The sequence below is a fragment of the Oncorhynchus mykiss genome, chromosome 30 (assembly GCF_057628025.1).
Source record: "Oncorhynchus mykiss isolate SJ-2025 chromosome 30, ASM5762802v1, whole genome shotgun sequence".
Classification (NCBI taxonomy): Eukaryota; Metazoa; Chordata; class Actinopteri; order Salmoniformes; family Salmonidae; genus Oncorhynchus; species Oncorhynchus mykiss.
Genome location: NC_143051.1, coordinates 40,228,186 through 40,364,285, shown reverse-complemented (window position 1 = coordinate 40,364,285; position 136,100 = coordinate 40,228,186). Strand labels below are relative to the sequence as shown.

General features: G+C 43.0%; 2 protein-coding genes across 2 annotated transcripts; both read right to left on the bottom strand.

Annotated features, from left to right (window-relative positions):
- Positions 1 to 21,147: 21,147 nt before the first annotated feature.
- Positions 21,148 to 116,485, bottom strand: LOC110487656 (histone-lysine N-methyltransferase 2B). Its single transcript, XM_036971712.2, has 37 exons — positions 116,075 to 116,485; positions 96,674 to 96,740; positions 94,948 to 96,492; positions 93,770 to 93,999; positions 88,782 to 88,853; positions 85,837 to 85,993; positions 85,459 to 85,693; positions 85,219 to 85,280; positions 84,296 to 84,550; positions 83,827 to 83,942; positions 82,969 to 83,076; positions 82,655 to 82,768; positions 82,253 to 82,399; positions 82,078 to 82,170; positions 81,668 to 81,785; positions 72,697 to 72,810; positions 72,034 to 72,218; positions 71,714 to 71,818; positions 71,301 to 71,411; positions 69,409 to 69,485; positions 66,837 to 67,021; positions 66,479 to 66,576; positions 62,738 to 62,872; positions 62,208 to 62,366; positions 61,950 to 62,067; positions 50,912 to 50,990; positions 50,498 to 50,655; positions 50,090 to 50,248; positions 47,396 to 49,838; positions 47,137 to 47,244; positions 26,603 to 26,736; positions 26,301 to 26,432; positions 24,719 to 24,971; positions 24,381 to 24,494; positions 24,188 to 24,271; positions 23,931 to 24,060; positions 21,148 to 23,593 (listed from the first exon to the last, which is right to left on the bottom strand). The coding sequence occupies exons 1-37, from the start codon at positions 116,372 to 116,374 to the stop codon at positions 23,318 to 23,320; spliced, it is 8,976 nt and encodes a 2,991-aa protein (XP_036827607.2). The 5' UTR covers positions 116,375 to 116,485; the 3' UTR covers positions 21,148 to 23,317.
- Positions 116,486 to 119,718: 3,233 nt separating this feature from the next.
- LOC110487657 (uncharacterized) lies at positions 119,719 to 126,768 on the bottom strand. The gene is made up of 5 exons (XM_036971367.2): positions 126,458 to 126,768; positions 125,729 to 125,892; positions 124,393 to 124,508; positions 123,689 to 123,832; positions 119,719 to 121,036 (listed from the first exon to the last, which is right to left on the bottom strand). The coding sequence occupies exons 2-5, from the start codon at positions 125,841 to 125,843 to the stop codon at positions 120,347 to 120,349; spliced, it is 1,065 nt and encodes a 354-aa protein (XP_036827262.1). The 5' UTR covers positions 125,844 to 125,892; positions 126,458 to 126,768; the 3' UTR covers positions 119,719 to 120,346.
- Positions 126,769 to 136,100: the final 9,332 nt, after the last annotated feature.

The following is a 136,100-nucleotide window of genomic DNA, read 5'->3' as shown; positions in this document are numbered from 1 at the left end:
GAGACCATTTAAAAGGAAAGGGGGGAGAAGTATTAGGTACAGAGTGTAGGCTACCAAGTGGCATAGCCTCTGACTTAGTTAGGTTAATCTTGTAGCCTGAGAATTTGCTGATTAATTCAATAATATTAATAAGAGATGTAATTGAAGTCTCGGGACTAGAGATGAAAATCAGGACATCATCAGCATACAAGCTTATTTTATGGTGATCATCACCAGTGAGCAGCCCCGGTATAGCAGGCGTTACCCTGATGGCCTCGGCCAGTGGTTCCATAACGAGTGCAAAGAGGTGAGGGGATAAAGGACAGCCCTGTCTGGTACCTCTGTGTATAGAGAAGCTATTTGACCTTAACCCATTAGTAAGGACAGCAGCCTGAGGATCATCATATAAAACTTTCACCCATTTTATAAAGTTGTCCCCTAGACCAAATTTATTTAGAGCAAATAATAGGTAAGACCACTCCACACGATCAAATGCTTTCTCAGCATCTAGGGAGAGCACAAGACCATCCATAGCACTTTGTTGGTAGGCTTGAATTACATTAAGAAACCGCCTGACATTGTTGCATGACTTACGGCCCTTAATGAAGCCAGTTTGGTCTCCTTTCACAATTAGTGGCAGTGAGTCCTCTAATCTTGTGGCTAGAATTTTAGAAAGCAATTTTCTATCCACATTCAGAAGGGAAATTGGTCTGTACGAGGAACAAGACTCTGGACATTTTCCCTTTTTGAGAATAAGTGAAATGTTGGCTTCTCTCAGCGTTTGAGGGAGCTGGTCATTTGAAAATGAGTGGTTAAACATATCACGCAGTGGCTCAAGGATCAGGCCATGGAACTCTTTATAGAACTCACTACAAAACCCGTCTGGTCCTGAGGCCTTAACATTTTGCAGATTCTTAATTGCGAACATTATCTCTTCCTTGGTAATACAGGCATTAAGGAGAGACCTCTGTTCTTCGGAGATAGTAGGGAGCTCAATCTTACAAAATAAGTTCTCCATTAATTTGGGTGCATCCTTTGGCAGTTCTGAGGCATAAAGGTTTGTATAAAATTTCTTAAATAAGTCACTTATCAGTTTATTTTCATATAAATGATTACCATCAGAATCAGTAATAGTAGCAATTGACTGAGAGTCAGCTCTCTTTTTAGCTAGGTATGCCAAGTACTTTCCTGGCTTATCGCCATGTAGCTTTTGCCTGACAAATCTCATTTTCTTTTCAGCGTCCTGTGTTAGGAGAGAGTCTAACGTTGATCTATTGACTGATATTTCCTTTAATAGGGCAGGAGTGGGAGTTTTAATGTAGTCCTCTTTAGTTCCTAATTCACCCTCTAACATTTTTTGCTTTTCATGCTTTTTCCATCTCTTAGTAGCTGTGTATGACATAATCAGACCCCTGGCATATGCTTTACAGGTCTCCCAAAGGAGCGAGGGGGTATCTGTTGATTGAGAGTTAATTGAGAAAAATGCTTTAAACTCTGTAATAAAATATGATGTGAATGTATGGTCTTTAAGAATGGTTGTAATTCAACCTCCAATGTCTTGACCGTTGAGTTTTATGTCCAGGATCACCTCAGCATGATCAGATATGACTATGCTTCCTATCCTAGCGGATAAAACAGACTGCAAAGACGTCCTTTGTAATCTATTCTAGTCTGACATCCATGAGGTGCAGAGAAAAAAGTGAACTCTCTGTTGGAGGGATGAGAAGCTCTCCAGACATCCGCATACCCCAGATCATCACAAATAGCTTTAAGTGACTTAGCTTGAGGAGAGAGTGAAGCTATACCGCTGGGAAACTTATCAATAAGGGGGTTCAACAAGCAGTTAAAATCTCTTCCAACCACTGCAGTGTCCGAGTTTAATTCTGAAAAGTCTAGAAATACCTTAGTGAGGAAATCAGGGGGGTGAGCAGGGGGGATGTAAATATTCATTATGGAAATGTTCTGCCCTTGTAAAGTACCATTAATTATAACAAAGCAACCAAATTTATCTTTCACACAATTCAAGACCTTAAGTGGTAAGTTCTTTTTCACCAAAATTGCTACACCTCTACTTCTGGATGTAAATGATGAGAAAAACACTTGACCAAACCCCCCCAGAGCGATGGGCTCTGTCCAGCTTCACACGACCAGCCTTAGTGTCCATTTGTAGGTAGCCAGGGATCCTTTCCTCAAAGAATTTTACTGAATGTGTCCCTTCAGAATTTTCCAGGAGTCCCACAACATTATCCAAGTCGTCAATGTGCTCCGCCATTTCGCGCACCTGTTTCTCAAGTGCTTTTATCTTAGCGTCCATAGATGTAGTTGAAGTTTCCACTGCAGCAATTCTTCCTTCCGCCTCAACAACACGTTTCACAACCCTCTGTAGTTCAGCTGAATGGCCTGCTATTGCTTCCAAGACCGTTCTTATCTTTAACATCGATCACTTTAGTAATGTTATCAGTCATCTTTTGAATCACCAGGTCCATTGTGCCTGGATCCGCAATGGTGTTAGCTTCGCTAACGTTAGCTAGCTCCTCCTCCTCCTACGGGGGTGGTGGTTTTGGTCGAGTTCTTAGTAGTTCTGTTGGGCATGTTGTCTGAGATTTTTGCAAAATAGCCGTCAAGACTCATTATAGGATAACTTATTTAGCCAATTCTACCACTTTTTCAAGCTAGGAGATTAATGTAAAAATATAAATTTACGAATGCCACGGGAGCTCGATGAAACACAGTGTTCTCTCTACGGCGCCATTTTGTCCCCCCCGTCTGGCTTTTTTAATGGCAGTTTTGGAGCAGTGGCTTCTTCCTTGCTGAGTGGCCTTTCAGGTTATGTCGATATAGGACTTGTTTTACTGTGGATATAGATACTTTTGTATCTGTTTCCTCCAGCATCTTCACAAGGTCCTTTGCTGTTGTTCTGGGATTGATTTGCACTTTTTGCACCAAAGTACGTTCATCTCTAGGAGACGGAACGCGTCTCCTTCCTGAGCGGTATGACAGCTGCGTGGTCCCGTGGTGTTTATACTTGCATATTATTGTTTGGTGTCAAGCAAAGAGGCACTGAGTTTGAAGGTAGGCCTTGAAATAATTCCACAGGCACACCTCCAATTGACTCAAATGATGTCAATTAGCCTATCAGAAGCGTCTAAAGCCATGACATCATTTTCTGGAATTTTCCAAGCTGTTTAAAGGCACAGTCAACTTAGTGTATGTGAACTTCTGACCCACTGGAATTGTGATGCAGTGAATTAAGTGAAATAATCTGTCTGTAAACAATTGTTGGAAAAATTACATGCACAAAGTAGATGTTCTAACCGACTTGCCAAAACTATAATTTGTTAACAAGAAATGTGTGGAGTGGTTGAAAAACAAGTTTTAATGACTCCAACCTAAATGTATGTAAACTTCCGACTTCAATTGTAGTAGCATAACTAGGCTACAGAGAACCATGTTGGACCCACTGTAAATGTGGCTTTTTTTGGAGCCAAATAGCTGCCAAAAGGTTGAACATACTGTATCATTAAGATCGTAAGAAACATGAGATGTCATCTGTGAACATACAAACACATGTTACGATTACGGACTAATATTTTAGGCTTGAACAAGTCTTGTGTTGCAATTCTGACGTACTATAATACCTCTCAGATTTTTGGCAGTTTCATCTCACCAACAATCAAAAAAGTACAACATACAGCCTGTGAGGAGTCCTACACAAACAAGCATAACACAGTATAAAAGACACGGAAGTCAGGGAAACTAGAAATGTAATGGATTTGTTTGCCAGCGCAAGTCTAGATAGAACTAACTTATGCCTACAACAGGGAAGTTTCAGTCCGCTTCGTGTATCTCTACAGCATGGGCATATCTCTGGGTGACGTGGACATCCCCATGCATATCAAAATACGACTAATTCAATATTGCACCATCCCGTTCTCTGGACTCTGTCTGCAATCATAACCAGTAGTTACCAGGAATAATGAAACAGAATAATAATAATAGATGTCATGTGAATCTATGAATTATGTATGACCACTGGAGTCTTTGGCACTCAAAAAAATTAATTATAGAATATTTTGACATTTAATTAATCACTCAAAATCTTGCTGAAGCATATTCTGTAGGAGGGGTTAATTGAAAATAATTTGACATGGTTTATATGAATAGGGTCATGAACATATGGACTTTGAAATGAACAAGGGAGAGGTCTGGCATAAGCTTATTCGCACTTTTTTTAATAACTCTGTTGCAGTGGTCTTAGGTAGTCTCCATATAGGCTACTCCCTCCATCGCGACACTGCTGCCCAGTTGAAGAGCATGTGATCTCCATGCAGCACCACAGCACCATGAATCTTCGGAAAATAACCCCTCAGCCTCAGAAGATGCTCTTCTGGAGGCATGCAACCATAGAGTCATTATACCCTAATGAAAGCCTAATGTATGGATGCTCTACTAAAGTGTAGAGCATGCATGATGCGTACAACTCATCATTCAAACATATTTGAATATTTAATTCATCCTTCATTCAGTTCAGTCAGTCAGTGTATCATCCATTCTGTCATTTGTCTGAGTTGAAATAGGAACTACATCAAAGATAATAGAACAGTCTTATCCATTTGTTTATTGAAATTATCTAGATTCTCCAAAGTTTTTTAGCCTATCCAAGTTTAAAAAAAATAGGCCTTCAACTTGTCGGAATTGCAATTTAGGCTATCATTTTGGGCACTGGTGTCTTGTGGAATCATTTTAGAACTCTATTTGTTTTTTTTTTAATGTTTTTATTATATTTATTATATCCTCTTAAAAAGAGACCCTAGCTCACAGGCATCTAAATACATTTAAAACAAAATAGCTGAAGAAGCACATGCAGTGGCGGATAGGGAGAACAAATCTGGCAATAAGAATAGGCTATAGATAGTCTTGATCAATTTGGCACCCGTTGGCTATTTAGCTCAGGACAGGTTATAGTCACGATATAATCAATATTTTGTTTTGTCTCATTTATTGATATGGATATAGCCTCTGCGTGATAGGGTTGTGCAACGCAAATGGCTATAACAAGCCTACATACAGAGTGGAATTCACAAATACAACAGTCAAAATGCCTAATATAAGGCCTACAGTCGGCGCTCTCAAATACCTGAAAAAATTTAATTCATTAGGTTACACGATCACCACAGTAGCCCCACGCGGCTATAAAAAATAATTATGCAATTAAATAACCCAACCGCATGGCACATTTAGATAGTGGAAAAGGCCTAGCCTAAATCATATTTACTTTCTATTTTACAGCTCAGGCGGTTATTCTAGACAAGGTTTTCTGTGTCTTTATAGTATCATTGTCACACAAGTCATTTGCTGAAGGCCCAAGCCTATACTACGCCATCTACTGGTGTAATGTACAGTGCCTTGCGAAAGTATTCGGCCCCCTTGAACTTTGCGACCTTTTGCCACATTTCAGGCTTCAAACATAAAGATATAAAACTGTATTTTTTTGTGAAGAATCAACAACAAGTGGGACACAATCATGAAGTGGAACGACATTTATTGGATATTTCAAACTTTTTTAACAAATCAAAAACTGAAAAATTGGGCGTGCAAAATTATTCAGCCCCCTTAAGTTAATACTTTGTAGCGCCACCTTTTGCTGCGATTACAGCTGTAAGTCGCTTGGGGTATGTCTCTATCAGTTTTGCACATCGAGAGACTGAAATTTTTTCCCATTCCTCCTTGCAAAACAGCTCGAGCTCAGTGAGGTTGGATGGAGAGCATTTGTGAACAGCAGTTTTCAGTTCTTTCCACAGATTCTCGATTGGATTCAGGTCTGGACTTTGACTTGGCCTTCTAACACCTGGATATGTTTATTTTTGAACCATTCCATTGTAGATTTTGCTTTATGTTTTGGATCATTGTCTTGTTGGAAGACAAATCTCCGTCCCAGTCTCAGGTCTTTTGCAGACTCCATCAGGTTTTCTTCCAGAATGGTCCTGTATTTGGCTCCATCCATCTTCCCATCAATTTTAACCATCTTCCCTGTCCCTGCTGAAGAAAAGCAGGCCCAAACCATGATGCTGCCACCACCATGTTTGACAGTGGGGATGGTGTGTTCAGCTGTGTTGCTTTTACGCCAAACATAACGTTTTGCATTGTTGCCAAAAAGTTCAATTTTGGTTTCATCTGACCAGAGCACCTTCTTCCACATGTTTGGTGTGTCTCCCAGGTGGCTTGTGGCAAACTTTAAACAACACTTTTTATGGATATCTTTAAGAAATGGCTTTCTTCTTGCCACTCTTCCATAAAGGCCAGATTTGTGCAATATACGACTGATTGTTGTCCTATGCACAGAGTCTCCCACCTCAGCTGTAGATCTCTGCAGTTCATCCAGAGTGATCATGGGCCTCTTGGCTGCATCTCTGATCAGTCTTCTCCTTGTATGAGCTGAAAGTTTAGAGGGACGGCCAGGTCTTGGTAGATTTGCAGTGGTCTGATACTCCTTCCATTTCAATATTATCGCTTGCACAGTGCTCCTTGGGATGTTTAAAGCTTGGGAAATCTTTTTGTATCCAAATCCGGCTTTAAACTTCTTCACAACAGTATCTCGGACCTGCCTGGTGTGTTCCTTGTTCTTCATGATGCTCTCTGCGCTTTTAACGGACCTCTGAGAATATCACAGTGCAGGTGCATTTATACGGAGACTTGATTACACACAGGTGGATTGTATTTATCATTAGTCATTTAGGTCAACATTGGATCATTCAGAGATCCTCACTGAACTTCTGGAGAGAGTTTGCTGCACTGAAAGTAAAGGGGCTGAATAATTTTGCACGCCCAATTTTTCAGTTTTTGATTTGTTAAAAAAGTTTGAAATATCCAATAAATGTCGTTCCACTTCATGATTGTGTCCCACTTGTTGTTGATTCTTCACAAAAAAATACAGTTTTATATCTTTATGTTTGAAGCCTGAAATGTGGCAAAAGGTCGCAAAGTTCAAGGGGGCCGAATACTTTCGCAAGGCACTGTAGTTATTGTTATTCTAAAACGAGCTCTAGACTTTTATCTTGGAAATGAAACCAGAAGCTGCAAAGCAACTCTGGGCTAGAGTTACTTGATTGACTCGAGAACTTCAAATAGCTATGTTCGGTTCATGTCCTTTGCAGATGCCGCGAACTGTGACCGGGTAAAGGGAGATGTAAAGTAAGAATTTAATGTGTAAATGTTCATTCATAGTTGTGATATAGGGTTTATAAGTTCACAGATCTAATTTAACAGTTATGTTACATGTATCACGCATTGCTTTTCTTTTGATCCTATTTTCTTACAATCTTAACGATACGTTCGTTCAACCTTTTGGCAGCTATCTAGCTCCATACTTTTTAATCGTTTTATAAGGCGTCCCAGTCCAACATGCCTATCTCTGCCCACTGGGGCGTGGCTTATGGAGTGCTCTCTGAAATAAGTGCTCGTATGGTCGTATTCCACCGGATCAAGTTCTCTCATCACACCAGTCTGTGTTTGTTCAAAAACGAAATAAATTATGTTATGCCATGCTATTATAGTAAGATAACTCCAACTGGACTGAAATAATGAACATGCTGAATATACATTTCTGTGACTCACTAGATAACATTAGCTTGCTAGCTCAGTGTCTGCTGCCAGGTCAGGAAATATGCACCTCTACCTGTTACAGTGTTCCCTATGGGAAATCAGACTAGCGCCACAAAACCAACCAGTGGACAGAATTATATTACACCGCATTGACATTGGATGGGAAATGGTTCAGGGCTGTTTAGAGAGAGATTTTTTTTTAAGCCTATCCAGAAACCATTACCTTAACCTGGGGCGGCAGGTAGCCAAGTGGTTAGAGCTTTGGGCCAGTAACCGAAAATGTTGCTAGATTGAATCCCCGAGCTGACAAGGTAAAAATCTGTCGTTCTGCCCCTGAACAAGGCAGTTAACCCATTGTTCCTAGGCCGTCATTGTAAATAAGAATTTGTTCTTTAACTGACTTGCCTAGTTAAATAAAGGTTAAATAAAAAATATTACAATTTAAAAAACATTTGGAGTTTTAATACCTAACCTTAAGATATCAGAGTTAATGTCTAAAATGAACCCTAACCTAAAAAATTGTAGTGTGACCTTGAATGAGTGTGTGAGCATTACAGTACATTTGTGTGTGTGTGTGTTCAACACGGTGTATGTCACCAGGCTTAATAATAATGCCTGGAATGGAGTGAATGGAACAGGATCAAACACATCAAACAGCCAATATGTTGAGCTGTCCTCCCCTAAGCAGGCCTCCACTGGTTTATGTGTGTGTGTGTTTAGTTGTTGCTCAACATATCGCTGATCCAGATGTTGTATTGGCAAACGCAGGCGTAGAGACTAGGGTGTCCCTCCTGGGCACACTCGTAACCCCAGGACACCACACCCTACAGCTGACCATTACACACCAGGGGGCCACCAGAATCACCTTACGCACACTCACACATAGACACGCACACAGAAAGATAAAAATATCAGAATTAAAGTGAATATTCCCAGAAGACAGAATACTGTAACTCTAGTAAGATCTAAAGGAGAGTGTTGAGAAGACGCGTAGATGGTTAGAGAATATTATCAATACAAGTGGGAAAGAGGGGATGAAGAATGAAAGCAGGAAAGCAGTCCAACAGTCTTATTTCGGTATCACTCTCAACCCACATTTTCTCAGTGGTTTAGGTCGACTAACGTGACAGCTGCTGACTCCTCCATACATGAATGCGGGCCATGTTCTCTATGAACAGATTCTCATTCTCGCAGATTCTGTGATCGATGATGGGATGATGGGCTGTCTCAGGCACTGCAGTTTAGTAGGGAAGCTGTCTGGCGAAAGCAGAAATAAATCAATGAATGTGCTATGCCACACTCACACAGACTCTCATTCAACATACAGTATTCTGTGTTGTGTGCTTTCAAGTCAGCCCTAGACCGTTTGCATTTGAAATGTTATGTATCATGTAAACAAATAAAGCATACTCTTCAAGTTACTTTGCTTTAATAAAAAAAGCACTTATTAACTCAATACAACATCAAATCCCACTCCCCTCTCATTTCCTCTGCAGTTTGTGCCCTCTTTTTTATTTCACCGTTATTTAACCAGGTAGGCAAGTTGAGAACAAGTTCTCATTTACAATTGCGACCTGGTCAAGATAAAGCAAAGCAGTTCGACACATACAACAACACAGAGTTACACATGGAGTAAAACAAACATACAGTCAATAATACAGTAGAAAAATAAGTCTATATACAACGGGAGCAAATGAGGTGAGATAAGGGAGGTAAAGGAAAGAAAAAGGCCATCGTGGCGAAGTAAATACAATATAGTAACTAAAACACTGGAATGGTAAAGTGGAAGATTGCAAAGTAGAAATAATGGGGTGCAAAGGAGCAAAATAAATAAATAAATACAGTAGGGGAAGAGGTAGTTGTTTGGGCTAAATTATAGATGGGCTACGTACAGGTGCAGAAATCTGTGAGCTGCTCTGACAGCTGGTGCTTAAAGCTAGTGAGGGAGATAAGTGTTTCCAGTTTCAGAGATTGTTGTAGTTCGTTCCAGTCAAAGGCAGCAGAGAACTGGAAGGAGAGGCGGCCAAAGGAGGAATTGGTTTTGGGGGTGACCAGAGAGATATACCTGCTGGAGCGCGTGCTACAGGTGGTTGCTGCTATGGTGACCAACGAGTTGAGATAAGGGGGGACTTTACCTAGCATGGTCTTGTAGATGAGCCAGTGGTTTTGGCGGCGAGTATGAAGCGAGGGCCAGCCAACGAGAGCATACAGGTCGCAGTGGTGGGTAGTATATGGGGCTTTGGTGACAAAATGGATGGTACTGTGATAGACTGCATCCAATTTATTGAGTAGGGTATTGGAGGCTATTTTGTAGTTGACATCGCCAAAGTCAAGGATCGGTAGGATGGTCAGTTTTACGAGGGTATGTTTGGCAGCATGAGTGAAGGATGCTTTGTTGCGAAATAGGAAGATGTGAGTCTGGAAGGAGAGTTTACAGTTTAACCAGACACCTAGGTATTTGTAGTTGTCCACATATTCTAAGTCAGAACCGTCCAGAGTAGTGATGCTGGACGGGCGGGCAGGTGCAGGCAGTGATCGGTTGAAAAGTATGCATTTAGTTTTACTTGTATTTAAGAGCAGTTGGAGGCCACGGAAGGAGAACTGGGTGGCATTGAAGCTCGTCTGGAGGGTTAACACAGTGTCCAAAGAAGGGCCAGAAGTATACAGAATGGTGTCGTCTGCGTAGAGGTGGAACAGAGACTCACCAGCAGCAAGAGCGACATCATTGATGTATACAGAGAAGAGAGTCGGCCCAAGAATTGAACCCTGTGGCACCCCCATAGCGACTGCCAGAGGCCTGGACAACAGGCGCTCCGATTTGACACACTGAACTCTATCAGAGAAGTAGTTGGTGAACCAGGCGAGGCAATCATTTGAGAAACCAAGGCTATCGAGTCTGCCGATGAGGATGTGGTGATTGACAGAGTCGAAAGCCTTGGCCAGGTCGATAAATACGGCTGCACAGTAATGTCTCTTAACGATGGCGGTTATGATGTCGTTTAGGACCTTGAGCATGGCTGAGGTGTATCCATGATCAGCTCTGAAACCAGATTGCATAGCGGAGAAGGTATGGTGGGATTCAAAATGGTCGGTAATCTGTTGGCGTTCGAAGACCTTAGAAAGACAGGGTAGTATAGATAGTCTGTAGCAGTTTGGGTCTAGAGTGTTACCCCCTTTGAAGAGGGGGATGACCGCGGCAGCTTTCCAATCTTTCGGAATCTCAGACGACACGAAAGAGGTTGAACAGGCTAGTAATAGGGGTTGCAACAATTTCGGCAGATAGTTTTAGAAAGAAAGGGTCAAGATTGTCTAGCCCGGCTGATTTGTAGGGGTCCAGATTTTGCACCTCTTTCAGAACATCAGCTGACTGGATTTGGGAGAAGGAGAAATGGGGAAGGCTTGGGCGAGTTGCTGTGGGGGGTGCAATGCTGTTGACCGGGGTAGGGGTAGCCAGGTGGAAAGCATGGCCAGCCGTAGAAAATTGCTTATTAAAATTCTTAATTACAGTGGATTTATCGGTGGTGACAGAGTTCCTATCTTCAGTGCAGTGGACAGCTGGGAGGAGGTGTTCTTATTCTCCATGGACTTTACAATGTCCCAGAACTTTTTTGAGTTTGTGTTGCAGGAATACATTTCTGCTTGAAAAAAACATGGAATAGAGGTATGGGTACTGTAAAAAGTGCCCCTAACCACTAATAGAGAATCAGATTATTTAGTATTTGCCTAATCAGGTTTTTTTACCCCCTTTTTCTCCCCAATTTCGTGGTATCCAATTGTTAGTAGTTACTGTCTTGTCTCATCGCTACAACTCCCGATGGGCTCGGGAGAGACGAAGGTCGACAGCCATGCGTCCTCCAAAACACAACCCAACCAAGCCGCACTGCTTCTTAACACAGCGCGCATCCAACCCGAAAGCCAGCCGCACCAATGTGTTGGAGGAGGCACTGTGCACCCGCCCCGCCACAGGAGTCGCTAGTGCGTGATTAGACAAGGATATCCCTACCGGCCAAACCCTCCCTAACCCGGACGACGCTAGGCCAATTGTGCGTCGCCCCATGGACCTCCCGGTCGTGGCCGGCTGCGACAGAGCCTGGGCTCAAACCCAGAGTCTCTGGTGGCACAGCTAGCACTGCGATGCAGTGCCTTAGACACCTGCGCCACCTGGGTGGCCCCTGCCTAATAGTTTTAAGTTTAAGGGTTGGCTAGTTGCAGCCTAGGTTTATGCTTAGGTCCAAATTCTACCTTTAGCTCCCAGACTCTCACTTACTTCCGTTGGGGATGGTGTTGCCCCAGCCAGACACCAGGCAGTTCTACAGTCTGGATATGGCTATTGAGTTCAAGTAAACATTTTATTACACCTACCTAGCAGCAGTCAATAGTTCAACTACCACCGAGGTACTGCGTAATGTAATTATACTGAACAAAAATATAAACGCAAAACAAGCAACAATTTCAAAGATTTATATGAGGAAATTGAAATAAATTCAGTAGGCCCTAATCTATGGATTTCACATAACTAAGAATATACATATATTCCTCTGTTGGTCACAGATACCCCCCAAAAAGTATGGTGTGACCACCATTTTCCTCATGCAACGCGACACATCTCCTTCGCATAGAGTCGATCAAGCTGTTGATTGTGGCCTGTAAAATGATGTCCCATTCCTCTTCCATGGCTATGAGAAGTTGCTGGAATTGGCGGGAACTGGAACACGCTGTCATACACATCGATCCCCCATACGACGCCATACACGTTGTCTGCAGTTGTGAGGCCGGTTGGAAGCACTGCCAAATTCTAAGCCTACATCAGTTTAATAAAGCCCTGTCAGCACTTACGACTTGTGGCAGTGGGCAGCAGACACCACCCACTGGCTGGAGATCAGGGAGACACCGCAGAAGTGGTAGCCAGTGTTCAGAGACACTTAGAAGGGCATGGAGTGGGCCGGGCACTCATACCCTACGATAACCAACTCATCGCTCTCCTCCACCGGGGTAGCAACTGAAACAAACAGTTGTGGAGTTAAGCTGTACTGATCATATAACTTGTCCTTTTTCGTTTGGGTTTTGTGGGTAGTTGTTTTCTGTTTGGTGTCTGCACCTGACAGGACTGTTTCGGTTTTCCCCTCTTTGTTATTTTGTTTGAGTATTAAATTTATCATGAACACTTACCACGCTGCGTTTTGGTCCACTCCTTCATACGAAGTTGTTTGTTTATAAATCTGTCTGGTGGATCTTGCCTTCGTTCCGGGTAGCGCCTTGGATTGTCTGGAGGCTGCTGCACATCCTCATTGTGTGCTTGCTTCATTATATCTTCTGCTATAACAGCACCATCATCAACACGTTCTTTCTTTCAGCCTGGGGTCTCTGTACTGCTCCACTGTTCTCTACAGTTCCCTGTGTGTCACTCTCAGGTGCTCTGAGAGTGACAGAGCTCTGTTCTCTCTCGATTGTTGTGCTGTTTTCCGTGGAATGCATTTGGCTAATGTGACGCCGTCACGTTATGTCTGGGCTCACTTGAACCTGGTAAGTTCTGGATCCCGTTTGTGCTTGTCCGGTCCCTCTTCTCCATTTCCCTCCCCTTCTGTAGTCACGCACTATCACTTCCTCTCCTGTTCGGAGATGGCGCTCCCGGCTGCCGGAGAGCATCTTGGCTTGTTTTTTCAGCACTTCATTACGCCTGTTTAGCTTCTTGTTGTCCAGCTGAGTGTGGAGAGGCTGCCCGAACATCGGTGCTGCTGGGCTTTCATTTGTCGTGGGGTGTTTCGGTAGGAGGCCAGGGACTTGGCTAGTTTTGTTCGCAAGTTCCCTTCATTTCATTTGCTGCATGGAGTCCTTGCTTTAGGGTGTGCACCAAGAGTTCTGCCAGGCCATTTGTGGCAGGGTCGTGCAGAGCTGAGGTTGAGTGTTTTATTCCGTTTCCTGACATGAATCTTGTAAACTCTTCACTTCCGAAAGCTTGCGCATTGTCGCTTACCAGCTGCAGAGACAATCCAAAGCGTGCAAACGTTGTTCTGTGACACTCTATAGTCTGAGTTGAGGTGAGGAGTCGATGCAAAACACCTCTGGCCATTTGGTATATGCATCAACTATAACCAGAAATATGTGCTTTTCAAAGGGGCCGGTGTAGTCCATATTAATTCTCTGCCATGGGTCTGTGGGCCATTCCCATGGGTGGACTGGGACAGGAGCAGGCATGTGAAGGGTTTCCAAATATGCGCTACAGTTCTTCGCCACGTTTTCTATCTGTTGATCTGGCCCGGGCCACCAGAAGTGGCTTCTCATGAGCAGCTTCATTTAGACAATTCCAACATGCTCTTCATGTAGTTGCTGCAAAACCTGATGTTGGCATTTCTGGAGTATCATGACTCTCATTACCCACATCAAACATCCTTGGTACGTTCTAATTTTGTTTCTCTGCTGGAGATACGGTGTCAGCTCCTTTTTCAATCAATCAATCAAATGTATTTATAAAGCCCTTCTTACATCAGCTGATGTCACAAAGTGCTTTACAGCAACCCAGCCTAAAAACCCAAACAGAAAGCGATGCAGGTGTAGGAGCACAGTGGCTAGGAAAAACTCCCTAGAAAGACCAGAACCTAGGAAGAAACCTGGAGGGGAACAAGGCTATGAGGGGTGGCCAGTCCTCTTCTGGCTGTGCCGGGTGGAGATTATAACAGAACATGGCCAAGATGTTCAAATGTTCATAGATGACCAGCAGGGTCAAATAATAATAATCACAGTGGTTGTTGAGGGTGCAACAGGTCAACACCTCAGGAGTAAATGTCCATTGGCTTTTCATAGCCGATCATTCAGTGTATCTCTACCGCTCCTGCTGTCTCTAGAGAGTTGAAAACAGCAGGTCTGGAACAAGGTAGCACGTCCGGTGAACAGGTCAGGGTTCCATAGCCGCATGCAGAACAGTTGAAACTGGAGCAGCAGCACGACCAGGTGGACTGGGGACAGCAAGGAGTCATCAGGCCAGGTAGTCCTGAGGCATGGTCCTAGGGCTCAGGTCCTCAGAGAGAAAAAAAAGAGAGAGCATACTTAAATTCACACAGGACACTGGATAAAACTGAAGAAATACTCCAGATATAACAGACTGACCCTAGCCACCCGACACTAACTATTGCAGTATAAATACTGGAGGTGTCGGGTGTCGGGAGGTGTCGGGAGAAACTGCGGCCCCGTCCGACGATACCCCTGGACAGAGCCAAACAGGCAGGATATAACCCCACCCACTTTGCCAAAGCACAGCCCCCACACGACTAGAGGGATATCTTCAACCACCAGCTTACTATCCTGAGACAAGGCCGAGTATAGCCCACGAAGATCTTCCCCACAGCACGAACCCAAGGGGTGGCGCAAACCCGGACAGAAAGATCACGTCAGTGACTCAACCCACTCAAGTGGGTTAATAACTGTGCTTGTGACAAGTAGAGCCTCGAGCTGAGAGGTATGGAAAATGTCTACTGCATCCACACTCCTTTGTCTTTCTTTTGTACAGGGCAGTCTGGATAATTAGTCTGCGTTTGTGTGGAGGGACGACAGCTTAAACTCAATGTCATACATATGACCGGCAAGGAACAAGGTGTATTGCTGTAACCTGGCCGCTGTCATTGCCAGAATGCCTTTCCTTGGACTGAAAATGGAAAGCAACGGCTGGTGATCCGTAACCAGTGTGAAATGCTTACCATATACAGTGGGGCAAAAAAGTATTTAGTCAGCCACCAATTGTGCAAGTTCTCCCACTTAAAAAGATGAGAGAGGCCTGTAATGTTCATCATAGGTACACTTCAACTATGACAGACATAATGAGAAGAAAAAATCCAGAAAATCACACTGTAAGATTTTTTATGAATTTATTTGCAAATGATGGTGGAAAATAAGTATTTGGTCACCTACAAACAAGCAAGATTTCTGGCTCTCACAGACCTGTAATTTTTTCTTTAAGATGCTCCTCTGTCCTCCACTCGTTACCTGTATTAATGACACCTGTTTGAACTTGTTATCAGTATAAAAGACACCTGTCCACAACGTCAAACAGTTACACTCCAAACTCCACTATGGCCAAGACCAAAGAGCTGTCAAAGGACACCAGAAACAAAATTGTAGACCTGCACCAGGCTGGGAAGACTGAATCTGCAATAGGTAAGCAGCTTGGTTTGAAGAAATCAACTGTGGGAACAATTATTAGGAAATGGAAGACATACAAGACCACTGATAATCTCCCTTGATCTGGGGCCCCACGCAAGTTCTCACCACGTGGGGTCAAAATGATCATAAGAACAGTGAGCAAAAATCCCAGAACCACATGGGGGGACCTAGTGAATGACCAGCAGAGAGCTGGGACCAAAGTAACAAAGCCTACCATCAGCAAGGGCATTGGGCAGTGGCTGGGTCTTTCAGCATGACAATGATCCCAAACACACCGGCCGGGCAACGAAGGAGTGGCTTCGTAAGAAGCATTTCAAGGTCCTGGAGTGGCCTAGCCAGTCTTCAGATCTCAACCTCATAGAAAATCTTTGGAGGGAGTTGAAAGTCCGTGTTGCCCACCAACAGCGCCAAAACATCACTGCTCTAGAGGAGATCTGCATGGAGGAATGTGCCAAAATACCTGCAACAGTGTGTGAAAACCTTGTGAAGACTTACATAAAACATTTGACCTCTGTCATTGCCAACAAATGGTATATAACAAAGTATTGAGATAAACTTTTGTTATTGACCAAATACTTATTTTCCACCATAATTTGCAAATAAATTCATAAAAAACCCTACAATGTGATTTTCTGGATTTCTTTTCTCCTTTTGTCTGTCATAGTTGAAGTGTACCTATGATGAAAATTACAGGCCTCTCACATCTTTTTAAGTGGGAGAACTTGCAAAATTGGTGGCTGACTAAATACTTTTTTGCCCCACTGTATATGTGGGTGGAATTTCTTGACTCCCCACACTAGCACCAGTGCTTCTTTGTCGATTTATGAGTAGTTCTTCTCTGCATCATTCAATGTTTGTGACGCAAGCCCACTGGCCTCTCTGATCCATCATTCAGTGTGTGTGAAAGGACGGCCCCTAAGTCATAAGGGGATGCATTACAAGCCAACTTCAAGCCAACTTCACTGGCAGTGATGAGTCGTTTTGCCTCAAGAAAGGCATTTTCACACTCCACTGCCATGTCCTATTCTTTTCCAGGAGCTGATTGAGAGGCTGGAGTACTGCTGAAAGGTTTGGGATGAATCTTCTGTAGTAATTGATCAGCCCTGTGAAAGATCTAACTTCTGTCACATTTTGCGTTCGTGGTGCCTGTACCACTGCATCGATTTTGTCCTGTGTTTTGTGCAATCCATTTTGGTCTAATTCATGTCCACAGAAGACAATCTTGTCTTTGAAGAACTCACAATTCTGTAAGTTTGCCTGTTGATCATACTCTTTGAGTCTTCTCAGGACCTCTTCCAGGTTAGCCAGGTGCTCTTTGTCTGTGCGTCCTGTTATGATCATGTCATCCAGGATACACTGGGTTCTTGTGATTCCTTGCAAAATCTGGTCAATAGTTTGTTGCCAAATGGCTGGAGCCGATTCAATGCCAAAAACCTGGCGGTTATACCGGAATAGACCTTTGTGTGTGTTTATTGTCAGTGTCAGAGTCTATCTACAAGATAGTGAAGGAGTCAGGCGCAGGACACAGATAAGAGTAACAATAACTGATTTACTCAATCCAAAACGTAACAGGACAAAACAGGACTCAAAATACAACACACCGGAATACACGAAAGACGATCACGCACAAAACAGAAAGGGAAACCAGAGGGTTAAGAAAGGAACATAATTATGAGATGGGAACCAGGTGTGTAAACAGACAAAACAAAAATAAAAATTAAACATGGATCGGTGGCAGCTAGAAAGCCGGTGACGTCGACCGCTGAACACCGCCCGAACAAGGAGAGGGAACAACTTCGGTGGAAGTTGTGACAGTCAGGTACTGTTTGGAGCTCTCTTCAACCGGTAGTTGCAGATAAGCCTGTTTCAGGTCGATTTTACTGAAGTATTTCCTAACAGCTAGTGCAGCAAAGATGTCATCCAGACGTGGCAGGGGGTATTGGTCCACATGCAACATTGAATTCACAGTTACCTTGAAGTCCCTCCACTTTCTAACAGACCCATCTTTCTTTACAATAGGAACAATGGGTGTGGCCCATTTACTTCTATCCACTTTCATCAGGATCCCTGTATCCTGCAAGCGATCGATTTCCACTTCCACCTTTGCTCTCAACGAGTATGGAACAGATCTGGCTTTGCAGAATTTTGGGGTTGTGTCATCTCTCAGTACGAGTTTGGTTGTGAAGAATTTTACTGTTCCCAACTGATCACTGAAAACAGTTTTGTATTTCTTCAGCAAGAGTTTGTGTTTGGTCTGTGCCTTTCTCTTTAGGCTGGGACCTATGAAGCATTTTGAAGTCACACCAGTTCAGCTTTATTTTGGACAGACATTTCCTGCCAAATAATGGGGGGCCATTTCCGGGCACCACATACAGCTGTAACTGCTGCGTTTGCTCCCCATAACTCACTCTGACCTGCCAAGCCCCAATTGGACTCAATCTCTCTCCCGAGTATGTCATCAGCAACACACTTGTTTCCTTCAGATTGATAGCCTTGAAGTGCTCATTGTAGACAGTCGTGGAAATGACAGACACTGCAGATCCTGTGTCCAGCTCCATTTGTAAGGGTGTACCTTCAATTTCTGGTGTCACCCATAGTATGCTACTGCTAGGAGAAGTCACTGCGTTTAACTCCATTGTACCAATTAATTGTTCATTTGAATCACTGCCACTGTTCTCTGCCAGTGCATTCACAGACCCTTTCAATTTCTCAGTTTTCCTGTTGACTGAATTTTGCTCTGCATGCTCTTTGAATTTTGTCTTTGAAACAGCAGTTCTCTGCTCTGTGACCATCTCTGTCACACCTGTTTTTTTACGGCCACACGCTGTCGGCTGCGTGAATACTTGGTCAGGTAAGTCTGTGATAGGTCAGCATTTATTTTCCTTTGCAACACAATTGCATCTTTGGTGGCGATTTCCATAGCAACAGCAATTTCAACAGCCTTTGAAAAAGTGAGATCTGATTCTGTGAGCAAACGTTTGAATGTCCACAAATATATCCCTTAATATGTCTTTCTCCAAAATGGCAGTGCTCTGTCAGTTTCTTCAACTCTGCTACATACAGTGCCTTCGGAAAGTATTCAGACCCCTTGACTTTTCCAAATTTTGTTACATTACAGCCTTATTCTAAAATGTATTAAATAAATAAAAATCCTCAGCAATCAACACCCAATACTCCAAAGCAAAAACAGCTTATTTTTTTTCTCAACATGTATTAACAATAAAAAGACAACCTTATTTACATAAGCATTCAGGCCCTTTGCTATGAGACCCGAAATTGAGCTCAGGTGCATCCTGTTTCCATTGATCATCCTTGAGATGTTTCAATAAGAGTCCACCTGTGGTAAATTCAATTTATTGGACATGATTTGGAAAGGCACACCTGTCTATATAAGGTCCCACAGTTGACAGTGCATGTCAGAGCAAAAACCAAGCCATGAGGTTGACGGAGTGGTCCGTCGAGCGCAGAGACAGGATTGCGTCGAAGCACAGATCTGGGGAAGGGTACAAAATAATTTCTGCAGCATTGAAGGTCTCCAAGAACACAGTGACCTCCATCATTCTTAAATGGAAGACGTTTGGAACCACCAAGACTCTTCCTAGAGCTGGCCAATTGTGCAAGTTCTCCCACTTAAAAAGATGACAGGCCTGTAATTTATCATAGGTACACTTCAACTATGACAGACAAAATGAGAAAAAAAAATCCTGAAAATCACATTGTAGGATTTTTAATGAATTTATTTGCAAATTATGGTGGAAAATAAGTATTTGGTCACCTACAAACAAGGAAGATTTCTTTACATAGTTGAATGTGCTCACAACAAAATCACACAAATTATCAATGGAAATCAAATTTATCAACCCATGGAGGTCTGGATTTGGAGTCACACTCAAAATTAAAGTGGAAAACCATACTACAGGCTGATCCAACTTTGATGTAATGTCCTTAAAACAAGTCAAAATGAGGCTCAGTAGTGTGTGTGGCCTCCACGTGCCTGTATGACCTCCCTACAACGCTTGGGCATGCTCCTGATGAGGTGGCAGATGGTCTCCTGAGGGATCTCCTCCTGGACCTGGACTAAAGCATCTGCTAACTCCTGGACAGTCTGTGGTGCAACGTGGCGTTGGTGGATGGAGCTCGACATGATGTCCCAGATGTGCTCAATTGGATTCAGGTCTGGGGAACGGGCGGGCCAGTCAATAGCATCAATGCCTTCCTCTTGCAGGAACTGCTGACACACTCCAGCCACATGCGATCTAGCATTGTCTTGCATTAGGAGGAACCCAGGGCCAACCGCACCAGCATATGGTCTCACAAGGGGTCTGAGGATCTCATCTCGGTATCTAATGGCAGTCAGGCTACCTCTGGCGAGCACATGGAGGGCTGTGCGGCCCCCCAAAGAAATGCCACCCCACACCATGACTGACCCACCGCCAAACCGGTCATGCTGGAGGATGTTGCAGGCAGCAGAACGTTCTCCACAGCGTCTCCACTGTCACATGTGCTCAGTGTGAACCTGCTTTCATCTGTGAAGAGCACAGGGCGCTAGTGGCGAATTTGCCAATCTTGGTGCTGTAAGCACAACCCCACCTGTGAACGTCGGGCCATCATACCACCCTCATGGAGTCTGTTTCTGACCGTTTGAGCAGACATGCACATTTGTGGCCTGCTGGAGGTCATTTTGCAGGGCTCTGGCAGTGCTCCTCGCACAAAGGCGGAGGTAGCGGTCCTGCTGCTGGGTTGTTGCCCTCCTACGGCCTCCTCCACGTCTCCTGATGTACTGGCCTGTCTCCTGGTAGCGCCTCCATGCTCTGGACACTACGCTGACAGACACAGCAAACCTTCTTGCCACAGCTCGCATTGATGTGCCATCCTGGATGAGCTGCACTACCTGAGTCACTTGTGTGGGCTGTAGACTCAGTCTCATGCTACCACTAGAGTGAAAGCACCGCCAGCATTCAAAAGTGGCCAAAACATCAGCCAGAAAGCATAGGAACTGAGAAGTGGTCACCACCTGCAGAACCACTCCTTTATTGGGAGTGTCTTGCTAATTGCCTATAATTTCCACCTGTTGTCTATTCCATTTGCACAACAGCATGTGAAATTTATTGTCAATCAGTGTTGCTTCCTAAGTGGACAGTTTGATTTCACAGAAGTATGATTGACTTGGAGTTACATTGTGTTGTTTAAGTGTTCCCTTTATTTTTTTGAGCAGTATATACACACACACGTGTGTGTATATGTATATACAGACGTGTGTTTGTTTATATATAATATATATACGCACACACGTGTGTGTGTGTATATACAGACGTGTGTGTGTGTATATATAATATATATACAGACGTGCGTGTGTGTGTATATGGATACATATATACACATATATAATAGATATTGAATCAATCAAAAACCAACATTTCAACATCTTTATTAAGCCAAGTATATCATAAATAAAAAAAAGTGCTTAGAAAAAAATAAACAGGTTTAGAATTTTTTTTATACAACTATGTACAGACAAAGTTCGCTTTGTGTCAAGGTAACAGAACAATGTTCATTCAATACGCAGTGAAATAAACAGTCCTACGGCAACACACTGCATTTATTCAGTACTCTGGGGCAGAGACCCTTCCAAACCCAAAACATGTAGATTGTGTCCTTTGTTGCATGCACTGCCAGCTCAGTGCCCTAAAAAGGGGTTGCACAGCATGAGTTGGAAACCAAGAGCAAGTTACAATATCCATACTAGCATACCACTTAGAATGAAACACTCTATTGGCCATGCATTCTACGTGGTTTACTACAGTCAGTGCTTGACTTGGGCCAGAACAAACAGAAAAAGAGTCCCAATACCTCAAGCACTGGCTGAAGTAGTTATTGTAAGAGAGCCCAAACATTTTATTCTCTTGTTTATGTCATGGTGAGCCACTGAGGTAATATACCTGTGAGAGACAGGGGAGAGGATTGGTCACTGTTAGGTAAGTAGAAGAGGAACACACAGAAAGGTAAAGGACGACAATTTGAGCATAGGCTACGACCAGGTATTGTACTGTAAGCTTCATGCCCGTTTAAAATTAGTGGGTGTTCACTACCGAATATAAACCAGGTTAATATTTGACATCACCACATTTTTTCTCATTAGCATTTTGATTATACATGTATATGAATATACATGAATACATATACAAATTGGGTTGTAAAATTATAGTTGACTTATCAAAGCAGTTTTTATCACCTCAAACCAGATTACATTCCCCAGTATTAAAGTCTGGATAATCAAGAACAAAACGGCACAAAAACAATAGTGGAAAAAAAGTATACCTGGCAGACTAAAAACATCTTTCATTATTTCTTTCTAGAGGGGTGCAACAAGGTATGTTTTCACAGAAATTAAATTCTAATTTCAAGTACAGGGGAGAAATTAGTGGAGAACCAGTTTAAAAGGTAGACTCAGCGATATGACGGAGTTGCAGAAAGTAAACAGCATAGTGGGTCAATTTCCAACTAAGAGCGTTGAAGCGCGAGGCTCAGCGTCTCCGCTGTTTTTGTGCCCTGGCTACCACGCTGTAATAGCGTGAATCTATCCCGTACGCACATACTGTGTGTGTTGACTTTGTGAAATCGAAGTCTTGCATCTCAATATCTGCAGTGGTGATCGTAGCAACGTCACTTCGCTGAGTCTACCTTTATTAAAACCATAAGTGAAAGTATCCTTTAGGGTAGTTGAACAGCACCTTCATATAAGTACAACAAAAGGAACAACAACCTGAACCTGCTCATAAGAGTCTCTGGCCATGTCCTAAATGTCACCCCATTCCCTATTGGCCCTGTTCTAAAGTAGTGCACTATGTATGGAACAGGGTGTCATTTGGGACACATTCTGTTATAATGGTCTCCATAATATCAACATGGGCAATTAAAATATAGCTGCTCTAAAATGTATACTGGAGGTGGCTAGGGTCAAAGTAAAAAAAAAAAAACACAACAGGCTTTTTAAATTTTAAGTACAGCAATGCTCACGCTTATGGCCATTGAAAATAAGGTGCAAAAATAGTTTTCTCCTCAACTCGAGTGTAGCCTTGTACTGTCATAGCTACAGTACAATAACATGGAATTCCTCTTAAAACAGAGTAATCTGAATGATGACAAACTGAAATGAAGTACATAATCAACCCCATCTCTGGTCTAAGTGATAAGCACCACAACTGTGGAATATTTACCTTCATTTTCAGCAGAGGCCATTGGCAACTGATTCAAGAACGTAGACAAACCAAGCGAGTGGCCCATGAGATGGTGTAATGTCACCAGTGGCTTAAAGTACTGAGGTCTGAATCAACTGGGTTTCTTTGCAGGCCTAGAATAGATGTCTGTAGCGGTACACCATCGAATTTAGGAAAACCTACTCTGGGATATGTCCACCAGTCCGTCTTTAAATTAAACTATCTACGGAGGGTTCCGAATCGGAGGGTGCGATTCGTCAGTACTTATCGGTAACGCCACCCTTATGACCACGTCATTGCGTCTCCCAGTCTCCCTTGAAGAATTCAAGTACTCCAACATGGTGTCTGTTTGCTAGGTTGATCTTCTAGTTGAGGAAGCGGCGGCAGCGCCTGGCGGTACAGTTGCAGTGCAGCTTGCTGCTGTCGTCCTCGATGGGGAACTTGTAGTCGTAGGTGAGCTCCTCGCCGCGGTAGATCTTACGCAGGGCGAAGATGACGATGTGCTTGTGGCTGTCGACGAGGATGACACGCGAGTAGCAGTTGGGCTCGCACGAGTGGTTGATGAAACGGGCGGCGTTGCCGTGCATGGTGGCGTCAACCACATCAAAGTCATCAATGCGGAACATGTAACAGCCGATGCCCTGACAAGGAGATGAGAGGGTTTTAGAAGACAAAGATGAGAGAGTACTTTATTAATCCGCCAAAGGGGACATTTTTTGTGCTAGCTATAAAAACAACAAATACACAACCGAGACACTAAAATCCACACATCATGAATGCAAGTGCTCAGATTAAAATGTATCATCGCAAATGTTAAAATATATTTAGTTAGTGAATGAAATGAGATAGCTGTATTTTCTGAAATTAAATGTATTGCTGTATTTTCCTTTGTATTCAACCTAAACATCCGCAGCACAACCAGTTTCTGTAAACTGCTTTAAGGCATTTTTATTAACTCCGGTGATTTTGTTGACCAACCTTGCTGTCATAGTATTTCTCTCTCTTGTCTGTGAGAACCGCACGGATGACATTGCCTGCGTACTCGATCACCATCTCCCCTGCCTCAATGTTCCTCTTGCAGAACAGACCACGTCCGTGAATTTCAGACCTAGGATAAGGAAAATATATAATTTTTTAAACAGTGAAAGAGAAAAAAAAGTGAAGTATTTTTCCCCCAACAAAACAAAGTAATCATAATAATATTAGAACTTTTAAAAATGTAGTTTCTTAGTGACCTGTAAACCCCCACTGCTTCCTTGGAGGTCTTCTCCAGGTGTCTGAAGCGCATGGCCATGGGAAGCTCTGTGCTGGTGGCTCGTCTATGAGATGGGAACATGGAGAATACTGTAGGTTAGAACTTACAAATAGAACATACAAATACAATTAAATTACAGCGTGAACTCAATGGTAATTGTGGAGTTGTCTAACCTGGTGGATTTCAGTAGGACGTCATCGTCCTCCTCCTCACATGGCGTCGACATGAGGTCAGGCAGCTGTCTGTGTTGAGACGCCAAGAAGTTGAACATGTCGAAGGTTGACTTCCTGTGAGGGGACAGAGGCAGAGAGGGAGTTAGTCATAACTACAGTAATGCAATGTTCTAAATGTAGGGGATGTAGAATTCAGGTTACAAAATAGAAATTCAGATTGAATTACATAAGCTTAAAAATGAGAATCACCTCTACATTCCAATAAGAGATAAAGTTATGGAATGGCCCAGACATCAAAATGCCTATTTTAACCACAGACATCAGTGCTTGGTTCTTACCGCGTGTAGACCTCAGCGCGGGCGCAACCGCTGGGGTTGATGGGCAGCTCGTCGTCAGGGGTGTCGGAGTGGTGGAAGCGGAAGCGGTGTTGTTTACAGCTGGCGGCACCCTGCAGCTGCTCCAGTAGGAAGATGACAGCGTCGTGGAGCAGGCCCAGAACCCGCGCCCCGATCACCCCGCCCAGGGGTAACGCCTTCAGATGGAACCCTGCTCGGGCCTCCAGGACGCCATCGATCACCGCTCGCCACGCCACTGAGGGAGCGAGAGTAGAGAAAAAAAGGTGGATATGAATAACAAAATAAAATGCTATACTACATAGGGTCGGTTTACTGGACACACATTAAGCCTAGTCCTGGACTTAAAAGCCAGTTCAACAGATTCTGCATAGAAAATGCTTTTGCATACAAATAGGAATAGCTACAGTGGCTTGCGAAAGTATATAACCCCCTTGGCATTTTTCCTATTTTGTTGCCTTACAACCTGGAATTAAAATATATTTTTGCGGGGTTTGCATCATTTGATTTACACAACATGCCTACCACTTTGAAGATGCAACATTTTTGGGGGGGTGAAATAAGACAAACTGAACTTATGTGCATAACTATTCACCCCCCCCAATATTATGTAGAGCCACCTTTTGCAGCAATTACAGCTGCAAGTCTCAAATCTCTGGAAGACAAACAGGTTTCCCTCAAGAATTTCCTTGTATTTTGCACCATCCATCATTTCTTCAAATCTGACCAGTTTCCCAGTCCCTGCCAATGAAAAACATCCCCACAGCATGATGCTGCCACCACCATGCTTCATCAGGGTTATGAGAGGTGTTGTGTTTGCGCCAGACATTTTCCTTGATGGTCAAAAATCTCAATTTGAGTCTCATCTGACCACAGTACCTTCTTCCATATGTTTGAGGAGTCTTCCACATGCCTTCTGCGGAACACCAAACGTGTTTGCTTATTTTTTTACTTTGGTCTCCTGTTGCCCCTCTGATTAATGCCTCTGATTTAATGCCCTTCCTGCCCGGCCCATGAGTTTTGGTGGGCGGCCCTCTCTTGGCAGGTTTGTTGTGGTGCCATATTCTTCAAATTTTTTATAACGATTTAATGGTGTTCTGTGGGATGTTCAAAGTTTTGGATATTTTTTTGAACCCAACCCTGATCTGTACTTCTCCACAACTTTGTCCCTGACCTGTTTGGAGAGCTCCTTGGTCTTCATGGTGCCCCTTGCTTAGTGGTGTTGCAGACTCTGGGGCCTTTCAGAGCAGGTGTATATATACACTGAGATCATGTGACACTTAAAGTCCACCTGTGTGCAATTAACTAATTAGGTGATTTCTGAAGGTAATTGGATGCACCAGATCTTATTTAAGGGCGTCATAGCAAAGGGATATGCACGCACCACTTTTCCGTAATTTTTTTTTAATTTCACCAATTTGGACTATTTTGTGTATATCCATTACATTTAATCCAAATAAAAATCTATTTAAATTACAGGTTGTAATGCAAAATAGTTACTTTTGCAAGGCACTGTATAGCTTAAACTAAACAGCTACTGTTTCTGTAGTTGGGCTGAGATTCTTACCCTCTATGCTGTCTGCCTGTACATGGAAGCCGTCGTCACTGGTGATCTCAAAACGCAGGTGGGGCTGGTTCCTGTGGACAAACCTGGTCTTGTCCTGTTTAGGTGGCGACGTGTCCTCGTCAGAGCTGAAACCTGAGAGGTTTGAAGTGTGTTAAGACAGGAAGGTTACATAAAAATAAAAAATAAAATCATAAATGAGAAATATTTATTAACAGAATAAATTTAAAATATTGGCTTTGGGTGTTTTTTGTTTGTTTTAAGAGTAAAACCACTCAATGCTGAATGTATACAATGTTGCCCACCTGAGTAGGGGCCCCAGTCAGAGAGATCTCCATGGCGGGCACTGACCCAGACGTGGGTTTTCCCATGGATGTTACTGTTACTCTGAGTGGTGCTGCGGTTGGGCTGACATGCCATCTGAGGTATGGGAGGTGGTCTATAAGACAGGACACACAGACATGGTGTTATATTAAGAGTTTAGATATCCCTATTCTACTGAAGGCTTCAAAGGGAAGACCCCCATGAAAAGGACAAAAATGATTGGGATCTTATTGGCATTGGGCCAACCATATACACAATTGCAAATACCACTCAATTGGGCAGCTGTTGATCAAAAATATATTGCAAGTGGAACATGTCAAATGCCAAGTGTTATAAACCAAAAATCCAAAAGGTGGTTTAGTGCCACCTGAAAGTCAGGTCTCAAGAGTGAAATCTTCAAAATGTAAGGGAATACCCCCCTGATTTGGACAAAAACAAATGGCGGAATATTGGCATTGGACAAACCATATACACGATGGCCAATACCACCCAATTTGGCGTTGATTCATGCAAAGTATATTGCAAATGCCATATGGCAATTGCCAATTGTAACACTTCAAAATTCCAATAGGGGGCGTGTGCGTTCCACCGGGGCATTTCATATTGCAAATGGCACCCAAATCAACATCCAAAAGCCAAATTTTGAAAAAAGAAATAATAAAAAAAAAAAACTTAAAACCCCTTAAAAAAGTGCTTTCTGGACCTTTTTTCGAAATTCTTTCGAGTTTTTTGTCAATTACACATGTGTAAGAACTGTATGAGTATACTTTTGTCATCATATATATATTTTTTTTAAGTACATGCGCATAAGGCATATGTTTTGTCCATTTGCAATATGATTTCATAGGAAGTCAAAAGTCAAAAGTCAAAAATGTCAAAATTTGGTAAAAAACTTCATACATCCTTAAAAAAGTGCTTTCTGGACCTTTTTTCAAAATTCTTTCGATTTTTGTGTCAATAACACATGTATAAGAACTTTATCAACATACTTTAGTCATACTTTATTATCATATTTTTTTTACTTGTGCATAAGGCATATGTTTTCTCCATTTGCAATATGATGTCATAGGAAGTCAAAAGTCAAAGTCAAAAGTAACGATTTTCCTCCGTGCAACTGATGATCTAAAATGTGCAACAAAAATGTTTTGATTTTTTTTGTTTATGTTTCCTTACTTTTTCAAAGTCACTGTGCATTTGCAATATGTTTTAATGGGCAGGTACCATCACGAATTTGTCATGCTCAAATTTCAAACTTTACTTTGCTCAAACTATACCTTTGTCAACTTGTATTACATATTTATTTTTGTTTTACTTGTGCATAAGGCATATGTTTTCTCCATTTGCAATATGATGTCATAGGAAGTCAAAAGTCAAAGTCAAAAGTAACGATTTTCCTCCGTGCAACTGATGATCTAAAATGTGCAACAAAAATGTTTTGATTTTTTTTGTTTATGTTTCCTTACTTTTTCAAAGTCACTGTGCATTTGCAATATGTTTTAATGGGCAGGTACCATCACGAATTTGTCATGCTCAAATTTCAAACTTTACTTTGCTCAAACTATACCTTTGTCAACTTGTATTACATATTTCTTTTTGTTTTACTTGTGCATAAGGCATATGTTTTCTCCATTTGCAATATGATGTCATAGGAAGTCAAAAGTCAAAGTCAAAAGTAAATATTTTCCTCCGTGCACCTGGTAATCTGAAATGTGCACCTGGTGACCTGAAATGTGCACCTGGTGATCTAAAATATGCAACTGGTAACCCAAAAAAAAAAATTTGGGATGTTTTTTTGTTTATGTTTCCTTACTTTTTCAAAGTCACTGTGCATTTGCAATATGTTTTAATGGGCAGGTACCATCACGAATTTGTCATGCTCAAAATTCAAGCTTGTGATCTAAAATATGCAGCTGGTTACCCAACATTTTTTGGGATGTTTTTTTGTTTATGTTTCCTTACTTTTTCAAAGTCACTGTGCATTTGCAATATGTTTCAATGGGCAGGTACCATCACGAATTTGTCATGCTCAAAATTTTTTAGATGTATTTTTTTTTGTTTCCTTACTTTTTAAAAGTCACTGTGCATTTGCAATATGTTTTAATGGGCAGGTACCATCACGAATTTGTTTATGTTTCCTAACTTTTTCAAAGTCACTGTGCATTTGCAATATGTTTTAATGGGCAGGTACCATCACGAATTTGTCATGCTCAAAATTCAAGCTTGTGATCTAAAATATGCAGCTGGTTACCCAAAAATTTTTTGGATGTTTTTTTGTTTATGTTTCCTTACTTTTTCAAAGTCACTGTGCATTTGCAATATGTTTCAATGGGCAGGTACCATCACGAATTTGTCATGCTCAAAATTTTTTAGATGTATTTTTTTTTGTTTCTTACTTTTTCAAAGTCACTGTGCATTTGCAATATGTTTTAATGGGCAGGTACCATCACGAATTTGTCATGCTCAAAATTCAAGCTTTACTTTGCTCAAACTATACCTTTGTCATCTTGTGATCTAAAATATGCAACTGGTTACCCAAAAAATTTGTTGATGTTTTTTTGTTTATGTTTCCTTACTTTTTCAAAGTCACTGTGCATTTGCAATATGTTTTAATGGGCAGGTACCATCACGAATTTGTCATGCTCAAAATTCAAGCTTGTGATCTAAAATATGCAGCTGGTTACCCAAATTTTTTTTGGATGTTTTTTTGTTTATGTTTCCTTACTTTTTCAAAGTCACTGTGCATTTGCAATATGTTTCAATGGGCAGGTACCATCACGAATTTGTCATGCTCAAAATTCAAGCTTTACTTTGCTCAAACTATACCTTTGTCATCTTGTGATCTCAAATATGCAACTGGTTACCTAAAACATTTGTTGATGTTTTTTTGTTTATGTTTCCTTACTTTTTCAAAGTCACTGTGCATTTGCAATATGTTTCAATGGGCAGGTACCATCACGAATTTGTCATGCTCAAACATTTTTAGATGTATTTTTTTTTGTTTCTTACTTTTTCAAAGTCACTGTGCATTTGCAATATGTTTCAATGGGCAGGTACCATCACGAATTTGTCATAATCAAAATTTTTTAGATGTATTTTTTTTTGTTTCTTACTTTTTCAAAGTCATTGTGCATTTGCAATATGTTTTAAAGGGCAGGTACCATCACGAATTTGTCATGCTCAAAATTCAAGCTTTACTTTGCTCAAACTATACCTTTGTCATCTTGTGATCTAAAATATGCAACTGGTTACCTAAAACATTTGTTGATGTTTTTTTGTTTATGTTTCCTTACTTTTTCAAAGTCACTGTGCATTTGCAATATGTTTCAATGGGCAGGTACCATCACGAATTTGTCATGCTCAAAATTTTTTAGATGTATTTTTTTTTGTTTCTTACTTTTTCAAAGTCACTGTGCATTTGCAATATGTTTTAATGGGCAGGTACCATCACGAATTTGTCATGCTATAAAAATCCTGCAGGAATGTGAAATTGACTGGCCCGATGAACTCGGGATGGCTTTGCAGTGATTCTGGGTCATCTCAATCGCTCGTTTGGGTTGATTTCAGAATGTCGCTTTTGGTGATGGTACCTCACTGTTTAAACATATTGCAAATGTACAAGAGTCAAGTGGACAAGAGTCCATCAGTCAATTAGATATCATTCTGACCACCAAACTGATACAAACTGACACCAAACCCACTTTTTCCAACTCGTTTAGTAGCCAACTATTACATACTTCAGAGCTGGCCCAAAATTCACAACGCCTTCGGTTCAAACCATAAAAAAACCATAAAACACGTAGTTACGTTCTAGTTGCGGGTCCATTTCTTATGTTATGTGTTGGCCTAGCTGAGGCGACCCCGAATCCCAAGTTTCGGCTCGATAGGTCATTTGGTGTCCGAGAAAAACCCTAATTGGTGCTGAAAATCCACTATTTTCCATGACTTGCTACGGGGTCCTTGAATGAGCTATCGGACAGAAACGTGGGGTCTGTCTATATGGGCCGAGACGTTCGCAATGCACCTAGTCTTGCGACTCTGGGACATTTCTAAATGTCGTCATTTTCGTGATGCAAAAATGAATTGAAGTTATTTCAAATGTACGAGGCTGTTTCTCGGTCCGAGAACCTTCTAGAGCCACGTAACTCACCACACACCATCTACGGGAGGTCTAGAACAGGTTTCTAAAGTTTCGGAACTCTAGGTCCGACGGTTCTTTTTTAGCTCCAACAAAGCTAACTACTGGAGCCACTGTCTGTCTCTACGCACCCCAATACGTCCCTCCTTCCAAGTTGTGTTTTAGTGTGATTTTTTTTTCCTTTGAATTTTTTTGGGAAAAATGACTGATTTACAGTTCATGGGGGTTGCCTAATCACACATATGAAGTTTTGGAAAGATCAGACTTTTTTAACCCTTCGAAACAGCCCCTGAGACACCAATTATGGCATTTCCGGTTGGCACAGGAAGTTATAAATCAACACATATCCTCATTGGGGTATGCTGTTACAGAATCCTGAGTTTTAACTCCTTACGTTAAGAATTGACTGATCTACACAGGGTTGAATGCACTATGTCTATCAAACTGCATGCAGTGTATGGGTAAACACTTTTAGGGGCATTTTAACCACTTCCGGTTGGTCCAGGAAGCTTAGAATCGACACAGGTAGACCTCATAGTGGCCTGATGGACTGGTACCGAAGACAGGTTCATACGGCATTCATAACCCACATAGGCCTCAGGTTGAAATTAGGGGTGCAGGCAATGTATTCCTATGGGGAGAGATGACACTGTAATCTGTGAGATCAAAAAACACTGTTTTACTGTTAAGGGTTAATGCCACACGGTCAAGGTTAGGCTTGTTCAGATCGGGAGGACCTTAGGAACATTCATGTGGTGGAATTTTTCTTCTCACTCTAACGGTTCTCTCACTGTCACCCAAAAGCAAATGACATTGTGGTGCAGGCTTCATTTTGGGCCTACTATTCTAATGCTCGCTGCGCCTAGACCGAGCGAGCTACGGTCAAGCGGGATATCTCGCTGAACTCGGTACGGCCTAGGGATTATGGTAATGCCATTTCCTGCTCTCTGTGTCTTTAAGCACCGCACTTTATCACTCCATCCTTCCTGTGTGTGTGTGAGGGAGCTTTTCTTTGACATCTGTTGGGATTAATGACTGATTTACAGTTCAGAAGGGTTACCTAGTCTCACACATAAAGTTTTGGAGAGATGTGACTTTTTTAACCCTTCGAAACAGAGAGTGTGACCCAATTAAAGGCACTTCCGGTTGGCACAGGAAGCTATAAGTAAACACATGTCTTGATTTACATAGCCACTTACAGAATCCCGAGTTTTAAGTCTTTACGTTAAGAATTGACTGATCTACACAGGGTTGAATGCACTATGTCTATCAAACTGCAGGCAGTGTATGGGTAAACACTTTTAGGGGCATTTTAACCACTTCCGGTTGCTCCAGGAAGCTTAGATTCGACACAGGTAGACCTCATAGTGGCCTGATGGACTGGTACCGAAGACAGGTTCATACGGCATTCATAACCCATATAGGCTTCAGGTTGAATTTTGTGGTGCAGGCAATGTATTCCTATGGGGAGAGATGACACTGTAATCTGTGAGATCAAAAAACCCTGTTTTACTGTGAAGGGTTAATGCCACACGGTCAAGGTTAGGCTTGTTCAGATCGGGAGGACCTTAGGAACATTCATGTGGTGGAATTGTGCTTCTCACCCTAACGGTTCTCTCACTGCCCCCCAAAATCAAATGACATTGTGGTGCAGGCTTCATTTTGGGCCTTCTTTTTTTCAAGTTTGCTGCACTCAGAACGAGCTACGGTCAAGCGGGGCGTCTCCTTGAACTCAGCACAGTCTGGAGACTATGGTGATGCCATTTTTTGTGTTGATTTCAGAATGCCATTTTGGTGATGGTCCCTCTCCGTTTAAACATATTGCAAATGTACAAAAGTCAACTAGCAAGTCAGTGTCCATCAGTCAATTAGATGTCATTATGACACCAAATGGATATCAATTGACACCAAACCCACTTTTTCCTACTCATTTAGTAGCCAACTATCACATATGTCAGAGCAGTCCCATAATTCACAGCGCCTTCAGTTGAAAACATAATAAAAAGGTAAAACACATAGTTACGTTCTAGCTGCGGGTCCAGTTCGGACATTATGTGAAGTCCTATGTGAGGCGACCCCGAATCCCGAGTTTCGACTCGATAGGTCATTTGGTGTCCGAGAAAAACCCTAATTGGTGCTGAAAATCCACTATTTTCCATGACTTGCTACGGGGTCCTTGAATGAGCTATCGGACAGAAACGTTGGGGTCTGTCTATATGGGCCGAGAAGTTCGCAATGCACCTAGTCTTGCGACTCTGGGACATTTCTAAATGTCGTCATTTTCGTGATGCAAAAATGAATTGAAGTTATTTCAAATGTACGAGGCTGTTTCTCGGTCCGAGAACCGTCTAGAGCCACGTAACTCGCCACGCACCATGGCCCGGAGGTCTAGAACAGGTTTCTAAAGTTTCGGCCTTCTATTCTAATGGTTGCTGCGCCTAGACCGAGCGAGCTACGGTCAAGCGGGATAGCTCGTTGAACTCAGCACAGTCTGGAGACTATGGTGATGCCATTTTTTGTGTTGATTTCAGAATGCCATTTTGGTGATGGTCCCTCTCTGTTTAAACATATTGCAAATGTACAAAAGTCAACTAGCAAGTCAGTGTCCATCAGTCAATTAGATGTCATTATGACACCAAACCCACTTTTTCCTACTCATTTAGATGCCAACTATCATATATGTCAGAGCAGTCCCATAATTCACAGCGCCTCTAGTTGAAAACATAATAAAAAGGTAAAACACATAGTTACGTTCTAGCTGCGGGTCCAGTTCGGACATTATGTGAAGTCCTATGTGAGGCGACCCCGAATCCCGAGTTTCGGCTCGATAGGTCATTTGGTGTCCGAGAAAAACACTAATTGGTGCTGAAAATCCACTTATTTCCATGCCTTGCTACGGGGTCCTTGAACGAGCTATCGGACAGAAACGTTGGGGTCCGTCTCTATGGGCCGAGCCGGTTTCAACGCACCTAGCCTTGCGTCTCTGAGACTTTTCTAAACGTCGTCATTTTCGTGATGCAAAAATGAATTGAAGTTATTGCAAATGTACGAGGCTGTTTCTCGGTCCGAGAACCGTCTAGAGCCACGTAACTCGCCACGCACCATGGCCCGGAGGTCTAGAACAGGTTTCTAAAGTTTCGGAACTCTAGGTCCGACCGTTCTTTTTTAGCTCCAACAAAGCTAACTATTGCAGCCACTGTCTGTCTCTACGCACCCCAATACGTCCCTCCATCCAAGTTGTGTTTTAGGGCAATTTTTTTTTCCTTAGATTTTTTTGGGGAAAAATGACTGATTTACAGTTCATGGGGGTTGCCTAATCACATATATGAAGTTTTGGACAGATCTGAATTTTTTAACCCTTCGAAACAGCCCCTGAGACACCAATTATGGCACTTCCGGTTGGCACAGAAAGTTATAAATCAACACATATTATCATTGGGGTATGCTGTTACAGAATCCTGAGTTTTAAGTCCTTACGTTAAGAATTGACTGATCTACACAGGGTTGAATGCACTATGTCTATCAAACTGCATGCAGTGTATGGGTAAACACTTTTAGGGGCATTTTAACCACTTCCGGTTGGTCCAGGAAGCTTAGAATCGACACAGGTAGACCTCATAGTGGCCTGATGGACTGGTACCGAAGACAGGTTCATACGGCATTCATAACCCACATAGGCCTCAGGTTGAAATTAGGGGTGCAGGCAATGTATTCCTATGGGGAGAGATGACACTGTAATCTGTGAGATCAAAAAACACTGTTTTACTGTTAAGGGTTAATGCCACACGGTCAAGGTTAGGCTTGTTCAGATCGGGAGGACCTTAGGAACATTCATGTGGTGGAATTTTTCTTCTCACTCTAACGGTTCTCTCACTGTCACCCAAAAGCAAATGACATTGTGGTGCAGGCTTCATTTTGGGCCTACTATTCTAATGCTCGCTGCGCCTAGACCGAGCGAGCTACGGTCAAGCGGGATATCTCGCTGAACTCGGTACGGCCTAGGGATTATGGTAATGCCATTTCCTGCTCTCTGTGTCTTTAAGCACCGCACTTTATCACTCCATCCTTCCTGTGTGTGTGTGAGGGAGCTTTTCTTTGACATCTGTTGGGATTAATGACTGATTTACAGTTCAGAAGGGTTACCTAGTCTCACACATAAAGTTTTGGAGAGATGTGACTTTTTTAACCCTTCGAAACAGAGAGTGTGACCCAATTAAAGGCACTTCCGGTTGGCACAGGAAGCTATAAGTAAACACATGTCTTGATTTACATAGCCACTTACAGAATCCCGAGTTTTAAGTCTTTACGTTAAGAATTGACTGATCTACACAGGGTTGAATGCACTATGTCTATCAAACTGCAGGCAGTGTATGGGTAAACACTTTTAGGGGCATTTTAACCACTTCCGGTTGCTCCAGGAAGCTTAGATTCGACACAGGTAGACCTCATAGTGGCCTGATGGACTGGTACCGAAGACAGGTTCATACGGCATTCATAACCCATATAGGCTTCAGGTTGAATTTTGTGGTGCAGGCAATGTATTCCTATGGGGAGAGATGACACTGTAATCTGTGAGATCAAAAAACCCTGTTTTACTGTGAAGGGTTAATGCCACACGGTCAAGGTTAGGCTTGTTCAGATCGGGAGGACCTTAGGAACATTCATGTGGTGGAATTGTGCTTCTCACCCTAACGGTTCTCTCACTGCCCCCCAAAATCAAATGACATTGTGGTGCAGGCTTCATTTTGGGCCTTCTTTTTTTCAAGTTTGCTGCACTCAGAACGAGCTACGGTCAAGCGGGGCGTCTCCTTGAACTCAGCACAGTCTGGAGACTATGGTGATGCCATTTTTTGTGTTGATTTCAGAATGCCATTTTGGTGATGGTCCCTCTCCGTTTAAACATATTGCAAATGTACAAAAGTCAACTAGCAAGTCAGTGTCCATCAGTCAATTAGATGTCATTATGACACCAAATGGATATCAATTGACACCAAACCCACTTTTTCCTACTCATTTAGTAGCCAACTATCACATATGTCAGAGCAGTCCCATAATTCACAGCGCCTTCAGTTGAAAACATAATAAAAAGGTAAAACACATAGTTACGTTCTAGCTGCGGGTCCAGTTCGGACATTATGTGAAGTCCTATGTGAGGCGACCCCGAATCCCGAGTTTCGACTCGATAGGTCATTTGGTGTCCGAGAAAAACCCTAATTGGTGCTGAAAATCCACTATTTTCCATGACTTGCTACGGGGTCCTTGAATGAGCTATCGGACAGAAACGTTGGGGTCTGTCTATATGGGCCGAGAAGTTCGCAATGCACCTAGTCTTGCGACTCTGGGACATTTCTAAATGTCGTCATTTTCGTGATGCAAAAATGAATTGAAGTTATTTCAAATGTACGAGGCTGTTTCTCGGTCCGAGAACCGTCTAGAGCCACGTAACTCGCCACGCACCATGGCCCGGAGGTCTAGAACAGGTTTCTAAAGTTTCGGCCTTCTATTCTAATGGTTGCTGCGCCTAGACCGAGCGAGCTACGGTCAAGCGGGATAGCTCGTTGAACTCAGCACAGTCTGGAGACTATGGTGATGCCATTTTTTGTGTTGATTTCAGAATGCCATTTTGGTGATGGTCCCTCTCTGTTTAAACATATTGCAAATGTACAAAAGTCAACTAGCAAGTCAGTGTCCATCAGTCAATTAGATGTCATTATGACACCAAACCCACTTTTTCCTACTCATTTAGATGCCAACTATCATATATGTCAGAGCAGTCCCATAATTCACAGCGCCTCTAGTTGAAAACATAATAAAAAGGTAAAACACATAGTTACGTTCTAGCTGCGGGTCCAGTTCGGACATTATGTGAAGTCCTATGTGAGGCGACCCCGAATCCCGAGTTTCGGCTCGATAGGTCATTTGGTGTCCGAGAAAAACACTAATTGGTGCTGAAAATCCACTTATTTCCATGCCTTGCTACGGGGTCCTTGAACGAGCTATCGGACAGAAACGTTGGGGTCCGTCTCTATGGGCCGAGCCGGTTTCAACGCACCTAGCCTTGCGTCTCTGAGACTTTTCTAAACGTCGTCATTTTCGTGATGCAAAAATGAATTGAAGTTATTGCAAATGTACGAGGCTGTTTCTCGGTCCGAGAACCGTCTAGAGCCACGTAACTCGCCACGCACCATGGCCCGGAGGTCTAGAACAGGTTTCTAAAGTTTCGGAACTCTAGGTCCGACCGTTCTTTTTTAGCTCCAACAAAGCTAACTATTGCAGCCACTGTCTGTCTCTACGCACCCCAATACGTCCCTCCATCCAAGTTGTGTTTTAGGGCAATTTTTTTTTCCTTAGATTTTTTGGGGGAAAAATGACTGATTTACAGTTCATGGGGGTTGCCTAATCACATATATGAAGTTTTGGACAGATCTGAATTTTTTAACCCTTCGAAACAGCCCCTGAGACACCAATTATGGCACTTCCGGTTGGCACAGAAAGTTATAAATCAACACATATTATCATTGGGGTATGCTGTTACAGAATCCTGAGTTTTAAGTCCTTACGTTAAGAATTGACTGATCTACACAGGGTTGAATGCACTATGTCTATCAAACTGCATGCAGTGTATGGGTAAACACTTTTAGGGGCATTTTAACCACTTCCGGTTGGTCCAGGAAGCTTAGAATCGACACAGGTAGACCTCATAGTGGCCTGATGGACTGGTACCGAAGACAGGTTCATACGGCATTCATAACCCACATAGGCCTCAGGTTGAAATTAGGGGTGCAGGCAATGTATTCCTATGGGGAGAGATGACACTGTAATCTGTGAGATCAAAAAACACTGTTTTACTGTTAAGGGTTAATGCCACACGGTCAAGGTTAGGCTTGTTCAGATCGGGAGGACCTTAGGAACATTCATGTGGTGGAATTTTTCTTCTCACCCTAACGGTTCTCTCACTGTCACTCAAAAGCAAATGACATTGTGGGGCAGGCTTCATTTTGGGCCTACTATTCTAAATGGTCGGTTATTGTGTTATTTCAGAAAATCATAGAAAATCACAGAAATGTCGCAGAGCTCCGCAGCACACTTTAAAAAGATTCGTATGAACACCCTGCAACTGGATCTGTAACCGTTGAAAAAAAAAAACGCCTATTTGTGACCAACACCAATTTGTCATTGTTCCGTTTCTCTTAAATGACGATAGATAAATGGCTGGTTCTTTTTTTATTGACACCGGAGGCTCCTTGGCTTTGACCTGAAGTGGAAAAATAATTTCTCTACTTCCATTTTAAGCCTTTAATCCCAGAAAAATGGCCGTAACTCAAAAACCGTCGAGGCCTAGACGCCATCCCGTTCAGGGCCAACTGCCCCTTGAGCCAAACCTACGCTCGCCAAGTTTCGGCTTCGAAATATTTTCAGTTTTTGAGATAAGGCCCCGTCGCGATTCGTGATGTTTTGCCAAATTGCCATATGATTCCGTATGCCATCTGGTGGGAGTGTCCGGGACGGCGGAAAAACGGTCCGAAACTTGTTTTTTTTTTTTTACGGAAACCGAACGTCCGACAAAGTTCATTCGATGACTTCCCGGTAGGTCCGGCCCTACCGCACGTCCCGACGCCGACCGCGAATTTTACAAACGATTTTGGACGTCCGGTAAGGGACCGTACATTTGCAATATGGACTTTCTCACTGATCATACACGAAATGCCGAAATGTTCCCTTAAGGTATGTTAAAACCTTGTAAAAAGTGTTTCAATTTTGGTCAATTATACATATATAGGAACCATATGGACATTTTTCCTATTTTATGCAAGTTGTCATAAGGCCTATGTTTTGTCCATTTGCCATATATGATCATAGGAAGTCGGGTTCTGAACCCAAAAGTCACAGAACCATGTCCAAATGGCATATATAGGTATTGAAAGTAATACATCAGGATGTTATGTCCATTTGCCATATATGATCATAGGAAGTTGGCTTCCGAACCCAAAAGTCAGTGAACCGTGTACAAATGGCATATATAATGTCGAGATGGCCTATATACTGACCAAATGATATATCACTATGTTAAGCCTTGAATCAACCTAGAAGGTATATTTGTCATGTTTGATCATAGGAAGTCAGAATTTCTCGTTGGTGTTGATTCAACATCCTTATGGATATACATTGACAATGGACACTGTCAACTTGCAGAAGAGCATGTTCACACTGGCAATGTATTATATGCATTGGATGCTGTCCATTAGCAATACATTAAAATGGGAATTTACCATCATGAATTGAACATGCTCTAATATATTGCTGAAATGCCCAATTGTCTGGTTCGCTGAACTCGGGATGGCCTAGCAGTGATAGTGGTTCCTCTCCATCGCTCGTTGGTGTTGATGTCATCCTGTCCATTTGGTGATGGTAAATCCCTAATTAAATGTATTGGAAATGTACACTGTCCATTAGCAATACATTACAATGGGCATTTACCATCACAAATTAGATATGCTCTAATATATTGCTGAAATGACCAAATGACTGGCTCGTTGAACTCGGGTGGCCTAGCAATGATAGTGGTTCCTCTCCATCGCTCGTTGGTGTTGATTTCAGCCTGTCCATTTGATGATGGTAAATCACTGTTTAAACTTATTGGAAATAGACACTGCCCCTATGACCCAAATGTAAGGCACTTCCGGTTGTCACAGGAAGCTGAGAGTAAACATATCCTCATTGTGACACCCGTATACAGAATCCTGAGTGTCAAGTCTTTACCTTTTGCGTGTAGGGGGAAGTATTTTCGTTTTTGGCTAAAAAACGTAACCATTTGAAACTGCCTATTTCTCAGCCCCAGAAACTAGAATATGCATATAATTGTCAGATTAGGATAGAAAACATTCTAAAGTTTCCAAAACTGTAAAAATATTGTCTGAGTATAACAGAACTGATATTGCAGGCAAAAACCAGAGGAAAATCCAATCAGGAAGTGCCTCTTATTTTGAAACCTCTCTATTCCTATGCATGCCTATCCTCCATTTAAAGGGATATCAACCAGATTCCCTTTTCTATGGCTTCCCTAAGGTGTCAGTCTTTAGACATAGTTTCAGGCTTTTATTTTGAAAAATGAGCGAGAAAGATTACATTGCGTAAGTGGATAGGTGGGGGCTCTCAGAGTGAGTTTTGCGCAACAGAGTAAAGCGGCCATTGTTTCTCCCGGTCCTATTGAAAAACCTACACTCCCGGTTGATATATTATCGAATATATATTTTAAAAACAACCTGAGGATTGATTATAAAAAAACGTTTGACATGTTTCTGTGGACATCATGGATATTATTTGGAATTTTTGTCTGCGTTGTCGTGACCGCTCTTTCCTGTGTATTTCTGAATGCGACAAACAAACGGAGGTATTTTGGATATAAAATAATCTTTATGGAACAAAAGTAACATTTGTTGTGTAACTGGGAGTCTCGTGAGTGAAAACATCCGAGGATCATCAAAGGTAAACAACTAATTTGACTGCTTTTCTGATTTTCGTGACCAAGCTACCTGATGCTAAGTGTACTTACTGTTTTGTCATGCGATCGATAAACTTACACAAACGCTTGGATTGCTTTCGCTGTAAAGCATAATTTCAAAATCTGAGACGACAGGTGGATTAACAAAAGGCTAAACTGTGTTTTGCAATATTGCACTTGTGATTTCATGAATATTAATATTTTTTGTAATATTATTTGACTGGGGCGCTATGCTATTCAGCGGTTGCTGATGACAATTGTCCCGCTTAAGGGATGGGTAGCGTCAAGAAGTTAAGAACCGACTGATTTACAGAGGGTCGAATGCAGTGTTTTTCACTAACTGCAGGGAGTGAAATCAAAATCAATACAGGTAATCCTTAGAGTGGCCTGATGGGTTGTCATTGAAGACAGTTTGCTATGGCAACCATAATCCACATGGGCATCAGGTTGAAGTTAGGGCAGCAGGCAATGTATTGCTATGGGAAGAGATATCAGATCAACTGTTGGAAGAAATACTCAGTGTTTTCACTGTTAAGGGTTAATTCCACATGGTCAAGGTTTGCACAGATTGGGAGGACCATAGGAACATTCCTGTGGTTGAATTGCACTTCCAGCATCAACGGTTCTGCCGCTGTAACTCAAAAGCACCTCAAATTTAGGTCAGACTTCATTTTAGGCATACTTTTTTTGCACGGTCACTGAGGTCAGACCGAGTGAGCTACGGTCAAGTGGAGCACCTTGTTGAACTCGACATGGTTCAACGATGGTGGTGCCATATGTTTCCCTTTCTGTGATGGTTTAAGCCTGCTCATTTGTTAATAAAATGCATACTTCCCCTTTAGGATGTGAAGGGGACTATTCAATCTTTTCATGTTGATATCTGTAGAGGTACAGGTGACCCTGCACACGTGGCATAGAAATTTAGAAAATTGCCTGCAAGATGCAGAGTTAGAGAATAACCTGTAAACCCATGTTATCCTTAGGGAGAAACTTGGATGTGTCAAACTACATGAACCGGCGAGCGCAGCTATAATAACTCTGGCTTATCCACCTGATGACCCCAGTCGAAAACAGCATCTGTGTGATCCAGAGGCCGTAATGTCAAAAGCATGTCAATATAACTACTAGTCAGGCTTCATTTCGGGCCTACTATTTGCACGGTCGCTGCGGTCAGACCGAGCGACCTATGGTCAAGTGGGGCACCTCGAACTCGGCACGGCCTAGAGACTAAGGTGATGCCATTTACCAACACTTTAGTGTTGATTTCAGCCTGTCCATTTGGTGATGGTTCATAACTGTTTAAACTTATTGGAAATGGACAAAAGTCAGCCATCCATCAGTCAATAAGATATCATACTGACACCAAACTGATACATACCGACACCAAACCCACGTTGTCCAACTCGTTTAGAATCCAACTATCGCATATTTCAGATCCGTACCAAAATTCACAGCGCCTTCTGTTAAAACCATTAAAAAAAAAAACCACGTAGTTACGTTCTAGCTGCGGGTCCAGTTCTTACATGATGTGTAGGCCTAGCTCAGGCGACCCTGAATCCCGAGTTTCGTCTTGATAGGTCATTCGGAGTCTGAACAGTGACCTTAATTAGTGCTGAAAATGCATTGCTACGGTGTCCCTGAAAGAGCTATCAGACAGAAACCTGTAGGGTCTGTCTCTATGGGCCGAGGCGGTTTCGATGTACCTAATCTTGTGATTCTGGGACTTTTGAAATGTTGTCATTTTCGCAATGTTAAATTAATTGAAGATATTGCAAATGGACAAGGCTGTTTCTCGGCCTGAGAACCTTCTAGAGCCACAACTCACCATGCACTACCGACTTAAGCTCTAGAACAGGTTTATAAAGTTGCAGAGCTTTAGGTCTGATGGTTCTAAGATGGTTGGAACGCCAGTAACTATTACAGGCTCTGTGTGTCTAAGCGCCACACTGTGCCACTCCATCTTGGCTGTGTGTGTGTGAGTACAGAAAGTCACATAAATCACATAGAGCTCCGATACTTACCTTAACACGCCTCAAATGGATCTAGAACTACATTTAAAAAATAATTTAAACACGTTTTAGCATCCTGAAATGGACGTTGTATGATAAACAATGATAGATAAATGTCTGGTTGTATTTTTCCTTACGCCGTTTATGTACTTTGACGTGAAGCGGACAAATTAGCACTGTATTACCATTTTCGACCTTTAGTCCCACAAAATGTGCATTAAGGGCCTGTCCATTTTCCCTATGAAAATCCTCATCAATCAAAAGGAAGCTGCCACATGCGTCCCTTAAGTAGGAAAGGGGTGTTCATCTGGGTTAAGTCATTCCAAAAAAGAAAATGTGAAGGAGGACTGACTGAAGTCAAAAGGAATTCATTTAAAAAATGTAAAAAAAACACACAGTGCATTCGGAAAGTATTCAGACCCCTTAACATTTTACACATTTTGTTACTTTACAGCCTTATTCTAAAATTTATTAAATAAATACAAATCTCAGCAATCGACACACAATACCCTCTAACAACAAAGCAAAAACAGGCTTATAGATATCTTCGCAAATTTCTTACAAATAAATATCACATTTACATAAGAATTCAGACCATTTATTCAGTACTTTGTTGAAGCACCTTTGGCAGCGATTACAGCCTTGAGTCTTCTTGGGTATGAAGCTACAATCCTTAACTCCTGTAGAAGTTAAGGATGATCAATGGAAAAAGGATGCACCTGAGCTCAATTTCCAATGTCATAGCAAAGTGTCTGAATACTTATGTAAATAAGGTATCCGTTTTTTAAAATGTTTAATACATTTGTTACAACAACAAAAACTTTTCGCTTTGTCATTATGGGGTAGTGTGTGTAGATTGATGAAACATATTTTTATTTAATCCATTTTAGTATAAGGCTGTAACGTAACAAAATGTGGGAAAAAAGTGGTCTGAATACTTTCCGGAATGCACTGTATGTATGGAGCCCCTTATGGGTTATGGTGGAGAGAAAAAAACAGCCAGGCTAATCAGTTCCTTCAGTTTTTTCATTAGTTTCCTCAATATAAAAAGTAGATCACTCAATTGTATTAATCCATTGCTTGAATTTGTTCCCTCAATCATGTTGGGGCAGCGTAGCCTAGTGGTTAGAGCGTTGGACTAGTAACCAAAAGGTTGCAAGATCAAATCCCCGAGCTGACTAGTTACATATCTGTCGTTCTGCCCCTGAACAAGGCAGTTAACCCACAGTTCCTAGGCCATCATTCAAAATAAGAATTTGTTCTTAACGGACTTGCCTAGTCAAATAAAATAAAGACTAAAATAGTCCTCAGAATCGGCATTCTCTGCAACCATTTCCCAGAATTTCAGAAGCATGCTGCTGTGTATGTGCGACTGCGCTGCAAGGCATCTTGCTCGCTATAGCTGTATAGTGACTTAGCCAACCATGCACAGATTGATGGTTTAAAGAGGCTCTGGCTCTATGTTCATAACAAAAACTGACCGCTATTCGCTTTGTTGCGATGACAGTACGGTCACCTGCATATTAGCTAATTACCATGCTAGGATGGTAACGAACTCCCCTGGAGTATAGAAAGGCTATAGATCAAGGAGCTGAGCCAGAAATAATTCCTGCCTAGCTCTGGGATGAGAGTGCTTCATTGCACCTGTTAACACTGAAGCCTCTTGGAAACTATGCACACTACATTTGCATTGCCTTTCTGCCTCCGATGAGTCACATGCACAATTGTTAAGTCAAAAACACATCCAGGCGCTTGGCTGGTGCCATGTTTTAGTGGATGTATAGACCAAACTGCAGGAAGCCGGTAAAACACAGGGTCGAAGGGATGAGAGGCACTCAAAATGGACAACTGTTCATGTTGTCCAAGTGTATGAATAGGAGTTTGCACAAAGTGTATTTGGTTTGCATTATAAACATGCATCATTCAATTAGGACTCCTGGCTTTTTAGGCTGTTGAAATTACTTAGCCCAATTAAGGGATTTTAATTGCTATATTTGCCCTTATAGGCATATGAAAACACAAACTAAGCTATTGAATGGTCACTGATCATCACCATTTGTAGCATGCAGAGGACAATACAGTGCCACTGACACGGCCCGCTACCAAAACCTGCGGACTTTCCTTAACTGCAGCTAACGTGAGTAAAACATTTAAACGTGTAAACCCTCGCAAGGCTGCAGGCCCAGACGGCACCCCCAGCCACGTCCTCAGAGCATGCGCAGACCAGCTGGCTGGTGTGTTTACGGACATATTCAATCAATCCTTATCCCAATCTGCTGTTCCCACATGCTTCAAGAGGGCCACCATTGTTCCTGTTCCCAAAAAAGCTAAGGTAACTGAGCTAAACGACTACCGCCCCGTAGCACTCACTTCCGTCATAATGAAGTGCTTTGAGAGACTAGTCAAGGACCATAACACCTCCACCCTACCTGACACCCAAGACCCACTCCAATTTGCTTACCACCCCAATCGCAACCACACTGCATTCTGCCCTAACCCTTCTGGACAAGAGGAATACCTACCTATGTAAGAAAGCTGTTCATCGACTACAGCTCAGCATTTAACACCATAGCACCCTCCAAACTCGAGACCTTTGGTCTCGACCCCGCCCTGTGCAACTGGGTCCTGGACTTCCTGACGGGCCGCCCCCCAGGTGGTGAGGGTAGGTAACAACATCTCCACCCCGCTGATCCTCAACACTGGGGCCCCACAAGGGTGCGTGCTCAGCCCTCTCCTGTACTTCCTGTTCACCCACGACTGCGTGGCCATGCACGCCTCTGTTAAGGGAATTTTTATCAATAATGACTAATTATGTATACATTTCAATCAGGACTGACTAATCAGAATACTATTATATTACTGTATATGTATGAATATAACGTGTGTAAATATAATCAAGAATTAGAACAATGACTGTCTGTTCCTTGGTAGAAATAAATGAACTTATAGCCAGACTGGCTAGAATGCTTATCTACACAGGCAGACCTGGGCTCTGTTCATAAATTATCTTAATAGGGAGAGACGCTGGTGAGAAAGCTTGAGAACCATACAGCCATTGTACTGGAGCGGAGATGACACGGGCTAGTACTAAAACTAATGACGTCATATTCAGTTTATAACCTGGGGTAAAATGTATAATGGGCAGTACTCTCGAGAATAAACGCTGCTGGTTGACTTTTAAGACTGGTCTCTGTCCATTTTATACAAATAAGAGTCATACAAATTATTTTGAATTGACAGAGTGTTTAATTTTAATTGGGTATTAAAACAGAGGAATATAATTCCTGTAACAGCCTCCAACTCAAATCATCAAGTTTGCGGACGACACTAGTGGTAGGCTTGCTTACCAACAACAACGAGACGGCCTACAGGGAGTGTGGTGTCAGGAAAATAACCTCACACCCAACGTCAACAAAACAAAGGAGATGATTGTGGACTTCAGGAAAGAGCAGAGGGAGCACCCTCCTATCCGCATCGACGGGACAGTAGTGGAGAGGGTAGTAAGTGTTAAGTTCCTCGGTGTACACATCACAGACAAACTGAATTGGTCCACCCACACAGACAGCGTTGTGAAGAAGGCGCTGAAGGAGGCTGAAGAAATGTGGCTTGTCACCAAAAGTACTCACAAACTTCTACAGATGCACAATCGAGAGCATCCTGTCGGGCTGTATCACCGCCTGGTACGGCAACTGCTCCGCCCACAATCGTAAGCCTCTCCAGAGGGTAGTGAGGTCTGCACAACGCATCACCGGGGGCAAAATACCTGCCCTCCAGGACACCTACACCACCCGATGTCACAGGAAGGCCATAAAGATCATCAAGGACAACAACCACCCGAGCCACTGCCTGTTCACCCCGCTATCATCCAGAAGACGAGGTCAGTACAGGTGCATCAAAGCAGGGACCGAGAGACTGAAAACCAGCTTCTATCTCAAGGCCATCAGACTGTTAAACAGCCATCACTAACATTGAGTGTCTGCTGCCAACATACTGACTCAACTCCAGCCACTTTAATAATGGAAATTGATGTAAAAAATGTATCACTAGCCACTTTAAACAATGCCTCTTAATATAATGTTAACATACCCTACATTACTCATCTCATATGTATATGTATATACTGTACTCTATATCATCTACTGCATCTTTATGTAATACATGTATCACTAGCCACTTTAAACTATGCCACTTTGTTTACAGACCCTACATTATTCATCTCATATGTATATACTGTACTCGGTACCATCTACTGCATCTTGCCTATGGCGTTCTGTACCATCACTCATTCATATATCTTTATGTACATATTCTTTATCCCTTTACACTTGTGTGTATAAGGTAGTAGTTTTGGAATTGTTAGGTTAGACTACTCGTTGGTTATTACTGCATTGTAGGAACGAGAAGCACAAGCATTTCACTACACTCGCATTAACGTCTGCTAACCATATGTATGTGACAAATAAAATTTGATTTGATTTAATTAACTAAATAGACTTACAATAAGGCTGCAATATGTTATCGGCCAAGTGGGAATGGGACCGGGTAGGCCTACATAAGGAGAATGACATTCTTGTAAGCCAAGAGATCTGCAGGGGAGATCCGAGGGAACTAATACGATTGAGGGAACTACTTTTTCTAGTCAGGGAACAATTTTTTATACGAGGGAATTACTTTAAATATTTGAGGGAATGTTTGAAAAAAAAGAAAAAAGGGAATGGATTAGCCTTTGTTCCAATTTTTCACCACCATGACCCCTAAAGGGCTCCGTACTTATGCATTCTAAAATATCAACAACAACAAAAAAATGTACCTTGCAGTGCGCATTTCTGGCATCCATCTTGCTATGGTCATGTTTGAGAAGAAACTAACCTGATCTTCTCAGGTTCTGTTGGTAGGATGACCTTGGGCTCAACTTTCTCCTGGTCCAGATCCAGCACATCTTTCATTGTTGGGGCTTTAGTTCTAACGCCACAATTTCTGTATGAGAAAAATAGTGACTTAGTCTTTCAAATCAATCAATCTCTTTATTATCCCAATTGGAAAATGTGCAGTGCAGTCAAAGTTACAACATTAAAAGTAAAATAAAAAATGTAATAATTCCATCATCTCATGTTGTACTCTGTCGTACCTGCTGCCATCTAGGTCATCAAGTTCACTAGAGGGTGTCTGCGGGAGGAAATCAGTTTTACATTTCTTCTTGCCGGGACGCTCTGCGACGAAGGACACTCTTTTGACACGGACCTGAGACTCTGGTACGGTGGGCAGCTCATGGCAGAGCATTTGTCCAGGCGTGTCTGAGATGGCTAGAGGGGACTGAAGCTTGTTGAGGAACGGGTGGACTTGGAAGTGGGATGGGCTCAGCTGGGAAGGGATCACCCTGAGGATATTAGGCCGTATCCGAGAGGGCTCACGATGGGAAGCCATGGCTCTGTCTAAGATAGCTTGGGCCTGGTTGCCTGTCATCATTGGAGAGCTGGGCACAGAGACGCACTTGACCTTCACTTGTTTCGCTCCACGCGTCATGGGCATGGCTCGGACCAGCACTCGCCCATCATGCAAACTCTGTGGGGTCCTGATCAGGAGATTGGTGGTGGTTGCTGGTGTGGTGTTGTTTCTGTTAGAAATGGTGGTTGGTGTGGTGGCGTTGTCGTTTCTGCTACTGGTGATGAGATTTGAACTATGGAAGACGGCTGTCCGTGGCGAGGGTGTAGATGTAGCGGGTACGACCACCATCTGGGGAATCGCGCGGGGCAGTGCACCACTGCTGTGGATAATCTTGGCTATCTGGCTGATGCGGCTGTAGGAAGGGGAGCTGGTGCTGACCGTCTGGAAGGTGTTAGTGTTTGGATCTTTCATCAGAATCTGACCTTGACGGTTGACTAGCAGAACCTGTGGAGACAGGGCTGAGTTGGAGGCAGACTGAATAGTGGCAGTCAGCTGCTGCTGCTGAGCTGCTTGTCTTGGTGTGGCCAGGCGGATAGCGATAGCTCTCCCCGTAGTGGCCCCTGTCTGTAAGGGTATAGAGTTCATGCCATTCATTACAAATGGGGTCAGGGAGGCAGTGGAGGTGACTGTCCTTGGAATGGTTCGAACAGCGATGGGTGGCGAAGAGAAGGCTACATTCAGAGGCAGAGCAGGTCCAGAGGGTATGGACACCCTGATGATTTTTCTCTGCGCTGGTGTGGGTTTTCGTGGAATAGTTTTCATGCTCACAGGACGAGGGCGTTCCATGATGGTTTTCACAGGAGTTGATTTGGGGTTGGGTTTGGGTTCTGGCTCAAAGTCTGGGTCTCCCATCTCGTCGTCCACTCCAACGAGAGAATCTGTAGAGGAGCCAGAGCTGTCACTATCCTCGAGCACTACGTTTTTATTATTAGCCAGGTACTCTCTGATGCTGTCGTCATTCGAAACAAAATGGCCACTGTTGGGGTCCAGAAGAACCTCTTTCTGGGATTCCATTTGCTCAGACTCCATCAGAACCTCCTCTTCAATAGACAAGTCATTATTTGGGTCACAGGTTTCAAACAAGGCTTGACTGTCAGCCCCCTGATCTTCCGTACTCTTCCCCTCTTCCTGAGTTTCTTCCTCATCGCAGGTAGAATCGCTTGAATCACTCTCAGAGCAGTTATCCGCTCCGTCAAGCTGGGAGATGGACTGAGACGTAGGAGCTGGTGGGGGGAGAGGGAGACTTGCCTGCCCTGAGTCCTTTGAGACTTTGCACACCACCAACATACGAGATAACTTTAAGTAGTGATCCATGTCTTCGTCTGAGGAACCGTTCTCCAGGACCTCTTTAGTGGCCATTGCTTTGGTGAATACTGGAGCCATGTTGGCATCCATGTTGTCCCCACCACGTGTCTGGCTCTGGGTCTCCTCTAACGGCTCCGCCTCTAATGCCTCCTCCACATCGCCTCCAGCTGTCTGGGAAACTCCACAGTGAAGCGCCACAGTCTCATTCAGCAAGGCCTCGTCAAACTCCAGCTTGGCGTTTAGCACAGAGGCCACCGCCACGTCTGCGTCCGCCACGTCGAAGGGCAAGTCCTGATCCGACATCAGGGGTCCGATGTCTGTGTCTTCCTCCATATTATTTACTGTCAATGTGATTCCGTTTGAGGGCACCACCACTACTGGCTCGGATGATGCTAAGAAGTCTTGTGGCACCTCAGTGGACACTGGAGTTGTGATTTTGAATGACTGCCTGATCCTGGAGGAGTGGCCGAGGGCCAGAGGGAGGTTGGAGGGTGGGCTGCCGATGGCGACAGGCCGCAGAGAGAGAGGGGAGGTAACACTGGAAGGGGACAAGAGAGGGGAGCGCCAGCTGGAGGAGCCAGCGTGAGGTTGTACTCCCCGAGGGGAATTCAGGAGGTTTTCGCTGGTTCTGGGAGGGGAGCTGAAGGGTAGGGACCTGGGGTGGAGGGTGCCCCCTGAACGGAGCATCATTGGTCCAGCAGGGCCATCGGTTGGGGAAGAGGAGTCCCCGGAGTGGCGGCCCCGAGACAGGCGACGCAGCTGGCAGGTATCACCCAGATCCCTGAGAGTCAGGATGTGGTGGGATTTGGTCATCGCACTCCCTAGAGATTAGAGGATGACCAGTTATGTCATGATGGAACAGAGTGATATTAACATTTGATGTCGTTTAGCAGACGCTCTTATCTTAAGCGACTTAGTCAGTACTTTAAATTTAAGGGAACTAGGCAAGACCACATATCACTCACTCATTGTAAGTAAAAATGTTCCTCAAATAATCAGAGATATCTATCTCCCTGTTAACTGACACTAGATATTAAACTGGTATCGATATCTAACTCAATGTCAATGTTACCTGGAGAGGGAAGAGGTCGAGATGTTCCTCCTGCTGGTCTTCTGGTTTGTGAGTAACTAGGGGTTTTGGCCCCAGGCTCCTGTTTCAGGGGGGATGAGGTGGTGCTGAGAGATACCTGAATGGGCAGAGGACTCATCACAGCCTCTGGAATTTCCATTTCTGGTCAAGGAATAAAAAAGGAACATTATTTATTTTGAAGACTGAGAATTAGTAGATTCTAGAAAATTGTCCCTTTTGAATAGCAAATATTGTACAATTCCAATGTACTTAATTATGTTGTTATACATATCCCCCTTAATTATTTCAAATGAAAAGAAACAAACAAATATAACGTATGGGACATCAAGGTTATCCATTGAAGTGCCCACCCTACTACCAGATAGGGGCAGGTTTGGTGGGTTTGCTGACCTTTGTAAAAGCTGTGGGCTATGGTTCGGTTCTCCTCCTGCTCCCACCAATGTGGTTCCCCTGGCTTCTCTGGGAGTGGAGAGTACACCTCTGTCACATTACAGGTGTACTTACAGCGCCGCCGAGGGTCCACTGTGCTCCAGTACAGCCGAGAGCACCTGGACGTAGGAAAACAGAGAGGAAGGAGAATGACAAAAGGTGAGTAACGTAAAAGATAAACAACCCAATATAATTTCAAAACGAACTCCAGGGAAGTTCTCAAACAAAATACCTGCAGTTTTATACTGCTAATCTTATAATAACAATACAATGACAACCCTGACTACATTAATCACAAATCGATTATTCAAAACAAGAAGAATCTAAATGGATGCTGTCGATGTCTGGGTTACAAGAGGATTATTGGTCACTTACTGGTAGCCCACAGGATACAACCTTGCGCCATTTGCTGATTGCTCCGTCAGCACACCCAGCCTGTTGATCTGAAGTGAACCTGGATATAGAAGGAAACAGATGGATGGTTTCACGAGTAAAAGGGGAAATGATTGATGGTGGTAAAATACTGTACATCCCTTACTGGCCAAACTTTTAGAGTATATGGGTCACACCTTCCAAATCAAAAGCCCCTCGACACAGGGAATAGGGTGCCATTTGGGACAAAGCCTGTGTAATGCACTTTTAAACTTTAACTTTAAACTCGTACCCGTATATGGGTTGAAAATTGCAGATTTGGACACTGATAAGTGCCTAATTTGGAATGCAGTGACTGTATAGTAAGTAACATGATATACATAACATGAGAGCTCAGGGTCTCCTCTTCACAGCTCTGTATTTGTTTTGACTGATAGCTGTTCTGAACTTGAGCACCGAATGTGACAAGACAGTTTGCGCATTTTTTTGTTGTTTGAGTGAGGGAGATGCTGTAAATTAAGAGGGTTCGATGTTATTTATTTACCTTTATTTAACTAGACAAGTCAGTTAAGAACAAATTCTTATTTACAAATGACGGCCCAGACGACGCTGGTCCAATTGTGCGCCGCCCTATGGGACTCCCAATCACAGCCGGATGTGATACAGCCTGGTTCGAACCAGGGACTGTAGTGACATCTCTTGCACTGAGATGCAGTGCCTTAGACCGCTGCGTCCATGTGTGTGTATACTATTTAACTGTACTAGAATGCTTAAAAAGGCCACTAAAATTTTAAATATCGTATCAGCCACAAATGTCATGGTGAGTCACTAAAATGAACCTATAGACCGTTTTTATTTTATTTTTTATGCATGCCCAATCAAATATATTTCCATCAACTGGTATTTCATCAATATATAGGCTAAACAGCATTATTTCACAATGTGATTTTTCTTCTTCTCTCAGACAATTGGCCGAGCCAATTTCTATCAGCCAAAAAACGTTTATTAATGGCTAACGGAAACACTGCTGCCATCCCACAATGGCTGTTTATGCAAATGTAATGGTCCATTATAATTCACAATCTGTTCTATTGCAGATATAACTAGCTAAATTATAAAATACGACCTTAGTGTTAGGCTTTCACTAGGAAATTCAGGGAAGTACAGTGCCTTGCGAAAGTATTCGGCCCCCTTGAACTTTGCGACCTTTTGCCACATTTCAGGCTTCAAACATAAAGATATAAAACTATTTTTTTGTGAAGAATCAACAACAAGTGGGACACAATCATGAAGTGGAACAACATTTATTGGATATTTCAAACTTTAACAAATCAAAAACGGAAAAATTGGGCGTGCAAAATTATTCAGCCCCCTTAAATTAATACTTTGTAGCGCCACCTTTTGCTGCGATTACAGCTGTAAGTCGCTTGGGGTATGTCTCTATCAGTTTTGCACATCGAGAGACTGACATTTTTTCCCATTCCTCCTTGCAAAACAGCTCGAGCTCAGTGAGGTTGGATGGAGAGCATTTGTGAACAGCAGTTTTCAGTTCTTTCCACAGATTCTCGATTGGATTCAGGTCTGGACTTTGACTTGGCCATTCTAACACCTGGATATGTTTATTTTTGAACCATTCCATTGTATATTTTGCTTTATGTTTTGGATCATTGTCTTGTTGGAAGACAAATCTCCGTCCCAGTCTCAGGTCTTTTGCAGACTCCATCAGGTTTTCTTCCAGAATGGTCCTGTATTTGGCTCCATCCATCTTCCCATCAATTTTAACCATCTTCCCTGTCCTTGCTGAAGAAAAGCAGGCCCAAACCATGATGCTGCCACCACCATGTTTGACAGTGGGCATGGTGTGTTCAGGGTGATGAGCTGTGTTGCCAAACATAACGTTTTGCATTGTTGCCAAAAAGTTCAATTTTGGTTTCATCTGGCCAGAGCACCTTCTTCCACATGTTTGGTGTGTCTCCCAGGTGGCTTGTGGCAAACTTTAAACGACACTTTTTATGGATATCTTTAAGAAATGTCTTTCTTCTTGCCACTCTTCCATAAAGGCCAGATTTGTGCAATATACAACTGATTGTTGTCCTATGGACAGAGTCTCCCACCTCAGCTGTCAATCTCTGCAGTTCATCCAGAGTGATCATGGGCCTCTTGGCTGCAGCTCTGATCAGTCTTCTCCTTGTATGAGCTGAAAGTTTAGAGGGACGGCCAGGTCTTGGTAGATTTGCAGTGGTCTGATACTCCTTCTATTTCAATATTATCGCTTGCACAGTGCTCCTTGGGATGTTTAAAGCTTGGGAAATATTTTTGTATCCAAATCCGGCTTTAAACTTCTTCACAACAGTATCTCGGACCTGCCTGGTGTGTTCCTTGTTCTTCATGATGCTCTCTGCGCTTTTAACGGACCTCTGAGACTATCACAGTGCAGGTGCATTTATACGGAGACTTGATTACACACAGGTGGATTGTATTTATCATTAGTCATTTAGGTCAACATTGGATCATTCAGAGATCCTCACTGAACTTCTGGAGAGAGTTTGCGCCACTGAAAGTAAAGGGGCTGAATAATTTTGCACGGCCAATTTTTCAGTTTTTGATTTGTTAAAAAAGTTTGAAATATCCAATAAATGTCGTTCCACTTCATGATTGTGTCCCACTTGTTGTTGATTCTTCACAAAAAAATACAGTTTTATATCTTTATGTTTGAAGCCTGAAATGTGGCAAAAGGTCAAAGTTCAAGGGGCCGAATACTTTCACAAGGCACTGTATATTGTAATTATGGTGCACATTTAAACAATTCAACAAACGTGCTCATTCTTTTCAGGACAACCCATCACTTCTTTTTTTGAATTTTACCCCTTTTTCTCCCCAATTTCGTGGTATCCAATTGTTGGATGTTTAAATCATTGCTAAGAATAATGAAAATGACTGCAGGTTCTACTGGTCAACTATCTTGTCTCATCGCTACAACTCCAGTACGGGCTCGGGAGAGACGAAGGTTGAAAGTCATGCGTCCTCCGATACACAACCCAACCAAGCCGCACTGCTTCTTAACACAGCGCGCATCCAACCCGGAAGCCAGCCGCACCTATGTGTCGGAGGAAACACCGTTTACCACCTTGGTTAGCGCGCACTGCGCCCGGCCCGCCACAGGAGTCGCTGATGCGCGATGAGACAAGCCCTCCCTAACCCGGACGACGCTAGGCCAATTGTGCGTCGCCCCACGGACCTCCCGGTCGCGGCCGGTTACGACAGAGCCTGGGCGCGAACCCAGGGACTCTGATGGCACAGCTGGCACTGCAGTACAGCGCCCTTAACCACTGCGCCACCCGGGAGGCGCTGACGCTATATATTACTGCACGTCACAATAATTTAATGAGTTCATACATTTTTTACATAGTTAATAGACATTGATTACACTATCATGTCACAACGATTCATCGATACGTATGCTATGATGCTGGTAAAGTTGTCTCGCGCACCTACAGTGCTGGTCATAAAAAAAAGATAGCTAGCTCATGGATGCAAATAATGTTCTTCCCCAAAAACAGCAAAACGACAATCTAGGTGTCATCTAAAATAACCCTTATATAACAGAATAACAAATAACAGTTCTTATTTGATTAATGCTGGCCCGACCCAACTATGTGAAGCTAGCCACAATAAGGATTAGTCACAACAGTGGACTTTGCTGTTAGCCTTCAAAATAACAGTATGGCACAATTCTACTATTTTGTATTCATTTGCGTCCCTGTCAATGACATACTTGTATTTTGAGGGCAAACCGCAAATTCCACTATTGTGCCTAATCCTTATTGTGGCTAGCTTCAAAACACTGAACCCGGTCCGGTCGAGGCACACTAGCCAGAGCCAGATGAAGCTAGCTGGCTGCTAAAAACGTTAGCTTTGGGCACCAGGGTTAAATAACTGGCAAGCTATTTATTTTATTGAAATTGAACTTCAGTTCATTAGGCCAACAACAAGTTGCTGCCTAGCTAGTACTTACAAGGATGTTTAAATCATTGCTAAGAATAATGAAAATGACTGCAGGTTCTACTGGTTATTGTTTTCAGGCTGGTTATATAGGTGCTAGCTAGGTACCAAGCTAAAGCTAGCTACCCCAGAAGTTGTGGTCGAACAAATTATGCTTTATTACCAACGCGGTATTGCAAACACATCGTTCGTGGCCAGTGTTTGCAGACTTTTTTGTACAGCTTTGACAGTGCTACTGTAACATGCAAAGACCCAAACGGCGTTCCATAGTATGTATGTCGTGAAGCTATTAGCAGTGACGCTATTACTGTGTAACTCCTGTAGGGTAACATCTGAAAAATAGCGCACTTGGTAGTGTGTACCAGTGCTCGACCATGACGTAATGTGGCGTCATATAGGTATGACATCGTTTTTTACCATCAGCGTTAAACTAGACATCGGTCCGATACCGATGATGGCATTTTTAGCTAATATTGGCCGATTCAGATATGTTCACAGATCGTGCATCCCTAGTTAATTTGCACGATTTAGTGGAATTAAATTGGCATGAGTACAGTATGTATCTTATTTATATATTTATCTTATTTATCACATGCGTCGAGCATACAGATGTGATAAATTTCTCAAACAGCAAATGCATAGGAAGGTAGGCTTCATCAATGCGTCACGCACCTTTATTTAACTAGGCAAGTTAAAGAACAAATTCTTATTTACAATGACGGCCTAGGAAGTAGAAAATAGTAAAAAATAAAATAAAATAAAAAATATGGAATGCGTAGGTGTGTCCAAACTTTTGTCTGGTACTTTGTCTCCACTTGCTACATTGAAAGTCAATATATATATAAAAACAGATTTTAAAAAATAAAGAGTTCTTAACAGGGCGTGTTTTTTTTTTTACCCTCGCTGGTTCCTATCAGCACCAGAACTCTGAAGTAAAGCCCTTTTTTTATTTTTTTTATTTATTTTATTTTCCCTCTTGTGATCATCTTTGCTGTTATTTTTGCATTTTGTTATAATTACTACAGCAGCACTACAGCATAATTTGTCTGAAAGAACTGCCTTGTTCAGGGGCCGAACAATAGATTTTTACCTTGTCAGCTCGGGGATTTGTTCTAGCAACCTTTTGGTTACTGGCCCAACGCACTAACCGCTAGGCTACCTGCCACTCATTTGCAATGAGCTGGAGGCAGTACGCATTTTGAAAACATATTAGGCCTGTCCAACATTTTTTTATATATTGGTCGACCAAAAGTAGTCGACCAATCAATTGGTAGAAGTTTTTAAAACGTCTATTTAAAAAAAAAAAAAGGACACCTATGTGTTTAAATAAAATCTCTTATTATCTCTTATTAAATAATTAAGACACAAAAATGACTCGGAGCCAGAGATCAAGATAGCCTAATCAGAAGGGGGGAAAAAAAAAAAAAAAAAAACTTTACGACCTTGCTCCTCCTGCTGCTGGCCTTCGCAGATTGCCATTTCGTTCTTGTTTCTCACATTCTTCTCTGTAGATCCTCTCAAGCTCTGTCAGGTTGGAATGGGAGTGTCACTGCACAGCTATTTTCTTGTCTCTCCAGAGATGTTAGACCGGGTTCAAGTCCAGGCTCTGGCTGGGCCGCTCAACAATATTCAGAGACTTCTCATGTAGCCACTCCTGCGTCGTCTTGGCTGTGTGCTTAGGGTCGTTAAAGGTGAAGGTGAACCTTCACCCCAGGCGGAGATCCTGAGCACTCCGCAGCAGGTTTTCATCAAGGCGCACTCTTTACTTTGCTCCGTTCATCTTTCCCCTCGATTCTGACTAGTCTCCCAGTCCCTGCCACTGAAAAAAACATCCCCACAGCATGATGCTGCCACCATGCTTGACCATAGGGATGATGCCAGGTTTCCTGCAGACGTGGTGCTTGGCATTCAGGCCAAAGGGTTCAATCTTGGTTTCATCAGACCAAAGAAGCTTGTTTCTCATGGTCTAAGAGTCCTTTAGGTACCTTTTGGCAAACTCCAAGTGGGCTGTCATGTGCCTTTTACTGACAAGTGGCTTCCATCTGGCCACGCTACCATAAATAAGCTCCTTTCATTGTCCAGTAGCAAAAGGCACAATCCAAGTCATTATCAACCCATGCTCGTTGTTGCCCATTAGATCTCCTCTCTTTCTTAATTTCTAACACAATTTCATTTCTGTCACATGAAAAGTGCAGTGCCTTTTTTGACAACAGTGTTGCATTATGGAACAAACATTTGCGCATAGCCTCCTACTGCCTTGTACGCACTGCTGCACTTATGTGAAGAAATGCTGCCCAGTGACACAAACCTACCAGAGCTAAATGACTGAGGCAAGTAACACTGAAACATGCATAACATTCGCAAGGTCGCAGGGCCAGACGGATTACCAGGACGTGTACTCCTTGCATGCGCTGACCAACTGGCAAGTGTCTTCACTGACATTTTCAACCCTGCCCGAGTCTGTAATACCAACATGTTTCAAGCAGACCACCATAGTGCCTGTGCCAAAGAACACTAAGGTAACCTGCCTAAACGACCAGTAGCACTCACGTTTGTAGCCATGAAGTGCTTTGAAAGGCTGGTCATGGCTCACATAAAGATCATTATCCCAGAAACACTAGACACACTCCAATTTATTGCACTCCACACTGCCCTTTCCCACCTGGACAAAAGGAACACCTATGTGAGAATACTATTCATTGACTACAGCTCAGAATTCAACACCATAGTGCCATCAAAGCTCATCACTAAGCTAAGGACCCTGGGACTAAACACTTCCATCTGCAACTGGATCCTGACGGGCCGCCCCTAGGTGGTAAGGGTAGGGAACAACACATCCGCCAAGCTGATCCTCAACACAGGGGCACCTTAAGGGGTGCGTGCTCAGTCCCATCCCGTACTCCCTGTTCACTCATGACTGCATGGTCGATGGTGTCAGGACAACAACCTCTCCCTCAACGTGATCAAGACAAAAGAGAAGATTGTAGACTACAGGAAAAGGAGGACCGAGCAAGCCCCCACTTTTTTGTACCCCCTTTTTTCTACCCAATTCCATGGTATCCAATTGGTAGTAGTTAGTCTTGTCTCATCGCTGCAACTCCCGCACGGAGGCGAAGGTCGGAGGACGCATGGCTCTCGAAACACAACCGAACCTGGCCGCACTGCTTCTTGACACAATGCACATTCAACCCGGAAGCCAGCCGCACCAATGTGTCGGAGGAAACACTGTACACCTGGCGACTTGGTCAGCTTGCACGGCACCCGGCCCGCCACAGGAGTCACTAGTGCGCGATGAGACAAGGATATCCCTGCCGGCCAAATCCTCCCTAACCCGGACGACGCTGGGCCAATTGTGCGTCACCCCATGGACCTCCCGGTCGCGGCCGGCTGCGACAGAGCCTGAGCTCGAGCCCAGAGTCTCTGGTGGCAAAGTGTCGTCCGGGTTAGGGAGGGTTTGGCCTTCGACCACTGCGCCACTCGGGAGGCCCACATCCCCATTCTCATCGACGGGATGTAGTGGAACAGGTTGAGAGCTTCAAGTTCCTTGGTGTCCACATCAAACTATCATGGTCCAAACACACTAAGACAGTCGTGAAGAGGGCACGACAAAGACTATTCCTCCTCAGGAGACTGAAAAGATTTGGCATGGGTCCTCAGATCCGCAAAACATTCTACAGGTGCACCATCAAGAGCATCCTGACTGGTTGCATCACTGCCTGGTATGGCAACTGCTCGGCCTCCGACCGTAAGGCATTACAGAGGAAAGGGCGTACGGCCAAGTACATTACTGGGGTCAAGCCATCCAGGACCTCTATACCAGGCTGTGTCAGAAGAAGGCCCTAAAAATGGTCAAAGACTCCAGCCACCCTAGTCATTGACTTCTCTCTGCTACCGCACGGCAAGTAGTACCGGAGCGCCAAGTCTAGGTCCAAAAGGTTTCTTAACAGCTTCTACCCCCAAGCCATAGGACTCCTGAACAGCTAATCAAAGGGCTACTCAAGACCTCTCTTTTACGCTGCTGCTACTCTGTTTATAATCACTTTAACTCTACCTACATGTACATATTACCTCGACTAACCGGTGCCCCCGCACATTGAGTCTGTACCGCTACCCCCTGCATATAGCCTCTTGTTATTTTACTGCTGCTGTTTATTATTAAACATTACATTTTCTTTCTTTTTTTTTTAAACTTAGGGCTGCAATCCCGTTAACGGGATAGATATGACAACAGTCAGTGAAAGTGCCGGGCGCCAAATTCAAAACAACAGAAATCTCAATAAAAATTTCTCAAACATACATGTATACATTTAATGTAGAATTATAACATAATTCTACCCTGTATTTCTAGAATGATAAATGTTTGTTCATTAGGAATGGGTTATGTAGCATAAACCTAGGAAGAAAGGAATGTATGTGTGTGTCGAAAGAGAACAAAGAGGTGCATTAACCTATGTTTGAACCGACCTGGCTGAAACTCTGGGGAGATTAGATAAGACAGGGAGAGCCCCTCCAGAGCTCTCGTATCTGGGGGAGACTGGAACTGTCAGCTGAGTGGTAATAAACTGTGGTGAGACTCATGAGAAAATTCCTGTTGATGTGTATGTATGAGTGTAGGGTAAGAGAAAGTTATAAAAGGAATGTCTTTGTATATGTACTGCAGCGCTCTCGTAAATAAACCTTGCCGACTACGGTAGACTGGCCTCTGACTTTCATTTTAATAAGAACCTTACAAATTCTTAGTAACAGACAGAGGATTTTAATTGAAGTTCAGTTTATGAACATTGAGAACAAAATTCTCATAGCAGTATCTTATACCGTTTTAAAGGTAATCTTGTTGTTAATCCCACCAGTGTCCGATTTCAAATAGGCTTTACAGCGAAAGCACCAAACGATTATGTTAGGTCACCACCAACTCACAGAAAAACACAGCCATTTTTCCAGCTAAAGAGAGGAGTCACAAAAAGCACAAGAGATAAAATTAATCACTAACCTTTGATGCTCTTCATCAGATGACACTTATAGGACTTCATGTTACACAATACATGTATGTTTTGTTTGATAAAGTTCATATTTATATAAAAAAAAATTGTATACATTGGTTCACTAGTTCCAAAAACATCCAGTGATATTGCAGAAACACATAATTTTACAGAAATACTCATTATAAATGTCAATGAAAAAACAATTGTTAGACATGGGGAAATATAGATATACCTCTCCTTAATGCAACCGCTGTGTCAGATTTCGGAAAAAGCAAACCATGCAATAATCTGAGAACAGCGCTCAGAAAAAAAAAAATATCCGCCATGTTGGAGTCAACAGAAATCAGAAATAACATTATAAATATTCCCTTACCTTTGATGATCTTCATCAGAATGCACTCCCAGGAATCCCAGTTCCACATTAAATGTTTGATTTGTTTGATATTGTCCGTTTAGTACACAAATCGAAACGCTCGTGCAGGTCCAGCCGAACGTCGGACGAAAAGTTCAAAAAGTAATATTACAGGTCGTAGAAACATTTCAAACCAAGTATAGAATCAATCTCTAGGATGTTTTTATCATAAATCTTCAATTACGTTCCAACCGGAGAATTCCATTGTCTGTAGAAAAGCCATGGAACGCAGGTTGCTATCATGTGAAATGCGCGTGACCAGGACCTGGCTCTCTGCCAGACCACTGACTCAAAGAGCTCTCATCCGGCCCCACATCACAGTAGAAGACACGTTCAAGTTTCTAAAGACAGTTGACATCTCGTGGAAGCCGTAGGAAGTGCAACTTGAACCATATCCCACTGTATATTCGATAGGGCTGAGTTCAAAATCTACAAACCTCAGATTTCCCACTTCCTGTTTGGATTTCTTCTCAGGTTTTTGCCTGCCATATGAGTTCTGTTATACTCACAGACATCATTCAAACAGTTTTAGAAACTTCAGAGTGTTTTCTCTCCAATACTACTACTAATAATATGCATATATTAGCAACTGGGACTGAGGAGCAGGCCGTTTACTCTGGGCACCTTTCATTCAAGCTACTCAATACTGCCCCTGCAGCCATAAGAAGTTAACACGTTTATGTATTTATTTTACTTCTTAAAGCGTTATTGGTTGAGGGATTGTAAGTAAGCATTTCTCTAAGGTTGTTGTATTCAGGGCACATGTGACATAGAATTAGATTTTAAATAGTTGATCCACATTTTAGGCTAAACTGTCCGATCTGATTTTGAATATTTATTTTTTATGTAACCTAAGTCTACTGGTTGTATGAATTTAAAATCAAATCAATTTGGGATCTATTGTCTCACAACTGTCCCAGAGTTTGCTTGGAATAGGCTATTTCTTTGTCGACAAGTTGCTCAATAAAATATGTGAAGTTTCCTACTATTTTGGATTGTACAGTGACATGCACTGAGTGTACAAAATATTAAGAACATTTACCTAATATTGAGTTGCAGGGCTTTGTTCCAAACAAAAACAACTATAAGTGTGCTTGCTCTAGTTCATCAATGGCACAGCTAGGAGAGCTCAAAAAAGCACCTTACAGTTGGGAGACTCTTCTTTGAGTCATACAAGTGCATTGAATTGACTTACTGTGCATACTTTGGAGAGCTGTGTGGCCACTTGTATACACCAGTTGGACCTCTCTCAAACCTTTGGCATTTAAAAAAATAGATGCACCTACCCTAAATTTTCCAATATTATTCTTATGTTACTGAATGTATCCAGAGTATTTTCAGATTTCATTTCAACAAATGCATTGGAAAGTACAGTAAATGTAAAATGTTCATAAAATCACAGTGTAATGTTTAGACTCAGTCTTGTGTCAGGTGAACTGCCGTGTCCTCATAATTTCACTACAATCTCCTAACTGTTCCCTTGTAATTGCTTCCAAGGGTATGCATATGCTTTCCATATTTCTTCTGTAAAAAAAACATTTCAATGTAGCCGTATGCATATAGGCTCATTCCCACGAGTGTAAAGGGTTAAAAGCAGTGCACTACATAGGGAATAGGGTGCCATTGGGGATGTGCACATACTCACCAATGGTCATATTTATAGACTCTGGCTCCAGGCCAGTCAGAAACTTCCTACGGAGGCTGATCCCTTCGAAGTCCACGTAGACCCGCCGGAGAACTTCAAACCCATTCCCAGACACCATCTGGAGAGTGGAAACGAGAGTGCAAATCCTGAGACATAAGTTTGGATGCCGCTGACAAGTCACAGTGAAAGTGGTGGTGCGCACTGTTGGAAAGATGACTGTTTCTTTGTGTGCGCCTCAGCCCATTTCTAAAAGTTCACCTTCTCACTGACGAGGTTGCGGTGCCTGGAGCAGAAGACCTTCCTGTCCTCCTGGAAGACACAGTTGCGGGCACGGGCGCACATGAAGTGGTAGTTACTTTGACAGGATGAGAGACAGCAGCCAACAGTCGCCCCCGCCTGGCCACAACGCTCACAGCGCTGTAGGGAAGAACGGTACAATGAGTAGAAGAGAAAAGAAAACAGAATGAGAACGACTAGCAGAAAACTCCCTGAAGAGTAAACATTCTCATTATAACTAAAATGGGCATAGCAGACTTGACAAAACAATTCTCTCTTTGCCATAAAATAATAGGAGCTTTATTGTTCCAATGTTAAAAACAGGAAACTGCACACCTATGTCTGAATACAAAGTCTATTGGGTAAGGATGTACTCCAGCTTTGATATGTGTCCCAAATGTCACCCTATTCCCTACATAGCCCACTATGGGCCCTGGTCAAAAGTAGTGCACTTCATAGGAAACAGGGTGACATTTGAGGCGCAGCTATGGTTATGTTCAATGCATTCTTACCATGTGGCGCCCCCTGGAGACAGCACTGTGTACTTGGAGTAGAGCTCCGTTGTCTTCGTACACCTCAGCGGACCACAAGCAGCAGTTGACGTGGGCCCACTCGTTCTGCCCCAGGTACAGCAGCCTGCCTGCGTCCTTCAATAAAAACGAGGAAATTCAGATTTAGAGTGGACCTGAGACAACATTCTGGGATGTCTGAATAGCTGCTAATACCATTACTGTGGGTATAATGTACTACAGAAGTGTTTCACAACTCCGATTCCTGAGTACCCCAAACAGAATAAATGATTTGTTTTAGCCGCATAGAAGAACAAACTCAACTAGTTATGTGCTTGAATAGTTCACTAATTGAATCGGGTGTATGGCCACAACAAAAATGCATTCTCTTTCAGTCAGTCATCTTCGGTACAACACACTATGGAGGAGTCGCACACTCACGACTTCGGTTGAAGGATCTACAATCACGCCCGACAAGGCCAATGAAATACAGGGCTCGCTGGAAGCCCCTCCTTCCACATGTGATAAGCGTGAGACTCGGATTCATTCTTTCAATTATTCCACTCTTCACCTTGGTGTGAACAGGTACATTTCACAGAACTTAAACAAATAATCGGAACACGAGACTGTCTTATGTCGCGCCAACTTAACTGTCCCTTAGGTTGTAGAGCGTGCTCACGCCCTGGACGTCGTGTACTGTAGTTTATGATTAGGAAACTTGTGAGAACAGTACAAACAATGAGTTATTATTCTAATTGCTTGGCCTGGCTTCAGCAATAGATAAGACAGGTAACGAGACCGATACGACAAGGTGGGTTCGGGTTTGCCACCACGCCCCCAATAAATTAATAGCTATCCATGTTTGTTGTCTTATGTCTCGGCGCATGCTCAGGCTGCCCTCGCTCTAATCAGTTTGTGTACGAGACTAGGGGACGGCTGGGGCTTGGTGTTTCAGATGACTTCCTCTCCCGGCTCCTGTGCGCTCTGTTGCCAGTTATAGGAGGCTACTTGAAGAGAGAGGATGACCAGGTTCTGTCTGTGTGCCTTGGTTAAGCACCACTTGCCTCTTCTCAAAAGAGTCCGGGTTCCACATCAGCGATCCTTTCCTACATAAATAGCAATCACTAACTCAGAGGCTGCTCCCTACATTGAGACCCAATCACTGACCACTTTAATAAATGGATCACTAGTCACTTTATACAATGCACTATAAATAATGACACTTCAATAATGTTCACATATCTTACATTACCCATATCACGTGTATACTGTATTTTATACCATCTATTGCACCTTGCCTATGCCGTTCAGCCATCGCTCATCCATATACTTACATGTACATATTCTCATTCACCCCTTTAGATTTGTGTGTATTAGGTAGTTTTTGGGGTATTGTTAGATTACTTGTTAGATACTACTGCACTGTCGGAACTAGAAGCACAAGCATTTCGCTACCTCACATTAACATCTGCTAACCATGTCTGAGACAAATAAGTTTAGATTTGATTTTAGCCATTCCAGCTTCCTAATGGTGGAATTGCTTGGGTAACCCTCTTGTTTAGTGTACGTAGCCAGCATTAAGTTGCTTGGTTATTCTAAACTGACTGTGTTGCAGTCAGAGGCTAGCTAGCCTAGCTTAAACTAGAAGCCTTAGCATGGCTAAATTCAGTTAGCATGCATAACTTCTGGCAAATAAAGCTTATTAGCTTTCTGCCAGTGATACGGCAATCCTATTCCTAGCACGGGTCTGATCGACCGGTGAGCCCCACAACAAAAATATCACTGTGACGTCAGTGCCACCACGTTTGGTTAATAACAAAACAGGGTGCTACGTCAGAATTTACTGGAGCCCCGTGTCCATAAGGGGCAGGGCTTCATCCAGGCTATAGAAGCACAACTTAGCTTGGAAGCTTGTCCATGTTTAAAGCCTCCTGTTACCCCAAGTGCCTTTGTGTTCACAGGGTTCAAGTGGTATCTCAAATCTCCCCAAGGTGAGAGTAATACGTTGGGCGACTCGCTCTCTGTCCACAAGAAGGCTCATCACTGGGATTCATTGCTGATTCCTGCCTGTAGCTCACTAGTCCCCATGAGGTGCTTAGTGATACAGGTTATGGGTTTCATTCTAGGAAATGACATTCAATTACCAATTGCCCCGTCTGTTACCACAGAAGGTGTCCATTTTTCGGTGCTGTCTGTCCCTTCTCCAGCTTGGTTGAAAGATTCTGTGGCACCGGTAACTATGAAAAAGAACAATGAACCAATCTCTCCCAGTCCATATGGTGGCGTCCCGCCCCTTGGCACTTGACGGGAGGCTCGCTGTCGGCTCCAAACAACGGTGTGCATGCGCAGTGCTATCATGCGAACAGTCACGTCGGGGGTACAGGCTACAACTTTTGCGCATCCCCCACACTTCAGCGATGTCATAAGGTTTCCTGTTTCCGAGGCCTCAGAGCCCGTTTTGAGGGAGGGAATAACCTCCCGTCTCCAGACACAGGTAACCGGAGAAGTCTATGTCAGATCCTGGTTGTGCGGTTGTCTCAGACTGGTCTCCAAACCAATTGCTCCCACATGGGACTTGGCCCTGATCCTCAACTTCAAAATCTCCCTGCACATGACTTTGGTCATGGCTAAACATGTTGGGGACCTCCAAGTGTTATCAGTACAAACTTTCTGTACTCAGTTCACCCGGGCAACTAAAGTGAACGTTGAGTCCAAATGCGACCTTCTCCCTGAAAGTCATGGCTATGTCCTACAGGTGCTTAGCTTTGAGCCATTTCCATTTTCACCTCCTATTCCTTCTGAAGAGGAACAGGAGTTTAAATGTCCTGTGTGAGCTTTATGCCCGTTCTGCTAATCGAGCTCGTGGCAGGGCAGTCCATAAACAGCATGTCTCCTACTGGATTGTGGAATCTCTCCGGGCATATTACAGCAGGGGGCAAGGGTTAAATAGCGGTGTACGCGCCCACTCCACCAGCGGTCCGGCAGCATCTTGGGCATGGTTTAAATGGTTGAGTGTAGGATACATTTGTGCTGCAGTGAGTTGGGCATCACCATATACTTTTGTGATGTTTCATTGCTTGGATGTCACTGCTCCCAGTTCAGTCCAGTGTGTTTACGGCTGGGATGGGGAAAGTCACTAGGCAGCGCTGTGTGCACGATACCCAGACTGCCGCATCTGGCGGGGTCAGGTCTGGATGGTCTGCCACGGGCAGTTTAATTTAGTATCGGTTGGGCTAAGCTTGGGGCGTGATTATATATCCCCATAGTATGTTGTACTGAAGTTGACTGAATGAAAGGGAACGTAACGTTATGACTATAACTACTGTTCCCTGAAGGGAGGGAAACGAGATACAACTCCTGTTTCGCCCCACACTGCCCGTTCCTCAGTGAAGGAATTAATCAGAGCCTCACGCTTATCACCTGGGGAAGGCGGGGCTTCCAGCAAGGGGTGGATTTCAGGCGATTGAAGATCCTTCAACCCGAAGTAACGAGAGTGCGACTCCCCCATAGTGTGTTGTACCTCGTTTCCCTTCTTCATGGAACAGTAGTTATAGTCATCAAGTTATATTCTGTTTGAGATACTCAAGGACCAAAGTTGAGAATCACTGTACTACAGTAGCCATAATGCTCTATTTATGGTTTTATTTTAGTAAAGATGTTTCTGAAGCTAACACAATGGTGTCTCGTCTCCTTATCAATACAATTACTGTGTGGGATCAGTACAGAGGGGGGAGGGAAACTCACGTTGGGTGTGGCGTCTCCACATTGTTGGCAGAGTACACACTGCCTCTCATCTTTGGTCCAGTCGAGTTCCAGGGCCCCGGTTAGAGCACAATGTGTACCTACTCAAGATAGACCAAACACATTCATTAATCATTGAATTGATTCACATTGTTAGGATGAAGTAAAAAGCTAGATCACCATCAATCTTGTGCCGGTGAATGGGGTTACATGCTTGCTTTGAGAAAGGACATAGGCTTACAGAGGGAGTGATAAATATATAATATAACGCACTACTGAACTTTATAATGCACTACTATTGACCAGAGCCCTATGCCTATGACCAGACCCCCTAGTTGAGACACAGCCAAAGACTCCATACCTTGGGATTTGAGTGTGAGGCTCTCCAGAGCCCGGGACTGATGGGTGGTGACTGAGTACAGGGAAGGGATGCTGTTCCCCTGCTGGAGGCACCCTGAGCCCCTGGTAACTTGGTATGTCCTCTCCAGCCACTGTGCATAGCTGTGCTCCTTAGAGGGTGGAAGAACTGCCTCAGGGAGCATACCACTGAGACAGAAGAAACGGGGGGGGGGGGGGGGGGGGGGAGACTTGTTCAGCAACAGAGCCTTTCTAAAATGTATTTGTATATTTTATTTATTTATTTCACCTTTATTTAACCAGGTAAGCCAGTTGAGAACAAGTTCTCATTTACAAATGCGACCTGGCCAAGATAAAGCAAAGCAGTGTGACAAACAGTTACACATGGAATAAACAAACATACAGTCAATAACACAATAGAAAGGTCTATATACAGTGTGTGCAAATGAAGTAAGATTAGAGAGGTAGGGCAATAAATAGGCTGTAGTGGAAAAATAATTACAATTTCGCAAATAAACACAGGAGTGATAGATGTGCAAGTAGAGATACGGGGGTGCAAAGGAGCAAAAAAAAGAAAATAAAAGAAAATAAATAACAATATGGGGATGAGGAGGTTGGATGGGCTATTTACAGATGGGCTATGTACAGGTGCAATGATCTGTAAGCTGCTCTGATAGCTGATGCTTAAAGTTAGTGAGGGAGATATGAGTCTCCAGCTTCAGTGATTTTTGCAGTTCGTTCAAGTCATTGGCAGCAGAGAACTGAAGGAAAGGCGGTCAAAGGAGGAACTGGCTTTGGGGGTGACCAGTGAAATATACCTGCTGGAGCGCGTGCTACGGGTGGGTGCTACTGTGGTGACCAGTGAGCTGAGATAAGGCGGGGCTTTACCTAGCAAGGACTTATAGATGACCTGGAGCCAGTTGGTTTGGCGACGAATATGAAGCGAGAGCCAGCCAACGAGAGCATACAGGTCGCAGTGGTGGGTCGTATATGGGGCTTGGTGACGAAACGGATGGCACTGTGATAGACTGCATCCCATTTGCTGAGTAGAGTGTTGGAGGCTGTTTTGTAAATTACGTTGAAGTCAAGGATCGGTAGGATAGACAGTTTTACAAAGGTATGTTGGGCAGCATGAGTGAAGGATGCTTTGTTGCGAAATAGGAAGCTAGATTTAATTATGTATTGGAGATGCTTAGTATGAGTCTGGAAGGAGAGTTTACAGTCTAACCAGACACCTAGGTATTTGTAGTTGTCCACATATTCTAAGTCAGAACCGTTCAGTGATTTTTGCAAGGCGGGCGGGCAGCGATCGGTTGAAGAGCATGCATTTAGTTTTACTTGCATTTACGAGCAGTTGGAGGCCACGGAAGGAGAGTTGTATGGCATTGACGCTTGTCTGCAGGTTAGTTAACAGTGTCCAAAGAAGGGCCAGAAGTATACAGAATTATGTCGTCTGCAGAGGTGGATCAGAGAATCACCAGCTGCAAGCGCGACATCATTGATGTATACAGAGAAAAGAGTTGGCCCGAGAATTGAACCCTGTGGCACTATAACCCTATAAGCTGCTAGAGGTCCGGACAACAGGCACTCCGATTTGACACACTGAACTCTATCATAGAAGTAGTTGGTGAACCAGGCGAGGCAGTCATTTGAGAAACCAAGGCTGTTGAGTCTGCCGATAAGAATGCCGTGATTGATAGAGTCGAAAGCCTTGGCCAGGTCGATGGATATGGCTGCACAGTATTGTCTTTTGTCGATGGCAATTATTATATCGTTTAGGACCTTGAGCGTGGCTGACGTGCACCCATGATCAGCTCGGAAACCAGATTGCATAGTGGAGAAGGTAAGGTGGGATTCGAAATGGTCGGTGATCTGTTTGTTAACTTGGCTTTTGAAGACCTTAGAAAAGGCAGGGTAGGGTAGATATAGGTCTGTAACAGTTTGGGTCTAGAGTGTCTCCCCCTTTGAAGATGGGGATTACCGCGGCAGCTTTCCAATATTTGGGGATCTCAGACGATAGGAAAGAGGTTGAACAGGCTAGTAATAGGGGTTGCAAAAATTGTGGCGGATCATTTTAGAAGGAGAGGGTCCAGATTGTCGAGCCCAGCTGATTTGTAGGGGTGCAGATTTTGCTCTTTCAGAACATCAGCTATCTGCATTTGGGTGAAGGACAAATGGGGGAGGCTTGGGCAAGTTGCTGTGGGGAGTGCAGAGCTGTTGACAGGGGTAGGGGTAGCCAGGTGGAAAGCAAGGCCAGCCGTAGAAAAATGCTTCTTGAAATTCTCGATAATCGTAGATTTATCTGTGGTGACAGTGTTTCCTAGCCTAGTTTTGCTTTCCATTCAGGCCAAGGAGATACTTTTTTTGAAGTATTATTTGCTAGCTTTTCGAAAATAAGTATTCTATGCCTGCTTTATCTTTCTGAAGGCAAAACTAATTATTGTCATAGTTGGTTTGTTCAGGGATTTCCCCTTTTGTCTTCTTGGCGGAAATGGGAGTAAGAACAACAATATCACAATCGGTCAAAATCGATAACATAAACCGTCATATGGTCTACACATAGTGTATCAATTTACCTTGGGAAATCTTTGGAGATTGGGTCCCACATTCTCTGATCCTGGCTATGAAACCAACTGAAAGTCTCCTCCAGCAACTGAAAGGACATAGATACAGTATATTCGGAGAGTATTCAGACACCTTGACTGTTTCCATATTTTGTTACGTTAAAGCATTATTCTAAAATTAATACAAATGTTTTGTCCCCCAATCTATACAAAATACCCCATAATGACAAAGCAAAAACAGTTTTTTTTTTTTTTTGTAATAATAAATATAGAATTTAAAAAACTTAAATGTCACATTTACATAAGTATTCAGACCCTTTACTCAGTACTTTGTTGAAGCACCTTTGGCGGAGATTACAGCCTTGAGTCTTTTTTGATTGAGAGGGGTTGAGTTAAATGCGGAAGACATTTCAGTTGAATGCACTCAGTTGCACAACTGACTAGGTATCCCCCTTTCTTGGTTATGACACTATAAGCTTGGCACACCTGTATTTGAGGAATTTATCCAAAATCCTCTCAAGCCATGTCAGGTTGGCTGGGGAACATCGCTGCACAGCCATTTTCAGGTCTCTCCAGAGATGTTCAATCGGGTTCAAGTCCGGGCTCTGGCTACGCCACGCAAGGACATTCAGAGACTTGTCCCGAAGCCACTCCTGCATTGTATTGGCTGTGTACTTAGGGTTGTTATCCTGTTGGAAGGTGAACCTTCGCCCCAGTCTGAGGTCCTGAGCGCTCTGGAGCAGGTTTTCATCAAGGATTGCTCTGTACTTAACTGGTCTCCTACCGCTGATAAACATCCCCACAGCATGCTGCTGCCACCACCATGCTTCACCGAAGGGATGGCGCCAGGTTTCCTCCAGACGTGACCCTTTGCATTCAAGGCAAAGAGTTGAATCTTGGTTTCATCAGACCAGAGAATCTTGCCTTTTGGCAAACTCCATGCGGGCTGTCATGTGCCTTTTACTGAGCGGCGGCTTCCGTCTGCCCACACCACAATAAAGGCCTGATTGGTGGAGAGCTGCAGAGATGGTTGTCCATCTGGAAGGTTCTCCCATCTCCACAGAGGAACTCTGGAGCTCTGTCAGTGTGACCTTCGGGATCTTGATCTTGTAGGCCCATCTCCCCCAATTGCTCAGTTTGGCCAGGTAGCCAGCTCTAGGAAGAGCGTTGGTGGTGCCAAACTTCTTTCATTTAAGAATGATAGAGGCCACTTTATTCTTGGGGACCTTCAATGCTGCAGACATTTTTGGTACCCTCCCCAGATCTGTGCCGCGACACGATCCTGTCCCTGAGTTTTACGGACAATTCGTCCGACCTCATGGCTTGGTTTTTTGCTCTGACATGCACTGTCAACTGTGGGACCTTACATAGACAGGTGTGCCTTTCCAAATCATGTCCAATCAATTTAATTTATCACAGGTGGACACCAATCAAGTTGTAGAAACATCAAGGATGATCAATGGAAACAGGATGCACCTGAGCTCAATTTTGAGTCTCATAGCAAACGGTCTGTTACCTTAGGTAAAAAAAAAAAAAATCTAAAAACCTGTTTTCGCTTTGTCATTATGGGGTATTGTAAATGTATTTAATACATTTTAGAATAAGGCTGTAAAGTAACATTTTGAAAAGGGGAAGGGGTCTGAATACTTTCCGAATGCACTCAGTGTGTGATCTTTATACATCGTTAAAGAGAGGCAATAAGCGGTTCATACACAAAAATATTATTTTAGAGTTATTTTATTATGTTTTATTAATCGAGGCAATTAATAAACTAGCATATATTTTTTTTATGCAGACTATACTAAAATAGAGTAAATATGCAAATAAACAATATAATGATATGGCACAGTATGGCCCATAACAAATGTCTATAGCATTAATGGAGGAAAGGTCTTTCTACTAACCTTCAGGTAGTGAGACCTGGCCAAACAGGTGGGCCTCAGGTCCTCAGGGAGAGACTCTTCCTCCTTTAGCCCCTTCCTCATCACCATGACAACATCCTCATGGAATGATTTCTGATTGGTAGACAAGAACAGGAAAAACAGGTGTCAAGTTCAGGAGACGGATGTATTGTTGTTACAATATATGTGAGATTAAATTTACTGTGTGGAGTCTTCTCTCCCATTAGAACATCTATAAGAGCATCTGCTAAATGACCAAAATGTATATAAAGTGATCAGATTGTGGTCTGAAAAGAGCTACATGATTCACAGTGGAACATTGATGCCATGACAGCTAAATCAACAACCGCTAGCTAGGTCTTAATAGTTTTCATGTGACATAATTCAAATGTTTATAAAGGACTGGGGTCTCTCACCAGTGAAGTGTACTGGCCGCCTGTACATTTTTGACCCACGGCATGTAGGTCGCAGATGGGCTGCTGTTGGTCCCTGAAAGCATTTAGTTCCGTGGATTCCTCACACTGCAGAAAACAAAAGAACAGCATGGTATAGTCAAATGGAGACCGCCGTCAGGGAAATACAATCCATAAGACAGTCTAAACGTGTAAAAGTTAAATAGTTTTTATACTTGATTTTGGATATAGAGAAGAGCCATGTTATGAAAGTGAGAGAGCATGGTACGAGTATCTGACTCGTGACTACTTGACGTCTTTACTGTGATGGCGGCAGACATTACCTCTCTGCAGGTTATCAGGTGCTGGGCGGAGGAGTCAGAGAGGAGGTTGGTCAGCACATTCTCTAGCCCCGCCCTCAGCCTTTCCTTCAGCGCCTCCTTCCAGCATATGGGCTGTGATTGGCTGCAGCGTTTACAGGAATATACTACGCTCTCTGGCAGGCTAGACATGATCTCATACAGGTCATCTGGGAGCCAGAAGAGAGGCATAATTTCAATATAATGGAGTGGGTTTATAGTGGGATAGGCCCTTAAGTTAGGACCTGCCTGAAAAATCGGCCCAGCGTCGACCAGGTTAGGCCAGTATATGCCGTCATTGTAAATAATAATTTGTTTTTAACTGACTTGCCTAATTGAATAAAGGTTAAATAAAATTAAATAGTTGAGGTGGCATCTTCCCCTACACATACTGTTATTAATAGGGGTGGTCACCCCTTCGCCTGGAGAACTACCCTCTTGCAGGATTTGGTTCCAGCTCTTATATCCAACACACCTGATTCTACCAATGAGATGCTCCTTGGAACCTTGATTAGCTGGATTAGGTGTGTTTGTATAGGGCTAGAGCAAACGCCTGCATACCCAGTAACACTAATGAGTGTTGGCCACCCCTGTTGTACATCCCCTTGATAAAGATAGTTTTAAAGCTGAAACATTAGTGTCACTCACCAGAGAGTCCTTCACATTTAGAATGCACCCAGTGGCTACACATGGAGCACTCCATCATCTGGCTGTTGTGGTCGTTCTCCTCGTAACACTTGGAGCATATGGTGCAGAAGTTCCCTTGTAAAACAAATAAGAAACAAAATCAGATGTACTAAAGTAATCAATGATTAATGGTTCTTTCGACCAATCGAAATAAAAAAAACAGACACCCTGTTTAAATAAAATCAACCTATACAGTGCATTCGGAAAGTATTAAGACCACTTGACTTTTTCCACATTGTTACATTACAGCCTTATTCTAAAATTACATTTTTTTAAAGACAAAGCAAAAAAAAAAGTTTAGAAATATTTGCAAACGTATAAAAAGAAACAAAAAAACGGAAAAATAACATTTACATAAGTATTGATATGTCCGAGTCTTAATTATCAGGTCATTTATTGAAATTGTAACCTTTATTTAACTATGCAAGAACAAATTCTTATTTACAATGACGGCCTACTCTGGCCAAATCCGGACGACGCTGGGCCAATTGTGTGCCGCCCTATGGAACAGCCAATCAAGGCCGGATGTGTGACAGCCTGGAATCGAACCAGGGTCTGTAATGACACCTCTTACACTGAGATGCAGTGCCTTAGACCGCTGTGCCATTCGGGAGCCCAATTGAGTGCCATGGTATGGTTTCTACACCAGAAGTTAATGATTATCTGTAGGAGGAATATACAGTTGAAGTCGGAAGTTTACAAGCACTGAGGTTGGAGTCATTAAAAGTCATTTTTCAACCACTCCTATTTTCTTGTTAAGAAACTATAGTTTTGGCAAGTCGGTTAGGACGTCTACTTTGTGCATGACACAAGTAATCTTTCCAACAATTGTTTACAGGCAGATTATTTCACTTCTAATTCACTTTATCACAATTCTAGTGGCTCAGAAGTTTACATATACTTAGTTGACAGTGCCCTTTAACAGCTTGGAAAATTCCAGAACATGTCATGGCTTTAGAAGCTTCTGACTAATTGACGTCATTTGAGTCAATTGTAGGTGTACCTGTGGATGTATTTCAAGGCCTAACTTTTGTTATTGACCAAATACTTATTTTCCATCATTTGCAAATAAATTCATAAAAAAAATCCTACAATGTGATTTCCTGGATTTTTCCCCCTCATTTTGACTGTCATAGTTGAAGTGTACCTATGATGAAAATTACAGGCCTCTCATCTTTTTAAGTGGGAGAACTTGCACAATTGGTGGCTGACTAAATACTTTTTTGCCCCACTGTATACTAACACTGGTGGAAACATGTCTTTGTCTTATGCAGCTGTATAACACAAATGGGTGAATCAACTTGGTTTAAGCTTTACTAAGCGTCCGTGAGTTTATTACTCACGTTACTCAATTTGGAACCTAACAATATTCAGACCCTTCACTCGGTACTTTGTTTAAGAACATTTGGCAGCGATTACAGCCGCAAGTCTTCTTGGGTATGACGCTACAAGCTTGGCACAACTGTATTTGGAGAGTTTTTCCCATTCTTCTCTTCAGATCCTTTCAAGTTCGATGGAGAGCGTCTCTGCACAGCTATTTTCAGGTCTCTCCAGGGATGTCATATCGGGTTCAAGTCCGGGCTCTGGCCAGACCACTCAAGGACATTGAAACTTGTCCCGAAGTCAATCCTGCGTTGTCTTGGCTGTGTGTTTAGGGACATTGTCCTGTTGGAACAAGGTTCACCCCAGTCTGAGGTCCCAAGTGCTCTGGAGCAGGTTTTCATCAAGGATCTCTGTACATTGCTCCGCTCATCTTTCCCTCGAGCCTGACTTGTCTCCCAGTACCTGCCGCTGAAAAACATCCCCACAGCATGATGCTGCCACCTCCATGCTTTAACGTAGGGGTGGGTGCGCCAGGTTTCCTCCAGAAGTGACGCTTGGAATTGACACCGAGTTCAATCTGGGTTTCATCAGACCAGAGAATCTGGTTTCTCATGGTCAGAGTCCTTTTGGAGTTTGCCAAAAAGGCACCTAGATGGCTGTCATATGCCTTTTACTGGGAAGTGGCTTCAGTCTCGGAGCTCTACGGACAATTATTTCGACCTCATGGCAACTGTGGGACCTTAAGTTCCTGTGGAATTATCCACTGTCATCTGGTTTTTCCCTCAATACCATCTGCTTTCAAGAACACACATAGGTGTGTTCCTTTCCAAATCATGTCAAATCTATTGAATTTACCACAGGTGGACTCCAATCAAGTTGTAGAAACATCTCAAGGATGATCAATGGAAACAGGATGCACCCGAGCTCAAGAATAATAGTGAAGACATCAAACTATGAAATAACACATTGAATCATGTAGTACCCCCAAAAAAGTGTTAAACAAATCAATATATATTTTATATTCTTCAAAGTAGCCACCCTTTGCCTTGATGACAGCTCACTCTTGGCATTCTCTCAGCCAGCATCATGAAGTAGTCAACTGGAATGCATTTCAATTAACAGGTGTGCCTTGTTAGCCAATCAGTTGTGTTGGGACAAGGTAGGGGTGGTATACAGAAGATAAAATGTACTTGGTCTTTTACCAAATAGGGTTATGGCAAGAACCGCTCAAATAAGCAAAGAGAAACAGTGCATCCTTACTTTAAGACATGGTCAATCAATCCGGAAAATTCCAAGAACTTTAACCTCGAGTGTAGGGGGCAGTATTTTGATGTTTGGATGAAAAACATACCCAAATTAAACTGCCTATTTCTCAGGCTCAGAAAAAACTAGAAAATGCATATAAATTGTCAGATTAGGATAGAAAACACTAAAGTTTCCAAAATATTGTCTGCAAGTAGAACAGAACTGATATTGCAGACGAAAACCTGAGGAAAATCCAACCAGGAAGTGGCCTCTATTTTGAAAGCTCCATGTTCCATAGCCTGCCTTCTCTCCATTTAAAGGGATATCAACCAGATTCCTTTTCCTATGGCTTCCACATGGTATGAACAGTCTTTAGACATAGTTTCAGGCTTTTATTCTGAAAAATGAGCGAGAAAGATCACATCGTGTCAGTGGATGGCTGGGTGCCAGCAGCGTTTTGTACGCTCAACAGCTTGGAGCAGCCATTTTCTCTCTCTCTCTCTCTCTCTCTCCTATTGAAGAAGCTACATTCCCGGTTGATATATTATCGATTATATATTGTAAAAAACAACCTGAGGATTGACTATAAAAAAACATTTGAAATGTTTCTACGAACATTATGGATACTATTTGGAATTTTCATCTGCGATGACGTGACCGCTCGAGCCTGTGGATTACTGAACACAACGCACCAACCAAATGGAGGTATTTTGGATATAAAAATAATCTTTATGGAACAAAAGGAACATTTGTGTAACTGGGAGTCTCGTGAGTGCAAACATCCGAAGATCATCAAAAGGTAAGCGATTTAATTTATTGCTTTTCTGACTTGTGTGACCAATCTACTTGGCTGCTAGCTGTTTGTAATATTTTTCCTACTGAGAGAGATGTCCTTACATAAGCGCTTGGTTTGCTTTCGGCGAAAAGCTTTATTGAAATCTGACACGCCAGGTGGATTAACAACAAGCTAAGCTGTGTTTTGCTATATTGCACTTGGGATTTCATGAAAATTAAATATTTTTAGTGATTTAATTTGAATTTGGCACTCTGCAATTCAGCGGTGGTTGACAAAAATGATCCCGCTAACGGGATGGGTGCATCAAGTTAAGGTTCCTTCAAGTGCAGTAACAAAAACCAAGTGCTATGATGAAACTGGCTCTCATGTGGACCGCCACAGGAAATGAAGACCCAGAGTTCTCTGCTGCAGAGGATAAGTTCAGAGTTACCAGCCTCAGACATTGCAGCCAAAATAAACGCTTCACAAAGTTCAAGAAACAGACACAGCTCAATATTAACTGTTCAAAGGAGACTGTGTGAAATCAGGGCTTCATGGTCAAATTTCTGCAAAGAAACCACTAAAGGACACCAATCAGAAGAGACTTTCTTGGGCCCAGAAACATGAGCAATGGACATTAGATCGGTGGAAATCTGTCCTTTGAGTCCAAATTTGAGATTTTTGCTTCCAACTGACATGTCTTTGTGAGACGCAGAGTATGTGAACGGATGATCTCCGCATGTGTGGTTCCCACCGTGAAGCATGGGAGTGTGACGGTGCTTTGCTGGCAACAGTGTCAGTGATTTATTTAGAATTCAAGGCATACTTAACCAGCATGGCTACCACAGCATTCTGCAGCAATACGCCATCCCATCGGATTTGCGCATAGTGGGACTATCATTTGTTTTTCAAAAGGTCAATGAACCAACACATCTCCAGGCTGTGTAAGGGCTATTTTACCAAGAAGGAGAGTGATGGAGTACTGCATCAGATGACCTGGCCTCCACAATCACCTGACCTCAACCCAATTGAGATGGTTTGGGATGAGTTAGACCGCAGAGTGAAGGAAAAGCATTCCAGGTGAAGTTGGTTGAGAGAATGCCAAGAGTGTGCAATGATGTCATCAAGGCAAAGGGTGGCTACTTTGAAGAATCTAAAATGTAAAAAACTTTTTGGGTTACTACATGATTCCATATGTGTAATGTTATAGTTATGAAGTCTTTACTATAACTCTACAATCTAGAAAATAGTCAAATTAAATAACTTTTGACTGGTACTGTACTTTTGCAAAAATGTCTAAAACACTGTTTTTCCTTTGTCATTATGGGGTATTGTGTGTAGATTGAGTAAATAATGTATTTAAATACATTTTCGTATAAGGTTGTAACGTAGCAAAATGTGGAAGGGGTCTGAAAACTTTGAATGCACTGTATGTATTGCGCTTGTCTGATGCTTTAAGCACTCTGATTAAGTAAGACAAATGACTCGAGGGAGCCAGAGATCAAAATAATAATAAGAAAGAAACCTTAACCTGACCATCCTCCTTCCACTCCTGCAGGCTTTTGCAGATTCTGCAATTACTCTCCTGAAGTTTTTTTTACCCCCCAATTTCATGGAATCCAATTGAGATCTTGTCTCATTGTTGCAAATATGAGCCCCCTAAACCAGACAACGCTGGGCCAATTGTGAGCCGCCCCATGGTACTCCCGGTCACGGCCAGTTGTGACACAGCCTGGGATCGAACCTGGGTCTGTTGCAGTGCCTTAGACTGCTGTGCCACTTGGCAGGCCCCAATTATGGTTGTCATGTACACATTTTCATGGAACAGTTTCATTTAATTTATAACATTAACCCATCTCAAAATCATTGTCATGTAGTTAATAAAAATTATATCCAAATCTAAATGATAAACCTAAAAACGAACTTATTACCATTGCCAATTACAGTATGTAAAAATAGTCTTCATAAAGCCAACCAATCAAAACATTGCAGCCTGCAGGTAGAAATATCCTGCTACAAATGAATACCCTATAAATCACATGTCCGCAACGAACTTAAAACATTGTATCAACGTGGGTCCACGCAAACTTGCAACATTGTAAAAACGATTCTGGGACAGACACAGATGTAGGCTATTTGCACAAGGGATAAGAGGTCATCAGATAGGAAAGATTTTTTTCAATACATTGAGAAACTATTGTTTTTACATCCATTGATTGACAGACTGCTTGCTTTACTGTTTGAGGTGAAGAAAACATTACTTTGAGAAGCACCACAGCTCATTAGTGGTGGTCCGTCAAGCCAATCAGAAATACTATCAGATCCACAAATGGGCACATTTATATGCCTACATTTGCGCGCAAGTCATGTAGCCATAGGCCTACTTCAGTATTGGTATTTTATTAGGATCCCTATTAGCTGTTGCAAAAGTAGCAGCTACTCTTCCTGGGGTCCAAACAAAACATGACATAATACAAAAGCTTCCGCTTGAGCGGACAGCTTGAAGAAAACCAGTCAATATGCAGGTCCCCAAGAAAGTAGACCTCTCTGTTTACATCACATACACTATCAAGCATTTCCCACACATTATTTAGATACTGTTAGAGTGTTGCTATAGGCCACCAAGTGCTAAAAGAAAAGGCTTAAGCTGTGCCAAGTGAACCTGCAACACCTCAATAACACAAGACCTTCTTAAGCACCTGCCCCATAAGCATGTCTGTCTCTTCTATAGATGTTATATCCTTGTATTTTTATTTCACCTTTATTTAACCAGGTAGGCTAGTTGAGAACAAGTTCTCATTTGCAACTGCGACCTGGCCAAGATAAAGCATAGCAGTGTGAACAGACAACAGAGTTACACATGGAGTAAACAATTAACAAGTCAATAACACAGTAGGAAAAAAAGAGAGTCTATATACATTGTGTGCAAAAGGCATGAGGTAGGCGAATAATTACAATTTTGCAGATTAACACTGGAGTGATAAATGATCAGATGGTCATGTACAGGTAGAGATATTGGTGTGCAAAAGAGCAGAAAAGTAAATAAAAACAGTATGGGGATGAGGTAGGTAAAAATGAGTGGGCTATTTACCGATAGACTATGTACAGCTGCAGCGATCGGTTAGCTGCTCAGATAGCAGATGTTTGAAGTTGGTGAGGGAAAAAAAGTCTCCAACTTCAGCGATTTTTGCAATTCGTTCCAGTCACAGGCAGCAGAGAACTGGAACGAAAGGCGGCCAAATGAGGTGTTGGCTTTAGGGATGATCAGTGAGATACACCTGCTGGAGCGCGTGCTACGGGTGGGTGTTGCCATCGTGACCAGTGAACTGAGATAAGGTGGAGCTTTACCTAGCATGGACTTGTAGATGACCTGGAGCCAGTGGGTCTGGCGACGAATATGTAGCGAGGGCCAGCCGACTAGAGCATACAGGTCGCAGTGGTGGGTGGTATAAGGTGCTTTAGTGACAAAACGGATGGCACAGTGATAAACTGCATCCAGTTTGCTGAGTAGAGTGTTGGAAGCTATTTTGTAGATGACGTCGCCGAAGTCGAGGATCGGTAGGATCGTCAGTTTTACTAGGCTAAGTTTGGCGGCGTGAGTGAAGGAGGCTTTGTTGCAGAATAGAAAGCCGACTCTAGATTTGATTTTCGATTGGAGATGTTTTATATGAGTCTGGAAGGAGAGTTTACAGTCTAGCCAGACACCTAGGTACTTATAGATGTCCACATATTCAAGGTCGGAACCATCTAGGGTGGTGATGCTAGTCAGGCGTGCGGGTGCTGGCAGCGAACGGTTGAAAAGCATGCATTTGGTTTTACTAGCGTTTAAGAGCAGTTGGAGGCCACGGAAGGAGTGTTGTATGACATTGAAGCTCGTTTGGAGGTTAGATAGAACAGTGTCCAAGGACGGGCCGGAAGTATATAGAATGGTGTCGTCTGCGTAGAGGTGGATCAGGGAATCGCCCGCAGCAAGAGCAACATCATTGATATATACAGAGAAAAGAGTCGGCCCGAGAATTTAACCCTGTGGCACCCCCATAGAGACTGCCAGAGGACCGGACAGTATTGCTACTGTTGTATCATCAAATGAATTATCTAAGTGCGTCTCAGAAATGACTAATTTATGAACGTTATGTTCGCAAGTTATTGATTATATGAATCTTATTTCCAAGGCTACATATATTAATATGGGCTATTTTCAGCCCTTTCCTGGGTAGCTTATCAGAGATAGACTTAGTACGGAAAAGAGCAAACAAGCAAGAGAAAAAAATACAAATTCACCATTAACCCCTGTTTCCCTGTAGCGCCGTCTTAGGCGTCTCACAGTACGGCCATTGCAATTTATTGCCCTGGCCACATCTGCAGTCCTCATGCCTCCTTGCAGCATGCCTAAGACACGTTCCCGCAGATGAGCAGGGACCCTAGGCACCTTTCTCTTGGTGTTTTTCAGAGTCAGTAGAAAGGCCTCTTTAGTGTCCTAGGTTTTCATAACTGTGACCTTAAATGCCTACAGTCTGTAAGCTGTTAGTGTCTTAACGACCGTTCCACAAGTGCATGTTCATTAATTATGCATGGGAAACCGTGTTTAAACCCTTTGCAATGAAGATCTGTGAAGTTATTTGGATTTTTACAAATTATCCTTGAAAGATAGGGTCCTGAAAAGAGGACGTTATTTACAATAGATAGCAAAAACCCAATAGTCACAAGAATGGCTTCAGATCAAAGTCTACGTTGAGACTGAAAGGGACAAGGGTCTTTAAAATATAAGATCCAGGCGGCCTCTCGATTTAAAATTGTCAAGGTCACCCCCTTTCTCCTCGGGAGGGAGACGTGTTCGATGCCGATATAGCGAAGGGCTGAAATAGAGTTTTTACTCAAAATTGACAGGAGCTCTCCAAACAAAAGACCCAAAACCGGTAAATGGTATGAAATAAACCAAAACGTGTTTCTCATAAGCATAGGTTGTGCGTCTGCAAACAATGTGTTCACGACAATCAGAACGATAAAAGACTAGAATAATAATATATTGAATGCATTAACAGAAATGACCATAAACAAACATTGTAGATTAGAAATTATAGGAATTAACAGTAAATGTACTACTACTGGTGATATATGTCATGGGGAATTGATAGACTAACAATCAAACGATTAAGTTATGAAACAATGAATGTGCAGAAATTGTCAGGAAAGAGCACATTCAGGAGAGAGATGTGGATTGTGCATCTTAGTCACACTCCCCTTCTTGGTCTGTGCAATCCGCAATGGATTAGTCTCAGCCTCCACAATGGATTAGTTCACTGAGATGGGTGCGAATCAGATCGGCGTCTGGTGTGCCATAGAAATAAAATAAACGTATTTGCTGCTGCTCGAAAAATAAAATCTTGGTCAACCAACAGCCTATCAACCTAACAATCAACAAGTGGACTGATTGGGGTCAGTCCTAAATGATGGTAAGATCCTGACAAAGTATCAGTCCATCTAAGCAACTGCTCCCATCCCTCTCTTCTTGGCCTGTTCCTGGAGTTTGTGTATACCTTGCCTTGGTTGACTTGTGATGTGTCTCTGTGTGACTCACTGAGGTCCTACCTTTGCTGTGGAGGGTGCTGCAGTCGGGACAGAGGTCCTGCTCGTGGTTCCAGGCCATGTCCCAGGTCTTCCCTGGGGTCACGCCACAGCTCTTACACCGGATACACGTCATACACACCTGGGACAGGGGCAGGTAGCCCAGAAGTTAGAGAGATGGACCAGAACTTTAAGGACGCTGGTTGCTCCCAGGCCGGGCAAAGAAAGGTGGGAAATGAATTGGCTGAGAACTGAGGGTTGCTGGTTTCAGATCATTACTGGAATCCACTATTGTTGTGCCCTTGAGCAAGGCACTTATGCAAACTGGACAATACACTTGCATTGTATGGTATTGACCAACAGTACAGTAAAAAACAGTCGTAAATCAGAATGGGGAGAAGAGAAGTAATAAATGTTAAATTCCGGGAACTTACCCAGGGCATCTTACAGTTGATGGGCTTTGGGTAGGTGGGTCCCAGACAGGAGGGGTGGTAGCAGTTCTGACACCTCCTGCACTGCAACACAGGCTAAAGGAAGTAATAGTACGCTTAAAATGTGAAAGTGGGGGTGGGGGAAAAAAACACCTCAGATCCTGCTGACCATACACACCTTGTTGTTCTTGCTCTTACGGCCACACACGTGGCAGAACTTGCAGCGGCGGCAGCACCAGTTCTCCTTGTTCTTCTCCTGGGGGCGCTCTTCGGGCCAGAGGCAGAAGCTGTGGAAGGGTTCGCAGCACACCTGGCAGTAGATCATCTGAGTTAAGGTGGAAAAGCAGAAGGCAGTCAACTCTCAAAATCAGGAGAACACATATTGCACTAAACCTACTGTTTTACATACAACCCAGTGTAGCTATTCAGTAAACTATGGAGTCTCCTGTGTGCTTCCTAGTTAATTTGTTTTCCTCAAAATGGTCAGACTAATACTTATCTACAATGAAATGTGATCATTCAAATAATAATACTGCAAACATAGGCACTGAATAATCTGTGGATGCCTTTCCATGATTACCTCATGGTGTCCTTTGCTGGCACAGAGCAGACAGACAGGCTGAGGGGTGACGGGGACGGAGGTGAGAATACTCAGACCGCCCATCAACCACACGTTCTGGATGGCACAGTCCTCCTGGGAGAGAAATACAACAAATTAGTGTGAGTTAATAAACTTTGATTTTGCAGTCATTCTTTAAGAGTATATGAGAGACTAAGAAAAGGAGAAAGACAGTTGGCAATGAGTTAATAAGAAAATAAACAATTTCACATTTTTAAGAAAGTTTATATGGGAGGGAGATGGAGTGAAAGAGTGAGTGAGAGAGAGATACACACCTTAAAGTCCACGCGGATCCTGTGCCTCCCGGTCTTCAAGTGGCCCTTTTGGGGGAGTCTGTTGGTTAGCGCAGTGAGGATGTTTGTTGAAGTGTTTTCCACGGCATTCTGCGAATGAAAGACGTAGTGGGGATCAATTCTGAGATTGTATTGTTGCTCTCCCTCTTTAACAACAGTCATCTCCTCTTCCTGCGAAAACTCGTCATCCGACTCATCGTCCCTCTGCATGACCGACTGCACCACACACTGGGGCAGTCGCTGCAGCTGCACCTGCAGGCGCCGCCTTAACCGCAGCAGTGGGATCCTGGGAGGGCAGGGCTGGCTGGGGCTCCTTGTTAGGTGGCCCTCTGTAACCAACAGCCCTGGGCGGAGCTCCTCTGAGTCGCCCCCCTGTGCATGTGAAGGGGGGAGGGGCTGCTTAAGCCATTGAGTGGGGGACCAGCGTTACAGCACGACCACGGTCACATGCTAAGCAGCCGGCCAAGGCAGAGGAAAGATGGAGAAGAAGACCCACCAAAACCACCTTTGGCTTTGAGAATAAAGTGTTAAGAGAAGTGAAGGAGAAGAGTTAAGAGAGGGTTAGAGAAGCCTGATCAGTTAAGGCATGCCAAGTCTCAGAGGAAAAGAAAGAGGTCCAATCACCAACAGTAGTCAACATTGTTAGAGAAAAAAGCAATCATAGGTCATGCCAGTCAAGAGAAACATGGAAAGAGTCACGGCATCTAATATTCTAATAAGTTCCAGAAAAACATGAAGGAAGATTCCAGAGGAGCAGTTAAGGTAAAATGCATGAATCAGGGATGAATGTGAAAGGGGTAAGCTTTTCCAACATGAGAACAGAGTTATACGAGTCATTACCTTGTCGGCTCTGCATCGGCCCAGCAGTCCTTTGGGTGTCCCAGGTCTGCGGTGCCTTACAAATTCACTGGGCACTGGGCCATCCTCAGGAGCTAGGAGGCCAGAGGGTGCAGCATCTGTCAGAGAACAAAGGGGTTTTAAAGCATAAAAAATAATAAAGTCTCCACTCAAACCAAAATCCTGAAACGACTCAAAAAAAAGTATTTTGGAATTTCTGACCTGTACTTCTATTGTCAATCACTGTCATCCTTAATCTCAATAACTACGGACTTTAACATCCACCACTAATCTTCTTATCTGCTTGGCTAATGGCTTTACATCCTTCAACTCTACCTGTCAGATAACTACATTTCAAGGATGGCGTTCAATGGATCTTGTTGTGGTCCAACTCAAAAGGAGAAGCCCGAATGTGAATCGACCTATACTTTCATCCATACACTACGGCTCCTATCCCGGTGTACGGAGTTACCTTGGCTGCTGGGAGCGTCAGGATTCTTTACCACGCCTTCTCCGCCTGTGTCCTCATCTGAGTCAGACTTCAGCAGGCTGCTGTAGGAGCGTGGCGTCACGTTCCGCCTCGGCTGCTTCCTGGTGGAAGGCCTCAGGCAGTCTCCAAGGGTTGCAGGGGCCGAAATCTCCTCTGCATCTCCCCAGGACGCCGACGCCTCATCATTGTTGGACTGAAGGCCATTAGCTGACGTCTGGCGCCGCCGCCTCGAAAGGACTGCACGACAAAAAGAAGCCCAGTGGTAAAGCTAAAAAAAAAAAAACGGCCTGAATATTTGGGCCATGAGGCAGGCCAGTGTCTAGTGTGGCTTTCGTTTAACTGTGTCAATGTTTTTGGTAGTAACAGCAAAAACAAAACAAGTGGCATTAGTAAATTATTCCACCCTCTTCAAGACCCTGGTGCTTGCCTACAGAGCAGCAAGGGGAACTGCCCCTCAACTTTAGGCTCTCTCAACCTGAGCACTCCATTCCGCCATCTCTGGTCTCTTGGCCCTCCCACCCCTATGGGAAGGCAGCTCCCGCTCAGCCCAGTCAAAGCTCTTCTCTGTCCAGGCACCCCAATGGTGGAACAAGCTTCCCTCTAAAGTCAGGACAGCGGAGTCCCTGCCCATGTTCCGAAAACATCTGAAACCCTACCTCTTGAAGAGTATCTTAAATAACTCACGGCACCCCCAATGCCCCCCTCCCAAGAAAAAGGCACTTGTATTTTCCTACCAGCACTGACATTGCTGATAAATACTTTGAGGGGAAACGTACTTGATACGATTGTGTTGTGGTCTCACCTAGCTATCTTAAGAAGAATGCAATAATTGCATAAGAGAGTCTGCTAAATTACAAATACAAAATATTATAAATAGACGTATTAAACATTAGAACACAACAAACCTGTGAATGGCTTGATGCCGCGCTTTACTTTCCTTGCCTCAATCCGAACACATCGTTTTAACCTGGTGGCACAGGGACATATTTATCATCACCATCTAAAAATAGGTGCCAAGTTAAATTTGTACACAAGACAACTAGAGCCGATTATAGAAATTAAAAACTGTGTGCCCGCCTGAGTGTGTGTTCATGAGTGGATGAAAAGTGAAAGCAACGGCCACAATTCTAGGCACAGTCACTTACACACAGCACTGGCGTCTGGTGTTGGGCCCTCCAAACTTGGGCTTGTCCAGGCAGTTGAAGCAGGTGCTGCAGTCACGCTCATGCAGGCAGCCCTGGCAGGTCCCACAGCGGGTGGCGCGGCCCCCAGGACCAACCTCGCTATAATTCCTCTTGAACTTCCGCTGCTTGCTGTACTTGTGCTTCTGTCTTGTCATCTTGTGCTTGACCGTGCAGTCAGAGGGGTCATCCGCAATGTCTAAAATCAGAGCGAGATCCAAAAATGATCTTAAATGACTTTGCAAACATGTGACGTTAGCGCAGTGACCTACCTGAATCGCAAAGCTAAAATCAAGAAAACAAAGACCGTTCTTATCAGCGTGCTTCATAAACAAAGGTTACCTTCTACAGCTGGTGAAGTGATGATGCCCTCTCGCTCATGGAGGGGCAGAGCGCTAAGCCTGGGGATATCGTCAGGCACCATGGCACGGGGTTGCCCCAACGCCACCGCTGCTGCCCGACAGACGTGCTTGATGCGTGGGCCACCAGGGAGTTGGTCCTATGGGAACAAGAACATTTTCATAAATTATAATTAAACTATTGTAATGAAATGCCACCCTAAACACAGCCACAGCACAAATGGCCTAAGCCTAATTCAAGAGAGGGAGGTGTGCAATGCAAATAGTCTGGGTAGCCATTTGATTAGATGTTTAGGAGCCTCATGGCTTGGGAGTAGAAGCTGTTTAGAAGCCTCCGGTACCACTTGCCGTGCGGTAGCAGAGAGAACAGTCTATGACTAGGGTGGCTGGACTAGGACCTTCCTCTGACACCACCTGGTATAGAGGTCGTGGATGGCAGGAAGCTTGGCACCGGCGATGTACTGGGCTGTGCGCACTACCCTCTGTAATGCCTTGCGGTCGGAGGCCGAGCAATTGCCATACCAGGCAGTGACATAACCCGTCAGGATGCTCTTGATGGTGCAGCTCTAAAACCATTTAAAGATCTGAGGACCCATGCCAAATTTTGTAGTGCCCTCTTCACAACTGTCATGGTGTGCTTGGGCCATGTTAGTTTGTTGGGGATGTGGACGCTAAGGACCATGAAGCTCTCAACCTGCTCCACTACAGCCCCGTCGATGAGAATGGGGACGTGCTCGGTCCTCCTTTTCCTGAAGTCCACAATCATCTCCGTCGTCTTGATCACGTTGAGGGAGAGGTTGTCCTTGCACCACACGGCCAGGTCTCTGACCTCCTCCCTTTAGGCTGTCTCATTATTGTCGATGCAAACTTAATGATGGTGTTGTAGTCGTGCCTGGCCCTGCAGTCATGAGTGAACAGGGAGTACAGGAAGGGACTGAGCACGCACCCAAGGGGCCCTAGTGTTGAGGATCAGTGTGGCAGATGTGTTGTTACCTACCCTTACCACCTGGGGGCGGCCCATCAGGAAGTCCAGGATGTGTTTAGTCCCAGGGTCCTTAGCTTAGTGATGAACTTTGAGGGCACAAATAGTGTGAATGTTGACGTGTTTAAAGGTCTTACTCACATCGACTGTGGAGATAGTGATCACACTGTTTCCCGGAAAAGCTGATGCTCTCATGCATGTTTCATTGTTACTTGCCTCGAAGCCAGCATAGAAGTTATTTAGCTCGTCTGGTAGGCTCGTGTCACAGGGCAGCTCTCGGCTGTGCTTCCCTTTGTAGTCTAATAGTTTGCAAGCCCTGCCACATCCGACGTGCATCGGAGCCGGTGTAGTACAATTCGATCTTAGTCCTGTATTGACGCTTTGCCTGTTTGATGGTTCAACAGAGGGCATAGCAGGATTTCTTATAAGCTTCCGGGTTAGAGTCCCGCTCCTTGAAAGCAGCAGCTTTACCCTTTAGCTCAGTGCGAATGTTGCCTGTAAATCCATGGCTTCTGGTTGGGGTATGTATGTACAGTCAGTGGGGACAACGTCATCGATGCACTTATTGATGAAGCCAGTGACTGAGGTGGTGTACTCAATGCCATCGGAAGAATCCCAGGACATATTCTAGTCTGTGCTAGCAAAACAGTCCTGTAGTTTAGCATCTGCTTCATCTGACCCCTTTTTTATAGACCCGAGTCACTGGTGCGTCCTGCTTTCATTTTTGCTTGGAATCAGGAGGATAGAATTATGGTCAGATTTGCCAAATGGAGGGCGAGGGAGAGCTTTGTACACATCTCTGTGTGTGGAGTAAAGGTGGTCTCGAGTTTTTTCCCCTCTGGTTGCACATTTAACATGCTGATAGAAATTAGGTAAAACGGAATTAAGTTTCCCTGCATTAAAGTCTCCGGCCACTAGGAGCGCCACCTCTGGATGTGTGTTTTCCTGTTTGCTTATGGCGGAATATTGAGTGCAGTCTTAGTGCCAGCGTCGGTCTGTGGTAGTATCTAGACAGCTACAAAAAAAAAATACAGATAAACTCTAGGTAGATAGTGTGGTCTACAGCTTATTATGGGATACTACCTCAGGCGAGCAAAACCTTGAGACTTCCTTAGATATAGTGCAACAGCTGCTGTTTACAAATATGCACAGGCCCCCGCCCCATGTCTTACCAGAGGCTGCTGTTCTATCCTGCCGATAGAACAGCATAGTGTATAACCCGACAGCTGCAAGTTATTAATGTCGTCCTTCAGCACACGACTCGGTGAAACATAAGATATTACAGTTTTTAATGTCCCGTTGGTAGGATATACGTGCTTTCAGTTCGTCCCATTTATTTTCCAGCGATTGAACGATAACTAACAGTACGGATGGCAAAGGCAGATAAGCCACTCGTCACCTGGTCCTCACCTGGCACCCCAGATCTCCTTCCGCGAGATCTCGCTTTCTTTCTCCAGCGAATGACAGGGATGAGGGGCTGTACGGGTGTTTGGAGTATATCCTTCCCATCCGACTCATTAAGGAAAAATTATTTGTTCGATTCGAGGTGACTAATCGTTGTTCTGATGACCAGAAGCTCATTTTGGTCATAAGGGACAGTAGCAGCAACATTATGTACAAAATAAGTTAAACAAAGCGGAAAAAAAACTACCAAAATAGCGCGGTTGGTTAAGAACCAATAAAACTGCGGCCATCCACACCGGCGCCATTATACTTAAGTCGTGTGGGTCAAATTGGCTCATTCATCTCCCCTGTAACTATTACCCAGGTCGTTGATGTAAATGAGAATGTGTTCAGTCAACTTACCTGGTAAAATGTGGATTCAATTAAAAATAAAACACTGTACTATAAACATCAACAATACATAAGCATCAAACAGAGACCGACACAGGCGGCGAGAAAAAAACCCACAAAAACACAGCCAGGGTCAGGAAACATAGGCTCACCTGAGCAGAGCATCGGCTCCTCCTCCTCCCTCCTAAATCTCTGGGACCAAGCTTTACCGATCCAGACAGGGGCTGAAAGAGACAAGGGTGTAACAATTAAACTATTACCTTTCAGTGCCATAGCAGTGAAACAGACTAATAACGTAGGCTGGGAATTCCCGGGGAGCTCACGATACTTAGGCGCTGATACGATATGTCAAATCAAATTAAAGTTTATTTGTCACATGCGCCAGTGAAATGCTTACTTACAGGCTCTAACCAATAGTGCAAAAAAGGTATTAGGTAAACAATAGGTAGGTAAATAAATAAAACAGTAAAATGACAGGCTATATACAGTAGCGAGGCTACATACAGACACCGGTTGGTCAGGCTGATTAAGGTGGTATGTACATGTAGATGTACATAATGTGGGGAGGCAGGGTAGCCTAGTGGTTAGTGTTGGACTAGTAACCGAAAGGTTGCAAGTTCAAATCCCTGAGCTGACAAGGTACAAATCTGTCATTCTGCCCCTGAACAGGCAGTTAACCCACTGTTCCTAGGCCTATGAACAGTGGGTTAAGTCACGTAATAAGTTGCATGTACTCACTCCGGGGGAGGAGGGGGTACTGCTAAGCTATATGGAATTGTTTTAAGCACATACCAGGGAGCATTTTGATTTAGAATTTTAAGAGGGGGTTCACAACATGGAACAACAGACAGTCCCCCAAAATATCAAAAGGAATTTTGTTCCAAAGTGTCATATCTGAGAGCCATAAGATTTTTTTTATTTTTTTATTATTTTTTAGGTTTGGACACACCTACTCATTCAAGGGTTTTTCTTTAGTGAAGACATCAAAACTATGAAATAACACATGGAATCATGTAGCAACCCCCCCCTCCCCCCCAAAAAAGTGTTAAACAAATCAATATATATTTTATATTTGAGATTCTTCAAAGTAGCCAACCTTTGCCTTGATGACAGCGTTGCACACTATTGGCATTTTCAGGACCCTGTCTTTAAAAGATAATTCGTAAAAATCCAAATTAACTTCACAGATCTTCATTGTAAAGTGTTTAAACACTGGTTTCCCATGATTGTTCAATGAACCATAAACAATTATTGAACATGCACCTGTGGAACGGTCGTTAAGACTAACAGCTTACAGACGGTAGGCAATTAAAAAGAGGCCTTTCTACTGACTCTGAAAAACACCAAAAGAAAGATGCCCAGCGTCCCTGCTCATCTGAGTGAACGTGCCTTAGGCATGCTGTAAGGAGGCATGAGAACTGCAGATGTGGCCAGGGCAATAAATTGCAATGTCCGTACTGTGAGACGCCTAAGACAGCGCTACAGAGAGACAGGACGGACAGCTGATCGTCCTCGCAGTGTCAGACCATGTGTAACAACTAGAGGTCGACCGATTCAATCGGAATGGCCGATTAATTAGGGCCGATTTCAAGTTTTCATAACAATCGGAAATCTGTATTTTTGGGCAACGATTTGCCGTTTTTTTTTGTTGGTATACCTTTATTTAATTAGGCAAGTCAGTTAAAGAACACATTCTTATTTTCAATGACGGCCTAGGAACGGTGGGTTAACTGCCTTGTGAAATTCTGTTGTTCTGCCCCTGAACCTTGTCAGCTCAGGGGATCTAATCTTGCAACCTTACAGTGAACTAGTCCAACGCAATAACGACCTGCCTCTCTCTCGTTGCACTCCACAAGGAGACTGCCTGTTACGCGAATGCAGTAAGCCAAGGTAAGTTGCTAGCTAGCATTAAACTTATAAAAAAAAACAATCAATCATAATCACTAGTTAACTACACATGGTTGATATTACTAGATATTATCTTGCGTGTCCTGCGTTGCATATATTCTGACTGAGCATACAAGTATCTAAGTATCTGACTGAGCGGTGGTAGGCAGAAGCAGGCTCGTAAGCATTCATTCAAACAGCACTTTTGTGCGTTTTGCCAGCAGCTCTTCGTTGTGCTTCAAGCGTTGCGCTGTTTATGACTTCAAGACTATCAACTCCCGAGATGAGGCTGGTGTAGCCGAAGTGAAATGGCTCTAGTTAGCGCTCGCTAATAGCATTTCAAATGTCACTCGCTCTGAGCCTTCTAGTATTTGTTCCCCTTGCTCTGCATGGGTAACGCTGCTTCGATGGTGGCTGTTGTCATTGTGTTGCTGGTTCGAGCCCAGGGAGGAGTGAGGAGAGGGACGGAAGCTATACTGTTACACGGGCAATACTAAAGTGCCTATAAGAACATCCAATAGTCAAAGGTTAATGAAATACAAATGGTATAGAGGGAAACAGTTCTATAATTCCTATAATAACTCATCTAAAACCTCTTACCTTGGAATATTGAAGACTCATGTTAAAAGGAACCACCAGCTTTCATATGTTCTCATGTTCTGAGCAAGGAACTGAAACGTTAGCTTTCTTACATAGCACATATTGCACTTTTACTTTCTTCTCCAACACTTTGTTTTTGCATTATTTAAACCAAATTGAACATGTTTCATTATTTACTTGAGGCTAAATTGATTTTATTGATGTATTATATTAAGTTAAAATAAGTGTTAATTCAGTATTGTTGTAATTGTCATTATTACGAATAAAGAAATAGAAACATTTTTTTTTTAAATAACATTTTTAAAAAATTGTCCGATTAATTGGTACCGGCTTTTTTTTAATTCGGTATCGGTGTTGAAAAAGCATAATCGGTCGACCTCTAGTAACAACACCTGCATAGGATCGGTACATCCAAACATCACACCTGCGGGACAGGTACAGGACAGCAACAACAAGTGCCCAAGTTACACCAGGAACGCACAATCCCTCCATCAGTGTTCAGACTATCCGCAATAGGCTGAGAGAGGCTGGACTGAGGGCTTGTAAGGCCTGTTGTAAAGGCAGACACCACCGACAACAAAGTCACCGATGGGCACAAACCCACCGTAGATGGACCAGACAGGACTGGGAAAAAAGTGCTCTTCACTGACAAGTCGCGGTTTTGTCTCACCAGGGATGATGGTCGGATTCGCAATTATCGTCAAAGGAATGAGCGCTAAACCGAGGCCTGTACTCTGGAGCGGGATCGATTTGGAGGTGGAGGGTCCATAATGGTCTGAGGCGGTGTGTCACAGCATCTTCGGACTGAGCTTGTTGTCCTTGCAGGCAATCTCAATGCTGTGCGTTACAGTGAAGACACCCTCCTCCCTCATGTGGTACCCTTCCTGCAGGCTCATCCTGACATGACCCTATAGCATGACAATGCCACCAGCCATACTGCTCGTTCTGTGAGTGATTTCCTGCAAGACAGGAATGTCAGTGTTCTGCCATGGCCAGCGAAGAGCCAGGATCTCAATCCCATTGAGCATGTCCGAGACCTGTTGGATCGGACAGTGAGGGCTAGGGCCATTCCCCCAAGAAATGTACCCTATAGCATGACCCTATAGTTCCTGGACCATGGTGGAAGCGTGGGGTAACATCTCACAGCAAGAACTGGCAAATCTGGTGCAGTCCATGAGGAAGAGATGCACTGCAGTACTTAATGCAGCTGGTGGCCACACCAGATACTGACTTACTTTTTATTTTTTATTCTAGGCCATCTATTTGGTAGATGGGTAAAAACAAAATATAAATCTGACATTGAATATCCCTTTGAGCATGGTGAAGTTATTAATTACACTTTGGTTGGTGTCTCAATGGAAACCGCTCAGGGATTTCACCATGAGGCCAATGGTGACCAAAACAGTTATAGTTTGATGTCTGTGATAATTGAAAATAGAGGATAAATCAACATTGTAGGTACTCCACAATACTAACCTAAATGACAGAGTGAAAAGGAGGAAGCATGTAGAGAATAAGCACTGAACTGCAAATACATTTGGCAAAGACATTCACTTTATATCTTGAATGCAGTGTTGTGTTGGATATTTTTTTTTATTTCACCTTTATTTAACCAGGTAAACTAGTTGAGAACAAGTTCTCATTTACAACTGCGACCTGGCCAAGATAAAGCAAAGCAGTTCGACACATACAACAGAGTTACACATGGAATAAACATACAGTCAATAACAGAGTAGAAAAAGTCTATACACAGTGTGTGCAAATGGGGTAGGATAAGGGAGGTAAGGCAATAAATAGGCCGTGGTGGCGAAGTAATTACAATATAGCAATTAAACACTAGAATGGTAGATGTGCAGAAGATGAATGTGCAAGTAGAGATACTGGGGTGCAAAGGAGCAAGATAAATAAATAAATACAGTATGGGGATGAGGTAGTTGGATGGACTATGTACAGGTGCAGTGATCTGTAAGCTGCTCTGACAGCTGGTGCTTAAAGTTAGTGAGGGAGATATGAGTCTCCAGCTTCAGTGATTTTTGCAGTTCATTCCAGTCATTGGCAGCAGAGAAACGGAAGGAAAGGCAGCCAAAGGAATAATTGGCTTTGGGGGTGACCAGCGAGATATACCTGCTGGAGCGCATGCTACGGGTGGGTGCTGCTATGGTAACCAGTGAGCTGAGATAAGGCAGGGCTTTACCTAGCAAAGACTTGTAGATGACCTGGAGCCAGCGGGTTTGGCGACGAGTATGAAGCGAGGGCCAGCAAACGAGAGCGTACAGGTTGCAGTGGTGGGTAGTATATGTGGCTTTGGTGACAAAACGGATGGCACTGTGTTGGAGGCTATTTTGTAAATAACATCACCGAAATCGAGGATTGGTCTGATGGTCAGTTTTACGAGGGTGTTTGGCAGCATGAGTGAAAGATGCTTTGTTGCGAAATAGGAAGCCGATTCTAGACTTAATTTTGAATTGGAGATACTTAACTTTTTAGTGACAGGGGGCAGTATTTGGAAATTCAGATGAATGACGTGCCCAAAATAAACTGCCTGTTACTCAGGCCCAGAAGCTACTTTTGACCAGAGCCCATAGGCCACAATTTAGAGAATAGGGTGCCATTTGGGACGCAGACAGGGTAAATCAAGGTCACCGATTCTCACCTGTGATGACTTCATTGGTTTTTCTTGGTCGATCTTTACAAGCTGCAGCCTGGCTCTCTTCAGCTGGCCGATCTCAATGAGTTGGACCTTGGCCCTCTTCAGCAGATGGAACATCCTCTTGTTGATGCTGGTGAGGTTGCTCTGATGGCTGGTGCCCCCCTGTTCCACCACCACCCCATCATCAGCCTGGCTTTCTCCTTCGTAATCATTGTCAGCAGCAGCCTCCGACCCTGGGGAGAAGAATCAGGCAAGTGTCCGTCCCGCTAACTAATTTGCAAAGGCTGACATCAAACCTGCAAATGGCAACTTATTCCCTATATTGTGCACTACTTTTTACCAGAGCCCTCTGGCAAGCAACACTGCAAGCTATACTGCTCCATCCTATGAGAATATGTAGAATTCAGACCCCTTGACTTTTTCCACTGTTACATTAGAGCCTTATATTATACAATGGATTAAAATGTTTTCCGCCCTCATCAATCTACACACAATACCTCATAATGACAAAGCAAATAAAGTTTTTTAAATGTTTGCAAAACTGAAATATACCATTTACATAAGTAATCAGACCCTTTACTTTGTACTTTGTTGAAGCACCTTTGGCAGCGATTGCAGCCTAGATATACTTTTTGGGTATGATGCTACAAGCTTGGAAAACCTGTATTTGGGGAGTTTCTCCCATTCTTCTTTGCAGATCCTCTCAAGCTCTGCCACGTTGGATGTGGATCGTCACTGCACAGCTATTTTCAGGTCTCTCCAGATTTGTTAGATGGGGATCAAGTCCGTGCTCTGGCTGGCCCACTCAAGGACATTGAGACTTGTCCCGAAGACAGTCCTGCGTTGTCTGAATATAAAGGGTCTGAATACTTATGTAAATAAGGTATCTGTTTTTTATATTTTATAAATTTGCTAAAATGTCTAAAAACCTGTTTTCACTTTGTCATTGTGGGGTATTCCGATTGATTGATGAGGATTTTTAAAAATGTAATCAATTTTAGAATAATGCTGTAACGTAACAAAATGTGGAAAAGTGGAAGGGGTCTGAATACTTTCCGAACAACATCTAAGAATTCTACTTTAAAATCAGTCCAAAGAATTTTCTGGAATAAGAAAATAGATGTTTGCTTAATGGATCGATAGGAACTAATACATTTATCAGAGCACAGAAAAGGCCTTACCTTGGACATTTTCTCTGTCATTTGCTGCCTCCTCCAGAGTCTCAGATGAAGCAGCTTGAGATGCAGCAGCATCGTTACTGACTAGCACCGCCAGTTTCCTCACAACCCCAGGAGAGTTGAGGTCCTCCATCTTCAGCTTGGACCTCCCCCCCTTCCTAACCGGCGAGGTCAAACTTAGGTACTCCTGGACTTCTTCTGTGGTTTCACCATCAGCAGCACTAAGGCCTTTCTTCTTCTTCTGGGCCAGGCTGAGGGTCAGCTTCTTGAGTCTCTCGTAGACCTCAAGGTGGGATGAGCCTGGGCTTGAGGAAAGGCTGGTCTTAAGTGTTTTTTTACCAGTTGAGCCGTCAACTTCAGGTTTGAACTCATTTTGACCTGGAATTTGAGACAAGTTGTCAATGTCATCATTGTCTGAATCATAAAAGGATAGGCTCATGGCATCCTCCTCCATCTTGTATTGGCACTTTTTTTTCGGGGATCCCCTAGGCAAGGATATGATCTCGTCATGGAGGAACCTCTTGGGTGCCTTAATGACACGTGAAGACCTGGCGCTCACCACAGGCAAGGAGATGTTACTGCTGCCTCCTTGCTGGATCACTCCAGGGGACAAGACAGGCTTGCCCTCTGTCCCGGTTCTCTCCCACTGCGCCTCCTGTCCCGCCTGCTTCACTGGGGTTGGAAGCGACTCTGGCACGTAGGTGTCGAAGACAACCTTACGACGAAAGCCTTTCACGACAGAATCTGGCGGACGAAGCTTCTGCACATTACTGGGCTTCCTCCTGAAGCCAAATATGGACTTACGCTTATATGGTGCTGGTTTCTTTCTTTCCAGGGTTATTGCTGGCTCCTGACACAGCTCAGCACCAACCTCAGAGGAATCCCCATTTCCCCTGGACACCCTATCCCTCTGCTGCTTATTCACAGGTTTAGGAGACAGTGCTACTCCTTGAGAGGCTGTGTGGGGATTCGTGGTCTTCTGTCCATTTCTAGACTGAGCTTCAACCTTGTCCCCTTGCTGAGATCCTTTTCTCCTCTTCCCAGACCTCTGTGGCTTAACTATGTCTGTTTCACTATCGTCTGCTGTTACCTCCCCAGCCTCTTTGACCTTGGAAGTCTTCCCTTTGCCTTTGACCACTGTCAGGGTCCACACCAGTTTACCCTGCTTGTTTCTGCTGGTTTGGGGTCGGACTATGCTGGACCCTGAGCCTACCTTAGTTGTTTGTTCTTGCCTGTTCCTCTTTCTGGCTGTTGAAGACGATTCCACTGCTTTTCTTCCCCAGTCAGAGCCATCTGATTTCTCACTGCCCTTTCTTTTTGAGGCCTTTGTCCCAGTAGCCTGCTTTCTTATAGACTTAACCCCCGAACTGATGGATTTCTTTTGGGCTGCCAGTTTGGCAATTATTTTGGGTTTCACAGCATTTTCTTCCTGACCCTCTCCAACCTCTTCTTCAGAGACCTTGCCTGCACTTTTCTTAAGCTTTGCTGTAAGTTCTGGAGCTAGGGGAGGCTTTTTTGGCTTCAATAATGATGATTGGAAAGGACTGCCTAGAAACAAGAGGGAAACATGTCTTAATACAAATAGACTAATGTCAGACAATAACTTGATCATGCATATTATCAGGTATGCTACCAAAGCAATATGAAGGCTACTGCATATTTATGCTAGAAATAGATAATTCCTGAGCACAGGTGATCTCACATTACTGTTCCTCATTAGCCTACTTACTTTTAGAGATATTGCGTGCTGAGAGTGTAGGCGGGTATTCCGTCCCAAACCCAGAGAAATCCTCATCCTAACACAGGAAAACAGGGTAGGAATGTGTTTAACAAAAAATGTAATACTGACCCTAACAACCACAATAGGCTACACAAATACTTAGCAGGTACACCACACAAGGCCTAATAAATCAGCCAATGTATATTTCTTAACAAATAATAATTAAAATGTTTAGCCCTAATTGATCTTAAATCACAGGGTTGGGATCAGATGAATCCATGGACAGCAGCCCAGGTGATATCTGTTTACAAACCATCACACTGAACTGGTTTGAGAGATCAGGATTCAAAATGTAGTGGTGGATAACTGCAAATGGACATGTGTAATTTCAATTAGGTCTAGGCTAGTACAAATGCAAAGTGTGATCATTGATCAAACTCCACTTCAGCAGAAAATACAGGCCATCATGAAATGTACACTGTTCATAAATAGAGATCTGAATCCTATTCTACAGCATTACCGGAAGTTGAGGATGTGTAAGAAAAAGACAACTATAAAAAATAGCAAGGCAAAAAAAAATCTCTACTCAGTAAACTGCAATCAGCTCACTAACCGAGGGCAAGCTGTGTGACAAAAAAACTGCAGAAACGATATCAGGGCCAGACTACATTTTTTACTGGGAGTTAAAACTGACAAGATTTAGAAGAGGAAAATAGACAGATGCCAAAGATCTGGGTGATATACAAGAAGCTTTACTGAGAGAGTGTATAAAGCTACTTACAAACTGGGTGGTTCAAGCCCTGAACTGGCAGAGAGTTCAAGCCCTGATTGGCAGAGAGCCGTGGTATATCAGACCATACACACAGGTAAGACAAAACATGTATTTTTACTTTACTATTCAGAAAGCATCTCAGAGGAGGAGTGCTGATCTAGGATCAGGTCCCTCCCTCTGTAAACAAGGTAGCACAAGTGAGAATCAGCCCAGCAATGGCCCAAATTCACACAATTCTACCCCCTCACCCACAACTACTAAAAAAATATGAATGTAGGTAGTAATATTCATTTAATGTAGGTGCTGTAGTAATAGAAGCTATGAACCGAACTATGAAAGGCAAACATAAAAAATACATTCATTTTCAAACTTCTATTTAAAATCGATGAAATGTACTTTGTGTGGGTGTCATCCATCAACAGGCACTATGTATGTATGTAGCATGGATGCATCCAAATACATTTCACTGGAAAGCAGCTTAAAAAAAACAGAATAACATTGAAGAAGTTGCATCCATCTGCAGAGTTGACGCGACTGCTAGTAAGCAAGCAAGCGAGCGAGCAATAAGAACATTGCCAGCTTGCCTAGCAATCAAACAAACAAATACAATGAATAACAAGTCCACTTCTCAACAACCTAACTTCTCTAGCAACCTAACAAAGTTCAGGTGGATAAAATATAATTACGAATTAACTTATCAAAAATGTTAACAATCACGTTTTAATTGAGATTAACAGTAAATGTGCACTTGTTTTATTTGGCAATCGTGGAATAAGCAGGATAAACGTCTCCGTTCCATATATTATCTGGAACTAATGTACGTCAGTGTTTATCCCTTACATGTACGGTACCAGTCAAAAGATTGAGTAGGTGTCCATTCAAGTGTTTCTCATAAAAATTAAAAATAAAGCAGTGATCAGCATTTGTGGGAACTCCTTCAAGACTATTGGAAAAGCATTCCAGGTGAAGCTGGTTGAGAGAATGCCAAGAGTGTGCAAAGCTGTCATCAAGGCAAAGGGTGGCTACTTTGAAAAATCTAAAATAGATTTTGATTTGTTTAACACTTTGGTTACTACATGATTCCATGTGTGTTATTTCATAGTTTTGATGTCTTTACTATTATTCTACAATGAAAACAGTCAAAATAAAGACAAACCCTTGAATGAGTAGGTGTGTCCAAACTTTTGACTGGTACTATACATGTGTACAGTGCACTCAGACCCCTTGACTTTGTTACGTTACAGCCTTCTAAAATTAAAAATGCTTTCCCCTCAAACACAATACCCCATAAATTTATAAAAAGAGAAAATACCTTGTATAAATAAGTATTCAGACCCTTTGCTATGAGAATCAAAATTGAGCTCAGGTGCATCCTGTTTAAATTGATCATCCTTGAGATGTTTCTACAATTTGGAGTCCACCTGTGGTCAATTCAATTGATTGGACATGATTTGGAGATGAACACACCTGTATATAAGGTCCCACAGTTGACAGTACATTGTCGGAGCTAAAAACCAAAACATGAGGTAAAAGGAATTGTCACTAGAGCTCAGAGACAGGATTGTGTCAAGGCACAGATATGGGGAAGGGTACAAAAACATTTCTGCAGCATTGAAGGTCTTCAAGAACAAAGTGGCCTCCATCATTCTTAAATTGAAGAAGTTTGGAAACACCAAGACTCTTCCTAGAGCTAACTATTTTCTGCAATCTATTGTCATGCTGTCAAAATAATATAATTCCTAATTTTAAGATCAGGCCACACTCTGTCTCATACCAGTCTCTTATCGGGTGTCTCCTGCCCAGGATTCATGGATACAGCTCTCAGATGATAAACATACGGTCCATGCCCTTGAGGATCCTTTAGACGTCCCTAACCCAAAGAAGTTTACATTTAAAACGGTTAAGGATAGGTAAGAGATTTGGTTGTGTGTAAGTTTAGGATAAGGGTTATGGTTTAGGGTAGGGACATCCCAAGGTTCCCAGATAGCAATGACCATAAACCTATAGGAGCTTTGGCTGCAAGGACTGGCCCACCAATATATACAAATTATACGTTTTAACCATGTGCTGGTGCTATACAGTGATCAGGCCTATGTTTGGTTCTAAATGGGGGGAAAAAAGTCCAAGCATTTATAACTTATTTCCTTCAAGAATCAAATGGGTATGCAGTGTCTAGTGAAAGTCTACACCCTTGAACAGTTTTCCCCTTTAAGAACGAATCCTTTTATTGTCCAGCCACACCTGCTCAGGCTCAGGGTTCCAGCATTCAGATTTATTTGGCGAACGGTGGGGGAAGGTGGAAACAGTCCATCAGATGGGCTGAGAGTAGAGAGAGAGAGAGAGAGAGTCTGCTTGTAGAGAGACAAACAAGACATGTATTGTAGAGCACATCACTTTACATGAGGTTTAAGTGAGGAATGGAGTCAGATGGAAACACTAAATCATTCAACCAATAGAATGTTGTTTTACACTATACTTAGTTTATTTTCTTTTTATAGATTTTCTTTTCAGTTAAAGACAGCAGCCGATTCACCCATTGACTGTATAGGGTCAACCATGAATCGTGTTGCAAAATAATTTGTTTTGGGGTTGACCACGAGAGCTACCAAAATTAATTGGATCTAATGTTATACAGTACCACCAGGGCCATGGGACACACACACATTGCCCTCAGAAAGTATTCAGACCCCTTGACTTTTTCCACATTTTGTTGCGTAACAGCATTTATTCTAAAATGGATTACAATTTTTTTAAATCCTCAGCAATCTACATATAATTATCCCATAATGAAAAACATTGATATTAGCAAATGTATAAAAACAAAAGTTGTAACCTAACAAAATGTGGAAAAAGTCAAGGGGTCTGAATACTTCCCGAAAGCACTAATATACAGTACCAGTCAAAGGTTTGGACGCAACTACTCATTGAAGGGTTTTTAGGAATGTCTTTACTTATTCTACAATGTAGAATATAGTACATCAAAACTATGAAATAACACAAACTCATGTTGTAACCAAAAAAAAGTGTTAAATCAAAATATATTTTATATTTGAGGTTCTTCAAAGTACCCTTTGCCTTGATGACAGCGTTGCACACTCTTGGCATTCTCTCAACCAGCTTCATGAGGTAGTCACCTGGAATGCATTTCAATTAACAAGTGTGCCTTGTTAAAAGTTCATTTGTGGAATTTCTTTCCTTCATCATGCATTTGAGCCAATCAGTTGTGTTGTGACATGGTAGGAGTAGGAGCAAGACAATGATGTCTTGCTCCCAGACAAACTAAAACAGATTCTTTGCTCGCTTTGGAGGACAATACAGTGCCGACGACACGGCCCGCTACCAAAACCTGCGGGCTCTCCTTCGCCGCAGTAATCGCGAGGAAAGCGTTTAAACGTGTCAACCCTCGCAAAGCTGCATCCCTAGCCGCGTCCCCAGAGCATGCGCAGACCAGCTGGCTGGTGTGTTTACAGACATATTCAATCAATCCTTATCCCAGTCTGCTGTTCCTACATGCTTCAAGAGGGCCACCATTGTTCCTGTTCCCAAGAAAGCTAAGGTAACTGAGCAAAATGACTATCGCCCCATAGCACTCACCTCCACCCTACCTGACACTCTAGACCCACTCCAATTTGCCTACCGCCCCAATAGGTCCACAGACGACACACACTGCCCTAACCCATTTGGACAAGAGGAATACCTATGTAAGAATGCTGTTCATTGACAATAGCTCAGCATACAACACCATAGTACCCTCCAAACTCGTCAATAAGCACGAGACCCCGGGTTTCGAACCCGCCCTGTGCAACTGGGTCCTGACTTTCACGGGACGACCCCAGGTGGTGAGGGTAGGAAACAACATCTCCACCCCACTGATCCTCAACACTGGGGCCCCACAAGGGTGCTTTCTCAGCCCTCTCCTGTACTCCCTGTTCACCCATGACTGCGTGGCCATGCACACCTTGAACTCAATCATCAAGTTTGCAGACGACTCTACAGTGGTTGGCTTGATCACCAACAACGACGAGCCGGCCTACAGGGAGGCGGCGAGGGCCCTCGGAGTGTGGTGTCAGGAAAATAACCTTGCACTCAACGTCAACAAAACAAAAGGAGATGATTGTGGACTTCAGGAAACAGCACATTTCCATTGATAATATTTTGTGTGATTTTGTTGTCAGCACATTCAACTATGTAAAGAAAAAAAGTATTTAATTTGAATATTTCATTCATTCAGATCTAGGATGTGTTATTTTAGTGTTCCCTTTATTTTTTGGAGCAGTGTACATAATGTGTCTGCAAAAGTATATTACGGCAAAAAAAAGAGCTTCTGGATATCAGGACAGTGATCACTCACCTCGGATTGGACAAAGATTTTTTCTACAACAAGGAGGACGCACAGGACATTCTACAAACACCCCATATATTTGTATATTTGCATATTTGTAAACAGCTGGTGCTCGAAATCTAAGGAAGTCTCTAGATTTATTGGGATAAATTGCAGGCCAAACTACTTGCCTATACGAGTTCAGCTATATAAACTGGGCTATCTGCATTGTGTTCTGCCACCCGCCAACCCCTCTTTCACACTACTGCCTACTCTGTTTATCATAGATGCATAGTTACTTTAACCATATCTACATAATACCGCAATCAGTCTGACTAACCGGTGTCTGTATATAGCCTCGCTACTGTATATATTGTTCACCTAACACCTTTTTGCACTATTGGTTAAAGCCTGTAAGTAAGCATTTCACTGTAAGGTGAGAATACCTGTTGTATTCAGCGCACGTGACAAATAAACTTTGATAATTAACAAACACACTTCGGAAGCAGTAGGAAGTGCATGAACATTTATATCATGATCGCGTTATGCAGTGATGCTCATGCTGATTAGCAAGTCCATGATCATGTTATGATGCGTCCATAACGGACACATCTGTTACACTTAGCACAAGTACTGAGTGGGGGGGGGGGAGTACTCATTTGTTCTCCAGTTGTCATACTGGAGTAAAATATATTTTCTTTTCAAGTTGACTCAAGTAAAAGTCACCCAGTAAAATCCAACTTGAGTAAAAGTATTTGGTTTCAAATACTTTTTTTCAAATTCCTTATATTAAGCTAACCAGACAGCACCATTCTTGTTTTTTTTTTTTACAGATAGCCACACTCAGAAATCATTTACAAAGAAAGCATGTGTTTAGTTAGTCTGCCAGATCAGAAGCAGTAGAGATGACCAGGGATGTTCTCTTGATAAGTGTGTGAATTACACCATTTTCCTGTCCTGCTAAGCATTCAAAATGTAACGAGCACTTGAGTGTCAGGGAAAATGTTTGGAGTAAAAAGTACATCATTTTCTTTAGGAATGTAGAAGTAAAATATAAATAGTAGGGCCTTCCGAGTGGCGCAGCAGTCTAAGGCACTGCATCGCAGTGCTAGCTGCGTCACTACAGTTCCTGGTTTGATCACAGGCTGTCTTGCTACCAGGAGACCCATGAGGCGGCACACAATTGGCCCAGCATCGTCCAGGTAAGGGGAGGTTTTGGCCGACCGGGTTGTCCTTGTCCCATTGCTATCGAGCAACTCCTGTGGTGGTCCGGTAGCAATGCATGGTGACACGGTCGTCCGGTGTACAGTGTTTCCTCCGACCCATTGGTACGGCTGGCTTCTGGTTTAAGCGAGCATGGTATCAAGAGGCAGTGCGGCTTGGCGGGTCGTGTTTCGGAGGACACACAGCTCTCGACCTTCGCCTTTCCCGAGTCCATACGGGAGTTGCAGCGATGGGACAAGATTAACTACCAACTGGATATCCCGAAATTGGGGAGAGAAAAAGGGGTAAAAAAAAATACAAAAAATAATGTACAAATATAAATTGTAAAGTACAGATAACCAAAACAACTACTTAAGTAGTACTTTAAAGTATTTTTACACCCCTGAAAAAGTTTGCATACAATCTTACTCGAAACGCATCTACAATAACTTTTCTAAAACATGACGGATGTGAAACTGCCTGTTCAAATCAGTGTTCCATCTTTAGTACAATCTAGTAGAGGTCGACTGATTAATCGGAATGGCCGATCTAATCTTGCAACCTTACAGTTAACTAGTCCAACGCTATAACCACCTGCTACGTGAATGCAGTAGAAGCCAAGGTAAGTTGCTAGCTAGCATTAAACTTATCCTATAAAAAAACAATCAATCATAATCACTAGTTATAACTACACATGGTTGATGATATTACTAGTTTATCTAGCGTGTCCTGCGTTGCATATAATCAATGCAACGCTGGGGGATGATTTAACAAAAGCACATTTGCGAAAAAAGCACAATCGTTTGACAACTGTGCCTAACCATAAACACCAATGCCTTTCTTAAAATATATATTTTTAAACCTGCATATTTAGCTAAAAGAAATCCAGGTTAGCAGGCAATATTAACCAGGTGAAATTGTGTCACTTTTCTTGCATTCATTGCACGCAGTGTCAGGGTATATGCAACAGTTTGGGCAGCTTGGCTCATTGCGAACTAATTTGCCCGAATTTTACGTAATTATGACATAACATTGAAGGTTGTGCAATGCAACAACAATATTTAGACTTAGGGTTGCCACCCGTTCGACAAAATATGGAAAGGTTCCATAGTTCACTGAAAGAATAAACGTTTTGTTTTCGAAATTATAGTTTCCGGATTCGACCATATTAATGATCAAAGGCTCGTATGTGTGTTATAACTAAGTCTATGATTTGATAGAGCAGTCTGATTGAGCGATGGTAGGTAGCAGCAGGCTCGTACGCATTCATTCAAACAGCACTTTCGTGCATCTCGCCAACAGCTCTTCGCAAGAACAGCGCTGTTTATGACTTCAAGCCTATCAGCCTAATGGCTGGTGTAACCGATGTGAAATGGCTAGCTAGATAGCGGGGTGCGCGCTAATAGCGTTTCAAACGTCACTCGCTCTGAGACTTGGAGTAGTTATTCCCCTTGCTCTGCAATGGCCGCGGCTTTTGTGGAGCGATGGGTAACGCTGCTTCGAGTGTGGCTGTTGTCGATGTGTTCCTGGTTCGAGCCCAGGTAGGGGTGAGGAGGGGGACGGAAGCTATACTGTTACACTGGCAAAACTAAAGTGCCTATAAGAACATCCAATAGTCAAAGGTATATGAAATACAAATGGTATAGAGAGAAATAGTCCTATAAATACTATATTAACTACAACTTAAAACCTCTTACCTTGGAATATTGAAGACTCATGTTAAAAGGAACCACCAACTTTCATATGTTCTCATGTTCTGAGCAAGGAACTTAAACATTAGCTTTTTTACATGGCACATATTGCACTTTTACTTATCCAACACTTTGTTTTTGCATTCTTTAAACCAAATTGAACGTTTCATTATTTTTAAAAATAGATTTTTATTGATGCATTATATTACGTTAAAATAAGTGTTCATTCAGTATTGTTGTAATTGTCATTATTACAAATAAATAAAATGTTAAAAAAGAAAGAAAAAAATTGGCCAATTAAATCGGTATCGGCTTTTTTTGGTACTCCAATAAATCGGTATCAAAGAAAATCATAAAATCGGTCAACATCTAGATTGTACAATCCTATACTAGCCCTCAATGAACTAAAATGTGTTTGATATTGTTTCATTAACCTTCTGAATTGGTCAGAAACACAGGGGGAGTACCAAAACAAGTTATGTGAGACATTGCCAAAAGCTATGAAATCTGGTTGACTGAAAAGCCTTATTTTGAGACTTCATATCCTACCTTATAGCAACAGTAACATTACATTTGGAAAAAAGAAAGGAAAACGTAGTCTATACTTCAAAATACACACATTCCAGGTAAATATGGAAGTAGTTCAATTAGGAAATGAGCTATTTAGTTTAATACTCAGGATGACCTTACTATGGAATTTACAGGAAGCTAAAACAATTTCTCCAAAAACGAAATATAAGTGTGGATATTAGTTGGCAGTACTTCAACAGTGTGTTTTGATGTATTTCTGATAACATCTACCAGAAAGTCTTAAGGTTTCTAAGATCCCCTTCTCCATCTGTTACGTTTGTTTTTCTTCCCAAAAATACACTTCTCTTGTATGACACCCAATTTCATATGCGCCTATGAACTTCATATTGGTGTTCATGTGCCCTTTGATGGAAATGTATTCATCTAGTTCATTACTAATTACTTATTACATCTTGACAAGTTAATCAGTAGTATTTTGCTTCAATACACATTTTAAAAGGGTTCTGTCAGACAGTTCAGTCTAATATTCATACTAGACAAATTAATATGTTTGCTCTTCCCTAAGATAACATTATTAAATGAAAAGGTGAGTTCGAACTATAGCATTGAATCAATGAATAGCCTGCATACGATTCCAAACCTAAATATAGTCAGCACTCACCAATCAAATGAACATGTGAATTGCTCTACAGTTACAGTATAACATATGCCAATTAATCCTGGTAGGCCATTTAAAAGTAAAGATCTAACACAGAATCTCTGCTATATGAAGTATGACTAAAAATTGAACATTTTGCCATTCTCTTAAATGTGAACCATCTACCAATCAGCACAGATAGTACTGCCTTGTGCAAGGTACACTTCTATGCTCAGATCCATCTTCACACTATGGTAATGGTAAATCTCAGTCAGAATCAGAGGGACCCTGTCAGCGAGACCATGCTACTGCTGTACTCCACAGCTGGTGAGTGCGTAGAGCTGTCTGGGGTACCCACAGGCAGCAGACAACTTTCAATGTGACTAAAGTCTCCTCCAAAGGATTGCATCAGTTTATTCGGAACTACATGATGTCACACTGTAAAACCCCATGATCCCCCTTCTCGCCAATGTCCAGTCTCTTGACAAGGTTGATGAAATCCGAGCAAAGGTAGCATTCCAGAGGGACATCAGAGACTGTAACCTTCTTTGCTTCACGGAAACATGGCTCACTGGAGAGACGCTATCGGAGTCGGTGCAGCCAGCTGGTTTCTCCACGCATCGCGCCGACAGAAACAAACATCTTTCTGGTATGAAGAGGGGCGGGGGCGTATGCCTTATGGCTAACGAGACGTGGTGTGGTCACAAAAGCATACAGGAACTCAAGTCCTTCTGTTCACCTGATTTAGAATTCCTCAAAATCAAATGTCGACCGCATTATCTACCAAGGGAATTCTCTTCGATTATAATCACAGACGTATATATATTCCCCCCGAAGCAGACACATCAATGGCTCTGAACGAACTTTATTGCAAACTGGAATCCATACATCCTGAGGCTGCATTCATTGTAGCTGGGGATTTTAACAAGGCTAATCTGAAAACAAGACTCCCTAAATTTTATCAGCATATCGATTGCGCAACCAGGGCTGGAAAAACCTTGGATCACTGCTATTCTAACTTCCGTGACGCATATAAGGCCCTGCCCCGCCCTCCTTTCGGAAAAGCTGACCACGACTCCATTTTGTTGATCCCTGCCTACAGACAGAAACTAAAACAAGAAGCTCCCGCGCTGAGGTCTGTTCAACGCTGGTCCGACCAATCTGATTCCACACTCCAAGACTGCTTCCATCACGTGGACTGGGATATGTTTCGTATTGCGTCAGACAACAACATTGACAAATACGCTGATTCGGTGTGCGAGTTCATTAGAACGTGCGTTGAAGATGTCGTTCCCATAGCAACGATTAAAACATTCCCAAACCAGAAACAATGGATTGATGGCAGCATTCGCGTGAAACTGAAAGTGCGAACCACTGCTTTTAATCAGGGCAAGGTGACCGGAAACATGACCGAGTACAAACAGTGTAGCTATTCCCTCCGCAAGGCAATCAAACAAGCTAAGCGTCAGTATAGAGACAAAGTAGAATCTCAATTCAACGGCTCAGACACAAGAGGTATGTGGCAGGGTCTACAGTCAATCACGGATTACAAAAAGAAAACCAGCCCCGTCACGGACCAGGATGTCTTGCTCCTAGGCAGACTAAACTTTTTTGCCCGCTTTGAGGACAATACAGTGCCACTGACACGGCCTGCTACCAAAACATGCGGCCTCTCCTTCACTGCAGCCGAGGTGAGTAAAACATTTAAACGTGTTAACCCTTGCAAGGCTGCAGGCCCAGACGGCATCCCCAGCCACGCCCTCAGAGCATGCGCAGACCAGCTGGCTGGTGTGTTTACGGACATATTCAATCAATCCCTATCCCAGTCTGCTGTTCCCACATGCTTCAAGAGGGCCACCATTGTTCCTGTTCCCAAGAAAGCTAAGGTAACTAAGCTAGCACTCACTTCCATCATCATGAAGTGCTTTGAGAGACTAGTCAAGGACCATATCACCTCCACCCTACCTGACACCCTAGACCCACTCCAATTTGCTTACCGCCCAAATAGGTCCACAGACGATGCAATCTCAACCACACTGCACACTGCCCTAACCCATCTGGACAAGAGGAATACCTATGTGTGAATGCTGTTCATCGACTACAGCTCGGCATTTAACACCATAGTACCCTCCAAGCTCGTCATCAAGCTCGAGGTACTGGACTTCCTGACGGGCCGCCCCCAGGTGGTGAGGGTAGGCAACAACATCTCCACCCCGCTTATCCTCAACACTGGGGCCCCACAAGGGTGCGTTCTGAGCACTCTCCTGTACTCCCTGTTCACCCACGACTGCGTGGCCGCGCACGCCTCCAACTCAATCATCAAGTTTGCGGACGACACAACAGTGGTAGGCTTGATTACCAACAACGACGAGACCGCCTACATGGAGGAGGTGAGGGCCCTCGGAGTGTGGTGTCAGGAAAATAACCTCACACTCAACGTCAACAAAACTAAGGAGATGATTGTGGACTTCAGGAAACAGCAGAGGGAACACCCCCCTATCCACATCGATGGAACAGTAGTGGAGAGGGTAGCAAGTTAAGTTCCTCGGCATACACATCACAGACAAACTGAATTGGTCCACCCACACAGACAACCTTGTGAAGAAGGCGCAGCAGCGCCTCTTCAACCTCAGGAGGCTTAAGAAATTCGACTTGTCACCAAAAGCACTCACAAACTTCTACAGATGCACAATCGAGAGCATCCTGGCGGGCTGTATCACCGCCTGGTACGGGAACTGCTCCGCCCACAACCGTAAGGCTCTCCAGAGGGTAGTGAGGTCTGCATCAAAGCTGGGACCGAGAGACTGAAAAACAGCTTCCATCTCAAGGTCATCAGACTGTTAAACAGCCACCACTAACATTGAGTGGCTGCTGCCAACACACTGACTCAACTCCAGCCACTTTAATAATGGGAATTGATGGGAAATGTAAAATATATCACTACCCACTTTAAACAATGCTACCTAATATAATGTTTACATACCCTACATTATTCATCTCATATGTATACACTGTACTCTATATCATCTACTGCATCTTTATGTAATACATGTATCACTAGCCACTTTAACTATGCCACTTTGTTTACATACTCATCTCATATGTATATACTGTACAGTAGATGGTATCGAGTATCTTGCCTATGCCGCTCTGTACCATCACTCATTCATATATCTTTATGTACATATTCTTTATCCCCTTACACTTGTGTGTATAAGACAGTAGTTTTGGAATTGTTAGTTAGATTACTTGTTGGTTATTACTGCATTGTCGGAACTAGAAGCACAAGCATTTCACTACACTCGCATTAACATCTGCTAACCATGTGTGTGTGTGACAAATAAAATTTGATTTGATCCAAGAGATCTAGCATGATTCTAACAGCTTGTTATCACAACATCTAATATTCTAACACAGGCCTATGCCCATTGCTATTCAATAAGTCAACTACAAAGCCTGGTGAAAGAAAGACTGATAGTACTGTTGAAAAATAAAAAAATGGAGGGGAAAAAAGGAGATGGTGATTAACTAGCCATCTAGGATGCATTGGTCTATGAAAAGGGTTTCCCAAACTTGGTCCTCAAGGCCCCAAGGGGTGCACGTTTTGTTTTTGTCCCCCTTGCACTACACAGCTGAATCAAATAATCAACCAATCAAGCGTTGATAATTTTGAATCGCCTTGGGGTCCCGAGGACAGATTTCGGGAAACGCTGGTCTATCAGTAGACTAGTTCTAAATTGCTTGCGGAATGGGGCAAATATCCATGCACAGATCTCATGTCAAGCCGCAATTAGCCTAGTTGTTGTGAGCTTGGGCACCAATTTGATTGATGATGCGATGACAAGCTCACATACAAGAGATAGCTGATACTAGTAGTATCAGGGTGTGAGAAGTCAGTCAAATACTAGGTAGGACAAACTGCTTAGTTTAAAATGACACAGGCCAAGCTTTTGGTTTAGCCCACTCAAATGCAGAGGAACGTCTCATGAATATTTTCCCGTGAATGTTTCACGGGCTCAGTCGTTTGGCACGAATTGAGGGCTGTCTGGAGCGGACTGGGTGAGAGATGCTACAGTATATGGGGAATAATCTGACTGAGCGAGATCCACATCGATACTATGTAGTGTAATGGTGCATTTGTGTGAATGTCACTGTGTTGCAAATGTAGATACAGTATCATCACTTTCCTCAAAGTGTTTTACTATAGCTAAGTTGGCATATAACTTTCCTGGAAACCGGACGTTGAATTGCATTGAATACAATGTCGGGCAGAAATGAGAGTTAGAGGTCATGATGGGAAACTTTCTTGACTCTACGTTGAATAAAATGATATAATGTAATTTACCGGTTGTCCATGCAGTTGGTCCTATTGGCGGTAGGAATGTGAGACAATATATCCACAGGAAAGTGTAATTACATCAACTTTTTAACAAAAGGCTAAGCTGTGTTTCGCTATATTTCACTTGTGATTTCATGAATATGTTCTAGTAAGATTATTTGACCGTTGCGCTATGCTAATTAGTGTAGTTGCTGACAATTCTCCTGGATCCGGGATGGGTAGTTCCAAGAGTTATTAAAGCGCTGGTAGCGTATTCAGATTTCACCTGAAGCACGCGCAAGATGAAAATACATGCATGAAACGTATGCATAATTGCTTAGCTCGTGCACACGTTTACAAGGCTATGTGCATGCTTCATGTGATATACAGTGCGTTTGGAAAATCTTCAGACCCCTTTCCTTTTTTCACATTTTAGCCTTATTCTAAAATATATTTAGTTTTTCTTAAGTCCTCAATCTACACACAATACCCCATATTAACAAAGCGAAAACAGGTTTACAAATTTTTGGAAATGTATACGTTCAAAAACCCAGAAAGTCCTTATTTACACAATGTATCCAGACCCTTTGCTATGAGACAGACCAGACAGAGTCCTGACTTCAACCCGATCGAACATCTCTGAAAAGACCTGAAAATAACTGTACAGCGACACTCCCCATCCAACCTGACAAAGCTTGAGAGGATCTGCAGAAAAGATTGGGAGCGCCGCAAATACAGGTGTGCCAAGCTTGTAGCGTCATACCCAAGAACACTTGAGCCTGCAATCACTTCCAAAGGTGCTTCAAAGTACTGAGTAAAGGGTCTGAATACTTAAGTGTTTTTTTGTATAAATATGCAAAAAAAATGTAATATGTTTTATTTATGTAACTAGGCAAGTCAGTTAAGAACAAATTCTTAATTACAAATGACGAACTACCAAAAGATAAAAGGCCTCCTAAAAGGCCTCCGGTCTTGCGATGGGTATACAGAGATGATCAGTTTACAGAGGAGTATAGAGTGCAATGATGTGTCCTATAAGGAGCATTGGTGGTAAATCTGATGGCCGAATGGTAAAGAACATCTAGCCGCTCGAGAGCACCCTTACCTGCCGATCTATAAATTACGTCTCCGTAATCTAGCATGGGTAGAATGGTCATCTGAATCAAGGTTAGTTTGGCAGCTGGGGTAAAAAAGGAGCAATTACGATAGAGGAAACCAAGTCTAGATTTAACTTTAGCCTGCAGCTTTGATATGTGCTGAGAGAAGGACAGTAGCCATACTCCCAAGTACTTGTATGAGGTGACTACCTCAAGCTCTAAACCCTCAGAGGTAGTAATCACACCTGTGGGGAGAGGGGCATTCTTCTTACCAAACCACATGACCTTTGGTTTGGAGGTGTTCAAAACAAGGTTAAGGGCAGAGAAAGCTGGTTGGACACTAAGAAAGCTTTGTTGTAGAGCATTTAACAGAAAATCCGGGGAGGTGCCAGCTGAGTATAACACGATCATCTGCATATAAATGGACGAGAGAGCTTCCTGAGCTATGTTGTTGATGTAAATTGAGAAGAGCGTGGGGCCAAGGATAGAGCCTTGGAGTACTTCCTGGGTGACAGGCAGTGGCTGAGAAAGCAGATTTTCTGACTTTATACACTGCACTCTGAGGTAGTTAGCAAACCAGGTCAATGACCCCTCAGAGACACCAATACTCCTTAAAACGGCCCACAAGAATGGAATGGTCTACCATATCAAAAGCTTTGGCCAAGTCAATAAAAATATGTGAACAGTCTTTAGACATCGTTTCAGGCTTTTATTCTGAAAAATGAGCGAGAAAGATCACATCACCTCACTGTATGGCTGGGTGCCAGCAGCGTTTTGCATGCGCCAACAGAGTGGAACAGACATTTTCGCGCTCTCTCCTATTGAAGAAGCTACAGTCCGATTATATATTGTAAAAACAACCTGAGGATTGATTATAAAAAACGTTTGACATGTTTCTACAAACTTTACAGATAATATTTGGAATTTGTCTGCCCCGTTGTGACCGCTCTTTCCTGTGGATTTCTGAACATAACGCGGCCTCCAAATGGAGGTATTTTGGATATAAAAATAATCTTTATGGAACAAAAGGAACATTTATTGTGTAACTGGGAGTCTCGTGAGTGCAAATATCCGAAGATCAAAGGTAAGCGATTCATTTTATTGCTTTTCTGACTTGCGTGACCAATTTACTTTGCTGCTAGCTGTTTGTAATGTTGTCTGCTGAGAGAAATGTCCTTACATAAACGCTTGGTATGCTTTCGCCGAAAAGCTTTTTTGAAATCTGACACGCCAGGTTGATTAACAACAAGCTAAGCTGTGTTTTGCTATAATGCACTTGTGATTTCATGAAAAATAAAAAAAAATTGTCATTTAATTTGAATTTGGCACTCTGCAATTCAGCGGATATTGACGAAAATGATCCCGCTAACGGGATGGGTGCGTCAAGAAGTTAAGGTAGCAGTGACACATCCACAACCTGAGTGTAAAGCAGATTTCGTACCAGAGAGAATACTATAGACATCAAGAAAGCCAGTCAGTTCGTTAGTGACAAGTTTTACAACACTTTTGATAAACAGGGGAAAATAGAAATAGGCTTATAACAGTTATGATCAACTTGATGTCCCCATTGAAATAAAATGACAAACCGTGGCTGCCTTCCAAGCAATTGGAACCTCCCAGGAAAGGAGAGAGAGGTTAAAAAGGTCAGAGATAGGCTTGGCGATGATAGAGGCAGCAACCTTAAAGAAGAAAGGGTCTAAACCATCTGTCCCAAATGTTTTTTGGGAGTTTCAGGAGCTCCTTTAGCACCTTGTAATCAGTGACTGCCTGCAGGGATACATTTTGTAGTGGGGCAGGGGGAAAAGAGAAGCATCGGGGATAGTCGCATTAGAAGGGTTGGGAGATGAGGAAAAGTTGGACGGGCAATGAGGCATGGCTGAGTCAAATAGGAATCCTGACACCACTTCATTGAGATTAAAGAGCTCAGCCATGTGTTTCTTGTCAGTAACAACCACATCATCAACATTAAGGAACATGGGCAGCTGTGAGGAGGGTTTATCCTCCAGGTCTTTAACTGTTTCGCAGAACTGCTTGGGGTTAGACCCACAGAGAGAGAACGGCTCCTTAAAGTAACTAACTTTGGCCTTCCGGAAAACCTGAGCGCACTTATTTCTCATTTGCCTGAACGATAGCCAGTCAGCCTGAGTATGCATGTGCTGAGCCTTTCGCCAATGCAATTCTTGAAGTGGAGCAACTCTGCAAGATCACGGTCAAACCAAGGACTGAACCGGTTTTTAATTCAAATTTTCTTTATGGGGATGTGTTTGTTAACAATACCACTGAAAATATCAAAAAAATAAGGTCCAAGTGTCTTCGACAGAGGGGATCAAGCTGATTCTACACCATTTTACAGAGTCCAGTTCATGAAGGAAGGCTTGCTCATTAATGTTCAGCAAGCATCAATGACAAATCAGGACAGGTTGTTTCACTGAGCAGCCATTACAAACACATGCTGTAAAACAGTGATCACTAAGGTCATTACAGAAAACACCACTGATACCCATCAGGATTATTTGTGAGGATAACGTCGAGGAGAGCAGCCTTTTCTGGGTGTTTGGAGTCATACCTTGTGGGATTGGTAATAATCTGAAAAAGATTTAGGGAGTCCCATTTCTTTACGACTTCGTCAGGTGGTTAAGCAGGTCCCAGTTTAGGTCACCTAGCAGGACAAATTATACAAAGCACACAGCCAACAAAGAGCAATTTGAAAGCTTAATGCTTAAAACCAGCAAATCAAATTGTTTTGGGACAGACTTGGTGGAGACAACCGAGCACTACAGGTGATCCTTGGTAAAAGATTGCCACTCCCCCCACCTTTGGAAGATCGGTCTTGCCGAAAAAGGTTATAATCAGAAAGGTTCACATCAGTATTCAAAACACTCTTCCTTAACCACGTCTCAGTAATGACCAACACATCTGGATTGGAGCTGTGAAACCACACTTTCAACTGATCCATTTCAGGTAATAACCTTGGTGTTAAAATGCAGAAAACTCAGGCTTTTATGAGAGCAGAAATCAGTGAAGCAGATTTCTGACTTCTGCTCTGATTTGGGGATAGCAACAGTAGATGGGCCAGGGTGAACATGCATATTTCTATGTATCATCAACAGTAATGCAATCAAGGCATAGGAAATGAAGAGCTCTGCAGTGCTGATTTATGAAATATAAATGTGCATCAGAAGGCAACAAGATCATATTGTACAGCAATTTCATCAGGTAACATAAATACAAAGCCGGCAAGAGGTAGTTCGAATAGGATGGGAGGCCAAAAGTCTGTGTAACCAATAGAGTCAGAGTCCCAAGTGAGGGAACAAACAGCCTGTCCCACAGTTGGGTAAATAAAGTTCGTAGTCCAAGCATGCAGAGGTCAAAATTAACAAGATTGTTTTTTAATATATAACACAACTTCGGGTTAGCCATTGTAAGTTCAGAGTCACTTGCTCCAAGTGTGTGTGTGCTGGAGGCGAGCGAAAGCTCGGCAGAGGGCGTATGGTGGTGGTACCTGTACCAGACAGGGGGAGACAGGCCAGGGCAGTGAACAGATCACCAGGTGGAATCCAAGCAGCAATGCAGCAGGCAACGGAAGCAAGTGTCACACCCACTTGGGAGAAGCTCTTATTTCTGATGGCAGATTTCTTGTATTAAATGCCAGTGGTCTTTGAAGAGCAGGAGGGGGCTTCAAAGGGGTCTTGAAAGACTCCTGCCACTTGTTGGGCCCAAAGGCCTCAACACCTTTCACTTCACACCTCAGTGCTAATTAAAGTTGCATCTGGTCTGTCCTAGCAAGCCTGGCAGCCTTAACTCAGCATTCAGTCCCCATAAAGTAAATTATATAATTGTATTGTACTTTATTTTTATTCTTGGCTTTCAAAATAGCATCAGACCAAACACTACTCACTCAGTTCCCGGTTGGATGGTGTCCTCAGGTCTCTGCTGTTTGTTTACTAGAGCACCCTCTGTAATGCTTGGAAAAAGGAAACCTTGGTAGCACTAATCTCACCGGTTAATTAAGTTGATCTAACTCCAAATCTATCCTTTTCTAAAAAACATGTTGAAAAATGTGAGCGCTCACATGCAGCTGTGTCTCTCTCACCACTCTTATGAATGCTTTGTCAATATGTGGTATTGTGTGTTGATTGATGGTAACAAAAACCATTTAATCAATTTTAAAATAAGGCTGTAACGTAACAAAACGTGGAAAAGTCAAGGGGTCTGACTACGAATGCACTGTAAATCTGAACACACTACCAGCGCTTTAACTATTTTATTTCATTAGGTTTTCCTGTGGATAGTCTCACAATCCTACCACCAAAAGGACCAATCGCACGGACAACTAGTACTCTAAAATGTAATTGCATTCAAGATTCTGGCTTGTAGGTGTCATGGGAAGAAACTTTACAGATTAAAATTCTCATTTCTGCCAGACAATTCAACGCCGGGTTTCCAGGCAAGCAGACAACAAGCTTGTATCCAGCTAAGGTGACGTTGGCTACCGCAAATTTTACCGCCTAAAGTAAACGATTGTCAAAGATTCTGGTAAAGGTAAAGTTAGTCGGTCTAGGAGATGGTCAGCCTTGGATATGTTGTCACTCTGTTACCTACTAGTTTGTCAACTTGCCACTGAGTAGTGGATTGGTAGCTAACGTTAGCAAGCGTTAACAATTGTATCATTTAGATATAAAGCTACATAGCTAGCGAACGTTTACTAGCCCAGGTATGAACGTTATCGCGAACACTTGATTCTCAATATCACCTATATTACAGAAAGGGCTGTGAAACACACGTTTTAATTGGGTCTGTGGTGTGGGGCTGGTACACAGTGCATGGCTTGGAAACTCACCTCACTCCCGCTTGAGTAGAAACCCGCCTCGCTCTGGCGCCTATGTTTCTCGGCAATCCCGAGTAAGCGTAGCAGTGACGGGTCCTCGCACAACGTTAGTCCAATGTTGATTGGCCTCGGGCCTCCAGTGATTACCTCTCCACCTTCCGAGTCCAATCGTCCCCGCTGCGGACGTTTCTCAGACCGTATCCGAATACGAGATGTCCATGGCCGGCCCGGGAAACGAGGCCGGGCCACGACCGGAGTGTTAAAGCCAGTCACATTAGCAGGATATGTTAATCCCCCCCCCGATTCCGCCATTATTCACTTGCTGCTGCTGCTGCTGCTGCTGCTGCTGCTACAACAACAACGACGACGACGACGGTGGTACGCTGTTGATTTGTGGTAAAACAACATGGAAAGGCGCGAGATAGGAAGGAAATACCGTTGCATCATGGGAAAACGAGTTTGTTGTATTTCATCATTCTGAGCGTCCTTTCGAGTGTTAGTGAATGTGAATAAGTACATACATAGACAGCTTGTTTTATTCGTGTTTTATATTTCAATTAATACAAAATAATTCAAATAAAATCAAATAAACATAAATTATAGTAAAAGAATATCTAAAAATGTTATTATTCAGTCCACTTACAGTAAATGTTTGTAACTTTTAGCCTTTTTCCCCTTCTGCCCACTTGTTCCTCTCCTTTTGACCATAATATGTATGTATATACACTGAAAAAATATATAAACGCAACATGTAAGGTGTTTGTTTCATGAGCTAAAATAAAAGTTCCCAGAAATGTCCCATATGCATAAAATTATTATTTCTCTCAAATGTTTTGCACACATTTGTTTACATCCCTGTTGGTGACCATTTCTCCTTTGCCAAGATAATCCATCTACCTGAGGGGTATGACATATCAAGATGATTAAACAGCATTATCATTACACAGGTGCACCTTGTGCTGGGGACAATAAAAGGTAAAATAAAATGTGAAGTTTTGTCAGACAACACAGTGACACAGATGTCTCAAGTTTTGGGGGGCCGTGCAATTGGCATGCTAACTGCAGGAATGTCCACCAGAGCTGTTGCCAGAGAATGTAATGTTAATTTCTCTAACATAAGCCACCTCCAACGTTGTTTTAGAAAATTTGGCAGTACGTCCAACCGGCCTCACAACTGCAGAAGTGTATGGCGTTGTGTAAGCGGTTTGCTGATGTCAACGTCGTGAACAGTGCCCCATGGTGGCGGTGGGGTTATGGTATGGCAAGGCATCAGCTACGAACAACAAACACAATTGCATTTTATCGATGGCAATTTGAATGCACAAAAATACAATGACAAGAACCTGAGGCCCATTTTTTTAAATATATATATATACAGTGCCTTGCGAAAGTATTCGGCCCCCTTGAACTTTGCAACCTTTTGCCACATTTCAGGCTTCAAACATAAAGATATAAAACTGTATTATTTTTGTGAAGAATCAACAACAAGTGGGACACAATCATGAAGTGGAACGACATTTATTGGATATTTCAAACTTTTTTAACAAATCAAAAACTGAAAAATTGGGCGTGCAAAATTATTCAGCCCCTTTACTTTTAGTGCAGCAAACTCTCCAGCAGTTCAGTGAGGATCTCTGAATGATCCAATGTTGACCTAAATGACTAATGATGATAAATACAATCCACCTGTGTGTAATCAAGTCTCCGTATAAATGCACCTGCACTGTGATAGTCTCAGAGGTCCGTTAAAAGCGCAGAGAGCATCATGAAGAACAAGGAACACACCAGGCAGGTCCGAGAGACTGTTGTGAAGAAGTTTAAATCCGGATTTGGATCCAAAAAGATTTCCCAAGCTTTAAACATCCCAAGGAGCACTGCGCAAGCGATAATATTGAAATGGAAGGAGTATTGCACAATATTGCACAATATTGCACAAATCTGGCCTTTATGGAAGAGTGGCAAGAAGAAAGCCATTTCTTAAAGATATCCATAAAAAGTGTCGTTTAAAGTTTGCCACAAGCCACCTGGGAGACACACCAAACATGTGGAAGAAGGTGCTCTGGTCAGATGAAACCAAAATTGAACTTTTTGGCAACAATGCAAAACGTTATGTTTGGCGTAAAAGCAACACAGCTCATCACCCTGAACACACCATCCCCACTGTCAAACATGGTGGTGGCAGCATCATGGTTTGTGCCTGCTTTTCTTCAGCAGGGACAGGGAAGATGGTTAAAATTGATGGGAAGATGGATGGAGCCAAATACAGGACCATTCTGGAAGAAAACCTGATGGAGTCTGCAAAAGACCTGAGACTGGGACGGAGATTTGTCTTCCAACAAGACAATGATCCAAAACATAAAGCAAAATCTACAATGGAATGGTTCAAAAATAAACATATCCAGGTGTTAGAATGGCCAAATCAAAGTCCAGACCTGAATCCAATTGAGAATCTGTGGAAAGAACTGAAAACTGCTGTTCACAAATGCTCTCCATCCAACCTCACTGAGCTCGAGCTGTTTTGCAAGGAGGAATGGGAAAAAATGACAGTCTCTCGATGTGCAAAACTGATAGACATACCCCAAGCGACTTACAGCTGTAATCGCAGCAAAAGATGGCACTACAAAGTATTAAGGGGGCTGAATAATTTTGCACGCCCAATTTTTCAGTTTTTGATTTGTTAAAAAAGTTTGAAATATCCAATAAATGTCGTTCCACTTCATGATTGTGTCCCACTTGTTGTTGATTCTTCACAAAAAAATAGTTTTATATCTTTATGTTTGAAGCCTGAAATGTGGCAAAAGGTCGCAAAGTTCAAGGGGGCCGAATACTTTCGCAAGGCACTGTATATCTGTGACCAACAGATGCATATCTGTATTCCCAGGAGTGTGAAATTCATAGATTAGGGCCAAATTAATATATTTAAATTGACAGATTTCCTCATATGAACTGTAACTCAGTAAAATCTTTGAAATTGGTGCATGTTGCATTTATATTTTTGTTCAGTATAAAATTGTGCAGGTAACCACACAGATTCTTATTTTAAATGACAACCATGAGCGGTGAGCACAGCAATTATATAAAATACCCTCCCCCAAAAATATGTCTTTCCAGCTCTCTCTGCACTCCTTCTCCATGATGCTCATTTTCATTTGACTCACCACCTGCCAATATTCAGGAAGTATTTTTGGATGGTGACTTCTCCAAAGCATCCATCGCCTTCAGCAGCATCATCCCTATTTCTCCTATTTCTTTGCTGCTCCTCTCCATCTCCAGGCTGGCCTTGACCCATCCCTCCTTAACCAATCTCCTCTCCAATTAGCCAGGATCATCTCCAGCTCACGCTTTAGCTCGTTCAAGGTGTTATTCTGATCCTTACTCCCTTCTCCACTACAAGCTTTTGCCTTTGAGGCTGTTATTCTCTATCCCTTTGTCTTTCTTCCTCCTTGACCTCTCCTCATCTTTTCCCTTTTCTGCCACAAGCCTTTGGATGTCCTCCTCATTCTTCCTATCTATCCTCACTAGCTCCTTCTGCCACAACAACCCCAAATGAATGGAAAAGATAAGCACAATACAATCTTATTCAGTGCTTATAGTTTCCATTCATTTCAGGTTGACATTTCCCATAACCTTAAATTCACATTGATTACAGACTGCAATTTAAATCACTCCTTAGTTTAATGCATTACTATTTCATTGTGGATGAAAAAAAGTACAAGATCACCTGAATACAACAATGACATCCTTCACGGAACAATGGATTCTCCAGACCAATACAAATGTACATGATCAGAAGATGCCTTGACAGGAACAAACTAAATTATGAGCGGAATGGTACACCATACAACCCATTGATTACCTACTAAAATCAATACTATAAGTTACAAAAACTTCTCACATTTGAGGCAAATCGTTAGACTAGCTCTACATCTGTAATATCAATACAAAATTATAATTTTTTTAAAGGTGTTGGCAATATGGAAACAAATAGATTCCCACTCTGGGGGTCAGTTGTAATTCACAATTATGTACACATCTGTATAAAGGGTTTTATACATAGTACATTAGGTTGTTTTTCTAAAAGCACTTTAAAATAACCACGGTGGGACCAATCAAGAACAATCTAATGATCCAAGTGCTTTTGTGTATGGTATGTCACATATTCCAAACCCCCATCTTGAACATAAAAAATCCCACCCACATCAAGGCCTGTTTTAATCAAAATTATATTTTCAAAACCCTAAACCATTACATACATTTTTCATGAGGATATTCCCATTCCCGAGATTATCTCCTTTCTTTGTCTGTTGCCTCTTCTCCCTCAGTGTGTGTCTTCTGGTGTGCCTTTAGGTTGCTCTCCCGACTAAAGCTCTTGCCGCAGGTGGGGCAGTTGTGTCGGCCAGAGCTGTGAGCCCTGGCCATGTGGGCTTTGAGCTGCTCCTGCCGGGCATAGCTCTCTTCACACTCAGAGCAGGGGTGAGCCTTGCGAGGTTGAGGCGGCCGCCCATGCTTCTCCTTCTTGTGGGCCCGGAGAAGGGCAACAGAGGAGAAGGTGAGGTCACACTCAGCTTCAGGACAGGGAATTTGGAGCTCCTCCTTAGGGGGTCGCCCCGGTCCTTTCCCTCTATTTGCCACAGACTCCTCTCCCCCCTCCTCAGCTTCACCACTCTTCTCTCCGTTTGCTGCCTCAGACACTTTCTTGGGAGGTCGGCCACGTTTTTTGGCCGGGACCTTTGCATCGCAATGCTGATCCCCCGCAAAGTTCTCCTGGTGCAGCACAAGATCCACCTCCGCCTCAAACCCGCGGCCACACTTGCCACAACGGTGAGTCTTGGTGTCATCCTCCTCCTCTTCCAGTGGCTGGGGGTGCTGGGTGAGGCGGTGGGTGCGTAACTGGTTTGGGCCCCGGAATACCATGCCACATTCCTTGCACACACACTGTCGCTCCTTGCACAGCTGTCGCCGGTGGACTGTCAACTATGAGAGACAGAAACAAAATTATAAGAGGCTTAGGGCATCTTGAGGAAACAAACATGGGGACCAAAGGCACCAATGGACAACAGAAGGCAGATGCACTACAGAGCACCTGCCTAGCCCCTGGTTCTTTATCTTTATTGGGATTCCCATTAGCTGATGCCATGACCACAGCTAATATTGCTGGGGTCCTAATATCTCATGGACAGACTATGTAAACATAACTGGTACCGTAGATCTGTCTGCATTCTATGGGATGCGTAAGATAATAAGAAGCATTAATACATTCTGGGTCTTGTGTTTTCGTCACTGGTAATTTGGACGCATCAGGATAGGGCAAAGGCAGTGCTTAACTCTTGACACTCATGGGAATTGGCCTATATGGACAGGGCTAAATTGAAATGTTTCTTACAGAAGAAATAAAAAGTTATGGGGAAATTATTAGACCAAAGCTGATAACAGTTCAAGACTGAATCCAAACATTACACTTAATTTTATGTGCAGTTTACATTTACTGTACTTTTCACTGCATTTGATAATAACAAAATCTGAAAATACTCTGGATATATTCAGTAACATAAGAATATTCCTGAAAGACGTGGGGTAGGTGCAACATATGAATGTTTTTTTTTTTTTTTTTACAATGGTTTGACAGAGTAATAACTGCAGTCTCCAAGTGGCCACGTGCACAGTTCCTAAGTCATTTCAAGCAGTTTGAAGACTCAAATCCAATTTTTTTGCATATCCGATTGTTATTTTTTCCTGCAGTGTGAACAGCCAAAGGCCACATTGAAGTCAGATACAAATCCGATACCTGGCCATGCGACTTAACGGTCAAATCTGATTTTTTTGCCCTCAGGTGGTTTTTAAAACTGTTATTTGCCATCTCTGTTGAGTTTGACAAGAACATAGAGGTTGTAGCTAACTAGCTTGTTAATTGTTTACAAACAAAATGAGTGAATGTGCTAGAAAGCTAAACAGCTACCTGCTGTGACTAGCCAAAAATTATTCCTTTTGAAAGTTGGATCATCTTATAACTTGAGGCTTTAAAAAGTGTTCTTACACTATGATTTTGAACATTCAAAGCAACCGGGAAAAGTTCCATGGCAGGCATTATTGCTACATAACTTCTGAGTGATAGGAAGCACGAGCACCACCACCAATCAGCCTACACCACTGTACATACATACACCGGTTGTTACTATGACAAGCATAGCCATGACAGCAAATGACTGATGCCTGAACACATATGTCTGATTTGGTCACTTGTAACTTGCTGTTTGGACAGTCAGTATTCCAAAACGGAATTTGAAAACCATACTTATTGGAGCATTGTGTGTGAACAAGGCTAAAGAAGAGTCTTCAAATATAAGGTGCTTTTTTGAGCTGAGGAAGCCAGTATTCCAAAACAGAATTTGAAAAACAAAACTTATTTGAGCATATTTGGCCTGCAGTGTGCACAAGGCTAAAGAAGAGTCTTCAAATATAAGGTGCTTTATTGAGCTGAGCACACTTGTAGTTGTTTGGAACAGCCCTGAATCAATCCAAAAATGGCCCATTTTAAATCATTTGAAAGCTTGTTTTATTTCCAACATGTATTTTTTATGTAAACTTTATTTAACTAGGCAAGTCAGTTAAGAACAAATTCTTATTTACAATGACGGCCTAACGGGGAACAGTGGGTTAACTGCCTTATTCAGGGGCAGAACGACAGATTTTTACCTTGTCAGCTCGGGGATTCGATCCAGCAACATTTCGGTTACTGGCCCAACGCTCTAACCACTAGGCTACCTGCCCCCTAAGTTATAAAATATGTGTCTGGCAATTCAGCGAAACAGATCAGAATTTTGGTGCGCATAGAAAGGAGTCATGAGTGCCTTCAGATGCGTGTTCTGCAGTGAATTTTCTTCACAATAGACAAACATAGGCTCATTCTGTTCAGAACAACTCAGGTTGACACCATGTCATCTTGTAACTGTACAAAAAACAGTGATTATAAACATTGACACTGTATATGACATGAGTATTGTGATATGGAAATGTGATATGCACATTTGGACTCAAAGGTGTTTGGCCTGCTTGTATGACATCAAAGTTGTATTTATTTTAATCTTCAATGTCTCATCTTTCAAAATACATTGAGTCTTCTTCATATTTACAGAATTCCCTCAAACAACAACAACAAAAATCTGCAAAAGTTACCCAATTAGCAGGAAGGACGGGGGCAACTTCTTGCCGCGTGCGGTGCTGATGTTCAGAACGGCTGTCAGTCAAAAGCCATACAGCACTGTGAATGAAGCGCAGAGCCTGAGCTCTGATGTCATTTATAGCTTATCAGTGCCCAAATCTGCCATGTTCAACTCGAGTACGGGTAAAAAAGGGTTAAACGACTTTGCTTCAACGGATGATAAACACAGGTGAAAATATCAGAAGGTAGGGCTTTGGCTAAGAGTGTCCTTTTGCGAGGGTGGAGATGTCGCAAACTGGAAATCTCAACTTCTTACACGTTTACCCCCAAAACCTAATCGAGCGTCTGACCAAATTTGGAACGATTTTAGTTCTGGGTTAACCGAGATTACTGGGGTCCTTTCACACCACTAAAAGTCATTAGAGACAAAAGACCTTCCAACTTTCATTGAAAGACCGTTGTCTCACCTCAGAGAAGGTCCGGAAGCTTCCCTGGCAGTGGGGGCAGCGGAAGGGCTTGTCTTCCAGGCTGTGTGAGGTCTGGTGCTGTGTCAGCTCCTCAGAGGAGGAGTAGGTACGATCGCACACATAACAGGTGAACAGCGTATTGGTCTGCCAAATAACACAAAACAGCAAATAATTAAGTGTTAGAAGTAATGTACATCATTATATATTCTGTGCATACAGGGCTACAGCATCCTGCTGCTAAGCTGTGCGCTTTGCAGCTCCGGGGTGAAGTTTCCCATAGGTACAATCAGCCCCCCTGCCCTCCCCAATTGTTATTTGACCCTGCTGGTCATCTATGAACCATGTTCCACCATCTTGGCCATGTTCTGTTATAATCTCCACCCGGCACAGCCAGAAGAGGACTGGCCACCCCTCATAGCCTGGTTCCTCTCTAGGTTTCTTCCTAGGTTCTGGCCGTTCTATGGAGCTTATCCTAGCCACCGTGTTTCTACACCTGCATTGCTTGCTGTTTGGGGTTTTAGGCTGGGTTTTTGTACAGCACTTTGTGACAAAAGCTGTAAGAAGGGCTTTATAAATACATTTGATTGAATTCTAAACTTAACCATTACTAAAAAAAATCTTAAAAATTACCCAAGACCAGCATCTAGGGGCAATTTCACCCTACTCCTGCAATGCATCTTGCATTTCTTTTATCCATTCCGTACCTGTTGGAGCGACTGCTTGTATTCCTCACGATGGCTCTTCCTCATGTGCCTCTCCTTGGCCTTGGCATTACAAAACGTAATGAAGCATTGAAAACACTGTAGGCTGTCATGCTGATCTGCAATAAAAGGAGAGGAGATACTGCACTTGAAATTCAAACACATAAACAACTATCTGAAATCACTATCAAGCGCTCCCTAAAACACTTCTGTGAGCAGGCCTTTAAATCGACCTGGCCCGGGTATCCTGGAAGGATATTGACCTCATCCTGTCAGTAGAGGAAGCCTGGTTGTTCTTTAAAAGTAATTTCCTCACCATCTTAGGTGTCTGGCTAGACTGTAAACTCTCCTTCCAGACTCATATTAAGCAAATCCAATCCAAAAATGAATCTAGAATCGGCTTCCTATTTCACAACAAAGCCTCCTTCACTCATGCTGCCAAACATACCCTCGTAAAACTGACTATCCTACCGATCCTCGACTTCGGCGTTGTCATTTACAAAATAGCCTCCAACACTCTACTCAGCAAACTGAATGCAATCTATCACAGTGCCATCTGTTTTGTCACCAAAGCCCCATATACTAGCCACCACTGCGACCTGTATGCTCTCGTCGGCTGGCCCTCGCTACATATTTGTCGCCAGACCCACTGGCTCCAGGTCATCTACAAGTTTTTGCTAGGTAAAGCACCTCCTCATCTCAGCTCACTGGTCACCATAACAACACCCACCCGTAGCACACGCTCAAGCAGGTATATTTCACTGTCACCCCCAAAACCAATTCCTCCTTTGACCGCCTTTCCTTCCAGTTCTCTGCTGCCAATGCCTGGAACGATTTGCAAAAATCGCTTAAGGTGGAGACATATCTCCCTCACTAACTTTAAGCATCAGCTATCCGAGCAGCTTACTGATCGCTGCAGCTGTACACAGCCCATCTGTAAATAGCCCATCCAACTACCTACCTCATCCCCATATTGTATTTATTTACTTTTTTTGCACACCAGTATTTCTACTTGGACATCATCATCTGCACATCTATCACTCCAGTGTTAATATCACTCCCATTACTTCGCTACTATTGGCCTATTTATTGCCTTACCTCCTTACTCCATTTGCACACACTGTATATAGATTTTTCTATTGTGTTACTGACTGTACTTTTGTTTATCCCATGTATTCTCCCACCAAGTCTCTCTGTGTTGTTTTTTGTCTGCACTGCTTTGCTTTATCTTGGCCAGGTCGCAGTTGCAAATGAGAACTTTTTCTCAACTGGCCTACCTGGTTAAATAAAGGTGAGGGGGGAAAAAATATATAAAAGATATACACAAATGTGTGCTTACAGGGTTGGATAGCAGGAACAGTCTGTGGCTTGATGGTGGACGCTGTGGCACTGGTCATCACCTCTTCCCCCAAAACGACCTGCTCTATGTCCAACATAACATTACCCAACTCCATCGACGTCTGAATCCACCCAGCAATGCAAACACAAGTTTACATCATCGGGCTGTAACACAAATACAGGCATCATCGGATGTGGGAATAAATTCCTATTTGCAGCATTGTCTTATTTTTCTCACGTTAATTGGCAACTAATAGCAAGCCAATGTGAACCTGTGTGTATGTTTCGATAACTAACGCTAATTAGGTAACGTAGCGAGCAACAACCAACAAAATGCGCCGTGGATCAAATGATTGAGGAACTTGATGAATGATTATTTAGCATGCTAACTAGCTAGGAAGGAAGGCTGGCGGGCTTAGCCTTTGCCACTAGATATGTTTTACAGAACAGAAAAAGGTATTGATAACCACACAGAAAAACAACAAATATAAGAAAGCAAATAACGTTATATATTTAGCCAGGCAATGCAGACAACAGGGAGGGGGGATTTCAAACTGGAACTAAAGCAGACATTTTCCGCAAAAAATGATAAAATAGCATTAGCTATATTGTTGCACTAGGTTTTCATGCAGATTTGTTTATATAATTTGGGATTGCACACTCAAATTCAAGGCAAAATCAATGTAAACATTTATACGTAGCTAGCTAGTTAGCTTCAACCGTTCCTTACCCAGTGTCCAATGAAATGAAGTCTTTGTGTGAACTCTTGACCCACATCACGTGACACTGGATTATACGCAATCACTGCTAGTTGAGAGACTTGGTGGGAGAAAACACACTTAATATCCAAATTGCCTCGATTTGTCTATGTATATTCATGACATGAGGCTAGGAAGCATAGCGTTTCTATTGAATACAGGCAGTTGAAGTCAACGAATATTCAAAACAATATTAAAATAATGAGATGTATCGTGGTAGCCAGGTGGTACACGCAGGATTTGTTAATTCTGCAGAACAGCAATGTTGGTATATATGCCCACAGGAGGGAGCTGTTGAGGATAGATGGTTTATCGGTGACTGTTGCCTACTCATTTGTCTTAAAGCAACTACCTCATGTCCTCTCTTTGAGGCGTTGTTTTTATTGCTTGAGCCAAATACATGCTTTTGGTTGTACTCAATCTCTGACACTGGCACTTCTATTTCAGTCTTTTTTTTCTCCCTCTTAGCAGTTTTGAGTTGCGACCTTAAATTCCCCACGCGCTTGAAATGAATGATTTTGACCATATATGGTTCATTAGGGGAATTTCGAAACGTAAATAGCCAAGGTCTTGCACCGAGTATTGAGGCTGAGAACAATTGGTATTTATCAATGGTTATCTCCTACAGGTGTGCTTATATTGTGTGATAAATCACACTTTTTTATGCATTGGAGCATTCTAAATTAAGTGTAAGTAAGATTTTTGAATAATTTCTATACAATATTGATAAATGAGGCCCCTGTACATTTATATAGATTATTATCGTAACAAATGCACTGATGTGGTTAGGTCCGGTGCAACCTTGGTTTTAGAAATTGGGGGACATAACAAAAACATGTATCCAGTCTAATAAACACTCCAAACAGCATGGTCCTAAAACATACAGTTGCCTGGTTTTGTATCACAACCTATGATAAAAAAGGGAGGGACAAAAACCCAATTTCAGAATGTGGGGTGTCATGCCAAATAATGTCCCCGGGCCAAATAGTGTTTTCCTCTACGTCACAATGAGATTCGATAAACTATTAGCGTCCGTTGCTATATCAACGCTGTGACTACCTAATGATTAGAATTTTGAAAATCATGACGGCCTAAATTATGTTATTTTATCATCGCTATGCAAACAAGGCTGATTTCCGCTGTTTAAACAAGTTTTGTTTAGCTAGTAAAATGAAAACATTAATTGGAACTACTTTGGGTACACTGGAACTACTTTTATTACCTTTATTTAACTAGGCAAGTCAGTTAAGAACAAATTCTTATTTTCAATGACAGCCTAGGAACAGGGGGTTAACTGCCTTGTTCAGGGGCAGAACAACAGATTTTGACCTTGTCAGCTCAGGGATTTGATCTTGCATCCTTTCAGTTACTAGTCTAACGCTCTAACCACTAGGCTACCTGCCGCCCCATTTGTTAACATTACATGAAATCCATGTCTTAAACGTTTCGGAAATGGCACTGAAAACGTGTAATCTGCTTGACACATTAAAGTTACTTACCTTACAGATCAAGAAGCAGCTAATTTCTAATCCATTCATATGCAAATCCATTTGATTCATACACTGGCTTGTCTGGCTGTCATGTTTTTAGTTTAACCTGCCCTTCCCTTATCTACACTGAAATAATCTCAAATCAAATTTTATTTGTCACATACACATGGTTAGCAGATGTTAATACGAGTGTAGTGAAATGCATGTGCTTCTAGTTCCAACCACGCAGTAATATCTAACAAGTAGTCTAACAATTTCACAACTACCTTATACACACAAGTGTAAAGGAATGAATAAGAATATGTACATAAAAATATATGGATGAGCGATGGCCGAACGGCATAGGCAAGATGCAGTAGATGGTATAGAGTAAAGTATGTACATATGAGATGAGTAATGTAGGGTATGTAAACATTATATAAAGTGGCATTGTTTAAAGTGGCTAGTGATACATTTATTACATCCCATTTTTTATTATTAAAGTGGCTAGAGATTTCGGTCAAATCAAATCAAATCAAATCAAATTTTATTTGTCACATACACATGGTTAGCAGATGTTAATGCGAGTGTAGCGAAATGCTTGTGCTTCTAGTTCCGACAATGCAGTAATAACAAGTAATCTAACTAACAATTCCAAAACTACTGTCTTGTACACAGTGTAAGGGGATAAAGAATATGTACATAAGGATATATGAATGAGTGATGGTACAGAGCAGCATAGGCAAGATACAGTAGATGGTATCGGGTACAGTATGTACAAATGAGATGAGTATGTAAACAAAGTGGCATAGTATAGTATAAAGTGGCTAGTGATACATGTATTACATAAGGATACCGTCGATGATATAGAGTACAGTATATACGTATGCATATGAGATGAATAATGTAGGGTAAGTAACATTTATATAAGGTAGCATTGTTTAAAGTGGCTAGTGATATATTTACATCATTTCCCATCAATTCCCATTATTAAAGTGGCTGGAGTTGAGTCAGTGTCAGTGTGTTGGCAGCAGCCACTCAGTGTTAGTGGTGGCTGTTTAACAGTCTGATGGCCTTGAGATAGAAGCTGTTTTTCAGTCTCTCGGTCCCAGCTTTGATGCACCTGTACTGACCTCGCCTTCTGGATGATAGCGGGGTGAACAGGCAGTGGCTCGGGTGGTTGATGTCCTTGATGATCTTTATGGCCTTCCTGTGACATCGGGTGGTGTAGGTGTCCTGGAGGGCAGGTAGTTTGCCCCCGGTGATGCGTTGTGCAGACCTCACTACCCTCTGGAGAGGCTTACGGTTGAGGGCGGTGCAGTTGCCATACCAGGCGGTGATACAGCCCGCCAGGATGCTCTCGATTGTGCATCTGTAGAAGTTTGTGAGTGCTTTTGGTGACAAGCCGAATTTCTTCAGCCTCCTGAGGTTGAAGAGGCGCTGCTGCGCCTTCTTCACGATGCTGTCTGTGTGAGTGGACCAATTCAGTTTGTCTGTGATGTGTATGCCGAGGAACTTAAAACTTGCTACCCTCTCCACTACTGTTCCATTGATGTGGATAGGGGGGTGTTCCCTCTGCTGTTTCCTGAAGTCCACAATCATCTCCTTAGTTTTGTTGACGTTGAGTGTGAGGTTGTTTTCCTGACACCACACTCCGAGGGCCCTCACCTCCTCCCTGTAGGCCGTCTCATCGTTGTTGGTAATCAAGCCTACCACTGTTGTGTCGTCCGCAAACTTGATGATTGAGTTGGAGGCGTGCGTGGCCACGCAGTCGTGGGTGAACAGGGAGTACAGGAGAGGGCTCAGAACGCAACCTTGTGGGGCCCCAGTGTTGAGGATCAGCGGGGAGGAGATGTTGTTGCCTACCCTCACCACCTGGGGGCGGCCCGTCAGGAAGTCCAGTACCCAGTTGCACAGGGCGGGGTCGAGACCCAGGGTCTCGAGCTTGATGACGAGCTTGGAGGGTACTATGGTGTTGAATGCCGAGCTGTAGTCGATGAACAGCATTCTCACATAGGTATTCCTCTTGTCCAGATGGGTTAGGGCAGTGTGCAGTGTGGTTGAGATTGCATCGTCTGTGGACCTATTTGGGCGGTAAGCAAATTGGAGTGGGTCTAGGGTGTCAGGTAGGGTGGAGGTGATATGGTCCTTGACTAGTCTCTCAAAGCACTTCATGATGACGGATGTGAGTGCTACGGGGCGGTAGTCATTTAGCTCAGTTACCTTAGCTTTCTTGGGAACAGGAACAATGGTGGCCCTCTTGAAGCATGTGGGAACAGCAGACTGGTATAGGGATTGATTGAATATGTCCGTAAACACACCGGCCAGCTGGTCTGCGCATGCTCTGAGGGCGCGGCTGGGGATGCCATCTGGGCCTGCAGCCTTGCGAGGGTTAACACGTTTAAATGTCTTACTCACCTCGGCTGCAGTGAAGGAGAGACCGCATGTTTTCGTTGCAGGCCGTGTCAGTGGCACTGTATTGTCCTCAAAGCGGGCAAAAAAGTTATTTAGTCTGCCTGGGAGCAAGACATCCTGGTCCGTGACTGGGCTGGGTTTCTTCCTGTAGTCCGTGATTGACTGTAGACCCTGCCACATGCCTCTTGTGTCTGAGCCGTTGAATTGAGATTCTACTTTGTCTCTGTACTGGCGCTTAGCTTGTTTGATAGCCTTGCGGAGGGAATAGCTGCACTGTTTGTATTCGGTCATGTTACCAGACACCTTGCCCTGATTAAAAGCAGTGGTTCGCGCTTTCAGTTTCACACGAATGCTGCCATCAATCCACGGTTTCTGGTTAGGGAATGTTTTAATCGTTGCTATGGGAACGACATCTTCAACGCACGTTCTAATGAACTCGCACACCGAATCAGCGTATTCGTCAATGTTGTTATCTGACGCAATACGAAACATCTCCCAGTCCACGTGATGGAAGCAGTCTTGGAGTGTGGAGTCAGCTTGGTCGGACCAGCGTTGGACAGACCTCAGCGTGGGAGCCTCTTGTTTTAGTTTCTGTCTGTAGGCAGGGATCAACAAAATGGAGTCGTGGTCAGCTTTTCCGAAAGGGGGGCGGGGCAGGGCCTTATATGCGTCGCGGAAGTTAGAGTAACAATGGTCCAAGGTCTTTCCTCCCCTGGTTGCGCAATCGATATGCTGATAAAATTTGGGGAGTCTTGTTTTCAGATTAGCCTTGTTAAAATCCCCAGCTACAATGAATGCAGCCTCCGGATAAATTGTTTCCAGTTTGCAGAGAGTTAAATAAAGTTCGTTCAGAGCCATCGATGTGTCTGCTTGGGGGGGGATATATACGGCTGTGATTATAATCGAAGAGAATTCTCTTGGTAGATAATGCGGTCTACATTTGATTGTGAGGAATTCTAAATCAGGTGAACAGAAGGATTTGAGTTCCTGTATGTTTCTTTCATCGCACCATGTCACGTTAGTCATAAGGCATACGCCCCCGCCCCTCTTTTTACCAGAAAGATGTTTTTTCCTGTCTGCGCGATGCGTGGAGAAACCTGTTGGCTGCACCGCTTCGGATAGCGTCTCTCCAGTAAGCCACGTTTCCGTGAAGCAAAGAACGTTACAGTCTCTGATGTCCCTCTGGAATGCTACCCTTGCTCGGATTTCATCAACCTTGTTGTCAAGAGACTGGACATTGGCAAGAAGAATGCTAGGGAGTGGTGCGCGCTGTGCCCGTCTCCGGAGTCTGACCAGAAGACCGCCTCGTTTCCCTCTCTTTCGGAGTCATTTTTTTGGGTCGCTGCATAGGGATCCGCGTCGCAAAAAACATATTCTTGGTCGTACTGATGGTGAGTTGATGCTGATCTTATATTCAGTAGTTCTTCTCGACTGTATGTAATGAAACCTAAGATGACCTGGGGTACTAATGTAAGAAATAACACGTAAAAAAACAAAAAACTGCATAGTTTCCTAGGAACGCGAAGCGAGGCGGCCATCTCTGTCGGCGCCGGAAGTCGGAAAGTATGTAAGTCAGTATGTTGGCAACAGCCACTCAATGTTAGTGATGGTTGTTTAACAGTCTGATGGCCTTGAGACAGAAGCTGTTTTTCAGTCTCTCGGTCCCAGCTTTGATGCACCTGTACTGACCTCGCCTTCTGGATGATAGCAGGGTGAACAGGCAGTGGCTCGGGTGGTTGTTGTCTTTGATGAGTGGTTTTGGTGACAAGCCAAAAACACTCAAATTTCATCAGCCTCCTGAGGTTGAAGAGGCGCTGCTGTTCCTTATTCATCACGCTGTCTGTGTGGGTGGACCAATTCAGTTTGTCCGTGATGTGTACGCCGAGGAAGTTAAAACTTTCCACCTTCTCTACCACTGTCCCGTCGATGTGGATAGGGGGCTGCTCCCTCTGCTGTTTCCTTAAGTCCATGATCATCTCCTTTTGTTTTGTTGACATTGAGTGCGAAGTTATTTTCCTGACACCACACTCCGAGGGCCCTCACCTCCTCCCTGTAGGCCGCCTCGTCGTTGTTGGTAATCAAGCCTACCATTGTAGTGTTGTCTGCAAACTTGATGATTAAGTTGGAGGCGTGCATGGCCATGCAGTCATGGGTGAACAGGGAGTACAGGAGAGGGCTGAGAACACACCCTTGTGGGGCCCCAGTGTTGAGGATCAGCGGGGTGGATATGTTGTTTCCTACCCTTACCACCTGGGGGCAGCCCGTCAGGAAGTCCAGGACCCAGTTGCACAGGGCGGGGTCGAGACCCAGGGTCTCGAGCTTGATGACGAGTTTGGAGGGTACTACGGTGTTAAATACTGAGCTGTAGTCGATGAACAGCTTTCTTACATAGGTATTCCTCTTGTCTGGAGGGGTTAGGGCAGTGTGCAGTGTGACTGCTATTGCTTCGTCTGTGGACCTATTGGGGCGGTATGCAAATTGGAGTGGGTCTAGGGTGTCAGGTAGGGTGGAGGTGATATGGTCCTTGACTAGTCTCTCAAAGCACTTCATGATGACAGAAGTGAGTACTAGGGGCGATAGTCATTTAGCTCAGTTACCTTAGCTTTCTTGGGAACAGGAACAATGGTGGCCCTCTTGAAGCATGTGGGAACAGCAGACTGGGATAAGGATTGACTGAATATGTCCGTAAACACACCAGCCAGCTGGTCTGCGCATGCTCTGAGGACGCGGCTAGTGATGTCGTATGGGATGGCAGCCTTGCGAGGGTTAACACGTTTAAATGTTTTACTCATGTTGGCTGCAGTGAAGGAGAGCCCGCAGGTTTTGGTAGCGGGCCATGTAGATGGCACTGTATTGTCCTCAAAGCGAGGAAAGAAGTTGTTTAGTTTGTCTGGGAGCAAGACATAGTGGTCCGCGACGGGGCTGGTTTTCTTTTTGTAGTCCGTGATTGACTGTAGACCCTGCCGCATACCTCTCGTGTCTGAGCCGTTGAATTGCGACTCTACTTTGTCTCTATGCTGGCGCTTAGCTTGTTTATTTGCCTTGCGGAGGGAATAGCTACACTGTTTGTATTCGGTCATGTTTCCGGTCACCTTGTCTTAAATATGTATCTATTGTAATCTAATTTCAGTAGTTCTTTTATGATTATTTTTGTTCTATCTCGCATAGCTCATTAGTACACCCTTGTGGTTGAATATATATGTATCTATTGTAGGTCCTTGGATACAACAATGAATAATGTGGAGCAAATAAATACAAACAAGATAACTTACAATAATGAACACCTTGTGAAACAGCTGTGAAAACCAACCTGGCAATATTTAAGATTTTAATACATGAACTTTGATAGCCAGTCTCAGAAGTGGGGCTTTAAGAGAGAGACTGCAAAGTCCAGGCACTGCTGCTCTCTTTGTTCTGAGTGTTTGCAGTGCAGTGTTTTTAGTTATCTCACATATTATGTGCCTGGTATGAGAGCAAGAAAACTTTCTTAGCAGATAATGACAACAACAGTAGCTGTAGATTATGTCATGAAAAGTTGGAGGGGGGTTGGTAATGGATGACATCAGTTGGATCCACATCTGGGTGTTGGGCAGAACCCCTAGTTCCTGGAGAACAGGAGCAGAGTTAAAGGGAACAGGGTAGGAGACAAAGACGTAAACAAGCAAACACACAGGTTACACTTTACTGTGAGAAAATGTAATGGATTAGTGCAGTGTTATAAATGGGAGATATGTACTTTTCATCACTTTTGGAAGGTATAGCCTACCTCAAGCTGGTCCCCCACCGACTGACCTGAACTCACTGGTTCTGGTGGATGGGATACCTCCTGGGGGGCAGGTGTTGAAGATGTCCACCATCGTCTTGAAGGTGGCCTTGTTAGTCTTATCCTTGATGGATATCATACGTAACAAAAATCTAATTTTGGTTCCAAGCACCTTTTTTAATTGGTTACAGAAGAGAAATTATAGTTAAGCACGTACTCTTCTTTTACTGAAGCGTACGTGCTTAATGGGTATTGCCTCCACCCACTTGGTAAAGTGATCGGTCGCTGTCAGACACCAGCTGTTGCCATTCCTGGATTACTTTATTCTTACCCATATCTGTGTCATACCATATGCAGATTTTCATATTTGTAAGGACACACACACACACACACTATAATTTTTACTTGCTGTGGTCAAATAAAGCAATCATTACAAAACAACTCATCAGGGCAAAATTTTAATTTGGACACTTACAGATCATGTGCCATGGTGAAACAACTTTGATTAGCTTCAACTCCGGCGCCACAGTCTTCACCCTCTCAAACTTCTGGCAGGCTAGACAGGGTACTCAACTTTATGCAAAAAGTGACAAATTGAAACATTGTGTGCTCTCTAATATGACATTCATTGAAATCATAATATTTCATATATAATAGAATGTGAAACAGAAGGTTATTTCACTTTCCCAGCTGTACACATCCTTGACAATTCCTCATCAGAAGAAGCATAGGTTGATTTTGGCAATCATGCGCTTCCCTCTGAAATGGCCAGCATGCATCTCGGTCAGCATGGCCTCCTTCTCCTCCTTAGTAAAAATCACCCTCTTCCTTTCCCCGTAGGTAGATGTGATTTTTGTTGGAAGAAGAGTTGTTGAAATACTCAAGTCTAAGTACATTTGCACTGCTGTCGTTTGCTCTGTGTCTGTCTGTCTGTCTCTCACTTTCATCCTCCCTCGTGTCTGTCTAGCAAAGACACCTAGTTAAGGACATTTGTAATTACCATAATTGCTTACACCTATCCATTTGATTGATCAGGTTTAATTTATAGCTAGATACCTCAATATGACAAACATATAACTATATCAGTGGAGGCTGCTGAGGGGAGGGGAGGGCAGCTCATAATAATGGCTGGAATGGAGTCAATTGTATGGCATCAACCACATGGAGACCACGCGTTTGATACCATTCCATTTAATCCATATTATGAGCCATCCTCTCCTCAGCAGCCTCCGCTCCACTGAACTAAATGTATAGTTAGTAATTAGCTAACGTTAGATTGAAAATGGTTGTTAAAAAATGGTTGTACACCGCTAAATCCGTCCAGTTATCTAATAGAAGTTAACTGTTTAAAGTTACTCTGAATTGTGAATTTCTCTGAATGTTGCGCCTCTTGTCGAGATCAGTGGTGTCATCATAGTACTTCTCCTGGTTAGAAAGATAAAATAAAATCTCCTCGAGGGATGCCATTAAAGTGCAAGCTAACGTTACATACAAACAGAAAGCTGCAATTAACAGTTACAGTAGCTTGCTTGCTAGCTAGCTAACGTTAGCTAAATAAAACTGTCAGGCTGACTAGGCAGGCTGAGGTATATAAATACAGTAACGTCAATCTAAAAACATCTTAAATTATTTATTCCTATTTGTACTTGTATAATGACAAATATACGGTAAAGAAAGTGTTCTCTTTCCAGTCTTTTCGGTCCTCTGAAGCAGCAGGTAGTCAGCAGGTTGTCATCGTTAAAAACACCGTCCTTGGAGAGAAATTCTGAGGTAATAATTTTGCGCGGACTGAGCGAGCGATTTTGTTGTGAAATAGAACTAGAACTGCCTGCATCCACCTTCCTTTGCGACCGATACGAGGCAAAAAAGAGCCAAGCAACCAGCATAGCAACGGACGCTTTGGTTCATTACGTATCCGGTCAGAATGTAGCAAGTTCTCGCAACAGCCCTAGCAACAGAAGCTAGAAC

Bases quoted from the DNA above. Each gene is read 5' to 3' on its own strand.
- LOC110487656 (XM_036971712.2), bottom strand. From the start codon at position 116,374: ATGGCGGAATCGGGGGGGGGATTAACATATCCTGCTAATGTGACTGGC. The intron at 50,991-61,949 runs GTGAGTATGTGC...TTCTATATCCAG, and splicing joins GTCTATAAATATGACCATTG to GTTCACTTCAGATCAACAGG. The intron at 49,839-50,089 runs GTAACATTGACA...TCTAATCTCTAG, and splicing joins TCGACCTCTTCCCTCTCCAG to GGAGTGCGATGACCAAATCC.
- LOC110487657 (XM_036971367.2), bottom strand. From the start codon at position 125,843: ATGGAGTTGGGTAATGTTATGTTGGACATAGAGCAGGTCGTTTTGGGG. The intron at 124,509-125,728 runs GTAAGCACACAT...CTTTTATTGCAG, and splicing joins TGTTCCTGCTATCCAACCCT to ATCAGCATGACAGCCTACAG. The intron at 123,833-124,392 runs GTACGGAATGGA...GTTATTTGGCAG, and splicing joins ACAAGCAGTCGCTCCAACAG to ACCAATACGCTGTTCACCTG.